Source organism: Labrus mixtus, chromosome 18 (assembly GCF_963584025.1).
Source record: "Labrus mixtus chromosome 18, fLabMix1.1, whole genome shotgun sequence".
NCBI classification, from domain to species: domain Eukaryota; kingdom Metazoa; phylum Chordata; class Actinopteri; order Labriformes; family Labridae; genus Labrus; species Labrus mixtus.
Genome location: NC_083629.1, coordinates 7873692 through 8017870, shown reverse-complemented (window position 1 = coordinate 8017870; position 144179 = coordinate 7873692). Strand labels below are relative to the sequence as shown.

Sequence of the window (144179 nt, the reverse complement as noted above, 5' to 3'; positions counted from 1 at the left end):
CAACAGCGCCTTTCTGAAGAGTAGCAACATTTTCAACTTGAAGCGCTCAAAGTGGATGCACAATAAAGGCGGGTCTTGGCGGCCGCCTGCTGCTGCAAACTCTCTCTACTCATTTAAAACAACTGAAAAAAACTCAGCGATTCTTATAGGACAAACAAAATAATTTTAGTTTCCTGTGGTATCAACCTGTCAATCCCAGGTAGCCCCGCCCCCTAACTCCTCCCCCTCTGTCTGGTCTCTTTAGCTCTTTTCAGACTAATTTTTTTTCCCTCACATAGTGCCGTAACTTAGCTCAGTCGTCATCACGTCTTTGTACGTTCATATTGAATCCATGGCGTAATATTGCTGTCTCAGTCTGTGAGGTCACATTGCATTTCGGCGTTGTGTAAACACGGCACGGCAGGAGCTCCATGTTCACACAAAGTCAGACATGCACACACAGAGCGCTATTCTCCCCTCTGTAAGGCAGACAGGCAGGCAGACAGACAGGCAGACAGACAGGCAGACAGACAGACAGACAGACAGACAGGCAGACAGACAGACAGACAGGCAGCCAGACAGACAGACAGACAGACAGGCAGACAGGCAAGCAGGCAAGCAGGCAGGCAGGCAGACAGACATACAGACAGGCAGACAGACAGACAGGCAGGCAGACAGGCAGACAGACAGACAGACAGACAGACAGACAGACAGACAGACAGGCAGACAGACAGGCAGACATACAGGCAGGCAGGCAGACAGACAGACAGGCAGACATACAGACAGGCAGGCAGGCAGGCAGACAGACAGACAGGCAGACAGACAGACAGGCAGACATACAGACAGGCAGGCAGGCAGACAGACAGACAGGCAGACAGACAGACAGGCAGACAGACAGACAGGCAGACATACAGACAGGCAGACAGGCAGACAGACAGACAGACAGGCAGGCAGGCAGACAGACAGACAGGCAGACAGACCGGCGGTTCAGTGACCTCCGTCAGCTCCATCTGCGGTCGTCCTCCATGTTTAGTCTGATGGTATATTCTCACTGTATATATAGACACGTATAGACGCACACAGACTGAGTGCCAGCAGCACTGAGGCCTCCTCCTTCACCTCCATCTGTCTCCTCCTCCACCTCACCCCCCCATCACCCCCTTCATGTTTGATTGACAGCCAACACTCAGGTGGAGATGAGGAGGAGGGGGGAGGGGAGAGGGGGAGGACAGTAAGGGAGTCTGAAAGAGCAAATCAAACCGACTGACCTCAGAATGTCAACACAGAAAAGAGCTGAATGTTAACAAACAGAGAGATGAAAACAGAACTGATCTGAGAGCACAAGACTTCCAACTATTCCAAATATCAAAGACGGGTTCTACAAGAACCGTCAAACTTTAAAGAAGAGCCAATCACAACTAAACGCTTTGACTAGCCCCATTAATGCTGCATGTTTTTACTAATACACATTGATTTCTACAAGGTGGCCATATGCATTAAGAGTGAATCTGGTCGTCTGGATCACAACGGAGAAAACAATCGATAGGACAATTGTCAAGTTGGACTGTGTCGTTCAACCACCGCCTGATGCCCAGCCACACTATCGGACTGTGACGTCCACTCATTGGTCTTCTTTTTTAACAGATTGTTTTTATTGTCCTTCCAAAACTTACTGACGGTCAGTTTTGTTTACATTTTTCTTCTTCTGTGTCAAAGCTGCGTTTGGGGCATTTTTGAGGATTAAAATGAGACATTTCTGGTGTTTCAGGGTTTTAAAGGTCTGTGTTTCCGTATTCTACGTTTTTTGTCCCTTTTTGACGGACAGGAAGTTCAAAGAAGTTGAACCTATGGATTCATCACCATCTGTTTACCACATCTGAGGTTTCTCTTAAAGGAACAGTACACCTCAAACAACAGACATACTTCATTACCGTCTCTCTGAGGGAGTTTCGTCTCCAGTTATAAAAAAAAAGAAAGCAGCAGGTTCAGGACGAGAGAGGACGTTAAAAATATTTCCTCCTCCTCTATCAATAAATAAAGGTGTTGATGTGAGCAGAGAGATAAAAAGACGGAGCGACTCAAACACAATCTGTCACGCTCCTAAATATACCTCCAACACTCCCTCGCCTCCTACATCCTTCCCTCCTCTCCTTCATCCCTTACACCCTTCTGTCCTTTTTCTACTCTCTCTCTCATTCCTTCTCTCTCCTCTCTCATCAATCACGACTCTGTATGTTCACAGAATATCTTTGAAATGTTAAATATTAGGATGTGAGTTCTTGTGTGAGAGCTGAAAATAAAACCAAAAAAAGGTCTTAAACGTTTCTTCTTTAGTTTCCAGCCGAGTGCAATCCTTCAGATATCTTTTCTCTGTTTTTAAAACAGCCCGGGATTTACCTAAAGATGTCGAGACACAGAGCCTCTGCATGGAAAACTATTAAAAGACGGCTGTGGGCAGATAAAGACGGAATATTTATGACCCGTGACCTCAAAGTGAAATCAAAATGAAAACATATTACTACAAGGTTTTTCTGGTTTCAGCAATCAGGATGTCAAAACTCAGAAATAAAACAGAAACCTGTGACAGAGACGAGTGGGAAAATATGCTGCAGCTTCATCTGGGTGAACTGGCCCTTTAAAAGGGAGTCAACAAAATGAAGATTTATTACCTGTCTCTGTTTCTACAACCTCACCTGAACTCTGTCTGTGTGTGTTGTTGGGAAATGTGTGTATTTAAACGTCCTCACAGGTTGTTGCCTCATGCAGAACGGAGAGTCGTCACTGATAAAGTTTGTTATCTGTGTGTTTCCTGTCATCATTAAACCTCCCGCCTCCTCCTCCTCCACAGGGAGACTCTCAGGGTTTATTTCATCAGTTTTCAGCACAGACACAGGATCGGCAGCCGGATTATCGAGGCCTCCGCGCGCACACTGAGGCTCTTTGTAAAAAAAATCCAAATATCACTTTCCCTCCCGGGTTCCCTGAACGTCTCACTAATCTGCTGCTAAGTGGTTAAGCAGCTCTGGAGGCAGGAAACAGGTAAGATCTGTCACCTGAGTGGGACTTGAGTCAATTGTTTTAATGTGATCAGTGATGTGAACTTATCAGCACCTTTAATCGAGGGATGTAACTCAGTCATTTAAGGGACCACTCATTCTGCACTTTGGTTCAAATTTTAGTGACTTTTTCATGCATCAAAGAAAAGGTCTCTGTGTTTTAGGTGCACCAAGAACCTACCCCAAGTTTCAACATAGTCCATGCACGCCATGGTCCATCAGCACCATGGTTCTGCTCTGTCAGATGGCACGTGACCTGCCCCACTGGATCCATTTCCAGACCGTGAGCGCAGCCATGAGCTGCTGTACACACATCACAGGAGAACTACAAGATCACAGGAGAACTACAAGATCACAGGAGAACTACAAGATCACGGGAGAACTACAGGAGATCTACAAGATCTCGGGAGAACTACAAGATCACGGGAGATCTACAAGATCACGGGAGAACTACAAGATCACGGGAGATCTACAAGATCTCGGGAGAACTACAAGATCACGGGAGATCTACAAGATCACGGGAGAACTACAAGATCTTGGGAGAACTACAAGATCACGGGAGAACTACAAGATCACGGGAGATCTACAAGATCACGGGAGAACTACAAGATCACAGGATAACTACAAGATCACAAGAGAACTACAAGATCACAGGAGAACTACAAGATTACAGGAGAACTACAAGATCATAGGAGAACTACAAGATCACAGGAGAACTACAAGATCACAGGAGAACTACAAGATTACAGGAGAACTACAAGGTTACAGGAGAACTACAAGATCACAGGAGAACTACAAGATTACAGGAGAACTACAAGGTTACAGGAGACCGAGTAAACCAGCGACCTGAACTCTCGTCACTACTCGTCACTTTAAAACATTTGATTCAGTGCAGACACAAGGAGAAAAAGTAAGGTATAAGACTGTGGACAACATTTATTTACCGGAGAGAATGAACTACACATCCCACAATCCATTGCGATTCCAACGACCAAACTGTGTTTAACATGCTTCTTTCTGAACATACACGGGTCCTCTTTTTATTTTTTTATTGATGTGTTTATAAAGTTAATATTAGTTAGTAGTGGTGGGAACCGAGAGTCAAAGTTCATGAGGGTGTTAAACATTTCCATGGTAACAGCGGGCTTCACCCACCAGAGATGACGCTGTCACACTCTGGGATTGTGGGTAGTGTAGTTCTATTCCCCCATATTGTGACTAAACCATGTTGTTCTTAAAATGAGGTCGATATCAGAGGAACTTGTGTCTCCTACATTAGCAGAGACCATCATCTCACACTCAGGTACCTCGTGGTCAGTCTACCTGTGTTGGTGATGACATCACGGCGAATAATCAAATTCTCTTCTCCTCTTTGGAGGAAATGAACGGGCATTTTTACTTGCAGAACCACACTGCTGTCGCCTAGAAACAGATCCTCCAGCCCGTGTGCATCCACGTACCTGACCTGTAGCGTTTGAGCGCCGCATGAAGACGTCACCACTGTCTGACAACAAGAGAATATTTCTCTGTTTGTTATCTGTTTTTATGTTTATTGACAACGCTGATTGCAGCGCTGCTCATTTTGTCGTCAGCTTTTCACTTTGTTGTTACATTACAGTTGCAACACCGCCGTCGGAAACACACACACACACATACACATACACATACGTTTAGACGTGTGTGTGTGTCCTGCTGTGATGTGTGTGAGGGTTCAGTCAGGGCCGAGGGTTAATAGCCGAGCTGTCAGTTTGATGTGCATACCTGTGTGTGTGTGTGTGTGTGTAATAATAGCCTGCAGCCTGTCACTGCAGATGAGGGGTGTGTGTCGAGAGAGCGAGCTTTAAATGCCCCTCGTCAACCCATTTCGACGCACAGACTGACAGGCCTGCGGTGTGTGTTAGCATATGTTAGCATTTGTTAGCCTGCACTCTGAAGAACATACACATGGGAGTGCATGTGTGGATTCGTCACACGTGTTTGCAATGTGTGCGTGCGTGCTCGCCGGTCGCCCTCAAGTGGAAAACATCGTGCTGAGCAGAAAAGCAGCCCGTGTCAAACTACCCATCATGCCGCATGAATGGCCCCGCTCGCTCTCCCTTTCTCGCAGCCAGCGCTTTTATAAAAGAGCAAGCTGAAATATTATTATTCTGCTGCTATTAAGCTGAGCCGACATGTCAAGTTTAAATCATTAGCTGCTCCGCCAGAAAACACCAAAGACTGTATTCACACAAAACACACAAAAATACGCTTTTCATCACAAAAACATAATTCGCCTTCTCCGAGGTTTGTAAAAACAGAACGCTTTGCCTCCCTCCTTCTGCTATCTTTCTCTCTGTATTCTCACGTTTTCCCTTCACTCCTTCCATGTCTTATTTTCTACAGCCTGAACACATCCTGCCGGCTTTAAAAAGGACAGCATCACAGCTCATTATCCTCTAACATTCAGTCCTCCTCTTTGCTGTTCATCCTCTCATGACTGCAGCGTCTTCTCGTGACCACAGTTTAATGTCAGTGGGCGTTCACAGTAGTTTCTCTGTTCCACATGTTGTAAAGGCGACCTCTAAATGTCGAACACTCAAAATTCAGACGTCAGGGCTGCACCACTTACAGAGAAAAGGGGCGGTTCATAACGGACTCACAGAAAGTTGAGATTAAATGTGTGACCTCCGTGACTCCTCAGAGACGCGGCAGAATATGAAGATAAAGAAGCTTGTGTTCTGACTTAGAGACGATACAGGTGTGATCGTTGTTTGTCCACCTGAGAAGTAAGAGAAGACAGACTCTACGGAAGACAACAGGAGCCAGGTAACTGATGTCAATATATTAAGGACAGACCTTTGAGTTTTTCTTTTCTAATCTATAAGAGCTGGTTGTCAACAGGAGGAGCTGCAGCAAAGTTTATTGTCAGTTTTAAAGGTCACATATTATTCAAAATCCACTTCCCCGTGTTTCTCTAACACTAACATGTGTCTCTAGTCTGTCTACAAACCCCCAATGATAAGGAAAGTCCATCTTCTCCGTCTTTTGCCTGCTCCACTTTTCAGAAAATGTGTGCTCAAACAGGCTGTTTGGAGATTTTCCCTTCATGACATCACAAAGGGTAGTAGCCCCTCCCCCAGGTGGGTGACACTCCCACAGCTAGGTGTTTGTTCTGCCCTCTGAGTCTGCCTTCTCACCTTAAACAATAGTGCATGGAGCGAGGAAGCCAGAGACACCCGAGTCCTTCCAGAGAGGGGGCGTGGTCAGACACAGCTCATTTACATATTTAAAGGTACAGACACAGAAACAGCCTGTTCTGAGCAGGGCTGAAATAGAGGGGTTTATAGGCATGATCAAATACAGGATCAGAGTGGATTTAGAACAAGAAACTTCACACACATGTTTTGAGGAGCTCTGAGACTGAAGAAGAGAAGGAGAATATGTGACCTTCACAGTTGGGTGATGCCTGGGAGAAAACTACAAGTCCCAGTGCTGACTGCTTCTGCATAGACGTTATTTCCTCCCAAACCTTTTTTGAGGAGCTGCTGATTAGTAAATTGGACGTACCTGGTCAGGAAGCAGGACGACAGCGGAGGCAGCAGAAGTAGAGAGATGACTCACACATGTCGAAGAGGAACTGTGAACTTTCTTCTACCTTTTGAATGTGAGGCTGGCGACAGTGTAACAGCTGTTCACGGCGGCCCCACTGTGGTTGAGCTCGTTTAGTTCTGTAAGTTTAGCATAGTGTGCATGTGGAACTGTCAAAGACCAGTGCCACTGCACATATGTGACCCCCGCAGAAAGATGCCCTCACACAGGTCCAGATCTCCTAACAACCAAGTAAGCATAGCTGCCTTGTCGTCACTCGTCTCGACACCAGCTCAGAGTTATTTTCCTTTCTGTGTCTTTAGGTTGCACTATAACGTTATAAATCAAGATTAAATGATTAGTAGTGTCATGAGTAACATCACTCCGTGCCTGAGCAATATTGCATATGAAAACAGTTCGATGCAGTAGGTGGCGGTATGCACGTAGAAATATAGTAAAAATGTAAAAAGTTAAAATCTTCAGATCATCAAACTCTCAATATTCCTGTTCCTCAGAGGATCCAGCCATCCTTTCTCTCGAGTTGTTTCTCTGTAAAAGCAGCTTCAGTAAGTTAATCCAGACGTCGACCCCACAGTGACCTTCACGGCTCCTCCTCGGGGAACCTGAGGTGTGCCTAGTCCAGGAGGTAGAAACCTGCTCCTCAGAGGACAGACCCTAATCCCATGGTGACCCTGATGTCTCTACACATGTTCACAAGTGATTCTGTGATATGTTCTCATCACATTCCTGCTCTCCAGAGGATACATTTTTGATCACTTTTGGTCGTGAATCCAGTAACCTTCCGAGAAAGGAAACGTTTACGTGTTCAGGCAGGAAGCATTCAGGGTCTGATACACGCAGCACTTCATCAAACTCGTGACCTCCACCAGCCTTCAGGACTCGCTAATGTTTCCCTGTCAGTGTGTTTGAGCAGCAGCTCGTCTAAACCCCCCGACTCTCTGTGCGGAGCCCCCTGCCGAGCCTCGAGCAGCCCGTGTCAAAGTAAGCCTTCAGCCGGGTGAATGGCCTGCAGCCTTTTGTTCTCCCCCGCTATTAAGAAAGACCACGCTGAAATATTATTATTCTGCTGCTCCGAAATATGTCAGATTAAATCATTACCTTCGCTGAGCCGCACACAAAAGGCACAAACACCGAAGCACTTTAACGGCCCAGTCCAGGATGTTTTTTGAGTTTTCTGAAATATTATTATGAAACCATTGTTAAACTGCGAGGCAACGTGACAGCTTAAATCATCACCTTCAGCGGCGGAAAAATAAAAGGCGCAAATGTGCCGGCGCGATTTAAAGTGTAACGGCGGAGTAATTTGGGCCTTTGAATCGGCGCCACCAGCAGGTTGCACAACTGCACAACCCGCGCTCACCTCGGCTGGCTGACTGCAGTTTAACATCCACACAGCAGCCGCTCTGCACTGTGAAGGCGTAAATAATAGCAGTCGAGGCGTTTAAAGAAACAGAACGGGAGCGGGAACAGTAAAGAGGCCTCACAATAGAAACACAGCTTGTGTAACAGGATGGATTTTCTCTTTCAAACAGGATGATGACTACGCAGGGACAGAATTATTGGAGTGTTAACCAATTGGATATCAGTCAGGCGCAGGGAGAGAGTTTGGCTGCAGAGATTTTCAGACAAGATGACAAAGAAACCATCGAAACATGTCAGAACAAAGACTTTAAAAAATGATTTATTTTAACTTGGGTTGACTTTTCCCTGCAGTAGATCTCTTCATCCTGTGAGATCACTTAATGTACAATCAGATTGACTCTGAAACGACGTTTTATCGATGCAGTCCGGTGTATTTGTAGAGAGAGTAACAGCTGTTTGTGGTCTCTCTAATAAAAAAGGTCACATAAAGAACTACAAGATCACAGGAGAACTACAAGAACATGTGTAAACAACACGTCTCTTTGTCTTTCTGAGGATGATTTGTTGTTCATTCTGTTTTGACGTCATGTTGATAAAGTGATGAAAAATACGATCAGGAGTCTGTATGTTTTGTTTTATTTTTAAATTGACCTGATGCTCCGTGTGTTTTCCTTGTCTGACTTCCTGTCCGGGTTGACCTATTCTGTCCAGCTTGACGCGTGCTTGCATCGAACTCCTTTGAAAATAAACTCTGTAAGCCCACGACGTATGTGTGTGTATATGTATGTGGAAATTGGCTGTGAGGGGGGTCAGGGAAAGTCATTTGTTAGTCATTTTAGTTCATGACCAACTGATCAATGTTATAAAATCTTTATCCAAAAGCGAAAAAATGTACTTCACGGAGGATGTAACATCCTGTTAAATCTTATATTTTCTGTTGAATAGAGGGACCGTGAATAGAATAGAAAGGAAACACTTGAGGTGAATATTCTGGTACTTTTTTTTTTAACAAAGCTGCTCGTTGTTGCTCTCAGCAGCGAGTTGCTTGTCAATGAGTTATGAGAGCAGAAGAGCGCCATGCAGACCGCCATGCAGGGCACGCATCCACACAAACACATCCTCAATGAAAGTCCACAGATATCACCACACTTGGCAGCAGCTTTATTTTCCAACACAGCTGTCTCTGTGCGAGCCAGGTTTTTTTTCGTGGCAGCCGAGCGTCCAACTGGCGGCTCAACAATAAACCCGTCTCCGTCAATCAGCCGATCACTAACAAATGTCACCTTGTTTTCAGCCGCACGCACTCAGTCCGCCTCTCCTGGGGCCTCTCACTGTCACTTTGCAGGTTTGAAAACTGCCAGAAAGCACAAACTGCGAGCTTTGTTCTTTAAAAGACCACACCGCTGTTTATTTTTACACCATTATCCCAAAACGCATCAGACCTTTTTCTGATTGACAAACTTATTTTTCCTCGTCGTGTTCCCAGTTTCCAGCGGCGTCCGTGAAGTTCAGCTCGCTGTGACAAACAACAGGCATAGATTTGAGATTTACCTGAGAAGTTTTCTCTCCTCTGCAGCAGGTGTGGTGTGAAGACGAGAGAAATATATTTAAAAGGAGAATTATCTTTTGACAGAAACTCACGGCGCAAACTTTGATGGAAACCTGAGCGACACAAGGATTAAAAATATCACATGAGGACATACTGGCTGCTGCATAGTTGTCAGAGAAGCCAGCACTTCAACATAGCATGTTTCCTTAATGTCTGATCATATAGTAAGGTCACTTACTCATCTCACTCACATATCTCACTGATTGGACCTTTAAGTCCCGCCTCACTCGTCACCGATCTCTGCCCGCGGTGACCCAAAGATAAAATAATGAGAACGATTCAGACGAAAGTTGGAGGGTGTCTGGTTATCAAAACTAATATTATAATACCTAATGTGGCCTTCAAGTGGAACTTGTAAAGTCACATATTCTAGGAAAGGCTTGGTGTTCCAAATGGTATCAGTACAGAAACGCGATTGTTAGAATGCTGACATCACATTATTATTTTATGTTAAAACAAAAAGAGACAAAACGAGAAAGCTTACGATCTAGATTAGCGCTTTCCGTAGCTCCTTTCGTGGCTAACATGCTGAAGTCCATGAGCTCTGCCCATTTCTGAAAACGTCATACGCATCACAACGCGTGAACGCGTGAAACTTTCCAAAACATACAACTTACAATGACCATAAGAGTCGAGTGTTCATAAGGTGTCTTCTCGTGAACGTGGTAAACATGACAAGCCCTAAGCTTCAATAAGTAAGAATTACGATCCATGAGTGGCTGTGCTTTGGTGATTGGGGTCTCCTAGGGGCATCAGGAGAGCAATAGCAGCTTTTACTGTTGAGACACTTTGAAGGAAACAAATGGACTGATGCTCTCCATCACTTGGTGGAAACTTACTCCTTTAAATCATCAACTGTTTTTAAATACTTTTTCTTCATCGCCCCCTCGCCCCCCTCCCCTCTCTCGCCACCTCGCCCCTCGTTCTCTCATTGATCAGAGTTTCAGTCCTCTGCTGTTAAACCCTCCTCTTATAACTCATATCCTCTGACATGATTCAAGTGTAACATGCGAGCGCTGATGTACTTGCAATTTGGTGAAAATTAAAAAGGGGAGGGGGGTCTGCACTTTCACCATCAGAAACTCCTCGAAAAGTCCTCGAAAGCTCCGCAATCTTTTCCAAATCACTGCTCTACTTCTGCATGAAATCAGTCTGATTAATTAAGTCGGCTGACAGCTTCGGCGCTATCGCTCAGTTTGTCAAAGAATCCCTGAAACACAACAGAGAGAAAAATAAAACCTGTTGTGTGCTTACAAAGAAAACATGTGAGACCGCAGTGAGGTCACACTGTGAAACGTTTCTACTTCCGTTTCCTCGTGTCCGACATTCAGTTACAGGAAACAGCTCTAGGGAGGAAATACACGTTTGTGATTGAAGGTAGTTCAGATAAAGTCATCAACCGTCTCCTGACGGGTCTGTTTAGATTGTTTTTTTGGTCCAAGACATTTATGTTTAAAACACAGACTGTAAATACAAATGTTTGAAGCCTGAGTGATGTCACCCGTCTGTTCCTGCAGGGGGCGCTGGAGTCCCATTGATAGCGGTCTCCATGCTGGAAATGCTGTCTCAGTCTAACTTTCAGTCAACCTAACGACAGGCTGAGAGTTGGAGCTGAGGCGGGTTTTAAGCCTCCTGACAAACCGTTACACCGCGCCCACCTGTCAATCATGTCAGCTACACGCCTTATTGTGAATAACTCTTATTCTTCATCAAATCAAAACTGATGAGTCATCAAAACATTCACCCCCCCGTACAGTGTGTGTCGATCGAGACATGATCTAATCAGATCTATTTGGTTTTTTTAACCAGGCTGTAAACATGTTAATCTCTGCTGTAAAAACACACTTTTTAGAATGGGTGTGTATGTGACTTCCTGTGCTTCTGCAGCCAGCCTCTAGTGGACACTCGAGGAACTGCAGGATTTCCAAAAACTAGAGATTGCTGCTTGGTTTGAAATAGTTAACTAACCTTCAGAACAAAATAAAATAAACTGATGAAGGTCGGGGGAGACGATCACCTCCTACTCTGTCAGTGAAGATTCTGAACATAAACTTTATTTAAAAAGAAGCAGAAACAAACAAACATATCTCTCTCTCTCTGTTGTTTCTTTTAGACTCACAGGGTCCCAGTATAACCATGAAGAAAACCAGAGTCCTCTCAGAGCTGACAGCTCAATCAGTCCCCCAAACACACACACACACACACACACACACACACACACACACACACACGCACGCACGCACGCACGCACACACACACACACACACACACACACACACATACACACAGCCAGGATGGTCCTGAACACCTGCTGCCCTCTAGAGGCGGATGACTGACAGGTCAATCAGTCACCTTTATTTCCACCTGAGAGACGTAATACACCTGACACACAAAGAGAAAGAGAGAGAGAGAGAGAGAGAGAGAGTTTGTTTAGAATCAACTTTCATCTTTATTTAAATAGTAGATTCCTGATTAATGAACTTAGACAGCGAACTGACAGTTCATGTTTGTTTTTAAAACTTTATATGTGTATTGTCCCGGGACACGTAGCGACACACGGAGGTGACCATGAGTCTGTTGTTGTTTCAACGAGCCGTCAAAGAGACACAGAGAAAAAATAGATGATACACGCGTGAACGTAAAAAAAAACAACATGTTTGTAAATAAAGTTTTTAATTCTCTAAAAATAGAGATGAGAATAAAGTGTGTACAAAAAAAGAAAGAAGTCTGAAAATGAAACTTTGAGGATTCATTAGAGAGAAAATATTAAAGGAGGAGGAGAAAAAGCAGAAAGAGGTAAAGAGAGAGGAAAGGCGGTGGAGGAGGAGAGGGGAAAGATGAGAGAGAGTAGAACAGAAGAGGAGGTGAAGATGGAGAACAATTTAGGAGAAAAATTTAGGAGAGAAGGGGCAATTCGAGGAGGAGGAGGAGTGTATGAAGGTAAAGAGGGGGTGATGGAAGAAATAAAATGAGAGGAGAAGAAAGAGGAGGTGAGGAGTCTGAGAGGGAGATGAAGTCAGAGGAGGAGGTGATGAGAGTAAAGTAGCTCCAGGAGAAAAATAAGGAGGTGGAAAATTATTTTTATTGTTGTTTATTTTACTCCTCTCCTCACCCTATCCTACCATGAGGCCTCCTCTCCTCTCCTCTCGAATCAGTCTGTCTCCCCCCTAAGGCCTCATGCTCCCATTTCTGTCTCCTCCTTCTCCATAAATCCACCCTCTCTCTTCTCCTCTCATCTTCTATTTTACTCCACCTGTTCTCTCTTTTCTCCCGCTCTCTCCTCCCTCCTCCCCCTCTTCTCTCAGTCGTTTCCTTTTCTCCTCCACTCCTCTCTCGTTTCCTTTCCTCTTTTAGTCCTCCTCACTTTCTTACTCCTTCTACATTTTCCTCTCCTGCTTCCTTTCCTTCCTCCCCTCCTACCTTTCCCCCTTTCCTGTTGAATCCATCACCCCTCGTCTCTCTCCCCCTCTCTTCTTTCCACCTCTCACTTTCTTCTCCCTTTCTACCTCCCCTGTCTCCCCCTCTCAGTCAGAGATGTTACATCTACCAATCTCTCTGTTTACACCCCCCCCCCTCTCTGTCTCCCAGACTTGTTGGGGGGAGCCCTTCTTTCTCTCCTTTCCGTCCCCCTTTCCCCCCTTCCTTCCTCCCCCTTTGTGTCCCACTCCTGTCCTCCCTCTCTTTCATATCTTGTGTTTCCTTCCTTCCTTCCTTCCTTCCTTCCTCCCCCTCTCTTCTTTTTTTCTCCCCTTTTTCTCCTTTTACTCTCCTGGGCACTTTCCCTCTCTCCTCCTGCCTCCCCCTCAGCCTCCCCCTTTAGTGGAGGCTCTCTCCTCTCTTGTATCCTCCCTCCCCCTCCCTCCCCCTCTTGATCAGAGTCTGAAATGTTCCTCTCTTGTTTCTTTCTCCCTGAATTCCTCTTCCCCTCTTTCCTCTCGTGGGTCCTCTCCCTTTCTCCCTCTGTGTCCCCCTGTCTCCCCTCTCTCTCTCCCCCTCAGTGTCCCCCCTCTCCCCCTCTCAGTCGGGGGTCTGTATTGTCCTCTCTCGGCTCTCTGTGGGAACAGCTCCTCTGTTTGTCGGCCAATAGGTCCAATTCAGCCGAGGCCTTTTTACAAAGTCCAGCACCACAAAAGCCAACGGGAAACAGCTCCCCCCCCCCCCCCCCCCTCCACCCCCTCCACCCCCCCCCGCTGCCGATCAACGTTTTCTCTCCCCCGCCCCTCCCACTGAGGCCCTCTAAGTTTGTTTAAGAGATTGAGGGTCCAAAGAAAGAGACAGAAAGAGAGAGGGACGAGAGAAAGCGTCCGCCCATTAAGGTAATTATATAGAGCCTGTGTTCCCGTGAGGGCCCTTAATTGATGTTAATGTTTGTCTAATTGGGGGGATTGGGGGGGAGGAGGAGGGGGGGGAGGCAGAAAGAACAGAAAGAAGGAGGTGAAGGTCCTCCTCAAAAGGTCTCTCTCTTCCTCGCAGGACAAGGAGCACTTTTCAGTCCTCCCCTCTTCTCTCTGTCGTTCACACCTTCCCACAATGCCTGTCACCTCCAGCTTTCTCACATTACCTTTTTCATAACTCCCCCCCCGCCTCCCCCGATACACCCGTCCCTCACCCCCTCTGGGCAGTTCTGAGCTCTCACAGATCTGTGAGGCCTCAAACCGCAACCCGATTAAACTGCATCAACACGACCAAACAAGCAGGAGCTAAACCAAACAGACGGCAAACACCATTTTCAACCCAACGATTACACAGGTCCTTTAGTGAAAGTACTGATAAGTAGAGTGTGACCAAACCAGAGTTTAAACTTTGATTTACAGATGAAGTGCAGAATCTTGATCACAGATTACAATGCCTGTGTTTCTGAATTGTACATTCAGAAACTTTCAGAAAATTGCACATACTGAAACAGTTATTTAAAGCTAGCAGATTAAAGTGCACTCAGCTTTTTGAGCATATAAAATAGCTTGAGAGACTCAGGCTGGAGAAAGCGTTTAAGGGTGAAGATGACCAACGGCCAATAATTTTGAGCGTCAAAACAGGTGCTATGTATGAAGCGGTTGTTCTGCTCCTATACGAAATGGAGTGAGCAGAGTAGCGATCTGGAGGAAGCCCACAGAGGAGGAGGCAAAGAGTAAACCAAGCTCTGGATATCAGTAACGCCTCATAGAAGACAGGGGACAAAAACAGAATTAGCTTCAGATATCAGAATTGATGTTCATTTCCTGGTCCTATCAGTCTCTGAATGATTAAGCAAGATAGAAAATAAGTGTGAATTAATATAAACATCAGCAATAGTGAGGTCATATGATGGATCAAATGCAACTCAGCATGTAGTGAATTCGCTACCTCTGAGAAACCCGTAAAGGCCGTGAGCAACAATAATAACATATTAATAACATATCAGAATAAGGACCAAAACACCCTGCCCTTAATGGGTGATTAATTTGTGCACAAGTGGGAGAGTGAGAGGAAGACATGGTTTTTCCTCTTCAGGACATTTAGCAGGAGATGGATGGAAGCATTTTCAAGCAGGCTAAAGGTGGATGGATCCAAACACCGCAGTGAAAATGAATACCTCTGATTAGACCTTTCATCGAGGAGGGCTGCATTTTTTTGAACTTCAAAACATTGGACCATTCGCTATTGAAAACCCCCCAAACCCAATGGAAGAGGCTGCATCTGTAAATAGCTTAATGGCAGATGAAGATTCAAGATTGTCATTATCGAAGAATGAGATGCCATCCCGTTTATTGCACCGAAGGGACCAGAATGGGAGCTCGGATCTGCAGCCTGCATCAATTTTAACCACATCCTGGAGTTTCTCGACAATTCTACAATTTCTTTGGCAGACACTTTTATCCAAGGCAACTTACCTCGAGAGTAAGTACAACACAAGCAAGGATCTAGAAAAGTGCAAACGATCAGCTTTAAGTCCGATCAGACACAGGTGCTGACAGGAAGAGACCAGAGCAAAGCACAACATGACGGCAGTTCTTGAAAATTCTTATCAGTATAAAAACCATCTTAAAATCGTCCTTTATCAAACAAATCAACATAACTGTTTCTCAACAGTTTTTTGCAAGGTCTAGGAGCCTGGATAAAAAGGAGCGGCCCTATGGAATAACACGTATAGCAAAATTAAGATGACCAAGCAAAGAAAGTAATTCCCTTTTTAACATATTTGATATTCATAATTTCTCGAATGCGATTTAATTTCTCAAGAGGCAGGGAGGCTTGCATTAGGTTGCCGTCTAAAGTAATGCTTAGAACTCTAAAGACTTAAGTGGGCCACTTAATCCACTAGCAGGAAAACATCTAAGCACAAAAGGAGGCTTGCAGTTATTTAAGAGAATCCAGCGCAGTGCCTCTGGTGAGGTATCAATAGGATGTAAAGATTTATCGTGAGGCTGTTAAAAATCGACTCAAAGGTGTCAAGGTTCACATCAGTAAAAATGGTCGAAGTAATATCGTGAGCGTCAGCAGCTGTAGAGCAGAGGCGGTTGGTTGCAACAAGCAGGCGTTATCATGGCAGCTGCAGACGCCAAACCATACTAACAATCCCGCTTTCTTAATGAATTTGATGGCATCATCACGGTAGCATTACACATGGAAAAGCGGAGCAGACTGTTATTGCTGTGCGTTTCATCATTACAAGGAGCAGATGGACAATGATTAGACTTTTTTTTTCCAGAGTATTTGCGGCTAGCTATACCTATGGGATTGATACCAGTAGGTGAAAAAGGTGATGTATCAAATGTATCGATCATAATCCATTCTCCAGCAGAGCATCAACTACCTCAGCTCTTTTAAAGCATATTGTAAATTATTGGAAGTGAATGATACTTTTGCCAGCCAAGTCAGACCAGCCAAGAGTCTTTCAACCAGACCTGTAATCATTAATTAACAAAACAACGGTGAGGAGCAGAGCAGCACTAAATCAATGATACTTGCAAGGATCTGGCTTCTTAGGCTGGGGGGAAATTGCAGCAGCTTTGGGCTTCCCCCATTGACCCCTGATGAGATTGGGACTGCATATCCCAGCGTTCTCCACTGATTCATGACGTCACCCAGCGTGCGGCAGTGACATTGTCGATTCGTGACGTAGACGGCAGAGGCGGCCTCACGGCTGAGGCGGAAGATGGAGTGGATTCGAGGGCCTGGAACCTGGAGTTCATACCGGCGAGTGACGACTGGCTGCTGGCGAGGCTGACAGACTAGATTTCCTTCAGGATTGGTGATGCGGGAGCTGGAGCTAGGATCTGGGACACGAGCCCCCCGTTTTCACATATGCACTCCGGATAATATCTAGATATTTACAGGAGGACTTCTCCGGAGATTCTCCCGACCTAGCCGTTCACATATGCTCCTCACAGCGGGGGACTTTCCCTGTCAGAGGGGAGGGGGCTCGAAGGATTTCCTGAGGTAAGACGTGACGTAAATAAACAATGCGGAAGTAGCGGCCGAAGCAACAGAGTCCGCTACACGACGTTATAATGAGAATATTTGCCTTTATATCAATGCTATGTGTAATCCAATGGAATGACAACATCCACAAAAGAGAGGAGAACAACATACTGAGGAACAGAAAACATAATGCAGCCGTTTAACTATGTGCATGGAGATCGTAGTGGTCGCGTGCAGACACTTTAGGCAGTCACTGTATATAAACGTCATTCTCTTTTCATTGGCTCAAATTGAAATCTCCGGAGTATATGCTGCCGCGTTCAGACATCAGCTCACTCGGATTTTCCGCGGAAAAAATACTAGGGGTCTGGCCGGAGAAACTCCGGGTAAAGTCAGTGTGAAAATGCGGCTGTTTGTGTTCACACATAGCCTAAATCCCCTCCAGGTAGCCAAATCTCCAGAGTTTTTCAGGAGATTTCCGTATGTGTGAAAAGGGTTTTGGACCTGAGCTGGGACGGCAGCGGGTGCAGTTTCTTTCCGCGGTGGATTTCTTGCCAAACAAGAGCTCCGGTGGATAGAAGCTGGGCTCTCCTCAAGAATCGCTCCCTCTGCTTCAGATTGCTGATCGTGTGTCCAATACACAGTCAATCTGCCATGGATCCTCAGCGTTGACGGGGACCAACATGATGAGCAGCAGAGTAAGTAGAAGAGTGTTTACCGACATCTTGCCGTTTGTCACGGAACTTGCAAATGCAGCTTGCAGAGGCAGCAGCAAAAGTAGGCAGGCTAGAGCAGTTTAAATAAGGCGGCATATGTACTATTTGGCCAATAGGACACTTCAAAGCAAATCAGCTGGCCATCAGCTGATGCGTGAGATCAGCTGTTACCGAAACTCTGGCATGATAACAGAGCGTGACTCTGTGGCCTGCCTGAACTAACGCTACGCTCCATTGTTGGTACATGTTGATGATATCGATCGTAAAAGTTCCATAGATTATATCAGTTTGTAACTCGTAAGAGAAAGTATCAAAGATCAAACATGTCCACTGAAAACTGAGGCGTTTAAAAAAATCGTTCTGCGTTCAGATGACGACATTAAGATAAAAACCATTGTGCACATGAATCTGCAAAATCACTTCAGTTCACATGCCAGGCCAGTAGTTGGCAGTGTGTCGTTGTAATTGAACAACATGTACATGCACTCAGACTCTAACTTCTACACAGCGGTGAGGTGTAAACATACAAAAATTGCGAACACATGGCCATTTGTGATGACAACCATTACTCCATGTGACTTTGAAACTACAAAGAGTCATTCCAAAGAAAATGTCAATGACATGCAGGGAAAGGACCCACAGATTGGATTTGAACCTGGGCCGTCCGCTTGGAGGACCATAGCCTCCATACATGGGGTGCGCACACTAACCACTGCGACACCAGCGCTCCTTACACTAAATATTCTTGTTGAGAAAATTTAAAACAGATTTCTCGAATTGTCTTTTGATGCAAAGAAACGCTGAACAGATTTTTCAGGATTTCTAGCTACCTGTCAATCACAGGTAGCCCCGCCCTAACTCCTCCCCCACTTCTTGGTGTCTCTGACCATAAATGGGATGGTCATTTACTAAAAGAACATCAAGCTGTGTTGGAGAGACTTAAAGTCGAGATTGAGAACATAAAGTCCCGAGGTAAAGGTTTCCTGCCTTGCCTTGCCTTGGGAATAAACCAGCGGAGGAATCTTCTGCAGGTTTGCGTCTCGTCTTTCTGTCGCTCAGCTGAAGGCCGGCTGGAGTCAGTGTGCAGCCCGCGAGGTCGAGCAGCTTCATGAAGCTCAGATTGTTCAAGACTTGTGTGCTGCTTTAAATCAAAGGGCACCCAACTCATGGATCAATTAAAAAACACGTACGCGAGGACACGATGGCTTAGTGTCATGTTCTGTGCAGAGAAAAGGACAAACTAAAATGACAGATTTAAAAAGAAAACATCAGACAACACGCCGTTTGTGTGCATGAAATAAAGAGATTAATTTTCCAGCGTTGTTTTTTAGACCTTCATTTGACGTACAGATGCAGTATTTTAGGAATGTTTACGTGTTGATTATTTACGACCTTGTTGTGTGCACAGGTCAGGAGTAACCGCACGCCTCCGCCCCAAGTGATCCGAATAAGAATCAACAGAAAGTCGTCTCAGGACAAAAAAAAAACATACATCAACAAACAAACAAAGCAAACGGAGTCGATCCAGATGAACTGGCGCTCTCTGACAGCTGGTATTGTTTGTCGACGACACGCTGCTCTGACACAGACTGACAGCGATTGTTGGCTTGTGTAGGCCCTGATGATGATGATGACAGCGGTGGCGATGAAGGTGATGCTGGCGGAGGGTGAAAGCCACTGTCAAGCCTCTCTCTCCTCCGCCGCCGCTAACCCTCCGCCGCCGCCAGGCCTTGCGCTAATTACAGCTACATCTGTCTCTCTGCTCTTCTTGCCTCCTGTCTCTCCTCTCCCTGCTCCTCCTGACACCTCCCTGCGTCTCCTCACAGCTGGAAGCAGTGTCAGCGCTGCTCTATTGTCGATTGTATTTGCATGTTTTTGTGCGGCGCATGTGTCGGGAGCGCTCGGTATTAAACACGCGGCTGCATTTTTTCTCTCTTCCCACATCCTCTCTGTATATATTTGTGTATGCTAATGAGGGATTTCTGTGCTGCCAGCCATAATGGAGCTGCTGGATAATAACCCCGCTAAACAAACTCAGCCGCAAACCAACAAACCAATTATCTCTGCTCTTGTTTTTCCAGCCCACTGTAATTACTGTACGCAGGAAGGAGAAGAAAGGAAGAGAGAAAAGTTGAGACAAATGTGGTTTGACCCAACACAAACCGGGAAAAATAATCAGCTTTGATTTCATTTTTTAATCTTTTATCTTCGGGACAACTCGCCCCCAACCCCTCCTTTTCCTGCAGTTCAAATTAACCCATCATTCCCATGGAGGGGGCCGCGGGGATCGACAGACAGACAACGAGACGGGCGTTAAAAAAGCAAGAAAAAAATGACAGCGCGACAAATAACCTTCCTCGCTTTCTGCCCACAAATTCAACATAAAAAAAGCCTCTAAACTATGTCCCGCGGCCAAATGAGACACCTGTCCAAACCTCTAAAGACCTTTTGTGTCTTTCACAGATTCTTTGCGCGGCCGTCTAATTGGCCGGCCGGCCTGTGTGTTAGCGTGCATGGCATGCCCGGCTGCCGAGAAGGTAAAACAGGCAGGCGGGGGAGCTGAATAGAAATGTGATTGTGTTGCTGTCAAGCGCTCCCACATGAACTCCCCTTTTCTTTCTCCACCCGGACAGAGAGTAGAAGTGTGAAGGGAGAGGAGGAGGAGGAGGGGGAGGGGGAGGGGGAGGAGGGGGGAGAAGAAGAAGAAGAGGAAGGGTGAGAGAGAGAGAGAGAGAGTGAAAGAGACACACTTCATTTGTCATCCAGCGGCCTGATTGGAGTGGCAAAGCCAATTCACATCTCGAGTGGAGTTCCCATCACACAAACCCCCTATACCAAAGCTGCGCTCCTCCTCCATCACTCCCCTCCTCCTCCTCACCCCCTCCTCACCCCCTGTATCCTGCCAATCAAGCGCAGCCTGTACAAGCTGCCGGTGTTTCGAGCTGAGAGCTTCATCATCATGGATTATGGGAGCGGTAATGACTCTCTCTCAGGGGCTGTAATAGCTGCGGCTAATGGGGAAGGGTGGGGGGAGGAGGGGGAGGAGAGCGTGAGGGTCATGGGGAAGGTTGGACGGATGGATGGATTGAAGGAGGGAGTGAGGGGGGGGGGGGGGGGGGGTGACTGCAGAGTTGCCACTGCTGCCGTCACAGCGAGAGAAAGCTCAACTTTTTTGGGGTGATTTCTCGTTTGAGGTTCCTCGTCGTTCAGAGTTTTTCGGCATCTGATTGTAAAGAAATATAAATTATTTATTAGTCTGAAACTCTGAGAGTTATTTTGTTGAAAATGAACTTGAAATCTATAAAAACACTTATACCAACTTCCCGTCTTTCTTTGCCACAGAATAGAAAATGTAAAATAGTTTTCTGAGAGTTGCCGATAAATTAATCCAGCGACAGACTGAATTCTAAAAGGATCTAAAATGTAGATCTCTTCCTCCTGCAGCAGGTAAACAGACTGTAACGTCTGCAGCGGATAAACAGACTGTAACGTCTGCAGCAGGTAAACAGGCTGTAACGTCTGCAGCAGGTAAACAGGCTGTAACGTCCGCAGCAGGTAAACAGGCTGTAACGTCTGCAGCAGGTAAACAGACTGTAACGTCCGCAGCAGGTAAACAGGCTGTAATGTCTGCAGCAGGTAAACAGACCGTAACGTCCGCAGCAGGTAAACAGGCTGTAACGTCCGCAGCAGGTAAACAGACCGTAACGTCCGCAGCAGGTAAACAGGCTGTAATGTCTGCAGCAGGTAAACAGACCGTAACGTCCGCAGCAGGTAAACAGACCTTAATGTCCGCAGCCGGTAAACAGGCTGTAACGTCCGCAGCAGGTAAACAGACTGTAACGTCTGCAGCAGGTAAACAGACCGTAACGTCCGCAGCAGGTAAACAGGCTGTAACGTCTGCAGCAGGTAAACAGACTGTAACGTCTGCAGCAGGTAAACAGACCGTAACGTCCGCAGCAGGTAAACAGCCTGTAATGTCTGCAGGTAAACAGACTGTAACGTCTTTAACATAATGGTCGATAGATCAAAGTTTGTCCAGTCAAAGTTTTTGTTTTTGTCCCTGACAGGCTCAGGTTGTTATTCTGACATCATTACAGAAACGATCCCTGCAGAGAGAGACCCTTTAGTTACAGAAGAAGATTTTATTTAACCACTAACAGCTGTTACATCACTCTCTTCAAACACACCGGACTCCATTGACAGAAATGGAGATCACAGGAGTTGCTGCTCTACTGCAGTCTGGATCAGAATCATTTCATTGGTTTATTATGGCTTTAACAGTGGATGTCGTTTTGATCCAACAAGCGATTAACCATTGACTAACAGGAGTTAGTCAATGGTTAATCGCTCGTCTTTTCGGGCCTTTCTTTGTACATTTGTCTGTTTGATTAAGTTACACGTTGTTCCATTAAATCGACTGAACATCATGAATATGTCACCACATTAAAATCAGAACAAGTAAATCCTGCGGCCTTGAGTTGAACAACAGTTAATTATTCAATTGAAAGAATAAATAACGGTCGAGTCCTTGAGCGTTATCGTGTTCTGTTAATAACTCAAACTAAGTCACGTATCGAGGCAGAGGTGGACCAGCAGCTCCCGTGTTCTATCACCGAACTCCAGAACGCAAAAAGAAACACTTTTACAAAATGACAGTATGAGACACAATCTAACAAATGTTTTCCCGTCTATGAGTTAGAACAAAAAATGTGCAAAAAAAAGTAGACAAGTTTAGAAGCAACACGATTGTGCTTTGACTGACTTTTCTTGGTGTGCATTAATGGAGCAGACCACTTAAAGAAATGTATTTAAACTGTCTTTTTTATAAATGGAAATACTGAAATACAAAATCAAACAGGATGAAGAAGTGCATCCTCTCTGGATTATTTTCAGCTGTGGATTAAACCTCATTTGGTGATGTAGTGGTAATTTAAGGACGCAGCTGTGGAAAGCTGCGTGTAAAGTCAGAATAAACACAGATTGTTTCTATCTTTAGGTTTTTTTTAAATGTTTTTGGAGCTTCATGACTCAGAGGATTTATAACCCTTTTTTAGATGGAAGGTTTTCACCTGGTGTAAAGAGAGAGAAGTGACATTGACCTCCGGAGCAGAGAAGATGGAATCGATTATTAAAAAGCGTTTTACACCAGAAATTAAATTTTCTGAAATTCAGCCTCTGACCTCTTCAGTCTCCTCTCGTCCCGCCTGCTCGGCCTCCAGGGAGATTGAAGCTCCACTTTTTGGCTTCTCCGTCTCCTTTAAACTATTCTCCTGTAATCTCTTTTTTTTTAATATTCTCCTGTCACCTCCTCTCGCCTCGCTTTTCACCCTTCAGATGATGCTGTCAGTCCTCTGAATGGCGTTTGTGTGCAGGCAGGATGAGTCATGTGCAGGGGTTTGTGTGCAGGTCCGTCGCCGCCGCTGGCTCTGCAGAGAATCTGGTGAACAGTTGTGTTGTTGTGTCTGCGTAGCTGTTTGTGTTGTTTGTGTGGGTGGAGGTGTGACTCTGTGAGTCTCTGCACAGGTTACAAACTGTTTCTCAATTTGTTGTTTTGTTGCAGAAAGCTCCACACAGAAAAAAATGTCAAAGTCTCTGAAACTGAAGAATCCTCAGAGAGGATATTTCTCGTGTTTTACACCTGAAAACGTGTTTCTGGAGTCTCAATTCTACCTGCGTGGACACAACTAAGGGAACAGGAGATACAACATTTTTTTGTCTATAAAACTACAACACCTATTTTCTCATTCTCAGTCAAAGGTTCAGAGGAGTCTTTAGGGTGTGTAAATGTTAAAAGACAAAGATATAGATATAGATATATACAAAGAGTACACTTCTGTTTGTACTGTAGGTGAACGATCTTAGCTCAACCTCAGAGGTAGTAGTTTTCTGTGAGGATGTAGCTGTGTCATAAGAAGGTCAAGTTGACCGTGTGGAGGTTGTAGTGGTCAGTGAGGAGCTGTAAGTGGTCAGTGAGGAGGTTTTGAAGGGGTTCAATTGATTATCAAGTAGTTTCAAGTCGTCAGCAACAGTGGTCTAGTGGTCAGTGAGGATGTTCTAGTGGTCAGTGAGGACGTTGTAGTGGTCAGTGAGGATGTTCTAGTGGTCAGTGAGGAGGTTGTAGTGGTCAGTGAGGATGTTCTAGTGGTCAGTGAGGAGGTTGTAGTGGTCAGTGAGGAGGTTGTAGTGGTCAGTGAGGATGTTCTAGTGGTCAGTGAGGAGGTTGTAGTGGTCAGTGAGGAGGTTGTAGTGGTCAGTGAGTGGTCAGTGAGGATGTTCTAGTGGTCAGTGAGGATGTTCTAGTGGTCAGTGAGGAGGTTGTAGTGGTCAGTGAGGAGGTTCTAGTGGTCAGTGAGGAGGTTCTAGTGGTCAGTGAGGATGTTGTAGTGGTCAGTGAGGAGGTTCTAGTGGTCAGTGAGGATGTTCTAGTGGTCAGTGAGGATGTTCTAGTGGTCAGTGAGGATGTTCTAGTGGTCAGTGAGGAGGTTGTAGTGATCAATTAGGTGGTTCTAGTGGTCAGCATGAGGGCTTTAGGAAGAAATCAACTAGAAATTTGAGGTTCTGGTGGTAAGCGAGACGGCCTGAGGAGGATTCTTTAATGAGATTTGATTGGTTAAGAAGTATGTTAAAGTGGTCAGTTAGGCGGTACTTCAATTACTTTCCTAACTTTCCCCTCTCAGCTTTCTATCCGTTCTTCCTCCTAACTTTGTTTCTTTTTCTTCCTCTGTTTTTACATTTCTCTACATTTTTCTCCTTTCTTTGCTCCTTGACTCCACTCCCCTTCATCTTTTATCACTTTTCATATCTGTCTATTCCCTTTTCTGACCGTGTTCCTTCCTTTTTTCCTTCCTGCACATTTCTGTCTTTTCCTTCCATCTCTTCTTGTTTCCTCTCCCCGTCTGTGTTATTAAAAATGAAAGCAGCTGAATTAATGTTTAGAGCAGCCGTGAAACTAAACCCCGTACAGCTTGTTTTAAACTTTAAGTTTCTGAACTTTCTGTTTCTTGTAGTTTTGATGTTTGAATCTTTCCTCAAATCAGACCTCACGTTTCTTTTTTCTAAATCTGAATAAATCAAGAAAGCAAGCCTCCTGGTTTCCCTCCTTCTCTCCTCTCCTCTCCTCCTTGCCTCCTCCTGCCTCGCTCATCTCCTCTCCTCTCCTCCTTGCCTCCTCCTGCCTCCCTCATCTCCTCTCCTCCTTGCCTCCTCCTGCCTCCCTCCTCTCCTCTCCTCCTTGCTCCTCCTGCCTCCCTCCTCTCCTCTCCTCTCCTCTCCTCCTTGACTCCTCCTGCCTCCTCTCCTCTCCTCTCCTCTCCTGTGCTCTCCTCCTTGCCTCCTCCTGCCTCCCTCCTCTCCTCTCCTCTCCTCTCCTCCTTGACTCCTCCTGCCTCCCTCCTCTCCTGGAGGAGAACTCGACTCCTTGCCGTCTCTAATCACTTTACTACTGTTTTTGTTCACGGTAAGTGGACTAAATATTTGGATGCTCATAAGCAAAGCAGAATAATTGAACGTGTGATTTGTGGCAGCTGGCTCGCTCTCTGCAAACAGCCAGCGAGCCGCCGTAAACAAAAGCAACTTGTTATGTTCGAACCCCTCGCTGTGCGTTGCTGCGTGTGGGAAACAACTAATTTTCTTGATGGCGTACTGTAATCATGGCGGAGCTTTACCTCGCGCTGCGCTGAGTACTGCTCTGCTTATTAATCCAGAGAGAGAGAGCGAGAGAGCGAGAGACGTCCACTGGGCTCTGAACACTTTAAGAGGCTCAAACCTGAATTATTATAATTATTAATCGAGTCCAGAGTGGCGGACGGACCCGCTGGAGGACCCGAGCCGCCGCTAACCTGGACTCCAGGAATGAGGAGGGGTCGCTCTGATGAGGGGCTGTTTTAAAACTCATACAACAATAATAAAATATCAATAATTACAGTGAGAATAATGAGAGCCTCTCAGAGCAGCCGGGATGGAAAAGAACACAACGTCAAACAGCTCAAAGGAACGGTAACAAAGGTCAATGTGGGATGTCATGAGGTGGATATGACTTTGGACTCGTCAGCTGAGCTGTCTGAGAGTTTGTGAACTGAGAGCAGCAGTGTCCTTCTTTTACATCACTGAGACTACAGGGAAACAATGAGGACCACTATCTACGGAGAGCCTGAAGGGACAAAATAACATGATATTAATCATGTTTAACTCGTTCATGCTGACCGCCCGAGTTAAAACATATCGTACACACTGACGAAAGTTTCATTAAATGATAAACGAGAAGTTTGACACCAAAACACCTTCACACACATGAAATCACAAACTGCACACTGAAGGCCTTAACGAGGTAGACATGGTTCACAAACTTTACTTTGAAGCCAAAACTTCCTGTTTGTCCCCCCCCCCCTCTCATTATCAGCGTCTCATCCTCTCTCTCCTTTCTCTGCAGAACAACACACTCTTCACCTCTTCATCCTCTCTGCCGTCCGTCTTCTTTCTTCTCTCAGATTCCTCCTCCACAGGAACAAAAGCTGCTCTCCACATCACTTAGTCCTGACCTGCTGCACCTGTGAGCGGCCGAGTGACACTCACACAGGCCTGCAGAGAGAGAGAGGGGAAGGAGGAGGAGGGGGCAGCCCTGAGAGGGGTCAAGAGTCAGGGTCAGGGGGGGTCAGAGATCAAGAGGAAGTCCTTTCTGCCACTTATCATTCTCATCTAATGGAGCAGCCATCTGTCAATCAGGAAGAGAGGGGAGGGGCCAACAGGTATCACTGGCTCCTGATGCCGCCACCGCTGTCCCCCGAGGGCCCGAGCATCCAGAAATATGGCTCAGGGGTCCGCATCGGGTCGTGGGATTGTTTACGGTGTCCCCTCTGTCCCCCGATCCTGAGCGATGGAGACGATCAGAGTGTTTGTCGTCTTCGTCTTTAATCGAGTTTCAGAGAAAAGACGTCCGGCTGCTCGCGATCGTTGAAATAAAACCTGAGAACGTTCTGAGCTGACAAAAAAAAAAAAACACACGAGAAAAAGAGAAACTTGCTCTTTAAAAACTCTCTGACTCCAACGTGAGGCCTTCGAATGACGCGTTTCGTCTAGAGAAAAAAGTCCCAAAGCAAAAGAAATCCAGACCGAAGAGAGTCTGCAGCCGGTCATTGCTAAACAATCATCAAATGTTCAAGATTAAACAGACGGAGTGATGCACACTTTAAAGGGGACATATTATGAAAACTGCCCTTCTACAGTGTTTTTGAACATTTATTTGGGTAACCTGAGTGTCTACTGACCCACAAAATGTGAAATAAACCCATCCAGTCCTCTGTTTGTGGTCTGCATAAGTCTTACAACACAGAGAAAAATGCTCTGTTTCAAATGTGCTCTCCTTGTGATGTCACAGTGGGATTCTGGTAAAAAAAAATCCTGTTCCCTCTCCTGGTATCTTCACCCATGGACTCCACCCCTAGCCTAGAACAACATTTTTGTGCAGGTCTGCCATTTTTATTCTTGCTACAGAGGAGTGATGTCTACTGGGAAAACTCAGGGGGGGGGGGGCTCGTTGCATTTAAAAAAACACACACCAAAACGGAGCGTTCTGAGAGAGCTGGTTTATACAGGGTCACAAACCTCCTCTGGTGCTTGATTCATGTTATATTTTGACCAAAGCACAGCTCAGATGTTTCATTTAGACCACAGGGGACTTGCACATGTGATACTCTCACATTTCCCCCTCCTCTCTTAAGGGACTCCACCCAATCTCCTCCTCCTGCTTGACGCCGCTCGTTTCGCCTTCATCCGATATTCTGCATGTTTACAAAAAGTGAAACTGCTTCATCCTCGAGTGTGACAACAAACCTTGAGACGAGTCCCCGCCTCCTCCTCCTCCTCCAACAAACAGAACAGGAGCTTGTGTGTGAAAAAACACCGTGAAGGAGCATTCTGGGCCGTCTGTTGATCCGCCATCACACGATTAATCCAGCAATCCTTCAATTAACCTGAAACACAATCTGCTGTCACCTGGACTCAGCCCGCTAATACCAAACATTCCCACTGACAGAGAGCTGCACAGAGCTCCCTGAGGACCACCTCCTCCTCCTCCTGCTCCTCCTTCATCATCTCCTCCTCCTGCTGCTCCTCGTTGTTTGGATGCTGTTTTGCAGCCCTTCAGGATGAGCTCGCTCTGACAGAACTCTCCAGCGGACAAACTGACAGCGCTGCGGCTAACGCCAGTTAGCCTCTAATGATGAGATGGTGGTCTAATGACGGGCCGGCGGCTCTGGGAGAAGCCTCACGCCGTGTTTCTCAGAGCTCCGGGGCCCTGCAGGGATTACTAGAGAACTAGAGGCCCAGAACCACAGCCGCTCCCCGGGGATGGTGGTGAGGCTACCACCCCCCCGCCCCCCTCGAGAGGAGGAGGAACAGGTGGAGCGTGGGAAAAAAACCTGACTAACAGGTAATAGATATTAAGATTCCTCCATAAATTCATGCATCACACACACGCCGTCATGCTGCCTTAAACACTCACTGAAGCACCACTTGAGGATTCATCCGCCGCTGAAAATAGTCCCCAAACGACAGCAAGCAGCTGGAATTTACTGAATGTCATTAAACATGACAGCGACAGGTCATGAGGTGTTTGTAAAACTTTTATTTATCGCCTTAAAGCAAGGAGCCGCCAATGAGTAGAATAATTTATCGATAAAGACGGTTTAAAGTTTCAGTCGTGACGGACAGAAACCGAGTACTTCTTTCGATTTTGGTCCTGAAGTTCTTGTCGTTTGCTTTGAGCCTAAACGCACCACGAGATCAGAAACTCTAATCTGTTCCTCTCTGAGCGTCCCATTTGATCTCCGTGTTTGCACAGGTGAGCTGCTACCTGGAGTCAAGTTTCACCTTCACAATACGGCTGTTTCTAAACAAACAACACTTCAGTGAAACACACACACACACACACACACACACACACACACACACACACACACACACACACACACACACACACACACACACACACCACACACGCAAGCACACACACACACACACACACACACACACACACACACACATACATGGTGCAGTCTCAGGTTTTGGAGTTTTTTAGTCAAACAGGAGCTGAAATGATTCAATTTGGGACTTTTTTTCTTCCTTTTTCTTCTTTTTAAAGGTCTAATCCTAAAGAAAAATTAGTAAAAAGCTGCTCAAAAGTGGAGATGCTGCTTGTATGAAAACACAGTTACTAATTTTACCCACCCAACATAAAACTGACCGTAAAGTTTCTAATAAAAGCCCACCCCGATTTAAGGCCCGGACCCTTTAACTCGCCTGGTGCTGCTGCAGGTTCTTAATAATAAAAAGCTTTGATTCATTTAGTGTTGCTAACCCTAACCCAAATCAGGAGAAAGAGTCGAGCTGCAGGCTGGCATAGAGACGCTGAGTTATGAAGCAAAGATCAAACAAGTGATTTCTGATTTAATCTCTCCATGCACAGTTAATCACAGTCTCTCTTCTTCTTCTGTGGTGTTTGGACACTGCTGTATTTACAACACGGTGAGATCATGTCAGCTGGAGTGCGGCGAGGTCGAGAGAAAGACGTGATTAAAAACATCCGAAAGACGACCAGATGATCCAAACACTCGTCGTGCAGAAACACACCTTTCTTTTATTTCCTCGACGTCAATCATCATATTTTTTGTATTAAAGCGATTAGTTAAGGGAAGAAAAACACTGTGATTCTGCGGCGGGATCTCCAGGAAGCGAGCGGCAGCCTGATTGCGGCCCCTTGCCGCCGCTGGCCCTCGTGAGCTGAATGCTGTAATCATTTGTCTGATTTGATACGAGGACGAATGAAGCGAGACATCCTGATTAATGCTGATTTAGACGGATGGATGGATGGATGGATGCCTACCCCCCACCCCCCCCCACCCCCCTCCTCCGCCATCATCACCAGTATCACTCGCTCAGACCCCCCGCTGAGGAGGATTTCATCACACGGACGCCGCCTCCAATCAGCTGATGTTTGGTTTTCAGACGGAGAGGAGGAGGATTGTGGGAAATGTGAGTGAGACTCGTCCCGGTCTCGAGCTTTTTATGTCCTTCAAATTAAAAGCCCATTTGACTGGTTACATACCTTGCCACTCTGGAGGACAAACAGGAAGTGGTCGTCAGCTTTAATCTGTAAGACACGGTGAAATAACTGCTGTTTGTTTTGCATCAATAGAAACATTCAGGTTTAGTTTTTCAAAGTAAAATCTCAGTCATTTCAGCGCCGAGCTACAAACGTTTTTTCTAAATCAGCTGTATTTTTTGTCGTTGATCAAATCAGCACTGCTTTTGTTGCCGCCTCGTCACATTCCTCTCTCGGCCTGAGAAATGAACGCCTTCACAGGAAACATCTCTGATGAAATTTGCTTCACCCGGCGGTGCTCAAATCAGAGAGCAAATCAGGGAGAGCGGCCGCGGGTCGGTGATGGAGACGATGCTACAGACATCTGATGGAGAAAAAAAAATCAAAGTGAGGCGCCCCTCGCCGCCTCAGCAGGAGAGCGAGTTCTAAAAATATCTTTCTGCTTCTGAATGTTTGGCAAGAGGCCTCAAACAGTCGCAGGACGAACACACAGAAGATTTGAAATACCTTTTGTTCAAACTCTTCGTCGTGTGTTTCTGGCAGCTCAGACGATTGTCCACGTCTCAGTTCCTCCAAAATGAACTCGCCGTCAGATGCGGATTAATGATCCTGTAAAAGATAAAAACGTCCGTCACCTCTGAAGAAAATCATGTTCTCACAAAATCACTGAAGGAAGAAATAAACTTTAAAACCTTACAATTGAACAGATAATGTTCTTTATTATGTGTTTTCATTGAACAAGTGGAGAGCGAAACACGCCCGCTTTAGAAGTTAAAGGTCCAGTCAGTGAGATGTGTATTGAGTGAAATGATAAAGTGATCTTACTATATGATCAGACATTAAGGAAACATGATATGTTGAAGTGCTGGCTTCTCTGACAACAATGCAGCAGCCAGTATGTCCTCCTTCTAACTTTAGATTCTGCTCCTGAATGATCTGGATTTGTTTGGACCAGAGAAGGTAGGCGGTTTTAAGGCACCCCCACACGGCCGTTTTGGACACCCCTCGGTTTGACAGATATGAGAGCAGTTATCAGGTCAACAGGTGTTGCAGCGATGGAAGCGGGCAAGAGAAGTGGTTCAGATAGAAGTGATTGTACCCGACCTAAAAAGCCTCTGCATGTTTCTAATAAGCTCCACGAGCAGAAACGTGCTCAAACTAGGATCAATTTTGGAGATGCTTTAGAAAAATGGAGAGAGGTTAGAACACAGAAAGGTTCACAGACCGATGCAGAGCTGGATAAACACTGAAGCTTCAGTGTCCACCACATGGAAACCTGAGTGAACATCGACTCTAGAGAGGAGGGGGGGAGACAGCTCTCGACAATGTTTCGAATTTGGACTGCAGTACCCTTTTTAAACACTAGAGATAGAGAGAGGTGGTGCCTGATTATTAAGAGCCATAAAGCCAGGGTAAGAATAATTTCAATCCTAAAGGAATTTGTCAGACTGTTTCACAAACTCCACCGTGTTGTCAGCGAGGTCGACCAATAGAAACACTGATCAGTCTTCAACTTAACTCGTAGAAGAGAGGGAGGAATGATGCGAAACAGAACAAAGGTCACAGTCCAGTTTTCTGTCTTTTTTTTGGACCAGTGCAGGAGGCGGGGCTTAGAGCACAGCTTCACAAGAGATGTTAGAGAGCTATATTATTTGGTTTCAACATTGTTAAAGGAACCATTTTCTGCAGACATGTGAGTACAGTCGACATGTTTAACTCTAAAAATGGCGTATTTAAAGTTAAATCCATCGTTAAATTACCTCGCTGAGCGTTCACAGAGGTTGGAGGCCCCGTCTGAACCCGCCGCCGTCAGCTCCAATCAGCTGCTGGCTGACGGTTGTCAAAGCAACGGGTTGAAAAGGTGTTTGATGTGGGGAAACACAACAGTAAAGCTGCCCCCACTCACCCAGCCGACCAATCAGCCGCCACCCCAGCTGCTGACATGTGACAGTGCTTAGCCCCGCCCACCTGGACCAGAGGCCCGGAGTCCCGAGACTGTTTAATCTGGACTCTGTGTGTGTGTGTGTGTGTGTGTGTGTGTGTGTGTGTGTGTGTGTGTGTGTGTGTGTGTGTGTGTGTGTGTGCGCGCGTGTGTGCGTGTGTGAGACCAACACAAAGAGTGAGAGAGAGGAAGTATGGAAACAAGATGGAGGAGCTGAGCCAGGAACAGAATGTGAGCAGGAGGAGGTCAGGTTCAGTCTGCAGGTGTTTCTGCAAACGACGTAACTCTCAGACTGACAGAAGGAGACAGACTCTAGTGGACACTGAAGGAACTGCAGGTTTTTGCACATGATTTCTCAGCCCCAGAGGGTTGCTGATTGGACTAAATAGATTAATTTTTTGGACCAACAACATTGCCGTCATCATTATTAGTACACCTTAAATTTATTCCTTCACGACAGGAAAAAGCAATAAATAATTTAAGAATCGTCCTACTAACAAATCTGCAATCTTCCACGGAGAAAGGTCAGTAGCTGTAAAAATAAATGCAGCAGATAACTCAGGCTGTGTCCTCATTTCCTCTATAAAGAACTTTATTTACTTTCCTGTTTTATCAGTGTGAAAATCTCTATGTAACACACAGCCTTCAAAAACTCAATTGGACAAACTGTATTTGAGGCGTCCTGATATTATCAGAAACCTAATTTCTGCAGCCATGCCACGAGTTGAAAAACATAATAATCCCCCCCAAAAAAGAAATGTTCTGCTAATGAATCCAAGTGTGACATGAAGGAACCTCTCAGGAGAAAAGGTTATATTAGCTTTCTAATTTAGCAGCTAGCATCCGTGATTGGCTGGAGGAGTGGATTCACCCTGAGAGACGGTGAGACAAAGAGCGGTTTAATTCCCTCAGAGAAGGCCGAAGCTGCATGAGAAACCAATCGGAGAGCCATTATCTTCCCTCCTCTCATCACATCGCTCTGATTTGGCCTAATCGAGCTAATCTCCCCCGCTGCTCCTTCACAAAACTGGCTGCAGCTCAAATCATCTCCCTGCCTGAGGTGGAATATTGGTCATTTTCTTTTAGCGCCAGGACTCTTATTAAGATCCTTCTCTAATTTTCTCTCTGTCTCACAGAGGGGCTCACAGGAGGAGGGGTACGGGCGTTGGCACGTGATTACAGTTACCTTGACTACAGTCCGGCAGCGCCCCCGGGATCATGGCCGGGCTGGGTGACAGCGAGCAGAGGGAGAACTGAAAATGCATTCCATTAGTGCTAATACAAGACATTAAGAGTCCTTCTGAAGCGCGCCGCTAACGATCCAGGTCACTAATTCATCCAATCAGCTCGCCGTCAGACGCTTTGTGGAGTCATGACGACCTTGCCGCCTCTCCTCGCCGGCTATTAGCGAGTGATTGACAGCAGCCAGAGCTTTGTTTCAGACGGAGAGAAAGGCCAAGAGGAGAAACATCACTCAGAGAGGAGGATGATTGATTTCTTTGTGTTTGAAATCAAAACTTGGGATTCTTTTAATGCTTCAGCTCATCTTTTACGAACCACCTGAACCCTGTTGATCGTTTTTAAAATGCAGGCATCAGCGGGCTAGTTCAAAAATATCTTTCAAAGTTTTTTCTTAAATTTTAGGCCCAAACTTGGTCCTTAAATGGTCCAGTGTGTAGCCAGACGTACAGATGTTTAAAATCTTAACAGATGTTTAAAATGTGAGCGCGCCCACACATGAGGACAAATAATGACAGATGAAACAGTTTTGTTTCTTATCTGTGTGGAGACCAACGATGGGAACCACAAAGTAACAGATTCATTCATCAACAGCCAGAGTCCGGACCCTAAACCGTTAACTGTATACATTTATGGACGAAGCCTGAGTGACGTCACCCGTCTGTTCCTGCAGAGGGCACTGGAGTCCCATCGATGGCGGTCTCCATGCTGGAAATGCTGTCTCAGTCTAACTTTCAGTCAACCTAACGACAGGCTGAGAGCTGGAGCTGAGGCGGGTTTTAAACCTCCTGACAAACTGTTAAACTGCGCCCGTCTGTCAATCAGGTCAGCTACACGCCTTTTTGGGAATAACTCGTATCCTTCATCAAATCAAAACTGATGAGTCATCAAAACATTCACCCCCCGTACAGTGTGTGTCGATCGAGACATGAGCTAATCAGACCTGTTTGGTTTTTTGAACCAGGCTGTAAACATGTTAATCTCTGCTGTAAAAACAGGGTTTTTAGAATGTGTGTGTATGTGACTTCCTGTGCTTCTGCAACCAGCCTCTAGTGGAACTGCAGGACTTTTGGTTGAGGTGAATGGAGGTCACCTTTGAGCTTCTGGAATAATTATTTATATATTTTATTTAGCAGTTGTTCCAAGTAAACAGTGTAATCAGCGTAATAACTTGATTTTTTCAATCAGTTTCTTTACAGCAGGGCAACACGAAGAAACTTTGATACACATTTCTGCAGCATCAATAGTCTAGTATTACAGTTCTTCACAGTGTCCACACAAAGGAATCATGCCTCTGCAGGAGTTTATATAATGATGCATTTCAAAGCTTTAAAAGTGAAACGTATGGATGTTGAAAGCTGTAACAGTGGGGCAGGTGTGCATTCGAACGTAGGCAGCCTTTTAAAAATATATAAATATGCTCCATTAGACTTCGGTTCTGCCGGTTCAGAGCAGCTTGTATTTCTCTCTCTGAGTCCGGCTCAGGAGGTGATTCAAAAAGCAGGTATCAGGTGCTTTAAGAGACCCTGACCCCTGAGTGCTACCTGTCCTCCAGCTGCACGGCATCATGGTCTGTTCTCGGCCCGTCTCCTGCGACTACACAACCGACTCTCTGGGTTTCTTCTGCACGCCAAGAGCCTCTATTACTCAGAACCAGAAAGCCTTTATAATTTATTTCACAGCTGTACGACCAAATGAGCTGCTTCTCCGAAGTGTTGCATGCATACAGTATGAAAGCAGCATCATTTAGCACGTGAAAATAAAATAGACAAAGTAAAATATACTCCTGCACTGGTTGGGGATTAAGATACGGCGCCACAATCTCAGGACCGCCTTAATCAATCAATGTATCGATGATTTTTTTTATTAACACTGGGCCAAAGACCACATTAATATACCATAAAATGAGCACTTTTCAAAATCTTGACCAGTCAGAATCCACTCCTTCTGATTCAGGACTTCAATCTCACTTCAAACACATGATACCGCACGCTCTCAGACCCTCAGTCCTCCTCACCACGACAGTTTGAACAATTTTTTTTCTTGCTATCAGAATAAATTGTTAGCGTTTTGTCATTCAGGATGGATTTACCCGCAATTTCCACAGGGTCTGACAAGATCATGGCAGAACTACAAGATCACAGGAGAATTACAAGACCACAAGAGAACTACAACATCACAGGAGAACTTCAAGCTCACAGGAGAACTACAAGATCACAGGAGAACTGCAAGATCACAGGAGAACTGCAAGATCACAGAAGAACTACAAGATCCCAGGAGAACAGGTGAATTTTCTGTACTCAAGTGTGTTTTGGTTTCTCGCGATCTTTGGACCTTGTTACTTTTTGGAATTTGAACTTTGTTATGAAAGCAAGTTTTTTTGTTTTTGCATTTTGCCTTTTTTGTTTAAATGAATCTTTTCAGTTTTGTTCTGCACTTGGGTCTTCGTCATTAAAACCAATCTGCTCTCTTCAATCTGCTCTCTTCAGCTTGACACCTAAAAGTGGGCGATCTCTTTTGAGCTCAATAATGACACAATAAATACTGTCTTGTCTTGGCTCAGTACATTCCCCTGAGGAGCGCCCGTTCATCTGTTTCCTGTGAGTCTCAGTTTAACTGTAAATAATAAGTCACACAGAGGCTTCACTCATGATCACTTCAGATGAATGAAGCTGAAACAGAAACGGATTCTCTTGAGATTTATTCACATGAACGACTCTGAAGTTTGATGAAACAAAAACATTGTGATGCAGATTTGTAAAAAGTCGAGTTTTGTCAGGTCTGTCATGTAACCATGGTTCTCTGAGTGAAGAGACTAACAGAGTTGGAGAGATAGTCTCGATACAATAGAGAACTACTTTTTTATGATGCATTAAAGGAAGTCAGGAAATCTAAATGCTGATTGGCTGTCCGGACACAGTGTCAGGCAGCGTTTGTGGCTCAAATTAAAACGTTTTATCGAGAATGGATTATCATCTTCCCTTACACGCAGACATCTGTTTATAGAGACAAATAAGTTGCATCGGATTGTGTTCACACACACGGATTGTTCTTATTAAAGCGGACATATTATTCCTCTTTTCCACCTCTTCAAACAGTCCCCTGTGGTCTAAATGAAACATCTGTGCTGTGCTTTGGTCAAAATATAACATGAATCAAGCACCAGAGGAGGTTTGTGACCCTGTATAAACCAGCTCTCTCAGAACGCTCCGTTCTGGTGTGTGTGTCTCTTTAAATGCAATGAACCCCCCCTGAGTTTTCCCAGTAGACATCACTCCTCTGTAGCGAGAATAAAAATGGTCTAGACTGGGGGTGGAGTCCATGGGTGGAGTTATCAGGGGGAGGGGATTTTTTTTAACCAGAATCCCACTGTGACATCACAAGGAGAGCACATTTGAAACAGAGCACTAGTCTCTGTGTTGTAAGACTTATGCAGACCACAGACAAAGGACTGGATGGGTTTATTTCACATTTTGTGGGTCAGTAGACACTCAGGTTACCCAAATATATGTTCAAAAACACTGTAGAAGTGGATTTTTAATAATATGTCCCCTTTAATGCACTGGTTTGCTTATATGTGATTGGTTGATACTACTTGGACTACAAACGTACTACTAACAGAAAAACAGAACACTCCTGACACCAAGATCCAGACCTCTGGATACATATTCTACATTTTTTGATGAAGAGCGTAAGAATAAAGGTGAACCAAACCAAACCCTCGCTTCCTTTTAAATAAAAAGCATCAATTGTCTTAATTTGCAGGAAAATTAAAGGTCAACACACAGAAGTCGTAAGAGTCTTAGGGAGTCTGATGCTGTTTGGTGTTCATCAAACACGAAACTGAGACAGAAACTGATTCTATATCTCCTTTGTCTTTTCTTTTTTCCAACCTCCCGACGTGCCTCATCTCGCCTTGTCTTTATTTATCGTCTCATCTCTTGTATTTTCACCTCAAGTTTTTGTCCCCGTCTCCCTGCGGTGATCAATAAAGTTTCATCTCATCCTGATCAGAAAACAAACGTCTGAGAGGAAAAACAGCCGCTCAGAGAGCAGATACGACTCAGCGGCAGGGCGATAATTGTGAGGCTCGATTCATTTGTTTTTACTCGTCTGTTGTCTTTTCTGGCGCTGTGTGTCATCAACATGTGCGCGAGCATGGCGGACGGACGGAGGGACGAGGTAACAAGGGATGGAGGGATGAAGGATGGAGGGAGGGGTGCTCATGTTGTCTAGCCTCGTTTTTGTTTCCTAACAGACACAACTAAATCATTTCGACGTGGGAAAACTGTCGAGTTTGTTGTGTTTGGTGTGTCGTCATCGGGCGACGCTGCCGCTGCCAACGGAGGGAGGCTGAATGGAGGAGTTACTACGGCAACAAACCCATCATCCCTCTGTCTGACAGAGAGGGAGAAAAGTGAAAGACGGAGAGAGGACGAAGAGGAGGGAGAGGAGAAAAGGAAGACAAAAGAGACGGTGGAAGAGAGGAGCTGTGTGAGACAGAAAATATAAATCAAGAGAAAAGACGCAGAGAGAGAACAATCCTTCAGTCACTGTTTCCTTATGAATGCAGGTTTCATCGTTTCGTTTGTGTTGGTGCTGTTTGCACAAAATTAATTCAAATAAAATCCAAGTTGTTTTACACTGTTTTAGTTAATTGGCCTCATGAACATGTTTCTTCGACTGTTTCTCTGAAATTCTTCGTCATCTGAGTTTAAAACAAACTTTAATACATGCCGACTCGCCACCCAAAAGAGGAAAAGGTTCATAACAGACGTAAAAATGCTAAACCTTTGATGAGACGGCTGGACCCGGACAGATTAGCTGTTAGCTTGTGTTTCATTAGCTTGTGCTTCGTTAGCTTGTGTTTCGTTAGCTTGTTTAGCACAATAATAAAAACTGTGATAGTTATTGTACTCTGCAGACGATCTTGGAGACGATTCAACAAGCATTTGATCGCTTTTTTTCCGATTTATTGAAATACCTGTGAATTAATACCGGGATAACACGTTCCGCCTGGCGTTTAGCTGTGTTCATTTATGTGGTTTACGGGGACGTCACCTTTTATTTAACAGTTTATTTTGGGGCTTTTTATTCCTTTATTTACAGACAGGAAGTGGATAGAGTCAGAAATATGTAGAGAGAGAGAGAGAGAGTTGGGAATAACCTGCAGGAAAGGAGCCACAGGTTGGATTCAAACCCCGGGCTGTCCGCTTGGTGGACTACAGCCTCTGTACATGATAACCTGTTTGCATTCACGTCATTGGATGGCTGTAGATGTTTATAAAGACATTACATAACGGACTGTGTGGTCAAACGCTGATCCATAACAAAAAGGGAGTCCCGTTGCCCTGACCCTGAGGGGCCCCCTAAACCCCCCCCCCCTGAGTTCACTGCCTGCCAATTCATTTAGGTAATTTGATTAATTGCAAACTGGTGAGGGATTTTTGATTACAATATCAACATGTGTTATTCTTTTACTTAAAGCTCGGGGTCTTCTTTTTGTTGCTTATTTTTTTTGGGGGGGGGGGTTCTTTGTTTGAGTCCAGCAGAGGTTTCTCTGGGACTATTTTCAGGAGCCACATAGAAGGAAAAATGTGCCTCTAAATTACCAGGACAAGCTTTGTTGTGATGCATTTAATGTGTTTGAGTCTGAAAATGAAAAATACAGAAAAATATCCCCAAAATTCTCTACAAATTTATTGACATCTTTTGCAGCGTTTTGGCAACAAATATCCACTTTTACCCTTTTGAACTTAAAAAATGTGAGCATGAAAGGCAGAGGGATTAAATGATAAAAGTGGGAGAAATAAATCAATAGAGCGATGAAGATGAAGGAAACAGAGAGAGTGAAAAGAGAGAGCGAGAGTAATGAAGCGAGAAAACGGAGGAGAGAGAGAGACATATGGTGGCTGCTGGTTTGCAGACTTTTCTGCCTTGCGGCGTCGAGCTGACAGCCCTCGCCTCAGCGCTCTGAATAACACGAGAACACAACACGTAAAAAATAGAAATAAAAGGTAAAAGACAAAAGGAAGAAGGAAGGAGGGGGAAGAACAAGTCAAATCAGCAGCGGAAGATAAAATGTACAAGCGAGGAAGGTGTGAGCGGGTCAGGAAACGGAAAAATGCAGAAACTGGAATTAAATTTAAAAAAGAATAAAAATGATGCTTAAAGTCGAGCAGCTGCAGAAAAGAAAGCAAACACAGAGATTAAAGCCTTCTCTGTTTATTCTCCTGAATTTGTAATCTTGCAATAAATCTGAGATTAAACCGGATTAACACATTTTCACAGCAGGATACAGAGAGACTTATTTTATTTTAGAGGGAAATGTGCACGGACAAAAAAAAGAAAAGGATTTATCACGCAGGAATTAAAATGCTAGAGGTCGAATTCAACCTGCAGGTTTTAAATATGTTCATAGTGATCATGTGTTGGCAATAAATCAGAGGCAGAGTGAATTATTCTTTATTTATAAGATGTTAAAGGAGGATTAAAGTGCAACAACGCGATTTAAGTGTTTAAATCAGGGGAAGATATTTGATTTTAAATTTGAGTCGAAAGGATAAAAAAAGTGATATAATAAAAGAATAAATGTAAAGAAAAGAACCGGAGCAATGTTTTTAATCAGCATAAAATAAAATAAAGTGTTTTTAAAATATATTTAATTAAATATCAGAAGAATAAAATATTGTTTTGTGAGCTTTACTTTAAAATGATTTACATTTAAAACACGAATGTAACATCTCGGCTGTAAAATCAGGAAATAAACTTTAAATAATGTTTTAAAATCTTAAAAATAATTTAACTCGTCTGTTTGTTCAAAGTTGAATTTTAAATAAAAATTCTGCATAAGTAAATAAATCAGAAATCTCTCTGTTTCTCTACTTTAATCTTTTATTGTGACTCAAACAAAAAGATTCAAACTTTACGAATAATCGATCTTTGTACGCCGACGATGCGCAGCTTTATTTGTCGTGTTTTTAATTTTTCATTCTGCAGAGACGTACACGTGTGTGTGAGCTGCAGGTCGTGTAGCGTGCAGCTTTAAGTCCCTGTAGAGCGCCATTGTGCCGACTATAGAATAACTCATGAGGTGTTATATGGAGGTTTTTTTTTTCCTGGTTCGCTGCAGTCTCAGCAGGCGGACGCTTAACGAGACGGCGAACACAAAGAATCAGTTTTTTTCTTTCTCTCTCTCCGGCTGAACGGACTCGAGATGTTTTTTTTCCTTTCTGCAGAAACGGAGTCTCGCAGGAAGAGTCAGAGGAGGAGGACAGAAAGGAAAAATCAGGGAAATAAAAACAGAAAGAGAACTTCCTGTTTGTAGAGAAATAAACTCTCTCTGCTCAGACATAACTTAGAAAGAATCAAACATCATGAGATGAATTTTAAGACTTTATTCTCCTGATTCATGTCCCTTTTACTTTTATTATTCTCATTTTTAGTTTTATTCCCCTTTGTGTCAACACTAGAATTAAACACAAATAATAAAGTGGAGATATTTTTTAAACCTTTGATTTGATTCTTAAATTATTTATTAAAAAAGTATTCTGCAGACTGTAAACAAGTTAACAAGATTAAATCAAATACGAAGTAAATCCTGAAAATCTTCAGTTTTCTCTGATTTTCTTTGTTCAAGGATGTTTTTGTTTTTGACACTTTAATAATTAAATTATGTTAAGTTTTCCTTTAATGTTTTTAATTATTTGGTTGATAATTTAGACCTAAAAGTGTTTTACTTTTTTAATTTGATTTTATTTTGAAAGGTTTTTCTTTCAATAACTTGAACAAGTAGTGAAAGAATTATAACAGAAACAATAATTATCAGGCTGTAATATTATTATTATTATAGATGATGACTTTATAAAATTGAGAATATCTTATACATGTCACATTTCACATGTCATATTTTATCCAAAACCGACTTCCTACAGTAATTATAATTATTTTAAACACTTTTAAAATATAATTCAGATTCAAGTTTTTTGATCTGCAGTTTTTATAAATTTCAAGTTGAACTAAATTTGTTGAAATGGGAAAAAAAAAACGATGAAGAATGGAATTTAAACAAAAACATCAAATGACTGTTTAGATTCAGTATTTATTTTCTTACATTTACAAGAATAAAAGCACGCATGCAGTATTTTATATTTTATCTACAAAACAAAGTTGATGAAATGATGAAAAGAAACATTTTGTTATTATTTTCCATCAAATTCATTTTTAAGAAAATGACTTCACAATGATAAAAAAAACACGCCTTCATAATTTATTTTAACAAAATCAAGTTTTTAAACATAAAACTATTTTTTTTTTATCATCTTCATTTTCTTTTTCTTTCATTTTTAAAACGTGTTTCAAGGATTTTCATTTCCTGCTGCAGCTGCTGCAGATTCAAGACTAATTTACACACATGACACGTTTTCAGCGAGTGTGTGTGTGTGTGTGTGTGTGTGTGTGTGTGTGTGTGTGTGTGACAGAAGCCCCTGTCTCCACATGTGTGTCTCTGCACAGAAACTGTTTGTTTTTTAACACCTGAGCTCAAATTCATCATCTTCACCACTTCCTCCTCCTTCCTCTTTTTCTTCTTCTCCTTCCTCTCTTCGTCCTTTTCTTGTTCTTGTTCTGCTTCTGTGGTTTTAGTTTTCTTGTCTTCTTCTTCGTAGAGATAAAATCCTCGTCTGATCCGCTCTCTCGTTTCTTCTGTTTGTGTGTTTTCTTCTTAAATCGCTCGCTGTGAGTCTGTCAAATAATTCAGTTTTTTTGTCTTAAAGCCGCCTCACTCTCTCTCTCTCTCCTTCTCTATCTCTGATCGCTCGCCCGCTCTGTCTGTGTGTTTTTTTAATTGGCATATAGGGAGGCTTGTTTGTTTTTGTTGTCTGCTGTTTCTTAAATGTGTGTGTTCGTGTTCATGTGGCCCCCGGTGTCCCAACAAGCACCGCGGTAGGTGTTGGGAGGCGCTTTCGGCTGCACAAACACACACACACACACACACACACACACACACACACACACACAAATACACAAGACAAAATAGATGACAAAGACAGAAACACACAAAGACTCAAACCATGAAATCACACACAAATACACAACTCTGAGACAAACACACACACACTGACACACACACACACACACACACACACACACACACACACACACACACACACACTGTGTAACTCAGAGACACACACACACACTCAGAGGAAGGCTGTTGCCTCTCATGGGGCGCCATCTAGTGGCCACATCGACCATCAGAGCCTGCAGACAGATAGAGAGGTTTTGTTCTCTTCTGGTCAAAGTGAGGATGTTTTAATCAAAGTGTGGACTGAAATAAAGAGCGTGCATGAACTTTTCACGCTCTGATTTATTTTGAATGCTTCAGATTTATAAACGCACAAGTGTGTGTGATTACAGAGAGGAGGAGGAGACAGTGAGCAGCTTTGCATAAACTCTGAGTATATATTCAAATGTTCCTGATCGTTTAAATCGACTTAATTACCCAGATCAGAAAAAACGACAATCTGAACATGATAATAGAAAACATTGAGAATTTGGTTGAAATGCCGGTTTTAAGGACGTTTTTATTCCTTCTCAGTTTCCAGTTGTGACCTGATGACTGATCGTGTTCATGTGTTTCATTGTGTCTCTCTCGTCTGTTACATCCCGGCTATTTGGCATCAACAGAAACCAGAGTGGAAGACGAGGTATGTCCAAAAATAACACCGACATTTATTTACAACATAATTAAACAAAGAGTGAAACAAAAGAAGAAAAAACAGCCGCGCTGCGATGTTCACACACATGGGGCGAGAGAACAAGAGGAGAGAGAGAGAGCGTCTGTCTGGAGAGGAGGGACAGTATGGGGATGAGGACTATGCCGGGCCCAGGTGTAGTCCTGCTGCTAAACAAATCTTCTCAGGGACGATGAAGTAGAAGTTACAGCTGTGTGAGGATGTTTTTTTTTCTTATTTTACTTTATCTGTAGTCAATCTTAGACGTGTGTGAAATGTTTCAACGGCAAGAAAAGAGATCACTGTATCAATGAAGAGTTATTTTATTAAATATTCACCTCACGAAGGAAGTTCAACTTTTATTTTCCTTTATGTGATCGTCTTAAGAAACTCTTCCGTATGAAACCTCATTCACCGACCGTTCTTAGGAACACATTTATTCTTAAATCCTTCTTACAAACTTTTTTATAAAGAATTGATTCTCCAAAGTTTTTTTTCTGTGGGATTTGTGTTGAGGTTAGAAAGTTACAAAAGCTCAGTAGAAACTCTGACACACGTTTGAGAGCTGACCGGCTCGGGTTAGATGACACTTAAATCTACGTTAATCTACATTCATGATGTTTATTGTAACCCATGCGTCTTTGTGTGTTCCTGTGTAACTATTCCTCTCACCGCTGAATCAAACAGTTTGTTAGCTGCTGACCTCCTGCAGTCCTACCTCCACAGGACTACTAAAGTTTCTTGTCTGTGTTTCTGTGTGTCTGCTGGGCACACACGCCCTTTTGTGGGCATTAGTGGGCGACTACCTATGCTAATTCAGAACATGCATATATATAAATAATTTAAATGTTCTAGGTTCAGGTTGTTTGTCCCGTTAGCGAGCTGGAGGATTATGAAGCGTCTAACCCGTCACTTAGAGATGTTGACCCTTCACACTCGTCTCTCTAAAGAGCTGCTTCCTCCTCAAATCCTCAAACAGACCCCCCTAACAGACCCCTCCAACCCGAGGACTTTCCTGTGTCACTGCCCATCATCGTCAAAACCTGAACGCCGGGCAGAATGACAAACCTCACGGTGGACGCTAAGCGTTTACAGACATGGCGCCGTCCCCCTGCAGGCTGCACGATGTGAGCAGCGCCGCAAGAACACGGTGGATATTTCTGATAATTCTGTGAAAACAAGTTGTACTTTATGCGTCTAAAATAAAACTATTAAAAGTTTACATGAAGTAAATTTACTGATCTGGCACTTGAACGTGTCGGCTCTTGTAAGGAATTTAGAATGACTTCATTTGCAGCTAAAAGATTAATGTGTCGTAATGAATCAAACTTTAACTTTTGGTACGATGCAGAAAATATGGAAAAGTTAAAGGACTTCCTCCGATGGACTTGTTGTAAGAAGGACGCTCAGTGGATACTGTGGATGTTGATGTGGATGATACTCTGTGGATGTTCATGAGAGGTCACACATTCTGTAATAATCTGAGAATAATTGTTATTCTGTAGACGTAAATATTTAACCTCATCATTTGCTCTAATTTATTATTCAGCTTTTCAGGGCAGCAGATGTGATTGCAATCTGTCATGGCGGTTCATAAAACGTGCAGTCACTCAGCGAGTCTTCTTGTTCCATGCAGAAAACTTGCTCTCTTTGCTAACGTAAAACAAGAACGATTACCGCGTCATGCTTTAAGGGACGACGTGACACCAAAACTGTCCAAGACTGCACATGAAATCCTTAGGATAAGGGCCAGACAGTGCCACAACCTCCGTTTCAGAGCGCTTCTCACCAGCGCTCATTGTTGCTAGGTTGCGAAAGTTAACTTCTGCTTCCCTCTGTGATGTCTGTTACATGTTTAATATTTGATGAAATTCAAAGAAACCTCACCAAAAAACATGAAGACGATGTAAAGGAGTAGAGTCAGACAAGCGTCTCTTCCGCCATTGTTGTTGATGAAGCTGATATCAGAAGTCCCGCCCCTTCTTGATTTTGATTGGTCGGTGAGGGAGTAGTCACATTGGCGAGTGTAGCGCTGTTCTGAAAGTTGAACTTCTTTCAGGTGAGACTGCTGTGAGCGCAGCTGGCGCCGAGGTTGTGTTAGCGCTCAGTTGAGCTGAACTACATCAGTATTGAAAACGGGCACTGCCAGCACAGAGAACGCTGCCTGTGGACACAGATGTTAAGGTGCTATCTTCCTAAAGGCCAACAGAGCTACTGTTACGTTAGGCTGGCTTCACATAATTTTTAAATCGTGGGAGACCACAGACATGAGGACATTTTCACTGATTTCTAACATTATAATCCTCTGAACGCCCACACTAGACGACTTGGCCAGACTGGGCAGGAGCAGTAAAGCGATCGCTTCGACGCCACACACTTAATTATTTTGATTATTTGTAGATTTATTTTCTGGCTTTTTGCCTTTAATTGAAAAGACAGTAGATAAGATAGGAAACCAGAGAGAGAGAGAGAGAGGGGAATAACATGCGGGAAAAGAGCCACAGGTCAGGCTTTAACCCGGGCCGACCATTTGGAGGACCACAGCCTCGGTTCATGGGGCGCGACCTAACCACTAGGCCGTCTGTGCCCCGACACTTGAGGGTTATTTGAACAAATAATACGTTTTTTGACAGATCAAGTCTTCACTTAGAAAAAGCCACTCATTTCCAAACTGATTTTAAAATATCTTTATTGAAACATGATCCAGAAAAAATACATCTTTATGGTTCCTGCAGATAGCAAACACGGTGTGAGCACTTCAGGCAGGACGTCAGAGCACAGAGGAGTGAAGCCACACACGAGAAATAAAACAAGTCAAACCATTCGACACATGGACACACAGCAACACGGCAGGCTAACAGCTCTGAACCCAAAGCTAATGCCTCCAGAAACTTCTCCATCTCACTCGTCCGTAAATACTGAGCAGCAACATGTTCGTTGCTTCATAAAAATTATGAAAATATATTTTAATCAACTTCGTGAACCAGAAGTAAAAAGGGGTTCTGAATCTGAAATATTGGGGCAGAAAATGAGAACGATGGTTAACCGTCCACCTAACAGTAACCTTGAGTCTGTTAGCTTAGCTTAGCATAAGAGTTAAAAGCGAAGGTGAAACAGGTAGCCTGGATTTGACCAATGGCTGAAAGGAAAAACTAACAGAAAAACAAATCTTTTTACCCTATCTTATAAGAAAAAATAATACATTTTCAAGTTGTGTTTTTTTGGGCGGATACGTGACGGACTATTTCTTCGCTGGAGGTCGTGACTTTGTGAAGTCTCGTTTTACCTCTGAGATTTCCTAACTTTCTAAGAAGCCCTTTGAGTACTTTATTGGGATTCCAATGTCCATATAATATCAAAATACTATGTACCAAGTATGAATGTAAAATATCGGGGTCGAAGGAAACGCTCCACAAAAGGAGGCCGCTGTTTTCAGAGAAGAATTTCAAAATATAACTCAGTGGACTCCTTCTGTAAGGCAGGATCCAAAGAAAGTAATGGAGCACGCAAATGACTTAAGGCAGATTTAATTTGGTGCAAACGACTTAGCAGTGCGTCGAAACGTTCGTATTGTATGTTGCTAACGGCATTCTCACAGACAGGTTAGTAGGCAGTATACAGTATGTGGTTTTGGACACAGCCAGTTTTATTTAATGGAGTGTGGTAGAATAGAAAAATATGTTAGTTTCATAGATAACTCTAACGTCAGCTAGCTGAATGTAATATTAGCTTGGAGGTGGTTGCATTCTCATGTTAGCTGACATGATTCAGCTGTCATTGGATTGTCAACATCGCTTTAGACTTACCATCCATTGCCTTTTTAGTCGTGTTAAGATCTCAAAGCAATAACATTTGTAAGATACCCTGCATTTAATAATTAGCAAACCTGGATCACAGAAGTAGTTTAATGTCCCAGAAATATGGACGCCATGTAGAACTTTTTGTATACAGTTAGTTTTGAGAGTCCTGGCATACAGGAAATAAACACTGACTGTAGACTGTAGCTGCTAGCTAGCATAAACATCCAGAGCTTTTCTACGCACATTCAGCCTAAATTTCTTTGCAACATTCACAGCACTTTGAGACCATCTGTACACACAATTACAAAACAATTATTTTCAACAAATGCTTGATAAACCAACTCTTTAAACAAACTTTCACAACAGTCGACATTTCTGTTCAAGCTGAAGCTGAAATGTCGTTTTCAGAGAAGACAGAAGCAGCACGAAGAGGCACGAAGAAGACAAGGCCATGAAGGCTTCGGAGAAACAGCCCTTATTATCCCCTGTCAATGGCAGTATCTCGAACCTGGAATAACCCTGATACTTGCTGTTATACTTTTATCTTCGAACTGGAGGAGTTCAAAATGTGGGGTTACCGATTTACTCTGCTTTTCTGTAAACAGGCGTCCTGTAGAGCTGTGGTTCTCAACTTGTGGGTCAGGACCCAAAGTGGGTCATGGAGCCCTTTTCAGTGGGTCGGGAATGTGTGCCTGGAAAAACACTTGTCTATGATGCTCTTTTTAAAATATGTTTTCCATCTCTTTGTTCTCTCACACTTTGTTCCATCTGAGGTTCAACCTGCCCTATATTTCAATAAATAAATGTCAGTGGTTGACAAAGGTCAGTAATTTGGGTCTCGATTTCTCATTGAGGTTATGGTGGGTCCTGAGACTAGACCAGTTGAGAACTGCTGCTGCAGCATCACAGAAGGGCCTTTACCATTATTGTCCTCGGAGCAGTGAGGAGGGCAATATACTAAAAACATTTAAGATTTTGCACATTTGCAGTAATCTCTACGAATACCCACCTTGTGCTCTGGTGGAACAAAATGTTGGAAGAAAATAGAAATAATTCTTTGAATACTGAAGTATCAAAGAAGTTTGACGCCATGTTTTAAGGTGTCAGTGTATTTTAATAAATGTAATCATATAATTTAACAAGAAAAAGTAAACACAAAAGCAAAACAAATATATGTATTTGTTTGCACGTTTTCTAATGCGGTGACCTCCATCCAATTTGGTGAGCAAGCCGATAGAGCTGATAAGCTAATGGTTAAGTTATGCTAGCTAGCCAAAGTATTCATTCAAGCTAGCTAGATTCAACATTAAGTTGTTATTTAAAATTGAAAAATATGACAGCTAATTTTATGGCGATGTAGGCCAAAGAACTACGCATCAGTTACGATATTACTGCAGCATTTGACATAAAATAGTTATATTTTGTTTTACTTTAAAAACAGATAACTTAAAAAGAGTTTTGGGACTTCTGAACTTGACTTTGTAATTTATGTTCTGCGGTCAGTAAGGTAATGAAGTACGTTTTTTCTTTTCTTTCTTTTCGGTAAATGGGAAGCAGGTTTAAAACAGTTTGTATGCTATCTAGCTAGCACCATCTGCTTGGTTTTGTCTCATATGAAAGTAGAACAGCATTTATTAGGTTTCATATGATAGTAAATGTGCTGAGAAACGGACAACATTCATACTGCTAAGAGAAGACGCTACGTAGCATTCAGGAGAATATCCTGATCGATTAAAAACAACGGAGACGCCGTGCTTTGTGCTATTCTTTTGGAAACTGTGTCTCTTTGTTTTTTATTGTCAGTACCTGTAAACATAAAAATGATTTTGTTGTTCAATGGCCTTCAGACTGAGTAACAGACGGACATTTCGTCATCACAACACCCGGTTAAAAAGGAGGCTCTGCTACTGTCGCCTCCTTTTTGTGTAGAATCAAAATCTCAGAAAGACAAGAAAAAAGCATGATAGCGATGCAAAAACAACTCAACATGAATGTTGACTAACTGTAGAAACACTGTTCAGAAATACAGAAACAGGAATAATATGAAAAACAGAAACATTCAAATCTTGCAGTTTTTGGTTTTTGTTGTTGCTGTTTTTGAGCGATTGAGGATTTCCATTCCAAAATGCTACATATCCTTTTTTTTAAACATACAGTACTCCATCTTCTTTATTATTTATTTAAATTCAGTCAGTGTATTTGTTTATGTCTTTGTTTTTTGGATATCTCCTTTTGGAATGAAACCCCTGATTTTTCTTTGCTACGCTGAAACGCGAAACATGATGAAGCACATTAGTGAATATCCTCGTACGCTGATGACGCCTTTTTTTTATCTTTCTCATGCTTTTGAGCTGCAAGTTAAAACTACTTTCACTTATATAAATATTAAATAACTCAACAACCTCAATATATATTCTACACAGGGTCAAGACTAAAAGAAAGTTGTAGCAAATGAACGTTGGCTAAGAGAGCTTTAAGTAAACAAAAACCCTACCGCAGCAAAGTGATCAAAAATCTGAAAATGACACAAAACACTTAAAATTTTTAAATAATCTAATTTTTTTTTTTTTTTTATAGTAATGGTTTCTTTTGATTCCTTGACTGTAATTATCAGTGCAATGTTGTTCAAGTGTACATAAAGACGGTTATCGGAGAGATTGTGAAGTTTTGTGGTTTTCATAAGGTCAATAAATCGCCACTTTTCAGTAGCTTACTTGATTTTTTCTGATTGTCAAAAGGAGAAAGTGCAGATGTTAACCCTTCTTATAGCGCGTTCTAACAGAATGAGATGAGAAAAATCAGTTTGATTCTATTGTTTCCTATTGGAGTGTCGTTACGGCCAGCGAGCAGCGCACGGTGTTTCTATTTTCCTCTCTTTGATCGCATAGACAGACGAGGAATGAGGAAGGAAGGGGCTCTTCTCACTATCAGAGCTTGTTAGCTAGTTTTAACGGCTAGAGCTAACGGTGCATTAATAAAATCCACATCCATGACTGACATGTTGACCTTTGACTCGTGTTCACACGGGAGAAAAACTTTGCTCCTCTCACCGCGAGCCGTTTATTGACGAGTGGTGTGATTTAAGTCAACAGCTCGTCATTACAAAACACCACACTTCAGTTTGTTAACCTTCAAAATAAAAGCACCACATATTATAATGTTTGAAAGGGGAAACTGAAATTCACAGAGCAGAGAATGAAATATTGATGCGATATCAAACACTTGCGTGCTGCTAGGACACTGTGTGAAAAATAACTGCGTCATGGCTGAGAATATGGAAGCACATTGCAAACACCAAACACTAAAAATGTTTCAAAAAATAATAATCAACACATTGATGGAAGATTTTGGTCGCGTTGTCCATCACTACTTTTGGCTTCACTTGTGTAATTTTTAATTCTTTGCCTTTGTGAATGCAATGTGCTTTCATATAAAAGGGGCGGGACTTACAGCTTAAATCCCCTAAGGCCCCGTGTCCACTTAGTGTTTTTTTCTGAGCACCAGCGTCTTTTTTCAATTGTTTCAAAGAGTAGAGTGTGTCACAGAAGAAAGCGGCCGCCTGGAGAAAAAAGTGCTGCTCAAGTTGAAAACATTTAAACTTTTCAGAAAGACGCTGTTGGCGTCACCGCCGCTCTTTTCCAAATGTATAGTATTCCCCGTATTTTTGCCGCCTACAGATGGAATCTTGTACCCACATCCTCCTCGCTCCGTGTCTGATCGGGAAATAAACGATCTTAAATAAAAAAGTAACGGAGCAGTGTCGGTCATACAGCGGCAGCATTTTCAACAGACTGTTGTCATAGAGACAGGACGGACATGCAGCGCTTTTATTCTACACACACAAACGCTCAATGCAAGCGCTCCAGAGCGCACAGCCAGCGCTTTTCTGACTGGAATAATTTGTGGACACGATGCCTATCTCCTTCAAAAATGACCCTGTTTAGCAAAATAGCTCTCATAGTTTTGGAGCGACTGATGTTTAAAAAGTCTCCTCATCTCTGATAAAGTTGTGCGTTCACTCATTTTGTCACAGATCTTGTTTCTGGTCTGTGTATACGTGACCTGGTCCTCAGAGTTCACTGACCCTCTCACTCAGGGTCTCAAGCTCCTCATCCTGCTCCTGGTAACGTTCCAGCCCCTGTAGGCCGTCGCCACGGGGACCGTTGCCCACCACCGGGGGGTAGTCGAGCCCGCTGAGCTGGGCGTGGTGGTGCCAGCGCAGGTCGTCACTCTCGTGGGTGATGTAGCGCTCGTTCATCCGGGTCTCCAGGTTCCTCAGGTCCAACCACATCTGGTAGTCCTGGTGGAGAAAACAAACTATCAGTGATTACGTCAAGGGGTCCGATTGTTCGATTGTTGAAGTTACTCCGGCTCGCACGTCACGCCCCACAGCTCATCTATGAAGCACCTCTGCTGGCGTGCAATCACTGATAGTTTGATCAGAGTCCGTCACCAATCGGTTATATAGCATCATATAGCGCCCTCTGCTGGTGACAGAGGATTGCAAGTGTGATAAAATGAAACTCAAATTAAATGCTTTTTGACTTGCTTTTTTTTTGACTGGTGAATAAATCTAAAAATATCGGTGCATATCTGCGATAAAATGAGCCGATACAGATAGTCCCGGGATATGCTGATATCGGCCGAAATTATCGGCTAGCATATTAATCGGTCAGGCTCTGACAAAAAAAGTTTTTTTTTTATGAACTTTCTGAAAACTTGAAGAGTAAAAAAATCAAACAATAGATGAAACAACAAAGACAAAAAACTCCACAAGTTGAGTTTTTTTTTCTATTTCAAACAAAGTAAAACTTTTTGTTGACCATAAATATAATGTCATACAATCATCTAACATCATGTCAAGCTTTTATATTTATGATAAAACTAATATTTAGTTGTTTCCATTCTACCAGGAGAAATTAAGTTTGTTTAAATCATCTTCAAATTCACACTTCAGTCTTTGATTCTCTTTCACACACTTAAAATCAAAGGTTATGGAGCGTCTTACCTGTAACCACGGGTGACTGAGGGTTTTGTCCACGCTGTATCTCTTCCTCATCTTCACCTGCAGCAGGTTGTTCATCAGGTCAATCGCTGCGAGGAAGGAGAGACAGAAAAAGGAAGAAGAAGAAAAAGAAGAAGTGATGAGCGCCGAGAAAGTCCAACAGAGGGAGGGAGAAGGTGGGCGTAGGGCCCCCACCCCCCCTGTGGAGAGGGGCCAGCCGGGGCTAATGAGCAAAGCTAACATGATGTTAACATTTCTTCAGGGGTCAGTGGTTTGAACAGCTCTGGGACCCCGGGGCCCCTCAGGTCTGCAGGGGCCTCCTTCGCTTGGTATTATGCACATGAATGGAGCAGCACATGAATACCCCCCGAAATCTGTCCGTCTAACTCTCTTTTCCAAGAATAGCCCGGACCCTCGCTGCTTCTCAGGGCGCTTTCTCTCTCTCACACACACACACCCTCCTCCTCCTCCTTCACTCCTCACATGAACCTCCTTTAATCTGCACTTTCCACTGTCCGAGTCTCCGACACATTTTTTAAGGAAGAATCTTAAAATAGATGTTAAATAGTTTTATTTCCTTAACCCGGCCTCTGTGATGTTTCCTTTGTGCTGTAACACATCTGAGTTTGTTCTAACAGTTGGATATTTCCTGTGTTCATAAGACTGTGGATGTCATTTTAATTTTCTCTGCTTTTGCTGCTCTCTCTCTCTCTCTCTCTCTCTCGCTCTCTCTCTCTCGCTCTCTCTCTAATCTTCCCCATAGGCCTATCTCATTTACAATGAGGCCCTGTTTACACCCCGATTTCAGCCGGTAACCTTTTGACCTTTTGTTGTGTCTTAGCTTCTCATCTCATTTTTAAACGGTGTGCACAGCGGGTGTCATCAAAATCTCCTCGCCTAAACATGGAACTTTGTTAAAGAGAAAAACTAAAACCTTTCTGTTTTAAGTGGATTGTTTGTGTGTAAACGTGGCCTATGTGAAACAGCGCCCCTCTGAAGGTTAAGGGGGTTATGGTGGCCAAAGGCGGCAGGGGTCGCATGACTGTTTAACAATGGTTTCATTAAAGGTGACATATTCTCCTTCTCTTCTTCAGTGTAAATAAGTCTCAGAGCTCCTCAAAAAATGTGTGTGAAGTTTCTTGTTTTAAATCCACTCTGATCCTGTATTTGATCATGTCTATAAACCCCTCTATTTCAGCCCTGCTCAGAACAGGCTGTTTCTGTGTCTGTACCTTTAAATGTAAATGAGCTGTGTCTGACCACGCCCCCTCTCTGGAAGGGCTTGGGTGTTCTGGGCTTTCTCGCTCCATGTCCTATTGTTTACAGTGAGAAGGCAGACTCAGAGGGCAGAACAAACACCTAGCTGTGGGAGTGTCACCCACCTGGGGGAGGAGTTACTGCCCTTTGTGATGTCATGAAGGGGAAATCTCCAAACGGCCTGTTTGAGCACATATTTTCTGAAAAGTGGAGCAGGCAAAAGACAGAGAGGATGGACTTTTCTCATCATTGGGGGGTTTGTAGACGCGACGCCACGTCCCTGCATGGTGTACATTTATTCACAAAGGCACTGACTGATAACGTTTAATATGAAACAGGAAGTAGTCCTGTGGCTGATTCTTTCCAGAACACTTATCAAACACTGTGAACGTCCCCTAACTCTATTTGATGAAACGCTGGAGTCGTGTTGATCGTGGGCGGCTCTCGAGCAGAAACCTTTTTAAAGTATCGTCTCTCAAAGTGATCTTTTATTGACGCACTAAGAGTCGATTCTGTGACATTCAATCCTCCTGCGTCCGACAGAAACGACTCTTACAACACTTATTCCTGAGCGGCTGAAGTGTCTCTGGCGGGATGAGGAGGTGGACGGGAGGTTAGGAGCGCTTCGGGGATCCGGCCGAGGAGCGGAGTGAGTCAGGCTGATTTAAATCTGTCTTATAGTCAACAGGACAATTCCAGCCAACACACACACACACACACACACACACACACACACACACGCACACACACTGAGGGCGGATGCGTTTAGAGACAATGACGACAACATGATGAGTCACTCAGCAGCAGAGAGAGACTGAGAGCGACTTCAAGGCTGCTCTGAGCGATCACACGGCTGCAGGAGGAAATAATAACTGAGAGTCAGACAGAAGGTGAAACGAGGCTTTCCTTTCTAATCACCTCATCACACGGGACATTTACACTTTCATTTTAATTTGTGTAGATAAGAAGTCTGATGCACGGTGTGATGACAAAACGCCTGTCTAAAGCTTCAATCATCAGAAAATAATCAGCCGTGTGCGAGTTTGAAGAATAAAAGATGGATGTTCTGGCTGCAATAGTTTTTATTTTACAGCTCAGTGTAATCAGGACTCAATGCTCCAATCCGCCCACAGGAAGTCCTTGATCTGGTGTTTACACTGAGACTCATAACCAGGAGACCCGAACTCATGTTAACACACTCACACAGAAATCGTGTTTCATGGTTAAAAAATGAACTGCTGTAAGACTGTGGGTGAGTTACACGCGATGCAGTGTCCGTTTGGCTGCTTTCTGTCAGCACTACGTTTGCTCCCGCTCTAGTCAACGATCGTGTTTCCACTGCACACATCGCAGTCCGTCTCCAGAGCCTGCCGGAAGCATCACTCTGCTGTGCTCCATTTCAAATACACTGCGAGTCTATTTTTGCAGAAGCATGCTGCAGGCACGCGTCAAGCTGGACGGAATAGAAAGGCCCCGGACAGGAAGTGAGGCAAGGAAACGCACAAAGCATCTATTGAATTTCAAAATAAAATACAACATACAGACTGATCGTATTTTTCATCACTTTATCAACATGAGGTCACAACAAGCACCGAAGGAAAAGGAAATCTTCCTGGGTAAGACGGAGCAACATGTTGTTTACACATTATTCCCGCGTGATCTTGTTGCGGGCGCTGTCGGATGGAGCAAAACCGCTGCGCTGACGGTACACAGCTCACACAGACTATGTGGAAATTGCGGGTCAGACAAACTCCAACATCACAGCCTGTTTGTCAGACATGAAACTGCGGCTACAATCATCAGAAAATCATCACCCTTCCTTGAGTTTTCTCAAAGTATTACACCGGAGTGTGACCTTATGACGTCATCGGGAACTGTACAACAAGAGAATGCTAAAGAGGGAAGTCTGGGCTTTTTGAAGGACACTCAGACATGAAGCGATGGAACTCGTGCCTCATGATGAAGAAGTGAACAGCTACAAGACAAAGGGTGAGGAAGACGTTTCTGTTGTTTGGTTCGTGTGTTAAAGAGAGATCAGTGAGCTCTTTATGGGTTACAGTGTTCAGATAAAGTTTAGGGCCGTGGCGTGGGACGTACCTTCATTGGAGACTTTCTTCCAGGGATGAGGAGGGTACATGAAGGCAGCGTTCTGGATCTGATCGTTGATGTCTTCGTCTTCATTGAAAGGAAACGTCCCGCTGAGACTGCAGAACCAGAACAGAACCAACAACACAACATGAGTCCATGGTTCATTCAAAGTCAATATAATATGCAAAAAGAGCCTGGTACCTGACGTAGATGATGACCCCGACCGACCACATGTCCAGTGAGCGGTTGTAGCCTTTGTTCCTCAGGACTTCGGGAGCGAGATAGGCCGGCGTGCCGACCACCGAACGCCTGAACGACTTCTCACCGATGATCCGAGCGAAACCAAAGTCGCACAGCTTCACCTGGAACAAGACAGTCAGGGTCAGGTACGTACATTTATCTGTTAGCTCATCTAAATACAAATGTCTTGTTCTCTAATTGGTCATATTATCTTGTGGTAAAACTCTGAGAAGTAAACAAAGACTAGCTGCCTCCTGATTGGCTGTTGCTGCTTCAATGACTCTTTACAGTTTCTGAATGGACGACGACACAGAGAGATGTCGGCTCTGCTCATCAGGTTTTATATCGTTTGTATTTATCACTGAAGGCGAACGAGACAGTTTGAAAATAATATGTTGATGTTCTTGAGTTGCTGAAGCCCCTCCTTATTAAAGGGGACATATTATGAAAAATCCACTTCTACAGTGTTTCTGAACATATATTTGGGTAACCTGAGTGTCTACTGACCCACAAAATGTGAAATAAACCCATCCAGTCCTTTGTTTGTGGTCTGCATAAGTCTTACAACACAGAGACTAGTGCTCTGTTTCAAATGTGCTCTCCTTGTGATGTCACAGTGGGAGTCTGGTAAAAAAATACCCTCCCCTCCCCTGGTATCTCCACCCATGGACTACACCCCCAACCTACAGCAAAATTTTGAGCAGGTCTGCCATTTCTATTCTCTCTAGTGAAGGAGTGATGTCTACTGGGAAAACTCAGGGGGGGCTCATTGTATTTAAAGAGACACACACACCATTACAGAGCGTTCTGAGAGAGCTGGTTTATACAGAGTCACAAACCTCCTCTGGTGCTGGATTCATGTTATATTTTGACCAAAGCACAGCACAGATGTTTCATTTAGACCACAGGGGACTGTTTGAAAAGGTGAAAAAGGGGGGATAATATGTCCTTTTTAAGACAGTTCAGGAGAAGGAGCATGTTAGTCCTCCTGAACCAGGACATGCTCATCCACCCAAACTGTTTCTGAAAGTCCGTCAGGTCTGCCTCTGGTCTGGAAACATCACTTATCAATAAATTCTTCAATAGGGAGCTTCTTGGGTTGCAGATCTTGTTTGGTTTCCTTTAGCTATTTGTGTTTTTGGATCCAGCACCCACTGAGGGATTTGCAAGTCTTTTTTGATTTTTGACTCTGCCTGTGGTCTTTAACACATGTTCAGTGATGACAAACAGAGAAGGCACACGGTGGTTACTTCGGTCGGATCGTGTTCTTATCACAAACCCCAGAGTCCGATAAAAAGTGGACCAGGACCCACCCTTTCAAGTGGTCTCTGTACGGTTGTTTGGTCCACACCGGGGTTTGATTGACAGCTTTCACACCGGTGCAGATGAAACGCACTCACTCGGCAAACAGACTTTTGATTGGTCGTTTGGGTAATGCAGGTGTGGTTATAAAAATATCTCAGGGTTGGCTGAGTCTGTGGGGGAGGGGCCCAATGTGAGACCTGTTCATGGGGCCCAGAAGGAGACGCTCCTGGAGAGAAGACACAATCTGAGGGAAATTCTTCTTAATGAGTCTGAAAGCTAAACTCTGACTCCGTGTTGGTGTTGGCTCTGCGGCAGCATCAGTCACTGTTTGGATGGGAACAGGAGGGAGGATGAGTGTGATGAAGCTGCTATCTTTGCAGGATGATTCACACACACACACACACACACACACACACACACACACACACACACACACACACATACACACACTGAGGAGAAACATGGAAGTCATCTCAGAGAGGTTGGCTCACTTCACCGTTGGGTTGTGATGAATCAGTTCTCCTCAGCATCGACTCAGACGTCTATTTTAGCTCGTGTCGTTCTCATCCAGGTGGATGTGTAGATGTAGGTGAAATGACCTTGTTGGTGAACCCTCCAGAGAAGCAGTATTGTTGTTGTTTATCAGATTCATTCGATGATTGACATCCTTTCTCCTGCACCTGGACACTCACTGTTAGCTCATCATCCTCTGCGGTGTCAATCAACTCTAAGCTCCAAAGATTACTTGTTTTTAAAATGGGATTTCTTCTTCTTTTTAAATAGCATGCTACCTGTGAAGAGGGTGAAGGTGTATTCTCTCTTCGTAAGGCATCTATTCCAGCAGTTCCCCCCTCCTGCTTCCAGTCGTTATGCTAAGCTAGCGACGTCTACAGTCCACTCTGACATCAAACAAAAGATTTCACACAAATACTGATTCTCCCCAAAGAATTTTATGGCTTATACCTTATTTTTTCGTTAAGTGGGCAAGCAGATCTTTTCCTTTGTCTGGTTTTATGGTAGCTATGTTAAGCTAAGCTAGGCTATGCACTTCCAGGATGTGACCTTTAACTTTTATCTTTTGATGGAGCTAGGCTAGCAGTTTCGCTTTGCTTTTAGCCTTTAAGCTAAGCTAGTCGACACACAGACTCCGAGAGAGAGGGAAAAACACAAAGTTTCACTTTTTGCTTTAAAATAAATAAATAATCTTACTTTGTATTGGTTGAAATTCTCTGACCAGACAAGCTAGCATTAATGCATAAGATGCACATGACATTTTGCAGGCGCTACAGCACGGTGTTTGTCTCCTGAGTTGTTCAGGAGTAGCAGTGATCCACAGTCAGTAAAGTGTGTGAGGAACACTGAGCCCAGCAGCCGGCCTGATGCATCATTAGCGCTAACAGTTTGTGTGTCTGACACAAACAGCTATTTGTGGAGAGGAGACTGAAAACTGCAGAGAGCTGCTAATAGTTACACTGAAAGCTAATGGACTGTCTGAGTCTGCCGTGTTTGTTTGCCTGGAGCTGCCTGTTTCACCTCTTCTCTGGATGAACATGTTTCATCAGAGGTTTTTCTGTTATATCAGAGTCTTGTTAGTGATTTATCAGGACACATGCAGAGTTTTACTGTAAGGTTTCATCTTTAAAATCATTGTTTCCGCCTGTCTGTCCTCTCACACCAGCTTTGTTTACACGTCAAAATGTCTTAAATCTAAGTAAGATCATTTTGATTTGGCCTTAACGTCACCGTTTACAAGGACGCTAAATAAAGTGACCCGATAACGATGTGACGCGCATGTACATGCATCAAACATTTAATGATGTTCTGGATTCATCCTCAAATATTTCTCATTATTCATGGAGCTTCTGTGATTCTTTATGAGAGTATTTCGGTTTGTAAGTCTGCTCAAATATAATGCAGAAACTCTCTCTCCCTCACACACACACACACACACACACACACACACACACACACCCCCCTCCCTCACACACACACACACACACACACACACACACACACACACACACACACACCATGTACCTGTGGAAACGAGTCTGCAGATGCCAGCAGGACGTTTTCCGGTTTCAGGTCACAGTGGACGATGTTTTTAAAGTGAAGATGACGCAGAGCCACCAGGATCTGAAGAAAACACACAGAAGATCAATTAATATCCTGGGGGGGGGGGGCGCTAGAGGAAAGGCGCCCATCCATCCATCCATCATCTATACCGCTTTCGCATTCAGACGAGAGGCGGGGTTAAACCCTGGACTGTTCACCAGCCAATCACAGAGCTGACATATAGATACAGACAACCAGCCACACTCATATTCACACCTACGGACAATTTAGAGTCAGCAGTTAACTTAACGAGCATGTCTTTGGACTGTGGGAGGAAGCAGGAGAACCTGGAGAGAACCCACACATGCACGGGGAGAACATGCAGACTCCACACAGAGAGGCTCCTGTCAGACGGGGATTCAAACCAGGAATCTCCTCGCTGACCACTGCACCACCGTGATCTTCAAGTTGAATACTTGACTCACACACTCAAAAAATGTTTGTGCAGCAATAAAAGTCTGAGGTCAAAGACCCTGTTAGCTGTTAGCAAGCAAAAAACCTGAAAGGGTTAGATTTAAATGTGTGTGTGTGTGTGTGTGTGTGTGTGTGTGTGTGTGTGTGTTTCTGTGACCTGTGTGACCAGGAACTTGGTGATCCTCTCGGGCAGTCGTCCTTTCTCACTGGACAGGATCATCTCCAGCATGTCTCCGTGGAGCTTCTCCATGACCACGAACACTCGCTCCGGCGTCTCAAACATGCAGTCCAGGTTAACCACGCCCGGGTGGTGCAAACTCTGGAGGGAGCGAGGAGGAGAAATTATCAGAGAGAGCTGGGACTGTTGTTTGTCTGCAGGATTTAGGAGAAACTAGCAGCAATATTCTGTTTCTGCTGAAGAGTGTCAGAAAGTCAGTTTTTTAAAATATGAAACTGATTTATTTTCATTCTTTGAAATGTTTAACTTGTTTCCATGTTTGTTCTCACCAAGAAGGAAAAAAAGCCTTAAAAATGACACAAACAGAAATGAAATCCAAAATCCACAAAATAATAAATCCTGATAAACACACACATAGCTGACGGTAAGGATTATATTCATATTTCCCGACATGCTCATTTAATTCCCGATGTTCTCACCTGTAGAAGAGAGCAGGTGTGTGTGTGTGTGTGTGTGTGTGTGTGTGTGTGTGTGTGTGTGTGTGTGTGTGTGAGTGGCAGCCGCAGCTCCTGCAGGTTGAGCAGAGCTGGATTATTACAAGATGTCACACCCCTACAGTGTTGTCACGGTAATGAAGTCGATCACGACAGGAAGTCTCACTCGCTGCTGATAGGAGTGTGTGTGTGTGTGTGTGTGTGTGTGTGTGTGTGTACCTGCAGGATGGCCACCTCGTTACGAAGCTGACTCTCCTGTTTGGTTGGGAAGCGGAGTTTGTCGATGATCTTGATGGCGACGTCTCTGCCAGACTTCCTGTGTTTACCTGCATGAAAAACAAACAATGAACACACTCAGCTGTCAGCTGTTCTATGATTAAGCAAAGTCTATCACTGCTCTGTTGTATTTAAGTACAGCTTCTAGGCACTTGTACTTTGGACAATTTAACTACGCATGAAGGTTTTCAGTCGTACCAAAGAGTTCCCAAACTTAGAGAATCTATATCTGATTTATCAGAGAGGAGCTTTGGAGAGGGATGAATCCATCACAATCTGCAGGTAAACTCCTGCACAGTGTCTCAATTGCATAAAGACAATGCCAAAGTTTGGTACTGAAACGTTTGCAATGTTTTTGTGCTATTTAGACGGTGTGCAGGTTTCCTAACACTGGTTGCCTACGAGCTCTGACTCGTCATTTTGAGGGAACAGTCTCAGGTGTCGGTTTTCATGTTTTCTTTAAGATATTTTTTGAAATCAAGCAAATAAATCTGACCTAAAAGTGAAGAGGAGGTTAACTTTTGTTACCTAGCAACATTAAACGAAGGTTAGAAGAGCTCTGAAACTGAGGTGGTGAGCACTGCCATTATTGGACCTTGTCCTTAGATTGACCGATGCTGAATGATGCTGCATGTAGATGTGCTGTTTGAGGCTCTTTGTGTTTTACCTCCGTAGACGATGCCAAACTGCCCCGAGCCGAGAACCTCATCGGGGAATATCTGATACACAGAGTTGATATCCTGAAACAGAGAGGAAGTGTTCGAAGACTAAATAAAACATAATCATTATTGAACAACTCAGTCATGAGTCCATGTGTTTGCACTGAATGTTAAATGAATGAATGTTGGATTTGTTTGTATTTTGAGATCATGTAACTATTAAGGCGTTTTCACACATGCACTCCTGAAAAATCAAAGAGAATTTCAGGTAAACGTCTGCTGCAGGATGAACAAATCTACCGGAGGGGTTCCACACTTTGTGTAATTATTCGTAATTTAAAAAAACAGGCCCTGGGTTTAAAAATACTGGAGTTACCCTTTAAAGTTCAGAGTTTGAACGTCTGTTTCTCTGGTGAGAAGGCGTTGAAGGAAGGTGCGGCAGGGCGACAGAAACAGAGTTCAGCTTTCAGAAAGTGAATCTTATTGATTCAGGTTACTGGGCGCGGAGTGAAACTACCCGGCGTCAGTGATCCGCCACAGCTTTGACACCAAAACTGCTAAATATTTTCTCTCTGTCTGCGATCACGTCTCCCTCTCCTCCCCTGTTAACTGACAGGCTAATATCACACCTCGAGCAGAGAGGACAGAAATACAATATTATAAACCTCCTCCTACCCCTTCACCCCCCCTGTCTCGCTGCCTAATTACCATTCGTCGTCATGGAAACCGTTTGGCTGAGTGAGTAATCACAGTAATCTCCGTCTGAGGTGCTTGAGGACGTGCTCACCTTGGAGACGGCGAGGTGAGCGCCTGCATGGAAATGGGACTCGATGTTCTCTGCGCTTCCATTTGCATGAATAGAGTTTGCAGACATTTGAGCTTTATGGAAATCTTTATGATGTAAATGTACACGTCGAGTGTTTGATGCATACAGACTCAGTGACACGTCCTCCAAGTCCTCAAAGGCAAATGGATTAAAAGGCGAGGAGGGATCAGACGAAGGAGAGGTTCAAACAGGAAGTGGTTTATTATGAAAAAGAAACATTAATCCTCCTTTCAAAAGTAGAAAGGATTTGATGATGTCAGCCAGCAACCAGCAGTAGGGATGGGTGTTGAGATTTTTTCTTTTTGGGGTACAAGTACCTGATTGGTCATGGTCAAATGGTTAGCATTCTGTATTTTTGGTTTTCATCCAATGGCGGGGCTTTAGCGGAGCCTCATTATCACTTTAATTACAAGCTTTAAAGAACAAATAAATGCAGATCTCACAGCAGAGGGAGGGAGCCCAGCAGGAAGCAATGGACGGAGCGGGTCATTATGACTGAAGAGAGATGACGTGATATAAAATGTTGTTGGATCATGAAGCCTGATGTTCCTCTGCATGTCTGAGGACAATCAAGCAGCTGCACTGCAGACTCAAGTTTTCATTAACTTACAAAACCCGTTATGAAACGTCTGTCTCCTCACACTGTGCGTTGTCATAACCTCCTGGGTCACATCTCCTGATGGAGTTAACAGCATGTGGAAATGCAGGTCATGAACTATAAAGACTCAATCTGAAGTCACATATTCCTTATTTGCAACTAGTGGAGGCCCTCCCTGCAGACATCAGAAAGGTTTTAGGCTCTTCCTGATTGGGTAGAAAGACTTTTCAAATCAAACCGCTTTCCAGATATAACTAAACCTTTTGATCTTCCACACTCGCAGAAAACTCCTGATATTTTCCAGGCTGAGAGTCATATATATCAAATAGCTGAATGTTTCTCTCTTCACCCGGAGTATCTCCTCCAGCCTCCTCGTATTTATTCTGCAGAAATTCAGAGTGTCTGCATGCCACCTCTACCATCTCTGTGCTCTAATGAACCTGCTGCATTATGTTTCCAGTATGTTCGTCTCCACTCTTTAGTTCAGATTGGGATTCTCTTCAACTACACGTAGCATTGATAGAAAGAAAGATATTCTCATTATAGCATCGTATAGAGGACTCATCTGCTACTTCCGCGTCATTCTTTTAACGTCACTTCTTACCTCATGAGATCCCCCCCCCCCCCCCCCCCCCCCCCCCGCCCCCCGCCCCCCCACCTGTCTGACAGAGATAGTCTCCCGCTGTGAGGTGCATGTGTGAACAGCCAGGTCAGGAGAATCTCCGGAGAAGTCCTCCTGAAATGATCTAGATATTTTCAGGAGTGCATGCTCATGTGTGTGTGTGTGTGCGTGCGTGTGTGTGGGTGTGTGCTCTCACCACATTCTCCTGTATCTGGCAGTTGGAGACAGAAATACTGATGGAAACTTCCTCTGTGGATGAGACACAAAAGAGTTCAGAGTTCAAACCACAGGAACACGTTCAGGGTGAAATCATCAATAAAGAAAATCGTTCAAAAAATTGTGAGAATAAAGGTTTCACATTAGGTGCCTGAAGTTTGTGCTGATGTGTATTTACTCTGTGTCTTTATAGAACTGTTATGAATGTGAAGCCTTGTGGCGGTTGGACCACAGTATTATTTTAGTCCTCTTTCCCCACAGGTGAACTCACAAGGATTCAGAGAACACAGTGAAGTGTTAGTCATGATCGCTTTGACGTCAGTAAAGGTCCGAAATATCTCTGATGGGTTTCATGTGGGCGTTGACAGCCCTGATGGGAGCTGAGAGTCTGCAGGAGAATCCAGCATCAACGGAAACATTTTTACCTGAGCTGGAAACCTGAGAGGAGTCTGATTCACAGGTGGGATTGTGCTAAAATGACATGTATATTTATCTGGTTTCTCGCAGACATTTACATTTAAGTTAGGGAGTAAAGAAAATATTCAGTTTGCCAATAGCCATAGAGCCTATGGCAAACTAAATGCTGTTGTTGTCTACACGAACAGTGAAAACCTCAACAAGAGGTTACTGTCTTCGGCTGAAATTATTGTTGTGTAACAGGGCCTTTAACCATAAAGAACATGTACATATCTTGTACTTAAAAGTCTATATCATGAACAGATACAGCCATGCAGACACTTTCAGGGCAGTAAAGGGACCCCAGCTCATCAAAATCAACAGCCGAATAAACATCAATGTCATCTGCATAGCGATGATCCCTTATTGTTGAATACAAAATAACAGCAGTAGGGGATCAAGAACCTAGGCTTGTGGGACGCCATATGGAAGGTATTTCCTACAATGACTGCAACAAGAGGTTTTGAATTTAAGGAAGTAATCAAACTAGTCTAGGTTTGATCTAAAATCACAACTTATTTTATCACCTATCAACATAAAGTTTGCTGTTATCTGATGTTTGAAGTGTGTGTCAAAGTGAACCCATAGTTGAATTTGATGTTACATTAAACTAAATATGAAAATGTGTTGAATTTTTTGTGAACTCTCAAGGGGACATCTCTGTGAGCTGTGTTGGTGTCTTACTGTGTCCTCCGCGGTGGGGATTGTGGGAAATTCCCGTAGAGACCGCTGGCATCAGAGCATGCTGGATAGCCATTTCCCACATCCGAGACACATCCTGCCCCACCCCGCTCACCTGGAACAGGTAGTAATAACATTTATTTACAAGTGATCATCATGTGTTTTCTAGTTGATGCACAGGGATACGGAAAGATAAAAAACAAGCAGTTCTAGCTACGGTCCAAAACATATTCAGAAAAGTGAGGGGGATAATAGCTCCTAGGAGGTAGCTCAAACTTCTTGTGTCATTTTTTTCCAAAAGATGTTTGTTGTATTTTTGTACTTTTCAAATACACCTGTTTTTAAATTTAGCCCCATGTTTTACAAACACGTCTTCAACTTGTGACTGGCTGGTTCTCACTGTAAACAAAGTGTAACTTATCATAAACATAAACAGATTTGGATTCTTCATTTTCTTGTAATATTTCTTGGTGGTTGGCAAATCAGCATAGACATGCATTACTGCCCCCAGCTGGAGTGGAGTGGAACGAGATAAGTGGATTGAGTGTAGGTAGAAAGTAATCTGGGCAAAAACTATGAAAGAACTAATTCACTGAAAAACTCTGTTCACCTCATGCTTAGCATTGAGGTGTTGAAAAGTATTGGATCAATGGAAAAAGTAAAACTGAACTTCTGTTAAGTTACAAAGGGATTAAAATAAAAGATGACTAATATCCCCTAAACTGCAATGTCTCAGTGTGGACATAAAATAGCATGCATTCTTCACCATCCATCCATCACTATTCACCAGAATGTTGCTGCCGCTCACAGATGATTCGGCTCTCTGCAGATTCTCTCCGACGTAGTAAACCAGCGATGCCGTGGCGATCTCGAAGCAGTGAGGATTGGCCCCCTCAGGAAGCAGAGAAAGAGTCTGAGCGGCTTCCAGAGACAAGATCTCAGACAGAGGGATCTCCTGCACAGAAACCAAAGATGGATATGAATCAGTGATTGCAACTCAAAAACAAAACCCTCCATCCAGGTGCAGTCTGGGTACCCAAAGAACATGCATGTGGCTTCAATCAAAGAGCGACATAGGCCTTACTGAAAAGATTCTGACGATTCTAGTGTCCATTTGAAATTGGAAAATATGGGAAATTGTCTTCTCTTTATCCATTTTTGCAACATTTACCAAAAGAACCGACCAGGCCTGCCTCATTTCATGACCCAACACGTGTTCCCCATCTTCAGCACATAGGGTGCCAGCTCAGAGACTGTTAATGTTTCATGAAGCAACAAGATTTTGAAAGATACCAACATGCAACTTCCTGAACAGATGTTTTAGACAAATGCGCAAAACCGCTCTGAAAATGTCAACATTTATTTAAACATTTCTGAAGGAAAAAACTGCACTGCTGAAGAGAGTCTTACCTTATAGTATTTACTTCCTGTTTCATTGTGAAACAGCGTGATGCATTTACTGTCCAGCCTCCAGTAATGTCTCTTCCTCTGAAACACAGAGGGGAAGAAGATATCAGAAGTTAGATGAGAAGAGAGTGGATCCACCAAAACAGATATAAAGTCAGTGTGTCCAGAGGAGGAGTCAGAGGAAAAGAAGAGAAACAGACCACAAAACAGAATCTCATTCAAAATGTTCAAACTTTAACACCGAGCTGAGAGATGAAGATCAGTAACACCTCCTCACGATGAGGATTACTTCTTCACTCTTTTGTTTTTAAAACTGAGGAACATTTGGCGAAGTTTAGACGAGAAATCTGCCAAAATATTTGCACTGACACAAATCAACAAGTCAAAATAACGTCTTTTCTATCAACATTTCCTCATTATCTTTTTTTGTCTCTCGCTGTTACTCAATTAATCGTCCTGCCAATATTAAAAACGTGCCTAATTTCCATATCAACATGGCCTGATTGGCATTTCTCTTATTCATTAATAACAAAAGACTGAACAAAAGAGAGGCTGCTCGACGTCGAAACAAAAGAAAACAACAAATGAGATGAAATAAATGAATAAACAGCATCTGACAAAGAGCAGCACACAGCACCCTCACACACTGGATCCAGACTTTATCCTCCACAACATTTAAACTAGAAACAAGACAGCAGGGTACTGTTTGAGGTTTAAGAAACACAAATCAGATGAGGTTGTTTCACTGACAGAGGCATGAAGTTCTTTTAAAAAATAAATCCTAAATCTTTCTGGGGCCTGAAGCTGTTTTTTTCAGTTATCAAGGTAACTTCAGGGTTCAGAGGGACCAAAACGTTATGATTTGTTCTAATAAACTTGTGATGCAGAAGAAGAGTAGTGTGCAGGATTTTCTTCTGTTCAATGTGAAACTGTAAAACTTCAGGGTTCAAAAGTCTGGCTTTTAGTACTACAAAGGCGATGCATTTCTTACAGAGTTAGATCACCATGGTAACTAATGCTGGAGCCCTGCTTCGGAGAAGGTTATGTTCTGGATAAGAGATCAAGCTGTGATCTTTATGTTTGATTTTTCATATAAAATATATGATTGTGAAAGATTGCAGCGACTAAACAAAGTACTAACACAATCTGCTTTTTATCGCTTACAGTTATGTCTTCATATTAATTTTTTTTTTTTTTTAAAGATTTATTTTTGGGCTTCTGTGCCTTTAATGGAGAGACAGGACAGTGGACAGAGTTGGAAACCAGGGAGAGAGAGTGGGGAACGACATGCGGGAGGGAGGCCACAGGCGGGATGCGAACCCGGGCCGCCTGCTTGAGACGACAGCCTCAATACAACCATTGCGCCACCAGCACGCCCCATTCATATTCATTTTTAAAGGCCTCACGTTGGAGCTGCAGCTGAAAGATTTCGTCTTACGCTGTCAGAAACGCAACACATGAGAAAATAACAAATTCAAAGGAACTAGTTTGATTACTGCCTTAGATTCAAAACTTTTTGTTGCAGTCGTAGAAAGAAATATCATCCATATGGCGTCCCACAAGGCTTCATTCTGGATCCCTTACTTTTTTTTTTTTTTTTTTACTCTACAATAAGGGATCATGATTCGCAACAGAGTTATATATTCAGACAGACAGGGAAACAAACAGATTAACAGACAGACAGGGAAACAGACAGACAGGTAAACAGACAGTTTGGTGGAGTACCAGAGTGTCCTTGCTGGTGTAATGAACCATCCAACCCTCCTTCATCACATTGCTGCTCTTCCTCTTTGTGTGTTTAACGGACTGAACGACTCGCATGAGAGGGATGTTGTTACTGGTGGACGGGCTGCAGGGGGGCAGGACACACGTTAGCCTCACATCTCTGTATCTGTCTTAGTGTGTGTGTGTGTGTTTGTGTGTGTTTGTTCGTGTACCTGATGGCCCGGTTGGACTCGTCCAGGTCGGGGTCATGCATGTCGCAGAGGTCGCTAGGCCCTGCATCCAGCATGAGACCCCCCTCTGATGTCAGAGCTTCGTCCATGTCGTCCAGCAGGCCACCTCTGTCCATGTCATTGTCGTCAAGGCAACCCTCCACCATGATGACGTCTGACTCCGCCCCTGGGCTCAGGAGCTCTGAACACAACAAAGACACATTAAGTTAAATTTAGGTCACAGTTTATATTTTTAATTATATCTGTTTGTGTGTGTAGGTGTGTGTATGTGTGTTGAAACTTGCCTCCATTTTTGGAAACTTCTCCCAGACAGTTGTTTGGCACTTTTGGAGAACATCGTTTGTGACAGTTAAATTTACAATCTGAGGAAGAAACAGGAACAGGTTTCAATTGGGGTCAGACGAATCAATCAGACGACGGTGGTCATTGCAGCGTGTGTTGACGGGATTACCTTTTTGAACAGAGGGGGAATACCTCAGTTTAAAAAACACCCGCCTACGTGAGCAACCCAATCCAGAAGATCAAACCATAAATCCCAAATAAACCAGCAGCTATTCCTGCACAACCTTGAAGGAAACGAACATCCTCAGGTCCAGCTTGATTCTGAGAGAGATCAAATCTTTCACTGCAGCGTTAGAGAATCTTTAAGTTGTACTGAATACCTACTAACTTAATGATGATGGTCTCGATATTATTTATAATGATGATGGTAATGACGATGGTTTTTGTTTGATAACGACGACTTATAAGATGGTTTCTATACTGATTAGAGCTCTCAAGAACTGCCGTCAATGTTGTGCTTTGCCTCTGGTCACTTCCTGTCAGCACCTGTGTGTCCAATCGGACTCAAAGCTGATCGTTTGCTCTTACTGACATTGTTCCTTTTTTTCTAGATCCTTGCTTGTGTTGTACCTTTGCACTGCAGGCCCTGTCTGAAGAGGCCTTTGAGCAGCTTCTTGCAGTGCTGGCAGACGGTGGGTCGGGTGTACGAGTGGATCAGGAACGTGTGCGGGACTTTGACCTTGGACAGTAGGATCTTGTCGAGTTTGATGGGACGACCAACGTATGACTGAGAGCTGGAGCGCCTCTCTCTCCCCGGGAAGTACTCCAACTGGTTTTTCTGCTGGAGGGGGCGACAGAGATCAGAACGCCTCTTCTAAACTTTATGTACAAACAAGACACAGTCACCTGATGTAATGACAGCGGTAGCATTCATTATCGGCCATTTTTAAAAGTGTGGAGGTCAAATGTTTGAGTCCTCGTCTGTTTTTAAGGAGCGCTCAAGAATTCAAATCCTTTAAACCATCGACTGACTTCAAATCAAAAGCTCAAATATCTGATACACACAAAGAAAACAACTTTTATTTTCTCTTCCCTCCACACAAGTTGAACGACTCTGAATCAAAGTGTTGATTGATTCTTTGTTTTTAAAGCGATAACAGTCGAAAATGTTTATTAGAAATGCATGAAACATTCAGTCAAACTAAAGTCTTCAGAGAGGTTCATGATGGACTCCATCGTTGGGACTTACCTCCATACTTGGACTGACCGGAGACTGAACGATGAGAGAGAGGAGAAAGAAAGTTAAAGGTTTAAAAAGGTAAACTCTGAGCCTTTTGTGCATTTTGAATTTGTGCAACATTAAAGGAAAACCTTCAAAACTTCATCTACACATCTACATCTAGATACAGTATCTACATGTATATATCTACGTATCATCATTTATATATCTGTAGGCAGTTACGTAATCAGGTTTTAGCTCTTCAAATAAAATATTCAAAGACTTGTTGTAGAAGTATGCAATGAACCTGAACCCGAGTCTACTGACCAGTAAAGCGTCGTCAGTGTAGTGTGGCGGCGAGGGCTCAGCAGAGAGGGGGCGACACATGTTTACGAGCCCCCCCGTCAGGGACACGTTGGACGAGCGACGCCTCCTCACCCCGCTGCAGTTATTTGGGATCTTAAAGGCACAGCGCTTGTGATAATTCAGACCACAGCCTGGACACAACGACAAGACAGATTCATGAACCAAAATGTCAGGGATGAAAAACAAGATGGACTATGATTCTGTCTTTGTCCGCACCTTCACACTTGAGTCCCTGTCGCACGAGTCCCCACAGCATCTCGCCACAGTGGTCGCAGAAGGCCGGCGCTCGGTACGAGTGAACAAACAGACAGTGTGGACGGATCTGAAAGTCCTCCACGGTGGCTGAAGCTGCAGGAAATATAAAAGAGAGTTAGAAATGAGCAGATCATCCAAAGATCTTTTATTCCATCAGACGACATTTGTTCTGCAGAAACAAAAACGTGTTTAGAAGTCTTAAAATTCTCTCGTGCGACATCAACAACGTCATTATCGTGCACTATAGACCCCTCCCATACATTTATGTACATTTATGTATGGGAGACTTTATGTTGAATTCATCTCATAGTATATCTTCTGAGTCGCTTTATTTTCGTATTTGAACCCCGACATTATGTGTGGAGTTTATTCAGATAAACACTTAGTCTCATTGATGGTTTTTTAAAAGTTTAGGACAACAATAGAGCTCTATGACGAATCAAAGGAAGATTTATGGCTCGGAAAGCTCAAATCTGTCCTGCTCAGTCGTCCTGTTTCAGCATCCAGAACTGCTCGGAGGAAGAGGAGGGAGGCAGATCAACACAAGCGCAGACAAAGAGTAATGAATGGGTTGTTAGCGGGTATTTTGTAAATGTTTGGGAGTGATGAGAGGCTCTCGGCGGGCGCAGATGGACCGAGTGTTCGTTCGGTTGGCCAGCAGGCTTTTGGCAAGGCATGATGGGTAGTTTTGGGATATCATGTTTTAGCTTCTTTCACTCTCTCTCTCTCTCTTTCTCTGCGTGTAAAATGTCTCCCGCCTTTTCGCTTTCCTCGCCGTGGTCCTCCAGCAGAATACGTCCCTGATTAGACATTCTGCTGCAGGAAATTACCTCCATTTATTCAAATTATTGTTTATGCCTTTGTTTGGAGGGCCAGCATACGTTTGGAAGTGTGAACGAGCCCCCAAACTGTTATTATATGCTTCAGTGTGTGTGTGTGTGTGTGTGTGTGTGTGTGTGTGTGTGTGTGTGTGTGGGTGTGTGTGTGTGTGTGTGTGTGTGTGGGTGTGGGTGTGGGTGTGTGTGTGTGTGTGTGTGTGTGTTTGAGGGTCTACTAGGTAGTCCTTGTGTGAAGATAAATGCTGTGTTGATGTGGTGGAATTAGGAGCGTGGAGGAGCGCTTGCCGCGGGCTTGTTAGCGAGCATGTAGCCGGAAAACAAACAGTGCAGGAGGACAAACTGTAAACCAGCAGGACGGGACGTACCCACGATGAATGACACGTTTGATCCGACTGTAAGTACAGTAAAGTAAACTTTATTATGAGATGAAAACACTCAGTTTGTTTTGATCTCTGTCAGGAGTAGCACTAGAGGGGCGTCATGGCCTAGTGGGGAGGTCAAGCACCCAATGTACAGAGGCTACAGTCCTCGAACCGGGCAGCCCAGCATCAAAGCTGACCTGTGGCTTCTTTGCCGCAGGTCGACCCTAAGTGCCTAACCCCTTTTATTCCCATCAGTCTATGCAATGAGCCAGCCTTTATTTAGAACAGGCGTCGATACGAGATGAGCCTTTCACTATTTTCCAACAAAGTGTGTGCTCAGCAAAGACGGGAAAGACTCTGCAACTGTTAAATGTCATATATTAAATAGTATAACAGTATTAAACAGTATATTAAAATATACAAGCTTCTGATTTCTGCCTCTCAGGTTGATCCTGCTGTTTCAGTTTTCACCTGTTAGCGCACATCCCTGGCTACTGCTGAGTCATTGGCAAAAGTAAATTATTGTAGCTCTGTTTATGTCGTGATTATATGAGAATATTTAACATTAGTTTAATTTATCAGGCTGGCCCATGTGATGACAGTTTAAAATAATCTTCAATAGAAAGTGGCAGGAACACTTGTCTTAAAACATAAATTCATGAAGCTGATCATATTATTGGATTCATCATGTCTTATTATATACATTTTTTTCCTCTAAAATAGTTATCCTGTCTTTAAAGCAAACTTTAGAAGCTGAAGTTTAGCAGAACCTCAGGACAGATCTGATTTCAGGTCTGAGGCATAAACATCACAGTAAAATTCATTATACTTTACATTTAACTCCATGATTGTTTTTCTTTATTACAGAAGATGCCCTCAGATTCAGATCCATCAGCAACCCCTGACAACATGGACTCATCCCCTGAGTGTTTCCTGTCCTCTCTCGATGGAGTTCTTCTCTTCAGTTATTAACTCTTGAAAACAGTAGCACAAAATGCCAAACTGTTTGACAAGTGTGTGATTGAATAAATGGAATCTCTTGCATATATTGCTACGCTTATTGGCTTTAAATGTTTAATATTAAATAAGTTTGAAGGCCATTTATCTCAGACGAGACCGGCTGTGACAAGCTGAGCTCGTCTGTTAGCTTTGCTGTTGTTGGTCAAGAAGAAATTAATGTCAGTTCAAGGCCTTTTCAAATGTGAGCTATAAACTTAACTGCTAAATTATTTTACTGTGACCAACACTTTGTTGTGCTCCAGTTAATCAGAGACAGTCATGTCAGATTTTTAAAAAGTTTATTTAAACATTTTATGAAAACAAATCTTCAATAAACAACCCCTGGCTTCATTAACCATGTGGAAAATAAGTAAGGGAGACCATCAGGTCGAATTGCTGGGACATAGGAGAAAGTATAAAAAATAATTTAACAAAGAAATCCCAACAAAAATCAAATAAAGTAAAGAGATCCTGGATGATTTTTTGACTGTTAAAATATGGTGGAAAAGCAAATCCAACACAACCCTCCAGCATTTGGCCTTTCAAACACAGGGCAACATCATGGAAAGAAAAATAGCACAATTGAATATTGACCTGGATCTCTGTGTTTTATCTGAGGTTGACTATGGTAGCCTTCTCACTGTTCACTGTCACAAAGCACCAGACTCTGTCCACCTTCTTCAGTTGTGCAGACGTCGATCAGCTCCTCTGGGTGATGGCAGAGAGGACTATTTTCATCTGGGAGAGCTGCTGGTGTAAGGTCATTTCTACCACAGTGGATGAGCCGGGCATCTGGCACAGCTCTTAGTCCAAGCACAGGTGAAAAAATGAGGAGGTTCCTTCAAACTATGCGACCCCAGCCTGACCTCTGTACACGGGTGTGCAGACAAAGTTTGAAATTAGTCATTTTTAGGTTCTGTTGATTGTAAAATGGAAAAGAAAACATCACCTTTCTATTTAACATTTAGCTGGTGTATGACTCAGTGTGATTTTTATTTTAGAAGACTGTATTGTTAACAATAGCTTGAAGATACAAAAAACAATTGATTTACTGTTCAGTTAAATATATTAGAAAAGCAGACATGAATCACATTGCAGACTATCAGTTTCTAACAAAATACAACATATCTTACCACCTGTAGCCTACGGTCTGTGGTGCTAACCTAGCTTAAATATAGAACGATTTTGTTAAAAACAGAGGACCCAGCAGCCCACGTATTTTCAATAATGATCAAAAAAGCGTGATTTTTAAAAACACAGTGTATTTAAATATCAGACTTTGAATACGGCGGTTGGTTATACTTACACATTTCTTCATAAGACTCGTAGACCGGCGGAGCGCTTTCGGCGTAGCTGGGCTGCGTAAGTCATCAGGGCAGTACGCTAAATGGGCGGGGCGTGTTACCAGGGCTCCTCCCGCCAGACCCTACTGCGCAGACTCTGCCTCCAAATAACATCAAAATCGCAAGATGGAAGCGCCCATTAGGGGCATATTTTGGCTTCAAGAACGTTGAGTGGGAACAGCTATACTGAGTGCCAGTATGCAGATTACACTTCCCTCAACGGCAACAGAATAATAAACAACCTGATCTTCCACACCAAGCACACAGAGCTGTGGAGAAATGCTGTCTGTAACAGCTACCAGCACACCTTCAAAGAGGGAATCGGCCGTGGTGGCAGAGTGACTACAGACATCCTTCATCCTGACAGATCTGTCAGGATGACATACTGACCCTCACCTACTTCAAAACTAAAGGTATGTTGCTGATCCAGGGAACCCCAAATAATCGCAACATATTTAATAAGATGTTTTATAAGCTGAAAACAGAAGTGAACAAAACCAGATCCAGTTCAACAACAGAGACAGAGACCATGGCACCAGCAGACACAAAGGAATCAGAACAAGAGGAAGAGAAAGATCCACCAACAAACAAAGACCCTCACTGCACTCAGCCCTCAACTCTGACGGAGAAACTAAGAGTCAGCCTTTATTCACTGGAGCTGGACTTCACAGAGTTCAGAGAGCAGATCCAGACCAGACTCCCACAACTTGATAACATCCAACAACTGAGAGCAGAGCTCCAGGAGATGAAAACGGAACATCAAAAGAACATTGACGACCTGAGAGTGACCACCTACACCCTCCAAGAGGAGAACACCAGTCTGCGTAGCCAGATGGCCAAGATGAAGGAGGACACAGAGAGCAGAGAGAGGAGCCTCAGAAGACAGCTGGAGCACATAGCCAGATACAGGACAAGAGCGCCTATACTCCTCTCCAACATCCCTCATCCCTTATCACAAATGCTGACTCACAAACACAGCTCTCTCCCCCCACCCCAAGCCCACAGACACAAGATCTCAACCCCAGCCCTGCCCCTGACTCAACGCCTTTCCCCATAGCCATCCTCTCAGGCACAGACCCCCTCCCTTCTGCCCAGGCTGACCCCTCCTATACACCTTCACTCACAGTACCAGCCAAGCCAGAGCCACAGGTGGTACTACTGATGGACTCCAATGGGAAATATGTTGAGCCCAGATGCCTCTTTCCCGGCCCACATGTTGTGTCCAAACGCTGCAGGAACACAGGACATGCGTTAGAGCTGCTAAAACGAGACTCTCTTGGCTGTCCCCAGATCATCATTATCCACACAGGGACAAACGACCTACACTCCCTGCGCCGAGACACCACCCAGGCAGTCACTAAGGTAGCAGAGAGAGCCTCAAAGCTGTTTCCAGAATCACAGGTTGTGATCTCCACCCTCCTGCCCCGTACAGACACTCCACCTCATGTTATACATGACATTAACATGGAGATCACCCGGAACTGCTCCACCCTATCCAACGTCCACCTGGCTCACCACACCACCATCGGCACCTGACACCTGTATGACGGGCTACACCTCAACAGAGATGGAGTCAGAGTGTTTGCAAAAACACTCAAGGATGTCGCCCTCGGAAGAAGCCCCAACCCCCCCCCCACCACAGTAGACCACTATAGGACCCCCAGACTCCCGAGAAGCACACCACCACAGCCCAGCCCCCGTCACCCTGCTCCACATCACCGTCCCCACCCACACCCTCCTGCACCCCCCACTCAGAGAGCCCCTCTGATCAGCAGAGGCCCCATCCCTCAAGATGACCTATGCTACTGCTCTGGCCAGACCAGCTCCTCAACATACACCCCCGCACATCTCAGAGCTGGAAGAGATCAAGCAGATGCTACAGTGTCTGTGCAGCGGACTTCTAGTAAGATAGTCACCCATCTTTTTATTTGATCAGGATCCCCGTTAACTATTACAGTAGGCAACAGCTACTCTTCCTGGGGTCCACAATTTATAATAATATATTAGTAACATTGTTTGGTTTAATCTTGTTTTTTATCACTTATGTATATATTTATAATCAAACTAAAATGACTATTTTAAACATTCAGAGAAAATGAAACAAATCCTCACTTGATAAGTATTAATTTAAATATACACACATTTATACATATTCATTTATTATGTTTTATATTATATTATATTTTACATCATTTATTTCCGTTTAATAGTTTATCCAGGTAACCTGGGTTCAGATTATCTCTGTGTTTGTTTTTGTTTCATTTCATCCTTGGTTCAGAATCTCAATGAGTTCATTTAAAATAAGCTGTTGGAATATCCAAGGTCTTTACTCCTCACTCTTTGGCTTGAAGAGTAAAACCTCTGATTTTGTAAATAGTGTAAATAGTAATGACATAATTATCCTATTAGAAACATGGTGTAGAGCTGATGTTCCCACCCACTGCCCCTCAAACTACAGAGAGGTTATCGCTCCTTCCCAAAAACGACCGACTGTTAGCCAAGGCAGAGACTCAGGAGGACTCATTATGGTACAAGTCACAGTTACACAATTCAATACAGATTCTCAAAATAGAAAAAAATTACATTTGGCTGAAAATCAAAAGAGATCTTATCCCGATACAGAAAGATATACATCTATGTGCAGTCTACATCCCCCCCTCCGAGTCTCCTTACTTCTCTGATGACATATTTCCCTGCCTTGAGTCAGAGATGTGCCACTACCAGGGCCAGGGAAATATCATTATCTGTGGGGATTTTAATGCTCGGTCTGGTACACTTTCTGAAGTCATTAATAGTCAAGGAGACAGTTTTATAATCCAGCAAGCTCCTACTGACCACCTCCACCTGCCTCCTAGAAACAACTTTGACACGGCGATCAACAGGAACGGGAAGGAGCTGTTACAGCTGTGCAGAAGCCTCGTCTGTACATCGTGGATAAGAGGTGACTCTTTGGGAAGGTTCACTTATTGTTCAACTCTTGGCAACAGCACTGATTATATGATCACAGACATGGACCTCCTCTCTTTCAGTGCATTCACAGTCAAGCCCCAGACCCCTCTATCAGACCACAACCAAATCACCCTGTTCCTCAAACAGAACAACATGACACAGGACCAAACCCAGCCACCTGTTCAACATCCCCAGGACGTATAGATGGAGCCCCGACAGCACTGAGCAATACCAAGAGGCAAGCAATAGTTAAGAGATCCAATCATTAGTACAAGAGTTTATAGATTACCCCTACCCCCCCACTACTGAAGGCATATGTAAGACTGTCCAAAATATGAGTTATATCTTTGAAAGAACAGCAAAAAAGCTGAACTGAAAGTACGTACAAACAAAAGGAAAACAACCAAAAAGAACCAGTGGTTTGACAAAGAGTGTCAAAATCTGAGAAAATAAGTCAGAAAATTATCAAACCTTAAACACAAAGAACCTTCAAACAATCAACTACGCCTTCAGTACTTTGAAACACTTCAAACTTATAAACATACAATCAGAAACAAAAAGATCCACCATACACAGAAACAATTAGAGAGACTTGAAGAGAGCATCGAGTCAAACTCTTTCTAGGACCAGTGGAAGTCTGTCTGTCAGTCTGAGCCTGAAGAGCTGGTCATACAGGACGGAGACATATGGACTGAACACTTCCAGTCCTTATTTGGACCTAAACCACCAGGAACTGACTCTGAAACCATTCAAATACTAGAAAAACTACAAAATATGGAACTGGTCATCAAAGACTACCAAAACCCCCTAGGTTATCCCGTTAATTTGAACCACCTGAAAAGTAAATTACCCTCAAAAACAAAAAAGCATGTGGCCCTGATGGCATACTGAACGAAATGCTAAAAAATAGCACCGAACAATTCCAACTGGCTATTCTCAAATTATTCAATTTAATTCTGAGTGTGGGCTATTTCCCCGAGAGTTGGAGTCAAGGTCTTATTACATCGATATTTAAAAGTGGTGACAAAAGTGACCCTCAGAATTACAGAGGAATATGTGTCACCAGCTGTCTGGGCAAAGTGCTCTGCAGCATCATAAACTCCCGGATCGTTGACTTCTTAAAAGAACACAATGTCCTGCATAAAAGTCAAATTGGATTCATGCCTCACCATTGCACATCAGATCATATCTTCACCCTCAGCACTCTCATTAAAGGGATACTTCACCCATTTGCATTGAGCTTTGTATCATTAGGAACCTGGTAGTATTTTTGAATGGTCGTGCATCCCGCACTCATTTTCCCCTGAGATGGGAAATCTTTGTATTTCTAAGTCTGAAAAGGAGCTTCCAGTGACGCAAAATGACGATTTTTGCGTCATTGGAAACTGTTGCGGTCAGCGGGGTGAAACTACAACGCTAGTCCCTCATATTTTCGACCACTGAAGCTACAGACCTATCACAGATCAGTGGGTGGGAACTCACTCCCAGAATCGAAACTTAACGTCCGCCATATTGCTTGGAAGCTATGCTAACAGGCTCTATAGAGAAATCTGATAATGGCGAAAAAATATAAATATGGTGGCGAGATGGCTGCTGCCGACAGGCTGGTCTTGTGCTTTGGCTGCTGCGGCCGTTGGGCGCTGTCAACCGGGCCGCCGCTAGCTGGCCGCCGCAGCTATATTGCTATATTGGCCGCCGCCAGCTCAGCAGACATAATGCCTGCCTGTCAGCGGCGGCGGTATTTCAGATTCTGAACTAGAGGACCTTAGTGGGAGTGGTCTGCTGTGCTGTGCATTCTGGGATTTGGTGTCTTTCATCCACATGAGCCAAAAAGACACTTTCTGCCTTTTCTCGGCCAAGAAGACACCAACTTCAAAATGTATTTCACATTTCTACTACATATATGACCCAATGTCAATACAGATTCATGTTTCACCGGGTGAAGTATCCCTTTAACCACCATGTACACCAAAAAAAAGAACATGTATTCTTGTTTTGTAGACTTCAGGAAGGCCTTTGACTCGATTTGGCATGAAGGACTCTTTTACTGATTACTAGAAAGTGGCATAGTTCACATTAGGAAACATAGCAATCCAGCACACCAAACAATACACATATTTAGGCTTAGTCATCAATCACACTGGACATTTTGGCATGGCTGTAAATGAGCTGAAAGAGAGAGAAAGAAGGACTTTTTCTGCCATGAAAAGAAAAATTCTGATTGGCATTTCAATTAGGACCTGGCTCAAAATCCTCAATTCAATAATAGACCCAATCATTTTATATGGCAGTGAAGTATGGGGCCCATTAACCAACCTAGACTTCCCCAAATGGGAAAAACACCCGCTGGAAGCCCTGCATGCAGAACTGTGTAGAAACATCCTGAGAGTCCACAGACACACGGCCAGTAATGCATGCAGGGCAGAACTTGTCCAATACCCTTTAATCATTAACATCACATTCTATAAACACCTCCAATCCAGTGACCCCCACTCCTACCAGTTCAAAGTCCTTCAATGCCAAGAGTTGAACCCAGATAAGAGTCCCCTCTGCCAGCTGATCCTGAAGCTCCGCCCTCAAACACCAGGGCTTCAGGACACACCCCAAACAATCTGGCCCAACCAAATTATCTCAAAACAAAAAGACAATTATATGAAACATTGGAAGGAAAGCACCAAATCACAAAGTAAATTAGAATTCTATTTGAGCCTAAACAGAGAGTACAAGCGGGCAGAGTACCTGAGCACAGTGAGGGATGTGAAACTAAGGAAAACGATGACGATGTACAGAATGAGTGGACACAGTCTGTACATAGAAACAGGCTGTCACAGACAGAACTGGTTACCCAGAGAGACCAGGCTGTTTCCACTCTGTCATCAAGGACAAGTGGAGACAGAATCTCACTTCCTCCTACACTGTGGCATATATAAAGATTTAAGAGAAACTCTCTTTGATTACATTGATAATAAATATGCTGACTTTCTCCATCTCCCTGATCCTCAGAAGCTGCTCTATCTATGTGGAGAGAAAAGTGTGTGCAGTACGAGCTGCTAAATATGTTTATGATTGTCACATACTAAGACAAAATACACTGAATGTTTCTTAGAAATACACCGTAAAAATGATTCATATTATTCTTAATGTTTTTTATTTATATTTGTTATATTTGTATACTGTATTATATAGTAATCATTTGTTGATCAAATTTTCTTCTGTACTGCTTTGGCAACATGGATTGTTGATCTGTCATGCCAATAAAGCTCATTTGAATTGAATTGAGAGAGAAAGAGGGAGAGGGAGAGAGAGAGAGAGGGAGAGAGGAGAGAAAGAGAGAAATGATCGAGAAATGATCGAGAAATTATTTGATTTGTCACAACTTGCAGCAAACATCAGGCAGGTAACGGTGAGGGGGCTTTAAGCTGGGACGAGCTTTCAGTTGATGTTTTACGGTTTGTAGTCGTCAGTTTGTTGGTATGCGGTTTTGGACTCATTGGAATTATATCAGCTCTCCAATTCAAATAATTTTGTCCACGGGGGCAATTCTTCAGCCCCCTGAAGTCCCAAAAAGTTTTTTTTTTTCTTGTGCGCATAATTTATTATCCTTACTCCTTTTTAGGACTGCAGGCCTCCATTCAAAGAAACACACTGTGGAGGAGTAGCAAAAACAATAACAGAAAAGAGTCAAATACATCGACTTAAATTATAGAGAATTAAACTGACAAAATACATAAAATAGATTAAAGATATAATGGAGTGACTCTAGTCTAATCCGAGCACTTACTCTGAACTGTTAATTTTACATACAAGGTTATTATGCTCCTAATGTCTCCTAACTGTAACACCGAGCGTCACAATGACGTCACTGCTCACCTGTCAGAGTTCCCATGTTGTCTTCCACACCTGATCCACACCCACAGTCATCCCATCATCCAATGACAGCCCTCAGATTAACCCGCGCAGTCTGAATGCACATCCAGGAAGTGAGTGAATGTGTTTCATTAGAGGAGAAAACGATTAGCGGAGTCAGATGTTTTAACTTTTCTGCGCACGACAAAAGTCTGAGCGTGTCGTTGCAGTGAGTGGTTACATTTGGAGCTTCCGGTGTCCACCAAGCTCAAGAAGACTGACTGGATACGGTGAGTAGATTCCCGGTGTGTGTCAGTGTGCGTGCGTGTGTGTGGTTCATGTAAAGACACGCTGGTTCGCGCTATAGACTGTAAATATTACTGGACAAACCCTGACCCGTCTGTTACGGAGGCAGCAAATGAGTCCAATCGACGGCCGCATCCATATTGGAATTGCAGTCTCAACCTAACTTCGGATCAACTTAGCAACAGCAGTAAGGCGGGACTTAACTCTGCCCATTCAATTCGACGTTAGCGGTCCACTTGACAGCATAGCTAACGGCTACGGCTGCTATCATCCCCAACTGCTTTCCTGCTCGTCCGGAGTTATGTCTATAAACAGTAAGTTAACATTTAACTTTTCTATAACACAGTTAAAACAAATTATCTTCAATCCAAATATTTTATTAAAGTCTTAAAACCACACTTTTTTAAATATACAACTATGGTTATTAGTTATTTGTCAGAGCAGTTAGACTTTGTCAGGGTTAGCAGAGCAACACATTAGCAAAGTATTATCATAAAATGTAAGAAACATTTTGAGGCTAATCTTTACATTTAAATTCTCACATTGTGTTACAAATCATTACTTGGGTGTAAATACATGTTTAAGGATAAGAAGTCTGTTTTAAAACAATAAAAGACGAGAGATTTGGCGTCTTTTTTCGTTTCGTTGTTGTTGATAAAACTACTGTTAGACTATAGATAAATAATAAATAATAATAATATAATATATAATATAATATAATAATAAATAAATATGTGACATCCAGAAGAAATCAATATTACAATGCATACAGTTCATGTTACTGTTCTGACAAAAAGAGGAATGTCTGTGTCTTATATTTACTGATGTCAACAGCGATGTGGGTGAACATGACAATTGAAAAATAAATATTTTGTATTTATTGTAAGACATTTGTTTTCTATAGAACCCCTCGAAGTCTGTGGCCAGTGACGAATGCCAAGTGTCAGCTGCACACCAAAAACTGTAAGTATTAGAAAAAATAGTATTTCGAGACTGGCATCTATTATTATGAGTTGCAGCTACCTAGTTAAATATTATTCCTGCAGATGTGGCTAATAACAAAAAACACCCTGAGCTGTCACATGTAGTTAACTGTACATTTTGTCTTGTCTGAGGCATTAATTGAACACCTTTGTATTTCTTCTATAGGCACAGTGTGGATTATTGGTGACTTGTCCGTCAAGGTGCCCAGAGAGCTGCAGACACAGAGGAAGAAACCTGAGCCTCAACAACATCTGCATTTGTTGGTTCTTCTGTATGGAAGTGATTAGTGATCAGAATTCAAATGATAAAGCTAATTTGAAAATTCAAATGCATTAACAGAAATTCTTTTTAACTTTCAGAATATGAGTGTAATATTTGACTCAAAAATAAAATGATGATTCATTTATCTAATTTGAATTTTAGTTTTCAACTTTAAAAATGCACATTCTTTGACTAAATTAAAATGAGGAAGAAAATGACATTTGCTTTATCATTTTCCAAAAATGCCCCGCTAAATCTGTATCATAATTCAAATGAAAAAGCTAATTTTAAAATGAAAATACAGAAACAGAAACATGTTTTAATTTTCAGATTATAGGTGCATTATTTGACCTATATTTAAAATGAATATTCAGTCATCCAGTTTGCATTATATTTTTACTCTCTATGTATGCATATTGTATGACATCATTCAAATGAAAACTAAAAAATCTTTGGCTTTTCGTTTTCAAACTTGCCGTGCTAAAAAGTGATCACAATTCAAACCAACTCGAAAACGAATTGGCAAAGTGGACGACGCAGGAAAGTGACATCAGACTCCAGCTCCCAGGCAGGTGAACGTAATATTTACAGTCTATGAGGCGAGCGGGCAGAACGTGCAGTACGATGGGTGGCGGGGTGAATCTTTAACACTAGGGCAGACTTTAGTTCACACTGTGATACAGGTGGCGATCGGAGTGTTTTTTTCAGCGCACACTGAACTTTCAGCGAGCATGACGCAGCAGCTTTATAACCCGAGCTGCCAAGTCTCACACGTGACACCATGCCCACTATCTCTGACCGTGAGAGTCACTCAGCATCTGCACGCCGTGAAATTCACACAGACGTGTCCTAAAACCGGTTCATTGATAGATTATAGATCACTCTCTTCTCTGCTTAACTTAATTACATTAAAAAAGATTATCGATTGAATTTTCTGTTTCAAATAATCTCTCCAGCTCTGTACACAAAGTGTCTCTCATCCTCTGTGCGTAATGGCTCACACTCTCTCTCTCGACCGACTGTATGAGCTCTCTCTCCCTTTCAGAGGTTGTTTTGTAGTTATTAAAAGAATAATCAACTACAACGCTAAAATTGAATCAAAATCAGGGCAACAACTAGTTTGGAGCTTGTAACAGTGTTAAAGATTCACCCCGCCACCCATCGTACTGCGCGTTCTGCCCGCTCGCCTCATAGACTGTAAACATTACGTTCACCTGCCTGGGAGCTGGAGTCTGACGTCACTTTCCTGCGTCGTCCACTTTGCCAATTCGTTTTCGAGTTGGTTTGAATTATGATAACTTTTTAGCACGACAAGTTTGAAAACGAAAAGCCAAAGACCTTTTAGTTTTCATTTGAATTATGTCATACAATATGCATACATAGAGAGTAAAAGTATAATGCAAACTGGATGACTGAATATTCATTTTAAATATAGGTCAAATAATGCACCTATAATCTGAAAATTAAAACATGTTTCTGTTACTGTATTTTCATTTTAAAATTAGCTTTTTCATTTGAATTATGATACAGATTTAGCGGGGCATTTAAAAAAAAATGATAAAACAAATGTAATTTTCTTCCTCATTTTAATTTAGTCAAAGAATGTGTATTTTTGAAGTTGAAAACTAAAATTCAAATTAGATAAATTAATCATCATTTTATTTTTGAGTCAAATAATACACCCATATTCTGAAAGTTAAAAATAATTTCTGTTAATGCATTTGAATTTTCAAATTAGCTTTATCATTTGAATTCTGATCACTAATCGCTTCCATACTTCTGGGGTGGACTTCGGTTGCTTCTCTTCAACAACTCATTGCGAGGGAGGTCTCCCCCGGATGGCCTGAGTGATGTCACCCACAGGCTGAGAGCTGAGGCGGGTTTTAAGCCTCTTGACAAACCGTTACATCGAGCCCACCTGTCAAGCTGGTCAGCTACACGCCTTATTGTGAATAACTCTTATCCTTCATCAAATCAAAACGACCCCTGTACAGTGTGTGTCGATCGAGACATGAGCTAATCAGAGCTATGTGGTTTTTTTGTACCAAGCTGTAAACATGTTAATCTCTGCTGTAAAAACAGGCTTTTTGAATGTGGTTTTTCAGATTAAATAAATATTTCTATATAAATGCACTCCTTTGTCTCTACTTATGAGTATACATTTCAGATTTGAAATGACAAGACTAAAATGTGCATTAATGCTCAACTCAATAGCTAAGGGAAGGAAGTCTACTTTTACACAACTTTTTATTCTTTTGACATTTTTTTTACCAAATACTAATGTAGTTCATTTCTGAAAGTGAGATGGAAAAGAGTCATTGCAAAAATATGCCCTTAAACACAGCCTCATTCTTAAATCAAGATACATCGAGAGTAAATAAGATCAATAACTTAAATAATTAATAACTGAATAAAAACACAGTTAAAAATGATTTAGAAATGTAGCCTTCCCAGATCAATTTCACATAATATCAACTTCTCCCATCTAAACTGGACAAAGTTTTTAAAATGAGAAGAAAAGGGTTTGATTGCAAGTTGTTTGGAGGAGATCTATTTTTATTTGAACAGCTGAAGCATGAATACAGTCTTCCAAGGTGCAAACCCTCCTCCTCCTCCTGAAGCTTGTGGAGCTCCTTGATGTACTGCCGTCTTATCTGCTGGCCATCTTCTCTCACCAGAACTTCAACTGTTGAAAAGTCATTCTGAAGAAGCTCGAGCATGTGACATGGATCCAGGAGAACATGGACTTTTAGTGAGGGGTCTTCAGGATGGCAAAGAAAGAGAGAAAATATCAGTTATTCATTAAATCAATTTGTTTGTGCATTTTCTGTATTCATCTGTGTGTAAGAGCACATTTATAAATTCAACAGTATACTACCCAGACAACAAAGGTACAGTATTCAGGTAATCAACATCTATTCAAAGTTAAGAAGATAAACCTTACTGTAATCATGATGTTTTCAGCTCTCTCAATCACTTGCATAATGATATTCCACATCAAATTGCCTCAGATTTTGGAGGAAAAATTGAGCAGTTTATTGTGGATAGTACTTCATCTTAACAAAAAACAAATATAACCTGAATTATTTAAATCATTAACAGGTCCCAACTCTCTGTGCTTTAGTACAGAACATACAGTAGCTCATCTGTTATTAACATGAGCTCAGTACATGGCTGTATTCTTCAAACTATTTCTTGTGCTTTATATCTTATTTTCATTCCATATGTTATTTATATTTTATATTTCTACTGCTATAGTCTTTGTAAGAGCATCTGTAACGATTAAGAACTATATTAATAACCAAATTACATTTTCCTGAACTCATACAAAGTAAAAACAATTTTTAATTTGGTAACCGTTTTCAGACACTACGTCAACCATTGATGTTTGTTTGAAGTTTATGTTAAGTACTGACGGATAATTACTACACAAAGTTTGTTTTTTAATGTCGGCATTTAGGTGGAGTATAACATTCATCATAACGTCAGATAACCATATTTACAGTCTGCGGTCATTATTTTCAACATCTTAACAACAAACATTTCTAACAATTCAGAATTACTTTTTCAAGTTCTGGCTGGATATGTTAACATTAGCATTAGTCTTGATCGGCTAAACCATTGACCGTAAATAATGGGCTACGCTGAGTACAGTTAGCTGGCTGGTTTACAAGCTAACGTTAAACAAGCTAGCCCCGTAAATATAAATACCGACACATGAGTAAGCAGTAAATATAACACTACTATATCACTTACCGAAAAAAACTGAAGCATCAACTTCTTGGATGGTCTGTTAACCGCACAGCAAGCCATGTATGTTGTCAGATATGTTTTAAACAAACTCTCCAAACGAAGAAAAAAAGAGGAGAAAGCTGACGGATCAAGCTGCTACCTAGCCTCCTGACCTGCTGCTGAACTGACAGACAGATGCAGCGCACATAACAGTTTTCCTTAATAAAATAAAATCTGATGAATTATAAAAAAAACTCCCCCCAGAGTGGGAGCACATGAGGTCACTAACTAATCAGATCTATTTAATTTTTTGAACCAGGCTGTAAACATGTTAATTCCTGTGGTAAAAACGGGATCTTTTGGCTGGGGGCTTATGGCACTTCCGGTGCATCTGCAGCCAGCCTCAAGCGGACACTCGACGAACTGCAGTTTTCTGTACTTCCGCATTGGCTTCATTTTTCGAGACCGGAGGTTGCCGCTTGGTTCGTGCACACTGTGATCTGGTTCGGGTTTGGTTTGGAGAGTCAGTACAACCTGGAGTGGATTTAAGTCTTAGTGTTTTGTTCTGTGGTTGAACTCTGGACCGGACTGATCTATGGGCTGCTCAATAAAACTAGAACGGATTTTTACCGGTGTGGAATAAACTCTGACATGTACGGAGTCCTGGAGGGGACATGTTTGTTTGTTGTTAAACACACGCTGTACCTGTTTCAGGAACCCACTATCAAGTGTGTGTGGGGTTTGTTCTAACTATAACAAGCATGCAATTTAATAATTCACAGGCTATTTTGTGCAACCCTTTTAATAATTGCACACGTTTTAGTCACTTGCACGTGCACTTTATTGGAAGAAGTTAAATAGTACCTGTTATCGTGTGTCTCTGGTCTGCTCCAGGTTTAAGTCATGTTCATGTAAAAACTTTGAGAAAATTGCTGAATGAAGGAGTAGTCTGTTACTTTGCAATGCTGAAATAATGAATAACTATTTGCTGGTTTTCTCGTGTTTGAATTGTTCCACAAACGTGTTGCTATTTCTTAATTTTTCTGACCGGACTCTGACCGGTGTCCCACGGTATGAAAATGATTTAAATCTCATCTTTGTGAATCCATTGAATCTGCCTAAAAATTCATATTCAGACATATAGTGACAAAAGTTCACAATGTTCTCGAACCGTTTGGACTCCAAGCACAAATAATAGCCAGACAGTCACCGTCCGCTGTCCCTGCTGTCGGGATGTGAGGTAGTGATAGAGGCAGCATATTCACATGTCCAGAATCTCATTGGCTACAAGAAACAACAGTCATCGCACCGTCATCAAACAGACTGTTTCTGTGTCTGTACCTTTAAATGTAAATGAGCTATGTCTGACCACGCCCCCTCTCTGGAAGGGCTTGGGTGTCTCGGGCTTTCTCTCTCCATGTCCTATTGTTTACGGTGAGAAGGCAGACTCAGAGGGCAGAACAAACACCTAGCTGTGGGAGTGTCACCCACCTGGGGGAGGGGCTACTGCCCTTTGTGATGTCATGAAGGTTAAATCTCCAAATGGCCTGTTTGAGCACACATTTTCTGAAAAGTGGAGCAGGCAAAACACGGAGAGGATGGATTTTTCTCATCATTGGGGGATTTGTAGACGGACTAGAGACACATATTAGTGTTAGAGAAACATGGTGAGAATATGTGACCTTTAAATATCTTAAAACTTTAATTTATTTGACTGTGTTTTTGTGTCATTCATACTTGAACTCCCTTCAGTGGTAATAAAATCAGATTATCTTCATAAAGATGAATACTAAAATGACCCAAAAATACAAAGAAATAACAGAAATAATTAAATTAATTCAAATACAAACTAAAATGTAGGCGTTGAAAGGTTCACCTTGACCTTTAAACTTAAATTGTAGAGGTTTGTTGGCTTTTAAAAAGCATCATCCAGGAGGAGACAATAATTTACAATCATTTTATTTTTAGACTTTTAACAGACCTGCTGCTCGCTTCGTCAGGGGTGTCAGCTTTTGTTTCCTTCCTCCTGCAGGATCAGTCACACCTTCCAAATCACCTAAACTCCTGATTTAACTTTTACTCTAGATTTCTTGTGGAAAAGCACAGTGTCACTTTCTTTTTTAAACAGTGAACACGGTGAAGTCCCACACATTCAGGAAGTACTCAGACAGATCTGTGGGTCATCAGACTCCCATCTCTGCAGGAACAAAATGATATGCATGTTTAAAATCCCTGCAGTTTTGAATACAATGAAATGCTCCAGGGTTGAGCAGACTTGGAAGTGTCACCAACCGGACAATTCACCCTCAGCTGTGCAGCGAGTTGTTTAAAGCTGTTGTATAAATCTGTCTGCTCAGCCAGGATCTTTTGTAAGTCACTGTGTATTCACTTCGCAGGACGTTGTAGCTTCTAACCAAATCTGTGAGGTTTGAAGTTTCATTTGTCTGTGTTTGTAATTTCAGACGTCTGAGTGAAGTTGCTGCTGAAAACTATTTCCTGATGTGGCTGTTTCACAATAAAAGCACTACAAAGATATATACACTGAAAACTTTTACTGTGAAGAACATGTTGGAAAATGAACGTGTTTATCTACAAATTAACTGAGCTACAGCGGAGGTACATTTAGTGATTGTTTTTTTGTAGGAAGTTGCAGTAATTTCAGCCGCTCCTTTAACCACGAGTCACCGCCACAGCTTGCTTCTTTTGATCATGTTGGACTTAAGATGGCAAGATGTCAGTTTAAACACACCTACAGGATGTAGACCCGCTGTAATGGAGATGCTCATCTGTTCTTTTCTGGGCTCAAGTGCAATCGAGCCAAGCCATGTCAGCAGATAGCCGATCATTGTAAACACCGACACCCACTCTGACACGAGGAGGAGGCGGAGCCCTGTGGTCAGTGGGCGTGAAGGACCACCTGGCCCTGCTCATAAGATCAGAGTGGAAAGAGCAGAAGACCGTTTTTTTCTGTCACAGGTCGCTCTGTTATGTCACACACTTTATTTACCCGCCACTGTGGCCGTTAGGTTGAGCAAATCTACCCGACACTGCACAAAAGCAGCCACATTTGGCGGGTGGCATTTGCTACTTTCCGACCCTGAGGGTAACAAGAAAGAGAGAGGAGGTCGATTCTCAGGTTTGTAGGGAAAACGGATAAAGAAAAATGGATGATGTTTGCAGGCTTTAGCTCTTCAAAGGTCCATCAGGACAAATCCAGACCTTAATGAAAGTAAGGATTTTGTACCCAGATCCTTTGGACAAGACCACACCCTGTTTTTGTCAGAGATGCAACACACCTGACCCAATACATGTGAGACCACGTCTAATCCTAGAGTGAAAGAATGACTGACGGATATCTACTCAGCGTTCAGAACCGATTCAGGTGCTGCATGTGTACTGTCATCATCCCACCTGTGATGTCATCCTCCGACCCGTCTCACCTGACAGCACGGCCTCCACCAGGTCTCCCTCCTGGATCTGAGAGGCCGAGCGGAGCAGCTGCAGCACGTTCTCCGACGTCTGGTCATGACGAAACAGTAGGATCTTCTCATACATGCCGTAGAACACACACTCTGGGATCTGAAGGAGAACACACACAGAGAACAGTCAGACGATTCAGACCGTCCGTGTGGTTAAAAGTCTGGTTAAACATTCGCACACACAAAAAAGGAACAATGCAGGATTTTGGATGTTATCCCTCGTCACTTTGTTTTTGGCGTCGCTCGATATCTTGGCTGCCAGTAAAAACAGGAGGGACAGAAATGGGCTCCAATAACACGTTGAATGTACACATATGTGCGCGTGAGTGAGTATTGCTTTGGTATAGGACTTTCAAATATGTGAGCCTTCCCTTTGATGACAGCTTTGCCAATTAACCACGATTTAATTTAAGAGAGGAAGAGGAGAAACGAGGAGCCTTGACTGATCAGCTGACGAATCAATCATTCTGATTTCCATCAGGAGGAGAACGACAGAATCATTTAAAAACACATTCATCATGTTTAATTACTCAGATTGGTCCTCACAAGGATAGTGGGATACATGAGCACACACACTCTCACACACCCACACACACACAGGAGTGAACCCACAGAAAGGTAAATGTGCATTTCACTGTTAACAATCGATGCAGACACGCTGAAACGAGCAACACAACGACCAACTGCAGAGTTACTGCTGAGTCTGCTATCGACCGCACACACACACACACACACAGAAACACACACACACACACACAGAAACACACGCACAAAACATATAAATAGGAAAAATGGTCTTGTGAGGCAATCATTTCTTCTATATTCATAAAGCATATATATATTTTTTTAAAGGTTTATTTTTGGGCTTTTTGTGCCTTTATTTGAAAGACAGGACAGTGGATAGAGTCAGAAATGGGGGAGAGAGAGAGTGGGGAACGACATGCGGGAAAGGAGCCACAGGTCGGATTTGAGCGCCCGCTTTGAAGACTACAGCTTCCATACATGGGACGCGCGCACAAACCACTGCGCCACCAGCGCCCCGATAAAGCATATTTCTGCAGCTCATGACAAGCTTACTAGCAGGCTCTTTAGCTCGTTGATGCCAACATGAACAATACAGTGTGTTTACTACAGTACCCAGAATGCCTTGCAGGGAAGCAAGGGAGCTGCAGGTTAATATTTAGGATAATAGATTTAATAGAGAACATGTTGAATCGAAGAGAAGGAGAAGCAGAAGGAGAAGGAGGAGAGGGATCAGCCTTGAGTTTTGGGTGCCATGACAACAAGACTAGTGCTGCTGCTATGGTGACAGCACACACACACATGAACACACACACACAAAACACATGCATAAAGATGTATCTATGAAGTGTGTTGTTGAGGATATTATTGAAAGGCAGAGAGAGAGAGAGGGGGGACACTTATAAGGAAGAGGGGTGAGAGACAACAGCTGACAGGTGGAGTACGTGAGAGAGCGGGGGGGGGGGGGGGGGGGGGGGTGAAGGGCCACCATGTTTGACAGCCTGATCATCTGCCCCTGCTCATCCTCCTTGTCCTCTCTTACTTTCCTCCCCTTTTTTTTAAAACTCAGGTCTTCAATATTTGTTTGACGTGATGAGTCGCTCCCCGTTGCCACCCTGAACAGTTATTATCACCGTTTATTACACCAGACCGCCATCTTTACTACAGTTATACCTACAACAGCCAAAAGAGATCACCGCTTGATCCTGGCCCAATTAAATCATTTTAAAAACCTGAACAGATGCTGAAAAAACACGAAGATAACCCGTGATTGGAAGAGGAGATGATGACCACCGTAGAGTTGGCTTCTAAGTCCCAAAACACCGAAAAAAAGAAAAGAAATGAAATGTTCAGGTATTTTCTGACTGAAACCCTGTGGACATATTCAGCATAGAAAGACCACGAATAGATGCTTTTTCACAGCTGACACGTCTCAGCTGGAGCGGCACAGGTGGACTCCATACGATCGATACCTGCTGCATTTAGATCAGCCAGCTCCACTTCATGCTGGCTCGTTACTCTCATTAGTGCTCCTCCTGCTATGACTCCTGAACACGGTAACAAACCTCCTTCTTAAAAGACTTTGACTTCCCCTCAGTCCTCTGCTCCTCCATCCTCTGCCCCTCCATCCTCTGCCCCTCCATCCTCTTCCCCTCCATCCTCTGCCCCTCCATCCTCTGCCCCTCCATCCTCTGCTCCTCCATCCTCTGCCCCTCCATCCTCTGCTCCTCCATCCTCTGCCCCTCCATCCTCTTCCCCTCCATCCTCTGCCCCTCCATCCTCTGCCCCTCCATACTCTGCTCCTCCGTCCCCTGCCCCTCCATCCTCTGCCCCTCAGTCCTCTGCCCCTCCGTCCTCTGCCCCTCCATCCTCTGCTCCTCAGTCCTCTGCCCCTCCATCCTCTGCCCCTCCATCCTCTGCCCCTCCATCCTCTGCTCCTCAGTCCTCTGCCCCTCAGTCCTCTGCTCCTCAGTCCTCTGTACCTCCGTCCTGAAGGAAGTTGTCTGAGGTGGATGTTAAGGCGATGTGTGATGTCCTGTTATATTAAGGTTGCAATCCATTTGATTGGCCAGTTCTTCAGTTCTGTTAGGAGAGTACAGTCTGTGCCATCTTGTCTGCGCTAGCTGCGCTTTCCATTACACAAGTTATCTTAATAAAAGCCTGATCAGAATAAAGACCCGTCAATCAGAAGAGACTGATCTGATCCGGCTCATTCTGAAGGATGTTTCACTCGATACAAGGCGGCTGGTTAATGCCAATTGTTGTTTGGATCAACATTCATGTGAACACGTGATCCGATCGTGTCGTCCTTGTTGGGGTGAAACTGTTCATCATGTCTGAAAGTCCTGCAGACCTGAACTCTACTCTAATTCAGAAGAAGAAAACAATAAGACAAAGGAAGAATAAAATAGAGACGTCACGATGCGAGAGAGGAGGAGAAATAAATCTTTGTCACTCAGTGAGGGGAAGAGCAGAGACAGATAAAATAAAAGATCATTTAAGATGCAACAACATCAAGATATTAAATTGTTTCGTAGGTTAATCATAACTGAGTTGACGTGTTAGACCACTGAAGATCCTCAAAGTCACCTTTGACCACGATAGATTTCATGAGATTTCCAGCTTTCAGTGTCAGGACTCTGGTTGTTGTTGAATGAATCTATCGGTGTGTGGGGTGCTGTCATATCCACAGACTGTAGGAACACACCTGGTGTCACATGTGGGCTCTCTCACATCTTCAACATCTTTGTAGTTTAGAAAGGAACATTTCAGAAAGCGTCCCTACAGAGACGGAGCTTTTTGTTACAGAGGAAGATGCAGAACCAGCTGATTGGTGGGTCTCTTTAAAGTCACTTCCTGTCTCAGAACATGCAGGAGCTGCTGCTCTACCTCTCCTCTCATCGGTCCGTGTGTTGGTGGTTTGTGTGTTACAATAAAAACTCTGCACTGGAACAGATTGAACACCTTACGACACTTTGAGAACGCCTTTTAAGGATGCGAGATGGCCGTCACCATGACGACAGGACATGCTGCAATGATGCCATTTATAAACCTGTGTGTGTGTATGAGCACCATTATGTAGTGACATCAGCAGCAGATACACTTATATAGCTGTGTGTGTGTGTGTGTGTGTGTGTGTGTGTGTGTGTGTGTGTGTGTAAGTACTCTCCATGTTCTATTAGAGTATGAACTTGACACTGAATGTATATTTAAAGATAATTTCTAATATTTTCTTAAATTCATTCATCGCACAGGACAGTCTTCTCTCTCTTAGCTTCTCGTATGGACTTTGATTTGATGTGTTTCTGAGAAGGTCTGAATTGTAGACTAGTACGGGAAGTATTCCAGTTTCTGTTGGTAGAGTGATTTAAGTCGGAGAAGTACAGAATATGAATTTGAATAAATAAAAACAACAGAGTTTAGGGCAGAAAGGAGGAGACGAGAAGAAATGATGAAAGAACGACGGACAGAGATGAAGAGCGAGGTGAATAAAGAGACATGAATGGATGAAAGAGAGAGAACAATGACAGAAAACACAAACACATCTGTTCCCCTTCACTTAGTGTGTGTGTGTGTGTCCGCGTGTGTGTGTGTCTCATAATGGCCCTTAGAAGGACACTTCACAGGCGCAATCATCATCAGTTGCCAGGCAACAAGAAGGAACAGCTACCGGCAGAAACACAGCGTACATGGCTTTATTATCACTGTCACAGAGGTGTGTGTGTGTGTGTGTCTGTGTGTGTGTGTCTGTGTGTGTGTGTGTGTGTGTGTGTGTGTGTGTGTGTGTGTGTGTCTGTGAGAGTGGACACAGAGTCGCACAGTGACACCGAAAGTGTTGGACAGTGTTTGTCGTCACTGCTAGGATAGAACTCAGACGTCTTTAACGTCACGGATAAAATGTCTCCATGCTTTCATTTCTTCTCGTCTAGATTATTTTTTTAAATAACATACAAAGCTTTACATTGTCCTGCACCCTGGATATTTAAGTCCTGAGTCAAGGCTGCAGTCAAACGGTGATCAAGCTCTTGCTGTGATTGAACCTCAGCTCTGGAACTGTCTTCCACTTTATATTCTGATTTTAAATCCTGCTTGAAAGGTTAGGTTTACCATGTTCCTCTTAACTCTAATATGTGTCTCTAGTCTGTCTACAAACCACCAATGACGAGGAAAGTGCATCCTCTTCGTCTTTTGCCTGCTCCACTTTTCAGAAAATGTGTGCTCAAACAGGCCGTTTGGAGATCTAACCTTCATGACATCACAAAGGGCAGTAACTCCTCCCCCAGGTGGGTGACACTCCCACAGCTAGGTGTTTGTTCTGCCTTCTGAGTCTGCCTTCTCACCGTAAACAATAGGACATGGAGCGAGAAAGCCCGAGACACCCAAGCCCTTCCAGAGAGGGGGCGTGGTCAGACACAGCTCATTTACATATTTAAAGGTACAGACACAGAAACAGCCTGTTTTGAGCAGGGCTGAAATAGAGGGGTTTATAGACATGATCAAATACAGGATCAGAGTGGATTTAGAACAAGAAACTTCACACACATGTTTTGAGGAGCTCTGAGACTTATTTACACTGGATGAAGAGGAGCAGAATATGTAACCTTTATGGAAGCATGAGAAAGCACTCGTAATGTGTTGTTTGGAAAATGTCTGACCCGTGACGTTTACACCGAAGTAGTTAGATGACGCGGTGTCTGCTTTCTGTCTATGTCATGGCTGTAGCCTTTAGCAAAGAGCTGCAGTTGTATGTGTGTTTGTTGGACTGTGGCAGGGCTGAGCAACACACACACACACACACACACACACACACACACACACACACACACACACACACACACACACACAGGCAGGCAGGCAGGATGAAGAGTGTGTTTCTTCTGGATTCAAACTAAATACATCACCACTCTACCAAACAAGCCCGCTGTTTACTTCATGAGGAAAATCCAACAACAACCCTGACTCCCCCTGCACTATGGAAGCATTAAAGATTCACCCCGCCACCCATCGTACTGCGCGCCTCATAGACTGTAAATATTACGTTCGCCTGCCTGGGAGCTGGAGTCTGACGTCACTTTCCTGCGTCGTTCACTTTGCCAATTCGTTTTTGAGTTGGTTTGAATTATGATCACTTTTTAGCACAGCAAGTTTGAAAACGAAAAGCCAAAGACCTTTTAGTTTTCATTTGAATGATGTCATACAATATGCATACATAGAGAGTAAAAGTATAATGCAAACTGGATGACTGAATATTCATTTTAAATATAGGTCAAATAATGCACCTATAATCTGAAAATTAAAACATGTTTCTGTTACTGTATTTTCATTTTAAAATTAGCTTTATCATTTGAATTCTGATCACTAATCGCTTCCATACTGCACAGCCCACCACTAATAAATCAAAGTATGACAAACAGAGAGCTAGCTAACAGTCCAGGTTTGGTTCTCACAGTCACAGTTAGCTGCTTATTGTTGCTAACATGTAAATAAAATAAAGCTTTGATGTGACTGGTTGTAAAAAGTGGAGCTCACACTCAAACAAATCTCCAAAAGGCTCCAATAGCACAAACACGGCCCCCTAATTCTACATCCCTTTAAGCCTTAATATAATGTAAACAGGTGAGTTGTATAAACATTCAGCCTGTACAGTTGAAGGGAGAAATTAGCTCTAGAGACCCAAACTGGTTTTGTACCAGAAGTATTTTAGTTTTGCAGTTTCTGAAAACCTTTAAGAACATTTAATAATGCTCTCATCAAACACCTGTTTCCACGCACACACCTTCTCCTGTTAATCAGTTCATTTGGTGCTATTTGAGGTGTTAAGTGTCGCATGTTGCGAGCGATGTCACGCATGTTCAGTTTGGTGTGTGAACAGGTGTGGAGGTGACCTGCTGCAGAATACATCCCTCTAAAGACTACACAACAACCTCACTAATAAACATTTGTGTGTGTGTCTGTGTGTCACACGATGTCAACCCGTTAGCATGGTGGGTCTCAAGTTTCAGGTGTGTGTGTGTGTGTGTGTGTGTGTGTGTGTGTGTGTGTGTGTGTTTGTGTGTGTTTGTGTGTGTGTGTGTGTGTGTGTGCTGCGTTTAGGTGTAAAGTCTCACAGCGGGGAAATTAGGTGATTTTCACCTGGAATGAGACGATTAGTGGAAGTGAACAGAGATAAATGGACACATCATACCATGAATATGAATGTGTGTGTGTGTGTGTGTGTGTGTGTGTGTGTGTGTGTGTGTGTGTGTGTGTGTGTGTGACTAAAATGTCTATAGATGTTCCTCTTGCTTGTATTCCAACTAAACAGCTGTTTTCCACATGTTTATAATTTGTTCTCCAGAGAGAGTAAACCTGATGTTCCTTTGATGCATCTTTTACTTCAACATGACACCAGCAGGACGGAGATCGCCTGGCTATAAACATGTGGATTTCTGCTTTGATGTAGGATATTTTGACCTAATAAATATTCCTTGGATTTTGGAGTCAGCAATAATTGGACCCTTTGAGGAACTGAAATTCTGCATTTACTTTATTAATGGGGTTTCAACTCCACAGGAAGACACTTGGTCTGAACAGATTCCAATCCATGCCCTCTCCCTTAAAAAACTACATCCTCATTATTTCTCAGTTCTGATCGTTTTCCAATCATATTCTCATCAGTGGCCCGTTCCAGTTCTGTTTGGCTTGCATCTTTATCCTGTCCCAAATTCTGCAACAATCACTGTTTCCATCCATTACTGATCCCATAGGAATCCTTCCTGGATACCATTTTGATCCTCTCTCATACCTGGTCGTCTCCAGTCCCCTCCCTAAGCCAACCTAGTCCCTAACTGATTCCAGTCCTGACCCATTCTTATGTTTGTCCCTTTGTATACCCATCACTAGTGTTGTAGTCAAGACCACACTAACCGAGACCAAGACATACCCGAGACCAGAGCGTACCTGAAGTACATAAGCTTTACATTTAAGAGTGCCGTTAGCTGATTAAAGTGTGAACAGAGACATCGACTCAGAGATTTAAAAATATTCCACCCAGAAATGTAAAGGCATGGAGGTGTTACTGACTCGAATGGAACTTAATGATTGTTGGTTTGGACTGGCTTCTGTTCAGATTTAGAGAGAGAGAGAGAGAGAGAGAGAGAGAGAGAGCGAGAGAGAGAGAGAGAGAGAGAGAGATCGCATTCGTAACAAAATCATTGTTGTTTGTGTAACAAGCTCACATTCACAAACTCATGAGTTGTCTAAGTGTGAAAGAGGACATCTATCACATTCATAAGGACACTGACACTGTCTGTGTGTGTGCGTCTGTGTGCTTTTAATTGCGAACGTTTGGCAACAGCTTCAGTTCATAAAGCAAAAGCCAGAAAAACAGAGAAACCCCTGCAGAGCGACCAAACAAAGGGAAGAATTCATTTTGTTTCCAACGAGAAGTGACTGAGCCTGGGAGTGAGTCACCACACTGACTAACACTGGAGCAGATTTGCTGCTTTCCAGGCGCACATACTGTACATTTTACACATGGAGGGAAATACCAATAAACACGCTGCACACCATCAGGGGAACGTCGTGTGTCCATGTAGTCATCTGCAGTGCCATCATTTTTAGATCGTCCTTTTAATTGCAACTCCTGCAAACATGGAGAACGACACTCGAGGAATTAACAGTAGTACAGATGCAGGGTTCCATATTTGGTGCAATCGTTTATATCACGACCTGAATGCTACATGGAGATCAAATCTGCAGGCAACTCTGATTTGTGTCTCCTGAATTCCTCCAAAGGACTGAGGGACCGATTCACTAAGAGTCGATTGTTGCTCCTAATTCTAGCTCCTTTTGCTTTTTATTAAAACATCTTCTTGGTTTTCATTTAAAACGCCCCAAATATTACATTTTTCTGTGGTCTGTGTTCACGCTGGTCGCTCCTGTAGTCCGTCTGACAGCAGTCAAACACCACTCCCTGCTCGGTAAAAGCTTTGAACCGCAATGCATGATGGTATATATTGCTTGGACGATCGTTTGTACACTACTTTAGTACTACTTAATGCATCACAGGATACGGTGGGCGGCTGTGGCTCAGTTGGTAGAGTTTGTCGTCTCTCAACTGGAAGGTCGAGGGTTTGAACCCCAGCTCCTGCAGCCACATGTCCGATGTGTCCTTGGGTAAGACACCTAAATCCAAGTTGCTCCCGCTGCTTCGTCAATGGCGTGTGAATGTGTATGAATGGATGACTTAATACTGATGGACTATTTACTCAGCAGCCTCTACCATCAGTGTGTGAATGTGTGCTGACGGAGCAGTGGGAGTAACTTGGGGTTAAGTGTCTTGCCCAAGGACACATCGGACATGTGGCTGCAGGAGCTGGGGATCGAACCCTTGACCTTCCGGTTTAGAGACGACCGACTCTTCCAACTGAGCCACAGCCACCCGTAATTAATGATTGTGTTGTGATGTCTTGTGTGGAAAAGTTGTGTCTCTAACAAATGTGTCTTTTTTAAATCCATTAACAGCAAAGAGCTGTTTGAACGTTTAGCTCCGGGCGTTAGCCTCCAGCTGAAAACACCGGATGGCTCCGCTTCTGTTGGAGTGGAGTTCTGTGTTTAACGGTCCATCACGAGGGTCCATCAGGTCACCAGAGTTAAATCTGCATCATTGACTGATCATGACTGTAACAGCATCGCCTATGGCCCTGCACATTATCCATACGTTATTGAATATTCCCCCCTCACATACATGAAGTCGTACATGTGTGTGGAAAATAGGATCAAAATGTCGGGTGACGCGTCGGGTGTTGCTGACAGACGGTTTTAACAGGAGGTTGTCAGACGTTTTCATGTTAAGGCCATGGATCTATTTGGACCTCATCGCTGATGCGAAGTGTGATGTCATAACGCTCAAAACCTGCCGAGCTCAGCCTCTTCATTTCCTCCACTCGCACAATGACGTCTCCAAATTTAACCTTTGAGGAGACATGAACAAAGAATCCCAATTTTACCCTTAAATTTGTTTTTTTGATTCAAAATACTTCCACCACTAATGATCAAGTCTCTTACTGGTCATGCTCTGACTTTTATAGTGTTTCGAATCTCCCTTTTCCACTTTATTAGTCAGATGTTTTTCACTCATATTCAACCCGAGGTTATTTAAGCGTCTTTGTACCATCTTCAAGGTAATCTCATTTGGTGTTTCTGGGTCTTTTTGCAGATATAAATGTTTTGCGTCTTTGTTTAGAAGGTCTTGGTCTCAGTGTGATAGTTTATTAAGGCCTGAGCACGACTTTGGAGCGACGGCGCTGTTGGAATGCAAGGATTCTTTCAATCTTTCTTTCTTTCTGCCAAATGAATCGGGATTTTGGGGTTTTAACCACTGCCCAAATCTGGCATGCCCATTAGGCCGGGGAAAAAAAATATATATATTTATAATATATATATATATATATATATATATATGACTTATGACTTTTGCAAAATGGCTTCAAAGCGACCCCTTGAATTAACAAATTTCACTTCTCCATAACCAACCAATCAAAATCAAGACACAGCAGGACTTCTGATATCAGCTTCCACAGGTTGATCTTAAAAGTATCAAAAATGGGTAGGCGTATGTTTCAGGTCAAGACCTTCAAAAAGGTCTCTTATCGTCACGATGAAAACCCAACAGGAAGTTGGCCAATTTGATTTGATTTTTCACATTTTCATGATCTTTTAGTTTCTTTTTTCATTTTGTATTTCAATTTCTAGAGAACCTAAAGTTCTCACCTGTAAGGGGCCAAAAAACAAAACTATTCTACTGCAGAGATTACGAAACCTTTGAAACCTAAACTATCTAAGGGAAGAACTTGGGCATAATTGGCATTTGTATTTGTATTGGCATGCATTGGTGCATTTCACAGGCGCTGCTTGTCAACAGGCAAGGCAGGCAACTGCTTGGGGCCCCAGACCAGTAAGTGGCCCCCTGAGGGCTCCCAAACTTTAAACTGGCCCCATCTGCCAGCACTCACTGTCGTTGCCCTGCTAAGCATTGCAGACATTAAGGCTGTGAAAACCAAAGTGTGTAAATGAAAGTCAAACGACAAAATGAAGAGGAATTATCCGTCTACAGGAGAGAAAAAAGAGGAGGAGGAGGAAGTGTCAGAGCAGTGACAGACATGATGGTTGGAGGGCCCCTCAATTGATTTTTGCCTGGGGCCCCAACAGACTCTAGTATCACCACTGCATCTTTTATCAAATGATTTCTCAGAAAATCTACAATGTTGAACTCATACGGATTACAGAAAATGTTGAGGATCAAACAATTATAAAATATCATCCAGCTTTGATGGGAGCGGCTGTATTTCAAGTTTTCTCAGTCAGCCATCCCTTTATTTATTTAATATGACTTATTTTTATGATGGCTTTTTGATGTTTTCTAGTTGATCTTCATACATCTTCATCTGTTTGATTTTGTCTTTGGAAATCTTCAGCAAACCAATCAAAGATGTCGAACATTCAGGGTCAAAGTCTTAACTTTGAGGTCAAACTAATGGTCTGTTTCTGCCTTTAATGCATCAACATGCATGCAATTAGATCATGCAATAACTCTAACTTCTCGAACTGTAACTTTTGGCTCAGTATTCAAACTTTTGCATGAGTTAGAGGGTCTGATGAGGACTCGGTTTGCAGGTTCGGTTACCTTTTGGTCCACGATGGAGCACGCCACCTCCCGGACCTGACTGAGGTTGAGCTCTGCGGCGTCCAACAGCACCGGCTCCCGGCTCAGACCGATCTGGATTTGGAAGGAGATCACACCATTACCACCTCCTCCCCCTCCATTACCGCCACCTCCTCCTCCTCCCCCTCCTCCTCCCCCGGTGCCGGTGCTGTTTGTCCCCCCTGAGAACGGGAGCGGGCTGGGCGCACGGATCAGCGGAGGCGCACTCATAGGAGCCGTTTCCCCGGAGCTTTCCAGTCTGCCAGGAAACAGTCACGACGATGATGGATGACCACACGGGGGATTGACCGTGGAGATTAGCGGTCCAGGTGAAGCGGACAGAGGAGGGATTTTAAACGGTGGAGAGGTGACGGACGCGCGGAACTCCTCGGAGCGTCAGAAAAGCGTAAAAAGAAGAGTTTCCGAGTGAAAAAACGGCCGATAAACTCATAAAACTACGAGAAAGGGCGCGTTAAAGCCGCGAGGACACAAACACAGACAGGATGTGGGATTAAAGGAGCCATAATGACTACATGACTGGACCGGAGAGCAGCGTGGAAACCGGTGATGGTGACAGAGCCGCGGACGTCAACAGTGGCTGGAGAGGAGGAGGAGGGGGGAGGAGGAGAGGAGAGGGGCGAGGGAAACCTCCTGGACTGCTGAGGATGATGGAGGGATGATGGATGACATCTTTACTGACGTTTTTACATCATTATATGTGTTTGTCTTCTGGATAATCTGAATATCATTTCACAAAGGGGAAAAGTTTTTATTCGTGAACTTATGAACTTTATGTTTCACATTGTATTGATCAGATATGCTGTTTAAATTGTAGCCTATCATTATATCTTCTGCAAATTGGTGCATTCCCCCTAAAATGGGGGGGGGGGGGGGGGGGGGGGGGGGGAATAAATGTCTCAGTGAACTAACTTTGTTATCTTTTCATCAGGTATATTTTTGGTGTTTTTATGCCTTTATTTAAAAGCTAGGACAGTGGTTAAGTCAGAAACCAGGGAGAGAGAGGGGAATGACATGCGGGAAAGGAGCCACAGGTCGGGGCGCCTGCCTGGAGTACCACAGCCTCTGTACATGGGGTGTGCGCACCAACCACTAGGCTACCAGTGCCCCTTAGAAATCTTTTCTTTTTTGTTTGTTAAACGTCACTTTCTACACATCCACGTTTCTTTAAACCTGACTGCCTTTAGCTTTCAGACACAAACAGTCAGGGATCAGAAAACTAAACAAACATCCATCACTCCCGCAGAGACACAAACATGAACCTAACATGAAACACACAGGAGAAGTTTCAAGCCTCTCATTTCATGTTTTTCTCCCTCCTTGCTTGGATAGAAAGTTGTTCCACGTCCAGCTTCTTGCAGACTTCTAAACCATTCTTATTTTTCCTCCTCGTCTCTCATTTGTCCGTCTCCTTCATCTCTCCTTGACTTCACCTTGCAGGTATTTGTAGCTGAACTGTGCAGACATCGACCTCCGAACTCTCAACACTAAGCTACATGTCATATATGTTTGTATTTCAACAAGTTTAGTTTGAGCTCTTGCATCCTGAAAACGTCTTTGCATATCTCCAATCCTCGTCAGGACGTACGCAGACAAAAGGAAGAGATGTGGGGGAGAGAAATGTGGGTGAAGTAAGGACATAGTGATACTTTTGAGCAGGCAGGAACAGATGAGTTACAAAATAAAACTAAACAATAAATGAGGGAGCATTCTACAGGTCAGCGTCATCCTTTACTTCCTTGTAAACTGAACATGTGGTAGAGAAAAAGAGACGTTTGATTTCATGTCGAGGGCCTAAAATGAATCTTCACACTGGAATAAGACCAAAAACAACCTCTCAGAACTTCCTTACTGCCCCTCTGTAGAAGATTAATGAACCTAAAGATTAATGAACCTAAAGCTGATGGACATATCGATAGAAGGAGGCTAAGAGATGTAAAAATGAGAAGTCATAAAAAAGAAATAAATGAAGACAGAAGGAGGAAAAAGTTGAAGGACGCAGGGACGAGTGAGATTCTGCACACCTGTTGGATGTGAGCGACCGTGGCTGCTGCTTTTACTTCAACACAGTCACAGAGAGAAGTGTGCTGGTTGCTAGGAGACACACACGCACATACACAAACACACATAGACACACTAAGATATATATACACAAAGACACACTCCTGCCAGCCCTCCTACGCTTCAACCTTGCTTCCTTTTACTTCCATTTATTACCAAGGATGATGCCAGAAAAGTGGCATATGGTGTGTGTGTGTGTGTGTGTGTGTGTGTGTGTGTGTGTGTGTGTGTGTGTGTGTGTGTGTGTGTGTGTGTGTGTTAGAGACACAGACAGGGCATACCTTGTCAGGTCAGTGTTTGTATGATGATAGCAGACACAATAAAACACAACAATCAACTGATTCTAGCTGCTTTAATAACGTGTTTGTTGTTCTCATTAAGTGTTGGAGTTCCTTTAGTGTCCTCTAGAGGTTTTATCCTGCAGTGAGTCAGTCACCACAGACTGTAAATACAATTCCTGCAGGGGGCTGGAGTCCCATCGATGGCGGTCTCCATGCTGGAAATGCTGTCTCAGCCTAACTTTCAGTCAACCTAACGACAGGCTGAGAGTTGGAGCTGAGGCGGGTTTTAAGCCTCCTGACAAACCGTTACACAACGCCCACCTGTCAGTCAGGTCAGCTACACACCTTATTGTGAATAACTCTTATCCTTCATCAAATCAAAACATTCACCCCCCCCGTACAGTGTGTGTCGATCGAGACATGAGCTAATCAGACCTATTTGGTGTTTTGAACCAGGCTGTAAACATGTTAATCTCTGCTGTAAAAACAGGCTTTTTAGAATTGGTGTGTATGTGACTTCCTGTGCTTCTGCAGCCAGCCTCTAGTGGACACTCGAGGAACTGCAGGATTTTGCAATTTAGTATTGGCGGAGGTGCCGCTTGTTCAGTCCCCATAGAGCCCCATGTTAAAATGTCCAACTTTACAGCTGCAGTTCCTCCAGTGTCCACTAGAGTCTGTCTCCTGCAGTGAATCAGTCACCATGGAGTTGCTTTTTACATCATATTAAGGCTCAAAGGGATGTAGAATTAGGGGGCGTGGCCTCTTTGAGTGACAGGTAGGAGCTGCTAGGTGTCCCCCTCAGCTGATTCAGTCCCTGATCTTTAACCTCTGGGCCGTGTTTGTGCTGTTGGAACCTTTTGGAGATTTGATCATGTAAATATCAGACTAAAATTGCTCAAACAACAAACCTCCTGTGTTACAAAATTAAGCCAAAAATAGAAAAAACTGCAGTTCCTCTAGTGTACACTTGAGGCAGGTTGCAGTCTCATCTTCGCAGCAGGATTAAACTTGTTCTGCCTGCCTTAAAAATGATTTTGCTCTGATTTTATTGTTTTTATAAACCAAGCCTGATTTGTAAAAGTGAAGTTAATCCAGGTGATGTGTGCGTCCTGTGTGACAGATTAACACCCACAGGGGAGTGATTTAGCTCCAGTATGAGAAAGTCAGATTAAATTCTCGTGACGTGCAGCGATAATCCCATCACAGGAAGTCCCAGTAGGTCGTTCTAACCTCCTCTGTGTGATCTGCATTTTGTGCATCTATTACATAAAAATCTGTAAACCCTTCCTGGAGCGGACACTTCTTCCTCTCAGCGCAGTGACTCACTCGGCCGGGGCTCAGCAGATCCACTCGGGCTAAGAATGTGCAGCGTAGTAATCGTTCTTATTTATAGACGTGTATAAAGGTGGTGAGTCAGAGCTCAGGATGTTGCGGTGCCAAACGTCATGATGGCAGAAAAAATGAACAAAGATGAAGAGAGACGACAGAAGTCATGGTCAGAACTGATACTCCTCATGGTGACGTCTGAAGCTGCTCCATGTTGACACTCAACGGAGAGACAACCGTTCTGGATTCGACCACAAAAAAATACTGTTATGACGTTTATAACGACCAATCAAACCCTCCAAAGGGACTCAGGAGCACAATGTGGCGACGTGAAATGAAAATGAAATGGAGGCAGAGCGGATTTGTGCCGTCATTTTCCCCACATTAACAGACAGTTAGGAGCGTGGTGACGGCGTTCTGTTGGATTGAACACGTGTGTCTGCAGGTTAAGAATCTTTAGACAGTTACAGAGAGTTTGATGCCTCACTTCATGGCATTGATAACAAGTCCCAGTGATCACATTATCTTCAGATCTTCAAATGTTCTCAATAAAAAAAACAATAAACTGTGGTTGTGTCTTCGTGGTCACTTTGTGTCTCTTTGTGGTTGTTTTGAGTCTCTGCGGTCCTTAAAATGTGCTGTTGTGATTGTAGTAAGACTGTGTGGTCATATTGAGTCACTTTTGGTCCTTTCGATCGTCTCTGTCGTGATTCTGCGTCTTTCAGAAAGAGTCTTTTTGAATACGTTTTTGGTCTCTTTGTGGTCGTTTTTGAATCTGTCTTCAAATCAAATCAGATCCAGGTTGATTTAAAAAGCAGATTTTAAACCCTCACAGTTGACTGAATATCTGAACAGCCTTGTGGGGATGTTGTCTTTGGTTATTTGGAGTATTTTTCTGAGGACATGCCTCTTGCACATTTTTGACTATGCGCTGTGACCTTTTGCAGACTTGTGAATATTTTGTCTCTGTAGCCTGTTGGTATTTTAAGTGTCTATATCGTAATTTTTAGTCTCTTTGTGGTTTGAATTCATTTATTTTGTGTCCCTGTGTCTGTTTTCTTTCCCCCTGCAGTCCTTGATTTGTGTTCCTTTTGCAGCACTTCTTTTGGTCATTTTTAGTCTCTTTGTGGCTGTTTGACTTCGCTGCACTGAGCTTATCATAGAGGTCTAAAGAAAGAGAGGTTATTGAAAGGATATAGATGTGTGTGTGTGTGTGTGTTTGTGTGTAACATCAGTCTGAATGTTTCTCTCTGAGATGTGAGTCAGAAGTTCAACAGTCGGAAATCCAGACTCCAACTCCCACAATCCTGCCTCCTCTGACCCGCTCTGTTGCACCGACACTAAAATATCTTCCCCCTCCTACGACACAACAGAAGCTTTGTTCGATCAGTTCTATTCTTTAAGTTCTCCATGAGCATCCCTCTCCACTTAAACTCATGCTCTACTCATTTATACGTTAGATTAACTGTTTTAGACAAAGTGATTTGTTCTTGTTTGTTTTGTTTGATGATCCAGGAACCAGACCAGTGTGTACAGTATGTTTTGTTTTGTTGTTGTTGCTGTTGTTTTCTGCTGTATGTATTACTTTGTTTGTTTCATATGTAGTGTGTTATGTTTTGGTTTTGTATTGCTGTGTTGTACCTGTGTCTTTGTAAATATATGTTTGGGACCCCCTTGAAAACGAGGTGATACACCTCAAGGGGCTTATCCTAATACAATAAATACATTTTCTCAATGTGCCGATCGAGACACATGAGCTAATCAGACCTATTTGGTTTTTTTTAACCAGGCTGTAAACATGTTAATCTCTGCTGTAAAAACAGGCTTTTTAGAATGGGTGTGTATGTGACTTCCTGTGCTTCTGCAGCCAGCCTCTAGTGGACACTCCAGGAACTGCAGGATTTAAACTTCAGCATCGGTGGAGGTTTGAGGTTCCTGCTTGGTCAGTACCCATAGAGCCAATGTTAAAATGTCCAAAATTACAGCTGTAGTTCCTCTTTAGAATGGGTGTGTATGTGACTTCCTGTGCTTCTGCAGCCAACAGTGGACACTCGAGGAACTGCAGGATTTTACACTTCGGCATCCGCTTCATTTTCATTTTTCTGCACTGGAGGTTGCCGCTTGTTCTCATCAGATAAAACCAGCGGGCAACTGGTCCTGTTTTTTTCTAAAAGTCTTACTTTTCACATCACAGTGACTCCACTCTCTCCTCCGCCTTTCTCCCTCATTACACTGAGCACACTCAGAATGAATATACTTTCTCACACACACACACACACACACACACACACACACACCGAGCACTCAGTTATTCACACAACATTGTGGCAACACAGACACACACTGCTCATTCACACTCGTACATCACTGAAGCTGAACACACACCCTTCACTGACACACACACACACACGCACACAAACACTCTGACAGATTTGACACCCACCACCCGTCGTTACATTTTAGCAGCCCCCTCCTCCTTCACGGGTGTGATTCCCGTCACCGTGGGGTGTGCGAGAAGTGGCAATGTGCTAAAAAGCCGCCGTCTCTTCCTTGTAAACTTGCCGTCGTGGTTGTTGTATGTTGTTGTGCAAATGTTTGGAGGGGAAGTTTGCAGACGGCGGCGCGTGGCGAGGTACAACAGTAGTCAGAGGGCAGCGATGGGAGGGGCTGGAAGACGCCGCAGGAAGCCTCAAAACGTGTCATTCTGCAGGTCACAGGCCACGCCTCCCGCATGTTGCAGTTTGTCTTAATTACTTTCACGTTTTCTGTGGTTGTAGCTCACTTTCACAAAACATTCATCACAGAAACAAACAGGAGGCGTTGTCGAGACGCCATGAGTGTTTGTGTTTCCTCAGATGGAAACATGTCCGGATTGTTCGCTGTCAGGAGCTTCTGCTTTAGTTTACTGTACGTTTTCTCATCTTCATCTCTGCTCCTCCTCTAATACTAAACTCTGAACAGCAAAGACTGAAAATATCTCATCACATCACCAAGACCTGTGTGAAACCAAAAGTCAGTTTTGACTTCTTTAAATGCACAACATAAACCGCTTGTGTAATTTAACTAACTGAACTTAAACGTGATTATTCCAATTCAAACCAACATCATTTTTCAGAAACTTAACGAAGTATGATGACTGTGAACATATGAGCCACATGTTTGTCAGGTTTTCTGTAAACGAGACAAGAATTGTTCTAACGATGATTGCATGCTCTCTCAACCAGCGAGAAAACACACAAGTAGGTAATTATGAGAGAAGTGCTGGCTTCTCTGACAACAATGCAGCAGCCAGTATGTCCTCCTTCTAACTTTAGATTCTGCTCCTGAATGCTCTGGATTTGTTTGGACCAGAGAAGGTAGGCAGTTTTAAGGCACCCCCAACACGGCCGTTTTGGACGCCCCTCGGTTTTCCAGATATGAGAGCAGTTATCAGGTCAAACCAACAGGTGTTGCAGTGATGGAAGCGGTCAAGAGAAGTGGTTCACATAGAAGTGATTGTACCCGACCTAAAAAGCCTCTGCATGTTTCTAATAAGCTCCACGAGCAGAAACGTGCTCAAACTAGGATCAATATTGGAGATGCTTTTGAAAAATGGAGAGAGGTTAGAACACAGAAAGGTTTACAGACCGATGCAGAGCTGGATAAACACTGAAGCTTCAGTGTTCACCACATGGTGACCTGTGTGAGCATCAACTCTAGAGGGGGGGGGGGGGACAGCTCTCTACAATGTTCAGAATTTGGACTGCAGTACCCATTTTAAACACCAAGGGTCAGAGTTACGTATTGCTCCTTTAACGTCTGATATGAATATAAAGGATGAATAGGGCATTTCTTCAGAAATGTTTAAATTAAAAATCAAATTTAATTGTTCATCTCACCCAAACACTTTCTCCGCTTTCTGTGGGTATTTCATGAATTCAAAGAAGGATTTATTTTCTTCTCTTTGTCTTGAGTTTCCAAATAGACTACGGGAGAGAAATCCTGTACCAGAGCCAGGACACAGAAAAAGAAAACAAACTTTGTGACAATTTTTTAACCCGTCTGGCTGCAAATAAATCATCATCAATAAGACCTTTAATAACTGTGTGTTCACTTGTTTAAATCTGACACCAAAGAGTACAGATTAGAGTTCAATTATCATTGTGTAAAATGAGTCTCCAAAAGAGGATAAAATGAGTCGGTGTTATCTTTTTTAGAGTGAGGACAAAGAGGTCACAGCAATTATACTTTCGTGTTTACAAAAAAAATAAAACATTGTGTGTGATAAAGTTGTTACTTCACAAATTAGATTGAAGCATTGTTAAATGAGTTTCATGACACCGTGTATATATTTCCCTTTGTTACAGTTCCCTTCGCTGATGCAGGCGGTCTGAAGTCAAACAGGAGAGATCAGTGCGAGCGTGTTCTTCCTCACTTGTTATTTTTAAAGTACATTAATGAGTCTGTAACAAAAGGCCTCCTCAGGAGAAACAGCATTTTTCTCACGACATATGTTCCTCTGCAACACGTTGGAATAAATTACCAAACAGTCTTTATTTAATCATTTCTGAAGACTGTCGCCCTCGCGCTGCTGTCGCTCGCGGCAACGCATCCAAAAAACTGCACTGTAAAAAGTGATGACATGCACATGATTTGACTTAAACTTATTTATCTACACACAAGATAAACAGCGTAACATCTGGAAATATGTGCCTAGATGTATGCATGAATTTGATTTGTCTGGTCAAAATATAGTTCCAGCTCTGAAAAAAGTTTTCATTGATTTATATCTCTGTTAGTTTTGGTCATTTGGTTATTTTTACCTTTTAAAAGGCAAATAAAAGCTCAAACTGATGAAAATTAAAACCTTGACTTAAATAGGACATTCCTTGAAGGTCCAAAATGTGTGAATAAATCACCAAATTTCTTCTCTGACGGAAAAATCCAAGAATAATCTTGACTCCAAGCACAGGCTAACAGCGAGCTAACAAGTCAGGTTCGGCTCAGTTAGCTGCCCTCTGCACAGTCTGCCACAAACAAATGAATGTATGACAAACACTGAACAAGCTAACAGTCCAGGTTTGGTTCTCACAGTCACATTTATCTGCTAATTGTTGCTAACATGTAAATACAATAAAGCTCTAATGTGACTGGTTGTAGAAAGTGGAGCTCAGACTTGTTGGACGGTCTGTTAGTCCAATAAAGCTCACAGAGAGAGACAGATTATTAGTCTGATTGTTAGAGCCATTTGTGTGTTCAGTATGTATGTGTGCTCTGTGGTAGTTCCTTGTGGTCACAGTAGGGGGCACATTCACTTTGCTGTTGGGAAGGTTACAAGTAGAGGAAGAGTTAATCACGGACAGGTGAGCAGCCCACCGTGAGAGGCACACAGTTTTTGACCGCTGTTGGAAATGTATTGTGAATGGAACATTTATCCTGGCTTTGTTTTACATTCAAGTTATAGTGGAATAAGTGTATGTAGACGACCAGAATATGTATTGTAAACGAACGATTCAGATAAACCCGTTTGAGTGTGACAGCACGGAGTTGGTTGAATTATTGCCACGAAACACGGAAACAACGCGTCAATTAAGTACGGTAGGCTATATGGTTCAAACTTTTGATAAGCAAGATCAAGTCACTACACAGATATTTACAAACAAAGCCTCCAAAAGGCTCCAACAGCACAAACACGGCCCAGAGGTTAAAGGTCAGGGACTTAATCAGCTGAGGGGACACCGAGCAGACAGCTAGCAGCTCCCACCTGTCACTCAAAGAGGCCATCACTACATCACTTTAAGCCTTAATATAATGTAAACTCTATGGAGACTGATTCACTTGAGGAGACAGTGTCTAGTGGACACTGGAGGAACTGCGGTTCTTAGCGGTTTTTTTTGCTTTATTTGTCATCAGTGGAGGTTGCTGCTTGATTAAAACTCTAGTGGACACTGGAGGAACTGCAGATGTTTGCACTTTCTTTTCAGCTCTGTTTTTTACTCCCCTGAGGACGCTGCCTTCTTTTGAGCCCCTATCATTATTTAAAAATTGCTTTTTGATTAATCTGGGTCCAGAAATAAACCTAAAGATTTATTTTTGTGTAATTTCAAGAACAATAAAAAGTTAAAAAAGAAAGTTGTATTTTTCACTTGAATTTGCAGATTGATTAAAACATCAAAGTAGAAAACAGGAAAAAGGAACAGCACTTTAGATGAACCTACAGTTTCACATTTTGAGCCGTTGGGCCGAGCTGCTGTATTGGATGATTTAGGAGTGAAAACAGGCTGCATGGATCATGCATGAGTGTCTGCTGATGAGTGTCCAAAACATCACATACTCAGAGGGTGGAGAGTCTCTCTAAAGCCCTCCACGCTGAAGAGACATGCAGCTCCACAATTGAATGACAAAGACAATGAAATCTGCACAGAACAGAGGACACTGATTGCAGGAAGTGACGGGTTTCATAACATGTTTCAAACATCACTTATCAAAGAGCTGTGCAAGGTGTTCACAATAACTCCAAAGTTTATATTTCCTGTCACAAAAACATGAAGAAATCTTAATTTTTTTAATGTATCCTCATGTACGTTTAAATCTTGCTCCTCTAGCCTCACCTTTAAATGTAAAATTGTTTTAAAAACATGTAAATCATCTGATTTAAATTCATATTAAACCCATTGTTCAGTTTGTAAATGTGTCTCTAGTCTTGTATGGATTAAACCCACATGTATGCTCCTCCTAAATGATGAACATAGGCAACAAATATCTGTTAATCCACCCTGACAGGTTCCAACACAGGATAAAATCACTTGCACCACTTGTCACCTTTTGCAGTGGCACTTCCATGTTCCTCTTCATCAACATATGTCGAAGGAAATGAAACATGAAAGCTGACAGTTCTTCCCTCAGGCTTGCCTGCAGGCATCAGCACTCGTCAATATTTACATAAAGCGAGGGGAAACAGCGAGCATGGAGGAGCGGGCGTCATTGTTACCCTTATACTCTCTAATACACTCTCTTGTGTGTGTGTGTGTGTGTGTGTGTGTGTGTGTGTGTGTGTGTGTGTGTGTGTGTGCCCCCAGGGTCAGGGTTGGAAATTGTGTTTTGTGTACTTCACTAACTTAAGGAAAATCATGAAGACACCTACCAAGCTGACTGAATTATCACAACACAATCTCTGCATTTCCATGCATAATTAACATGACTGAGAGCACATGTTGCAAAGACAAACAGTGTGACACGTCTACGTGGAGTATGTGTAGGGTGTAAATTTAAAGATGTGCGCTCATTTTAATTAAAATGGGAGAAACGATGTCTGACTTCATGGTCTGTTTGGTAGCTTTTCATCCCACAACATGACCTTCATCAGCTGCGTTTAGTCAGTTTTAATCAAGCAGCAAACACACTGATGACACATTAAGCCAAAGTGTCCACTAGAGTCTGTCTCCTGCAGTGAGCCAGTCCCTATAGAGCCCCATGTTAAAATGTCCATCTTTACAGCTAGGGCTCAGTTGGTAGAGTCGTCACCTCTCAACCGGAATGTCGAGGGTTCGTTCCCCAGCTGGAAAACATGTCCGATGTGTCCTTGGGCAAGACACTTAACCCCGAATTGCTCCCGCTGCTTCGGTGGCGGTGTATGAAGGGGATAAGTTACTTCTGATGGATGATACTAAATAGCGATCACTACCATCAGTGTGTGAATGGGTGGGTGTGACATGCAGTGTAAAAGCGCTTTGAGTAGTCGGAAGACTAAAAGAGCGATACATAAGCTCAAGTCCATTTACAGCTGCAGTTCCTCCAGTGACCACTAGAGTCTGTCTCCTGCAGTGAGCCAGTCCCCATAGAGCCCCATGTTAAAATGTCCAACTTTCCACTAGAGACCGGAGCCATTAGCTGTCTACTGGGTGTCACCTCAGCTGATTCAGTCCCTGATCTTTAACCTCTGGGCCGTGTTTGTGCTGTTGGAGCCTTTTGGAGATTTGTTCCTGTAAATATCAGACTAATAATCTGTCTCTCTGTGAGCTTTATTGGACTAACAGACCGTCCAACAAGTCTGAGCTCCACTTTTTACAACCAGTCACATTGTATTTACATGTTAGCAACAATTAGCAGCTAACTGTGAATGTGAGAACCAAACCTGGACTGTTAGCTTGTTCAGTGTTTGTCATACATTCATTTATTTGCGGCGGCTTGTGCAGTGGAGTTAGGATTGCTGTTGGGTTTTTCCTGCAGAGACAACAGTATTTTGAGGCGAGTGAACAGCTAGTCCACTACGAGCTCTCTTAGCATCTTTAGTCTGATGAATTCACATTCCTGACAGCTGCCACAGATCAGCTCTCTTTCTCTTGGAAACAAGATGGTAAACTAGCTTATTAATAACCTGATGACATGACTTTGGCTTTGGACTGTTTCACTTTGATAACTTAGCATGTACTAACCCCTCGCTTGCCTCCATTTCTTGCTCCTCAAAAGCAAGATGGCTATAATATAAACCAAATGCTAACGCCAAGGCTTCCAACATCAGTGTACAACCACAGTGGTATCTTCCATGATTCAAACTCTTTGTGGTTAGGATATAAGATCAGAAACCTGAAGAAGGACTTACATAACCGAAAAACTGGAACAATATGTTTAAATTTGGAGGCTGTCACGTTCAGTTCTAGGTAATTGGATTAAAACCTCATAGATGTGTCACATCAAGATTCAAATACAACAGACCGAACAAAACACGATTCTCTATCCACTCATACCAACATGCTGCTAAGTGACACATCAGACAGGCGAGAAAAACCTCATTATCAACATTCAGAAAGTGTTGAAGTCAGAGAAGCTTCAATCAATTAGACACTAATGAGGCTGATCATTGATCACAAAGGAAGCAATCCCATCTCTTTAAATATGCAGAAGTGATATACAAGTGAACGCATTCATTGTCACTGTCGTCACCCCGAATGTGATGGCCTTATTTTACATTTTTGGTGTTAATGAGTGGTGGGCTGCACGGTGGTTCAGTGGTTAGCGCTGTCCCCTCACAGCGAGGAGGTTCCTGGTTTGAATCCCCGTCTGACAGGAGCCTCTCTGTGTGGAGTTTGCATGTTCTCCCCGTGCATGTGTGGGTTCTCTCCGGGTACTCCAGGGCCGTTTCCGAATAGCCACAGTTCAGTAGACAGTACGTACTTTTCAGTATGGAGTTTCAGTATACTGAACTTTCATGGTCATTCAGTATGCATTTTTTGGGTCCACCTCAGTATACTGAACATTTCAGTATGGATTCTAACTTCCGGGTTTTATGCAGTATGGATCGGATGCGTGCTTTCAGGAAATTAATTGTATTTTACCACCCACAATGCAGTGCGAAATTAAACGTAAAACGACCCTTCACATGCGCCTCCAAATCAAAACAAACGAGCGTGGATTAATTGAATCAATTTTTAATCTAGAGTTAAAGTCCCGACTGAAATCACTACTTTTAATTTACAACAGAAAATATAACAAATATCTGCATTATTATAAAACCTTTCCCCCTCTATTTAAATAATGATTTCACTATTTAAATGTGTCTTTATTGGTTTATTTTACTTTATATTCTGTATATTACTGTCTTTCATTTGTACTTTCCTTTATGTAACCTACTGTATGTTATTTAGTTATTTAATCTGTCTTTTACTTGATTTACATTGTAATATTGTTTTTTGTTTACCTGACTGTATATGCGCATTACTCTTCTTGAATAAAGCTAAACAAAAAAAAAACCCAAAAAACGGGTGGATGCGGCCGGTTCGGGTAACGTTGAAGTAGGAACAAATATCTGCCTACTGTGTGTGCATACTGAATAGTAGGTACTGCCTACTGACAGATTGAGTAGGTACTTGGCAATTCAGATACAGCCCAGCTTCCTTCCACAGTTCAAAGACATGCTCGTTAGGTTAACTGCTGACTCTAAATTGTCCGTAGGTGTGAATGTTTGTGTGGCTGGTTGTCTCTATATGTCAGCCCTGTGATTGGCTGGAGACCAGTCCAGGGTGTAACCCCGCCTCTCACCCAGTGATAGCTGGGATCGGCTCCAGCCCCCCGCGACCCCAATCGGGAAAAGCGGTAGATAATGGATGGATGAGTAATGGGTGGGTGCAAATAGTTTGAGAGTGGATCTAGTAGTTCTCTTCAGCCTGCAGCATGAAATGTGGCTGTAATGGCTTCAACATATTGAGAGTGATGTAACAGCTGTTTGAGGTTAAATAATCCTCTGGGTCAGGAAACCTTCTTTGTACAGTTTTCTGTGTAAAAACAGTTAATATAAGTTTCACAAATTCAACATAAAGACATCAATATTATATAAATACACAACAGTGCTGCGTGGTGCTGTCAGGAAGCAGAGTGTGAACCTGCAGGCTTCACCAAGTGTCAAATGTGCACATCCTGTTGGATTCATGTACGTTTGAAAGTGCTGCTAGTCCTGCTGTGTGTGTGCTGCACACTGTCATCCAGCCTGCTGTGAATCACTTATCAATACACCAACACACATACACATTTTCATATCACAGAAACACACACAGAGTGGGGCTCAAACAGGCGGCCGGGGGGACGAGAAAAGGTGGTTTCTCCGGCAAATTAAAGATTATAGGATTTAAATGGAAATAAATGTGAGATTGTGGGTTTTTTAAGCAGGAACGTGTGTCCTGCTGAGGCTGCGGAGATGTCGAGTTGTGCTTTTGTTTCGTCTTTAATGAATATTTAACATTTTCACTCGACAAAAACAACAATAAAGAACAAAGAGCCGCAGCAGCAGAGTGGAGCTTTAATCAGCCCGTTATGAATGTGAGAGTGATTGTGTTGTGCTTAAGAAACAGACCTCCCACTGGAAACACACACACACACACACACAAACACACACACACTGCTTGTTTACAGACAAACATTTCAGCAGGGACGCATGAAGTCAAATCATCATCTTGAGAAAATCAACACTTCTAAAAAATCAAAACAATCCACAAACACATGATTTATGAATTTGTTTGAATGTGGCTTTCAGTGTGTGTGTGTGAGTGTGTGTGTGACTGTGTGTGTGTGTGTGTGTGTGTGTGTGTGATTCTGCTAACAAAAGGTTTATCTCAACCTCATTTATTAAATTCAAGTAAAATAATCTGTCAGTCACAGGTAGCCCCGCCCTAACTCCTCCCCCCTCTTTCTGATAATTTTTTTTATTTGCGATTAACTATTTAAATTCAGGGAGTAAAGGAAAGTAATCGTTTGACCTTCCTACCTTGAATTTATATTGTCTATGACTGACTTGTAGTTTGTAACCTTAAGTTTGAGTCTCCATTTTTTGAACATGTTGATTTTGTATTTTAACGGTTTTATAAACAGATTATTTGAACCAGAGAGAGAGAGAGCAGTATCACTGAACACACAGCGACATCAACAGCAGCTAAAAGGTATCTGTAATCACTTTCCCTCAGACAAACAACTCCAATTGTCTCTCTCTCTCTCTCTCTCTCCCTCCCTCTCTCTCCCTCTGTGTGTTAGAGAGAGAGATCATTAGTGTGCTGGGAACATTTTTACAGAAGATTTACAGATAGTGACATGCAGTAATATGATGTGAAAACAAAAGTGAAAGCATGTCCTAGAATCAGAATCAAGTTTATAAAGTTCCACTTCATTACTCCAACTCTAATAATGTGAGTGATTCATTTTAATTAATGTGCAACTTAAACCTTCTCTGCTGCATAGAAATAGAAAATGTTGGTTTTAGTGACCCCTGGTGGTGAGTTTTAAAGCCTTGTACAAAACAACGCGAAGGTGCTTTAAGGTTCAGAATAATGAGTTTAAATATAGAGCGTCACTTTGTTTCTTATTTACTCTCTTCAGACTGAACGTTGAGCCTGCAGGAAAATACTCCTCCTTTTTCTCCTCTCGTCTTGTTTTTTACATAAATATACCTTTACTAAAATCAACACGAGGAGGAGGAGGAGGAGAGAGGAGGAGGAGGAGGAGGAAGGTCAGCGGCGAGCAACTTCAGGTCATGCAAAGCGACAAAGTTTGTTCTGTTGACACAGATAGAGATTTACAGAGTGTGTTTGTGTTTTTTAAGGTGTTTTACTGTGTGTGTTTATGGTTGTTTACTCCCCTCTGCAACCTTACACACACGCACAAACACGCTCACACACACACACACACACATAAACATATTGCTGCATGTTTGCATGAGGTTCTACATGTTTTCTTGTTTTCCTATGTGTGTTTGTTTCCTCGCTGGAAATACACCTGCACAATGCTGTTGATGTTAATGTAAGCGTGTGTGTTTTTCTGTGTAAGTGCGGTTGAAATCAGAACACGGCCCAACACACACACTAATAGAGCCCACAGGGGCACAAGCAAGTCTACAGTTGCCAGCTGTAAATTGACCTGTGTTTGCGTGTGTGTGTGTGTGTGTGTGTGTGTGTGTGTGTGTAGGTGTGTGTGTGTGTGTGTGTGTGTGTGTGTGTGTGTGTGTGTGTGTGTGTAGGTGTGTGTGTGTGTGTGTGTGTGTAGGCGAGTTGGGGGTGTCCACAGAGAGCCATAATAACTGTTATCTCTCCCACTGGCCCTAATCATCTCACACACACACAGTACATACACACATGTTTGTACATGTATTTATGTCTTTCTGAGGACCACAGTCCACATATAACTAAAAACATTTTTAAAAAGACCAGAAATGTCTTAACCAACCTGTACAACAGCCAGTTCCTCTAAATCATCAAACTGCTCTTTGGAGAAGTGGTGACTGGCCATAATGTCCCTACGTTCCATGAAGGTCCTCACAATGCAGCGTACAAACATATCATGGTCCTCACAAAGATAGACGTCCAAGTACACACACACACACACACACGTAGTACAGTTTAAAATACTCCAGAGGTCAGAAACACTGAACAAGAAAGACAATCAGTCTGTTTGTTTAAAGAACAAATAAATAAATTAACAAATAAACTAACCCTAACCCTAACCCAGTTAGGGCCATTCTGAAGTTTTTAATTTCATAATCAGAAATACTTTATTCATGCTCGTCGGGGAAATCTGGGGTGTAAGATATGTAAAGATGTGTAACCAAACGACGAATATGTGCGTTAGATTTGTGCATTACATATATGAGTATGTAGGGGTGTTTAGACAAGAGGATTATAATGATTAGACAAGATATTTAATAAAAAACAAGCAGTACTTTCTTACTCAGCATTCATTTGTTAACCTATGGAGGCCTAAGTATAATGATCATGCTTTCACACCATGTTGAAGCTAGCAGTCAGATGCTAGCTAGCAGCTACCCTTGGATTAATTGGTGCCAGTATCATCATTAGATTTTTTTTTTATTCAGTAGAGACATATTGCAAACACAAGTATTATGTCAAACATGAAGAAGAGACGATTAGAAATGATCACAAACTGAGAGTTATATGCACTCCTACATTTTTGTTAGTTTATTGCACTTTGTGTAGTTATGGAACTTTTGAAGAATGTTATTGCACAGCACATTTATTTATCACATCGTTTCACGTCTAGTGAAGACTGCCTTGTATAACTGTGTAGAAGACCAACATAGATTTTGATTGTATGATTTGATCTGCCAAAACAATATTTCTGATTAGAAGAGACAACATGTGACTAATACTCAAACAAGTTGAGACGCTTCACTTTTTTCTGTTCTTCTTTTGTGTACTTTCAAACCGCAATCATGCCTTTTAATTCATCTGTGAAATCAGATTAAAAACACATCTGACCATCTGAGAAACATCCTCCTGCTAACACATCAAGGTGTGTCTGTGTGTGTGTGTGTGTGTGTGTGTGTGTGTGTGTGTGTGTGTGTGCATTTAATTGCAGCAGTTCTGCTCGGTCCACGTCCGCTGGTTGTTTGTTAATTGACGCTGGAGGCTTAGCTCGTTAGTTCTGCTGTCATCTGCCTCCAAAACAGCCTCACACCAATTATACTGCTCGCTCGCCCGCTCTCTCTCTGACTCTCTCTCTCTGTTTGTGTCTGTCTTCTCCACTGTCTACCATATGTTTTATTTAATTTAAAATCAAATCTGCTTCACTGCAGTGACCCTGATTGAATGCAGCGCTGCAACATCAGGTTGGTTTTTCATCATTAGGGCAATTATTTGATAATAATATGCACGTAATTACTGAGAAAACTTCTTTTTAAAACTGTGCACTCTATAATTGTACTTCAGGATGAATGAAGTTATCTTTCCTGCCTAACGTCCCTCGTCATTGACATCCAAATTCTTTCTTGTTCTGTTTCTCTTTCTCTCGCTTTCGGTCAGTTTGGACAGATGTTTAAGGTTATTGGGTTTTTTTTCTTTCAGAGAAATAGAGTTGAGTGTCATCGACGTAACAGTGATACATTATGAAACCAGCTGAATGGATTATTCAGAGGCAGCATGTTTATAGAGAAAATAAATTGTCCAAGGACTGAAACCTGTTGGTCCATGTTTACTCAATGGATCAGTATCTGCATCTTTATGTCTGACTGAATAATCTGTGTATGGCGGTGGAAATAGCTGTTATGTATGGGATGTCCAGTCTTCTCAATACTTTCAATTTTGTTCCCAACATAACAACAACAGAAAATACTCAATGAAGAAGCCATTTTCAGGAATGACTATTGTAGATAAATACCCACCATGTGAGGGCTTATTAGGATGTCTTTTTATGTATTATTTATTCATCTAATTCTCTGCATGTTTTCATTTAATATCTCACTATCTGGTTAAAAAGCGTCCTCTCTCTCCCTGACTATCTTATTATCGAGCTGGTTGAGCGTGTGTGTGGGCACACTACAGCCTTTCAATGAAACGCTGCTCTCAATAGGAAGGTACAGCTGTGACAGAACGTGTGTGTGTTATTGAGTGTTTGCACGTGTCTTTCTGAGTATGTGTGTGTGTGTGTGTGTGTGTGTGGAGACCCATTAGTGAACACTTGATTGACAGACTCAAGGACAGTGTGTGCTGCAGCTCGGCTTCATGAGCACAGGTGTTGGAGTGCGTGTTTATGTGTGTGAGCAGAAGAAAAACAGCGGTAGAAGGCTTCCATTAAATGCCTAAAACAATGTCTGTTGAAGTGGCAGCGCCCTCTAGAGGCTCTGGCAATCATGAATATGGTCTACTAATATCGAGTTTGTGCTGTAACGTGAGGGTCCGATGTGTGGTGGATGGATCACTCTAGTTAAGAGAAACAGAAGGATGGAGACGGATAACTTTCTCAGCAGCACTTTACTGTCATCCACATTGTTCTGCTACACAACAACCAACACTTCCTTGTTACTCATCACATGTCCCGTCCTTAGCCAATCAGAGGTTAGGATGATTAAACTCAAGGCAAACATTATGACAAACACAGAAGTAGATTCAATATAATTTGGTCACAGTTACTAGGTGCTACTGCAAACAGTAAAACATGTAAGTATATCAATATTAACTTTGTAAACTCAAATATGTAAATAGTTCACTGTATAAATGTTAACTTATTTTTAACTTAAACTTAAATACGTGGATTAACTCAAATATATGAATTTACTTCACTTTTAAATCTTACAGTGCTTACACCAACAGCAACACTACAGAAGAGCTAATGGCTAATGTATTTAGTTGTGTAGTTGTAGTAATAGTTGTGTATTTTTGAAGTGTGGTTGTATAAGGGTTCTCGTCATTAGTACGTTTGTAAGCCAAAGGAGATGGCGGTCAGCTCGGCCCCTTTAAGGTAAGTCCTGTCGGAGTGCTAATTTTTTTTAGAATTTCAAGAAGAATCGAGCTGAGAAACATTGCAGTAAATGTGCGCCGTATTGAATCAATTCTCAGCGCTTTAGTTTTCCGTCAGAACGCCACTTAGTTTTAGCTCGACTTCAGCGCACCAAAATGCGGGTTCCCTTCGCCTAAAGAGCACTGAATCACCGAGACCAACCTTTTCAAGCTAACTCAGGGTGGATGTTTGGTCCGCACAAGGGTTAGATTAACAGCCTTTAGAGATGGGACTGATGTAATCTCGTTCTCGGGTCCAATATTAATATCGGATATCGGACTGACATCGCAGATCCACGTCAATCATCAAGAAAAATCGTTGGGCAGTTTAAACCTTCACAGCTCGCACAGTCTCACTTTGAAGACATTCAGACTGAACTGTAAGAAGTGTCCAGAAATCGTCTCCATGGCAACGTTCAGACGAGATGGAACAACTCCTTCTGCATGATCACAAGTACAACTCTTTGACTGCAGTTTAAAACTAACCGCATTATCTTTGCAAAAGGACTCGGGTCTGTTTTAACCAAACCATACACAACATATCCGCTATTTGGTCCATACCAGGGAGGGAGAACTCAACTAGCCATCGTTCTGTTTAGAAATATTTTGGCTTTAGAATTTTCCAATTTGTCAAATTTGTTCTTTTGGCAGCCAAGAAGACGAAGCATCTGTTTGGAGTTGGCTCTCCCTGGACTTAGTAGCCTTAATTTTGACCTTTTCCTTGCACCATACATAAACAGTTTGTGTGTTATTGTAGAAACAACGAGTAAGAAGCAAATAGTTATCGCGAACAACATTTTGTTTGGTGAGAGATCCCAGAGTTTGAGGCGTCACAGAAAGAAAACAAAAGAAAATTTGAAAACTGTTTGCAGACTTGTTACAGTACACAGACTGACTCACTGTAATTGTTTTCAGTAATCCTGTGTGTGTGAGTGTGTGAGTGTGTGTGTGTGTGATTTTGGCGTGTGTTTTGAGCTGCCCTGTGAGAGAAGGTGTTCACAGCAGCTCCCGAAGGGCTCCACACATACAGCTACTGAAGCCCTGTTAGAGCTTATAATGAGCCATAAAAGTGCTCAGCTGTACCCAACATGCAAGAATATCACCTGTCTGCACGCACACACACACACACGCACACACACACATACACACAAGTACACACACCACACTCTCCCACAGGACAAATAAAGCCATATTGTCCCCGCTTTGATTGCTGTGATAATTAATGAAGCATACGACCAGAAAAACACACTAAGGCCAATTAGACCAGAGAGAGAGAGAGAGAGAGAGAGAACGAGAGAGAGAGAGAGAGAGAGAGGAAAAAGAAGATCTGGGGAGAAAGAGAGACAGTTGGAAGGACGTTAAAGGGGAGATGTATTTATTTATTTATGTGACCAAGAAAGCATCAGAAAGCAGCATTATAACGCACATTACAAAAACTTGCTGCTAAAAATGATGCTAAACAGTATGAGACTCGAGTCACATCCAGTTTGGCTTCTTTTGGAGCGGCACAGAGAATGAGCCCAGGCTGCAGTGCGTGGTGTGCGGTCAATAATAAATATCGTGCACATCAGAAATAGAATGACCTCCTGTGTAAGCTGTATATTGAAATAACACAGAACTGTATTTCAATGTCTGCTGTAATGGCGGTACTTGAAGGGCCAAATACTTTCTGAGGTGGTACTCGTTGAGAAAAGTGTGAGAAGCACTGACGGAGACGACATGACCGGAGCATGAGACCACACAGCTGCTGTCTGTAGTCACGATGTCACAGCGGAGATTGACTGAAAAACAAGGTTTATCTAAGTGTTTATGTTTATTCTGATGTCATTTTTCAGAGTCTAATATATCAAACACGATTTATATGTATAATTATTTGGACGAATAATTTGGTCGTGACGAGTACTGAATCTGGCCACGCCCTCAAGGATAGTTGGGGGTGAGGGTGGAGGGGTGACCCTGACCTTTTCTGTATTTTCTTGGGATGCTTGATGTCTGATTTTTTTTTCCATTTATGGCTCATCTTCTATTATTTGATCAATTACGATGCTTTTTATTTAACTTACCCCTTTAACTGAGGATGTGAGGATTTATAGGCACGTGAAGATCACATCCCAAAAGCAAAAACAAACAAAAGCACTGCCGAAGCGTTTCTAAATAGTCAACACTCTCTAATACTGCCATGCTCACATGCTACCAATGAAAATGCTAATCTTTCGATCTCAAGCCGGTATAATAAAACGAATGATCTATATGTTGTTTTTTAATTTTGTATAATGCAGGATAAAATGTTTTCCAAAATAAACTTCCAATTAACCTTATTTCTAGACGAAAAGAAAAGGAGAGCCACTTTTTTTCTTAGAATCCGTCGTGAACAATTAGAGAAATGAAGAGACAGGGATTCTCTCTTTCACACGCTGTGGGCCTCGTTGAGACTTCCCGAGTGACGTCCAGGTGTAATTAAAAGCAGCAGAGCCACTTTCACCTCACAGCCTGGAAACATGTGGCAACTTGTTAATTTACCTCTCCTCCCCCCTCTGCCTCCCTGAGGAGAGGAGACAGATGGGCTGAAGTCACCTGAGGCAGCAGCAGGAGGAGGAGATAAAGTTTAGTTTTCAAGAAAGAAAACCATGTTGGGCGTCACTATATGAAAACATACCTGTGGGTCCAAGAGCTCGTACATCTGTCTAAAGATTTATACTACTTTTTCATAATCAGAAATAGGGCCTGAGTGATATTGGACTGTTGGGGCCGATACAGATATAGCGCTGATATCTTTTTCATATTTATGTTCAATCTGTAGAAATAGATCTACACATTTATTGTGTTGATCCCTCAAATTACAGCTGGTAAGTAACTGAGCACCGCTCGCCACTCTGGAGAGTCTGATAATCAGAAAGACTTTATTTATCCACAGGGTGGAAATTCTGTTTTCAGTTACCCTTATACACACGATAGCAGCTGCAGAAATAAAATTATTAATACGTAAGAAGTAAGAAATATAAAAACAAAACACAGGGAAATGAAGATATAAACATTTACTGCAGCAACATTTCAACAAAGATAAAGACACAATATGATACGATATATATTTATATCCTGACAGCTCTTTAATGATGTGATTTAGTTAATTTAAATGTTAATCATCCTCCCCCTCACATCATCACAGCTTCTCTGTATGTCTTCCAGAAGTTAACAAAGGTTAAATACATTTCACTGAGCCTGTTAACAAGAACAGCGTTACCCACAATCTACTTCACCTGTTAAAGAGCTTTCACGCTGTTAAAGTTTAATCTCCACTTTATCTCAAACACACGTACATTAATGAAATGTGAACTGGTTTATTAAAATAGAGTGATGTGACTTTAAATGGTTAACTAATGGATCTATTAAGAAGCCAGTTTCTTTGACAACCAGAATTTAACAAACATGAAATATGACATCTTACTGCAGATAAAAATAGAGAATTCAGCTTTACCTGACACACTGTCACCGACTCTATTTTTAAAGTTTTTCCAATTACAACCTGAAAAGACAATGTGTGTTGTGTTTTTACAGTCACCTGGCGCAGATTGACAAAGTTTCTGGCAGACTTTTCTCCAAAAAGTAAAAAAAAAAAAACCCTTTTAGAAAGTGAAATTAGTTTCAGTTAAAGCCAAATAGATTTCCTCTTTTGTTTCTGTTTTTATTTTTAACTATCCTAAAGCTTATGTACTTCTATTTCCTGTATTGATCAGAAAAAGTTCCTGAATGCACCACCAGCATAAGTACAATCACAGCTCTGTGTTTGTTTGTTTTTGTTAATTAATCTGAAGGCGTGCATGCATGTTGGATGTACTTTCTCTTTATTTACACACTATATTTGTTTTTACATGCCGTCATATTTTAATTGACATACACTCGAAGCTCTGATGTGTATGTATGCACGTGAATGAGTGTTAGCTAAACTGTCAAAACCCACACTAACATTCTCTGACCTCTACACACACAAACACTCTTGTACTGTCAGCTTTGTTGACAGGAGTGTGAGCAAAGTCTTCCCTTGTTACCGTGACAACAGCACTGTGTGTGTTCTGAGGAGTAGTTTGTAGAACATGATAAAGCACGTTGAGTTTAACGTCTTGTAGATTTTGTTGGCCGTGTTAAGTTTATGTTTTTATGCACAGAGTTTGGCAAACAATGAGTCCATTCACACATGAAAGAAGAGAAACATGAAGCAGCCTCCCGTCTCTCTGAAACATAAACCAGGGTGTGTTCATTGTCCATACATATTGTCAGAGTGGAGTTTAATTACCTTTCACTACTGATTAGAGCAGCTCTACATGTGGACCAAGGCACAGTTGAATCACATTTTCCAGAAAGCGTGACCTCTTCAGATGTAAGCTCTGCTTGATTTTTCTTCATGTTCAATATTTGGTAAATGGACTTGAGCTTGTATAGTTCTTTTCTAGTTTTCTTACGACTCAAAGAACTTTTACACCGCATGTCACACCTACACATTCACACACTGATCGTAGAGGCTATTCACATTCATACGCCGCCGACGAAGCAGTGGGAGCAAGTGTCTTGCCCAAGGACACGTCGGACATGTTGCTGCAGGAGCTGGGGATCAAATTTTGGAGGCCGCATCCTTCGAAGGATCCGGCCTTCGTAGGTAGACACTCAGACCGAACTGAAATGAGAAGGTCTGGTTGACGGAGGATTCCCTGTTTGAGTCTCCAGCTTCCTCCGCCCTTACTCTGTTGTTTCCTAGCGACCTCAACAGCTCTTACTGGTGTGAAATAATACCTTGATTATTATGGCCAAACAATTCATCATCAAAAGTAGCACTATGAGACCAGAGCGCTGCTCTCAATCTTTATGAATGAGCGAACAAACTTCAAACAAACACTGGAAGTGTAAACAAGCCGTTTGAGTGATTTATAAAGAAATGCATATCTTGATTATTGATGAGACTTCTGACTCTTTGTGTTGTTTTCAGTTTCCTTTGTTAACTCAGGCTTAGTTAGTGTTGTAGTCAAGACCACACTAACAGAGACTAAGACATACCCAAGACCAGAGTGCTCCGAGACCGAGACAAGACCAAGACAATTAGGGATCAAGACCGAGTCAAAACCAAGACCAAGGCAGGGCGAGACCTAGACAGGACCAAGTAAAAATGCTTTCGATTCCGAGACGAGACCGAGATTATTGTGTGCTTCATCAATCATAATTTTAATGTCAGACTTTGATTCTAAATAAAGGTTTATTTCTTTGTTCAAAAGAATGGCAGACGAGGGCTCTCGGGATGTCTTGGGCCCTGAAGGATGCACCGGTTGGATCCTTCGTTGGCCATGGGAAGAAAGTAAATGGACTTGAGCTTATATATTTCTTTTCGAGTCGGCATTCACTCCGCAGGTCACACCTCCACATTCACACACTGACGGTAGAGGCTGCTGTGTAAAGAGACATCAGTATTAACTCATCCACTCATACACATTCATGGGAGCAGAGGGAGCAACTTGGGGTTAAGTGTCTTCCCAAGGACACATCGGACATGTGGCTGCAGGGTGGAACAAATGGAGTCGGCCCAGTCTGAGACCGAGATAAGACCGAGTTCAAAACCTTTCGACCCCGAGACCTTCAAAAAGTGGTCTCCAGACCGGTCTCGATTTGGAGTACTACAACACTCTGATATCCGGCTGTGCAGCTATTGGCTCCATGTTTAATCGTTCATCATATTTAACGTATGATTTCCAGTTGAGAGACGACCGACTACCACTGAGCCACAGCCGCCAGTATAGGGCGCATTTGAAGGAGCCTTCAAAATGCGACAGCCTCCACCGCAGTGCAGTTTAACAAATACTTAAAGAGTAGATGAGTCTGTTTTATTTCAATGCCAGTTTTACTGTGTGTGTGTGTGTGTGTGTGTGTGTGTGTGTGTGTGTGTGTGTGTGTGTGTGTGTGTGTGTGTGTGTTGGGGTTGTTGAATCTCTCTCTGTGTGTCAGTAGTTATTATAAATACACTGACATGTTGGCTGCTTAATTAAGGTGTATAATTCTTGTTGTTCAGCGCCGTCACATAAAGAGAGATGATAATAGACTGTTTGTGTGTGTGTGTGTGTGTGTGTGTGTGTCTGTGTGTGTGCGTGTGTGTGTGTAATAATTGGATGAAGGTTGGTGCTGCTGTGTAATAATTGGACGACTGAACTACAAACACGGTGACAGCAGCAGCAGCCGCCCGCGGGCTCGTCCTGTTTGTTGTAACCGTTAAGGGAACAAACAGCGGCCATGTTTACGCCGAGCGTCTGTAAACACACAAAGTGACGACACACAGAGCGCACGAAGCAACACACACAGATGCTTCCCACCGGCGAGCAGATCACACGAGGAAACATACAATTCTCCATTCAACACTGGAGCTTATTTTTCAATGATCCCGTCGAGCGAACACTTTGAAAAGAGACCAGAAAATAATCATAATGTTTAAACCCTGAAGCTAATTTCTCTCATGCAAAATAAAATACACACAAACACGTATACACGTCCTGTAAATTCACAAACAAATTAATGAGTTTGAATTCTATTCTGAAAAGATGTCTCCACTAAAGGGAAACATTTTCCATCGTGAGAAATTGAATTTAAGAAAAGGAAATCATACGTTAAATATGATGAACGATTAAACATGGAGCCGCTGCACAGCCGGATATCAGAGTGTTGTAGTACTCCAAATCAAGACCGGTCTGGAGACCACTTTTTGAAGGTCTCGGGATCGAAAGGTTTTTAACTCGGTCTTATCTCGGTCTCAGACTGGGCCGACTCCATTTGTTCCACGTCGTTACTGTGATTAGAAGGAAAACTCCTCTTTCTAAAAGAACAAATAACTTCAGTTCATTTGTAGTTTTATTTTTATCCCCCGGTTATGGCCGCAAACTTCCCGGTGTTAAGGTCTAAGTGAGTGACAAGACCCCTAAACACAAGATGAAGATTTTTCAGAGATATTTATGGCCCTGCCTTGGTCTTGGTTTTGACTCGTTCTCGATCCCTAAATGTCTCGGTCTTGACTCGGTCTTGGAGCACTCTGGTCTTGGGTATGTCTTGGTCTTGACTACAACACTAGGATATTATAAGATAATACTTTATTGATGCAAAACGGGGGATTCAGATGATGCAGCAACACAAGAAGCCTCAGGTAGAAACAAAAAATAAAAACAGACTGGATCAGGTAAATAAAATAAGAGGAATGTGCAGCTGGAATATGACGGAGAGGAGTGAACTATACCGGACCATTAAAGCATCATGTGCAGTGACAGGCGATGATTTAAGGTGACTTGGTTTTGAGTCTTGCAGTTTTAGGTGATCAGGTACGTTTAAGAGGAAGTGAGTATAAAGGAATTTCTAATGCATATAGAGGTATAAATGTAAAACTTAAAAAGCTTTGAACACAACCTGTAACATGTAAAACATCTGATTAATTTAAATGATTGTGTAAATGTTTATTTTAGATGCGCAGGGAGCAGAGGTTCTCTGTTCATGATGTGTTGGCGTTTTATTTAAAAAAACAAGAATTATGCCACTAAATTAATGTTAAAAAAAAATTCTGATGTTTAATTTCAGGAAGAAAGATTTCAAATTCATCGTAAAATGAAACATGTTTAAATGTATGTTCAAAGATGATCACTGAAGAGCAGCTCAGTGTTTCATTCACTGTTCTCTGCTGCCATCTACGGGCGGACAGAGGTACTGCAACCTGCATCTCTCTCTCTCACACACACACACACACACACACACACACACACACACACACACACACACACACACACTGATCTGACACCACGGTGTCACAGTAACTGTAAGCAGAGAGAGAGAGAGAGAAAACAACAACAAAGAAGACTCACAATCACAAACACCTGAAAAGACAAACCGTCGATTACGAGCTCCATAACGTTTAATTGTTTCCTCTGTCGGCTTTATTTACACCCGATTCTTTCACACTGTGGAGAATACAAACAAATAAAAACAAATACTCCACGCTTCAGCTTTAAGATGCAGCACTTCAGACGGTTTTTACATTTAAGGAGAACATGTAACGAGCTGTTTCTTTATAAGTTAACTTCCTCGTTTTATCTTTCCTGAATTGGAGTTTGTCACAGCAGGCAGCACGTTTACACATCATGGTTCAAGTTTTTAAACGTCAGGTACATCATGCAGTCAGAGAAACTGATGCACATCACTCTGATTTCCTCTTTCGGCTCTTTTTCTGCGTCTCCGGTTTCACGGTGACAGAATGTTTAATTTTAAACCTTACGTGTGTGTGATTGAAAAAGTGTCTCCGAGGTTTCGAATACCGTCTGGTCCGCAGATTGAATTCTGATTCTCAGCCATGAGGGAATATTCCTCAGCAGCCAATCATTGCTCGACTATATTAATCCTGTCATGGTCTATATGTCGTGTGTCGGGGTGTGACGTCCCCGAGGAGATCGTATGTGTTTATTCCCCCTGAAGCCAGCACCTGAGAGACGATCTGTACTCTGCACAGTAAATGAATTTAAAGATCTGTTGCTTTTAACATCATTGTTTTGCGGCATTCTTTTCTCTCTCCGCCTGAAAAGCTTTTGTTGCACATGTGTGGTTTCCACCTGCCATCGAGTGTGTCCTCCATATGATTATGTTCCTCTTTCTATACGTTCAAAGGTGTCGTGTCAGGTGGGAATTGAACTGGCGGCTCTGGGAGGGGGGCGGAGGGCGAGTCTCCCCCCTGTCATTTATTATAAAAAAAAGGGAACTTTGTCTGCGTTTGTCTCACAGCTCTGATTAAAGACGTCGTCAGAGTGTCATACCTGTGATTATGTGTGAATGTCAGAGTGTGTGACAGGTCAGTGAGTAGCAGAGGGAACCTGTGCAGTAATGTGACTAATACATTGTGCATCACAGTGCAGTGAAGCTTGGCAACATTAATAATAGCTTCATCAGCCTAGAGACAAATTACCTGCCTCGGCAGCGCAGCCCTCGTGCAGAAACCTCGTATCTCCCCCTGAGACTAATGACACGGAAACACGAGAAACTTTAAAGATTTGGACAGTAACAAAATAAAGAATTTTTTTTTGCTCCTAGAAGAAGAGTCTTTATGACACTGAGGGGTTAGTTTAGTAACGCCCCCTCCTCTGTAGAGTCGATGCTCACGCAGGTTGCCATGTGGTGGACACTGAAGCTTCAGTGTTTATCCAGCTCTGCATCGGTCTGTAAACCTTTCTGTGTTCTAACCTCTCTCCATTTTTCAAAAGCATCTCCAATATTGATCCTAGTTTGAGCACGTTTCTGCTCGTGGAGCTTATTAGAAACATGCAGAGGCTTTTTAGGTCGGGTACAATCACTTCTATCTGAACCACTTCTCTTGTCCGCTTCCATCGCTGCAACACCTGTTGACCTGATAACTGCTCTCATATCTGGCAAACCAAGGGGCGTCCAAAACGGCCGTGTGGGGGTGCCTTAAAACTGCCTACCTTCTCTGGTCCAAACAAATCCAGAGCATTCAGGAGCAGAAATAAAGTTAGAAGGAGGACATACTGGCTGCTGCATTGTTGTCAGAGAAGCCAGCACTTCAACATATCATGTTTCCTTAATGTCTGATCATATAGTAAGATCACTTTATCATCTCACTCACTACACATCTTACAGACTGGACCTTTAAGTGTCTGTTTCGAGGTACGATTTAAAATCTGTTAACTGCAGACGGATTTCGGATCCAGGTGATTTGTTGAGCTCCCTCTGGATTTAGAATCAAACTAAGTTTTTGTCTATTTAATGTGTTTTTTTGTGTCCCGGCTTTTTTTTCTTTCTGATCTGAATCGAGGGTGTCGGCACAGAGGGTGTCTAACACTACAAATTCTTACATATTTTTACTGTTGGTTTTGTGCAAATATGATTGACTTCATTTGACTGCATGTGCAGCATTGATCATTTTAGATACAAAAGTTTGTTCCGGCTTCTAAATCTGCACGTTTTATAAATCCGTTGGCACAATGAAGGCCGATGAAAACCATCTTTTTTTTTTTTGGTCCTTTAACAAAGAATAATGTGGTGATAATAAGGTGACAGAAAGAAAAGCTGCACTAATAAATACCATGGATGGCTGGATCGGCGGATGAATAGATGGAGGGATGGATGGATGGATGCAGCTTGACTTGCCACTGCGCCCTGCTCTGAACCCTCTTTGTATCAAATTAGGGAGAGTGTGAAAAGACAGAAAGAGAGAAAGTGGCTGCTCTCTCCTTCTGCTGCTTGTTGTGCGGTTTAATTTCCCCCAGCGCCGGTGCTTCAGCCGAAATCTAATTTGAGTGAAAAATGGCAATCCAGCTGTTCGGTTGACAGAGCCCAACCAAAACATGGTTTTCTTTCAGCGCAAAAACATGCGGCGGCCATCTTCATCTGCACATCAATGGCTGCTGAGCGGAGGCTGAGCGCCGCCCGATCAGGGTAGTAATTACAACGTTTGTGCATGCGTGCACGTGCGTTTTATGTGTGTGTGTTTTGCACATTCAGTGTGTGTTGCAGTCGGGTAATTTGCATCCCTCCTCCTCCTCTTTGCTCTCTGTGACGAGTGAACGAATACACAGAACGAATGAAGGTATTGATGCTGCAATGATTGCAATGAGAGGTTTCTCTCTCTTTCTCTGTACCTCTCTCTCTCGCCCCTTGTTTGCTTTGTGTCGTCAGGCAGGATGAGCTGAACTACGAGTTAAATACCCCCCAGCCTCACCCACCCCCGTTTCCCAATCTATTATGCAAACAGAAGTGGTTAATTGTCCACATATTTGCATGCAGCGGGTAAATGAATTATACAAGGACTCTGTCGCTTAGCAACTGTCCAGGGTGAGAGAAGGGGGGGGGGGGGGGGGGTGAGGAGGTTTTTGATTGGAGGGAGGGGGGATGACATCAAGGTGTCACCGAGCACGCTCAGAAGACAAATGGTGCGAGGGGGAGAAGAGAAGGATGTCAGCCGAAGAAGGTTCACAGTCTCCCAAAATGTTTGGTCAGAAATAACACACAGCGTTTCCCTCCTATCATCATGCCATGGTTTCAGTCGTGTGTCGCCAAAAGTTAAAATCACGCATTTCAAATGATTTGTCCATTTCTTCCTGTAGCAACAGCTTAGGGTCTCATATAGCTACCCTGTATTTTCAGGAACCTTTTAGCTTTTGTTTCAAGGTACCTCAAAGTGTCTGGTTTCAGCGAGCATTAAATGTCTATTTTCAGGTACCCTGAGGATTCAGGATTTCATGCCCCCTTACGAAAAAGGACCCCTTGGTGATGGTTTAAAGGTTTCTTACAAGCTTTACATTTAAGGTACACTTGTTTTCTTTAACAAGAAGCTGTTTGGGTATCTGTTTTGAGGTTCCATTAGTTCGCCTCCACCCTTAAGTGTCAGAAAAAGTAAAGCCTTTTCTTCAAGTCAGCATCTCTTTATAAGTCACATAAGAGCCAAAATCACACTTCACCATGTTTCTCTAACACTAATATGTGTCTCTTATCTGTCTACAAACCCCCAATGATGAGAAAAGTCCATCCTCTCTGTCTTTAGCCTGCTCCACTTTTCAGAAAATGTGTGCTCAAACAGGCCGTTTGGAGATGTTCCCTTCATGACATCACAAAGGGCAGTAACCCCTCCCCCAGGTGGGTGACACTCCCACAGCTAGGTGTTTGTTCTGCCCTCTGAGTCTGCCTTCTCACTGTAAACAATAGGACATGGAGCGAGAAAGCCAGAGACACCCGAGTCCTTCCAGAGAGGGGGCGTGGTCAGACACAGCTCATTTACATATTTAAAGGTACAGACACAGAAACAGCCTGTTCTGAGCAGGGCTGAAATAGAGGGGTTTATAGGCATGATCAAATACAGGATCAGAGTGGATTTAAAACAAGAAACTTCACAGACATGTTTTGGGGAGCTCTGAGACTTATTTAAACTGAAGAAGAGGAGGAGAATATGTGACATTTAAAGGTTCCCTTGAGAGTCACTTTATTGTTTATTTTCAGTGTCATTTAGTGTGGTTTAATTATGGTTTCCTTTCAGCATGAATCAGAGCCTTCTTATCGTCTGTTTCAGGGTACCTTTGTCATGGGTTTCAAATTAGACTTTGGGGTCTGGGGTCATTTTTAAGGGTCCCTTTAGTTTGTTTTTAAAGAATCATGTGCATGCAGCTGTCTTAAGGTACCCTATCTGTTTCAAGTTACCCAACGTATACATCTTTGAAAGGAATTATTCAATACAAATTTAAAGGCTTGTTTCCATTCCACATCTACTTTTTATTTTATTTCCTCATTTCTTTTCTTACTTCTTTACAGTTTTAAACTTTATGGCTTTATTTTTTAAAAGTAAATATAAATTAAGTGACCTAAAAATAACACTAATATCTCTGACATTTGGTGCAGAAGAAGTAGAACTTGTACTTGAGTAATCTTTCTGCCTCCAGATATCCAGCTGAAGGATCTGAAGCTGCTCTTTTCCTCGTCTCTCGGCGTCTCTTGATGTTTTTGCAGATGAGCGGCTCAAACTGCGTCTCTGCAGGTCTGCCAGCTTTATGAGCCTCATCACCGTTAATGCCGTCACTCTTCTCCCGCCTCTAATTGGCTTTGCACCCCAATTAGCTCCGGCTGTTAGCACCTGCAGCTCCCCCGAAAGATTAACGGCGCCGAGTTTTTAAGACCCGACAATTAATCATTATTAGGGAGAAGCGACGGCGGCGGCTTTGTGGGACTTTAGTTTGAGGTGTAAAATTTGAGTCATTGTCGAGAGCGTTTCAGGTGTCAAACAGTGTGGAAACGTGAGTCATTTAACGGTGTGAAATATGAATTATAAAGACAGAGTTACTGTGTAATCATTTCACTGTGACAAAGAGGCACTTAGTGATCAATCTGACAGCGAGGCAGCGGCTGTGTGAACGCCGCTGCAGCCGCTTGATCCTGAGTCTGTTTTACACACAGCGTGGTTTATTCCTCTGCAAACTCATTAACTGAGAACTACAGAGGAATCATTGTGATTAAAGGGTTAAACATTTTGACAGAATAACTGAACCGCCTTAAAATTAGGGTTGGTAGTTTCCTCCAGATCCACTTTTTCAGATTTTAGTTGAAATTGTCTTTAGGTCCTGACAGAAATTAATAACTCATGTTCTCTGAAAAAGGAACAAAGAGAATCTGTCATCTGTAGCAGTTTGTAAGCCTGTAAAAACTTCCACCAATGTCTGCCATGAGGTACCAATCTGATGAACCAATCACGCACCTCCCTGTCTCCCTGCTCGCTCTCTACCACTTGGCGTGCTTTAGCTCACACTCAAAGCGCGTCACAGATGATGGAGTTTATACTGTGAGTTTACTTACCCCTGAATGAGACATGAGACGATGTAGTTTCTACACAATGCAAGAGATGAGCTGAGGTCCACTTCTGGAGCAACGGCGCTCGTGCATGTAAGTGAGGGGGCATGGCTTATGAGGGAGCAGAGGGTGAGTGCAGACGGAGCAATGAGGGAATGCTACTTTCAGAATCATGCTAGTTTTAGAAAATGACCAACCCTGCCTCAGGCAGACTCAGGTGTTTTAGGCTGGAGTGACACTGAGGCGTAAGAACCGGAACTTTACAGGCAGCTTTAAAGGCTTTATATATATATTATTTTATATATTTTTCACACTTAAATGTATCAGAAATCAAGTATGTCCGTTGTATATAACTCTCTGAGTCATGACTGTTTACAATGAGTGAGAAGCTGCAGTCCCACTGGCTTTGTTGATATAGAAGCAATGTTTACCTATCCGGCCTGGCCGCCCCCTCCTTTAGGCCCGCCCCTTGTGTATAAAAGCGCAGCCGCTACACCGAGGGAAGAAGTGTTACAAATGGAGGACTCCAGTGCGAAGCGTACGACAGAAGACCTTCCACCGGCTGGTCCCCCACCTAAAAAATAACGGTCTTTTGCTAGAACAGCAGCAGACAAAGACCGGAGTAGAACTCAAATCAACATTGGGCTGGCTTTTCCACGATGGAGAGCCCTACGCTCAACGAAGGGGCTCGAACACAACTCTGAGCTGGCGTTGGCGTTGCTTCTCCTGGATGCGTAAGTACCCCGATAGATTCCTACTGGTCCAGGCATAAACGTTTCCATTTTTTAGTCACTGACTAGAGAAAAAAAATAATATCATACGCTCTGCTTATTTGAATGGTACATAAGTGTTTAAAAGCACGGTCTTTCCGTGTAATGTGCAATGTAAAGCTATGACCTAACTACAATATGCTAACGTTAGCCCGCTAGCACAACAATGCCGGCCATAGGCTCGAGCTAAAACATGCATTCTTTCTAGATATTTAAATGCCATCGATTGTTTGTTTGATCAATGTGGTTATTCTCATTTGCTGCTTTTTAGTACAACAGAATTTGCTTTGAAGCGTTAGGCAACACCTGAATAGGCCAAGCCTAAGTAGTTGCAAAGCTAACGAGTTGCATATGAGCGGTTATGAACAGTTGGGTATTATTACGAAAATATATACGGTTGTTTGTTTTTTGAATTTCCCTACTCCAGCTATGATATAGCAGATACGGTAGTTTGAAATCTTGTATAGTAACGTCCAAGCTCAGGCTGTATGTTGGCATGCTCTCGGCTAAACTACGGTGGGTCACTAATCTAAATAATGCTATCAGCTTGGCACTCATTATGCAGAAATCACATGAGGCTAAGTTTCGCAATGCTTTTGTTGTTGCTGTCATCATGTGATAAATACTTTACATGTAGCTACTGAGATTCTCTACAATACAGATGCATGAAAACAATGTTTTGGCTGGGGAGATCAAACTTACTGTTTCTAAGGATAATTGAATTCATGTGTGCTGTTATTTCTTTCAGATTTGAAAAGGGTCATGCAGGCCAGGATTGTGTCGAGGAGGCTCTGTTCAGGAGCAGGGATGCCCCTGACAAGGGAACAGCGTCCAGACGACCCTCGAAAGCTTGGACCATTGGCACCCATTCCCCCCCCACACCCACTGCAGAACTTGCTGAGAAACAACTCAGGCGAGGTCTTGGTATGTAATTCATAAAAATGTACTTACAATTTGATGTTTTTGGTCCCCATTTGCAGATGCAGCACAGCCAAAATGACAACAAGAGCTGTTGTGAAAGCACATGGCCTCCTTTTGTATCTGCAGTTTCTGGCTACAAGTACAGCTGCTGTAATATAGGAGGACCGCATGCTGTGGTAAAACCAACAATCTGCTCCCCTCATCAAAATGAAAGTGCCTTTTGTTACGACCCCGAACCAATCACTTCAAACACACCTTCTTTTTTTTATGCACTATGACTTTATGGACTTTGTCAAATAAATATCCATTTTGCACCAATGGTGCTGTTTTATCACAGGCTGCTAAGTTCAATAATATCAGCATGGTCTATTTTTTCTTTTTCAAGATGTACGAACGCATTTTTTGTGTAAATGTTCAGAGCATAATTTCAATAAATAAATACAACAGCTTTTTAATTGTTTTTTCTGTAAATTAGTTGGCTTATTTAGTCTGTATCTGTAAATGATGATCTTTTATTTTTAGAAGACTGCTTCAAATGTCTTTCTTTGTCCCCCAAAAATCGAACTCAATTACAGTATGATAGTCACATGCTGTAATGACTATACTTGTCTGTGTAGACATGTCAAAAATATGCATACATGCTTCTGCTTTGTAAATATTAACAGCTCACTGTCATGTAATTATAAGCAAGAACACTGTGGCTTACTTACTTACTTAGCTAATGCATAGAAGAGGAAACCTTTTACTTCCTACTAGAAAATGTGTATGTGGTTTTCATAGGTCATGATGAGGATATGCAAATGATCAGACCTTTTACATCACAAAATTAGATTTATTTAAAAAAAAAAGCAACATTAAATAATTCTAACGGAATACAAAGCACTTCAAACAAACAAGTTGGTGTTGGCATTTGATGCCCCAAATGTGCATGTAGCCACATGTAAAAGAAGTTTTGCTAGTGGCCAGGAATATATCCAGTACACTGAGCATAGGGATCAGGCCACTTGTAATCCTCCACACACAGCAGCTGGGAATTACCAACCGGTTTCCGCGCCCTACTGCACCGTGTTTCCAATATATAAAGTTTCTGTATGCAGCAAAGCGGTACTCCCGGTTGTCTTGCGCTGGCTCCCTTGCCCTGCCAAGTAGAGGGATGTCCTCCCTGAAGTTCTCGTCGACGGTAGCCAGTCGCTGCAGCCTGCTTCAGCAGCCATACCGACATCCGACTGTAAAGAAATGGCAAACATTCAGAGGTATTCAAGTGAAAACACTTATTCATTGCTGTTTCTGGCATTTTACAATCACCGAAATTATTCTAATGGTAAAAGATGGCTAACTAGCAGTAGCAGTGCAAACTTCAAGCTAAAAATTACTTTCGCCTTCTCCGGAGTAGAATACAAAAAATAGCTCCTAACACCGGTGAATATCTTCGGGATATAAAAAATAACGCTTTAACAATGACATTACTAACAACGTCTTACTTACCTCGTCACTTGACATTTTTCCGTAAGAAAGTTTTTACAAGGGAAATGTTATCCACCGCTGGAGCTTGACTCCTTCGTGCGAACGCGAGTTGAGGGGGGTTGGACTCGGACGTGTGTTGCTGGAGGCTAAAGCATGGAGAAGGTTTGGCCAAACAGCCGTTTGTTTTGATTTCATGCTGGTGCTCAAGGGCGACATCTACTGGATCAAAAAATCGCATATAAAGCCTTTAAGCAGTGAGTACAGTATGTTATTCTTCTTTTATCTAGTCCCTCAATTAAACAACTTTTATTCACGAGGGGAGGAGTCATCTGTCGGGCTGGCGATGTAAACAAACAGAAAAAAAACTCTGATAACATCACAGACAGTGGGACTCGGGTGTTACACCCATTGTAGACAGTCATGACTCACAGAGTTATTTTCAGAGGATATACTTGATTTCTATAAGTGTGAAAAATCGCATATAACGCCTTTAAATCAATGCTATGTTGAACATGTTGATTCAGTTTACCTGTAAAACTTCAAATGAAAATGACGTCTGTGGGTAAAAGAAGCACGTTACTGTGATCTATTTTATCTTGTGTTGAGTTAACACATGTCGTTGTGTCAGCTCCTCTGCACAGATGTTTGTTCTTCTCACCGCTGTTTGATTTTACCTGAATGATTTATACTGCGGTGATGGCGAGCGAGTACCAAGAGACTGAAAGAGAGAGAGGTCAGGTTAGCATTGCTTCAGTGGCTTCAAACATGCAAGTGCACAGGTACACACACACACACACACACACACACACACACACACACACACACACACACACACACACACACAATGCACAGGTGCATACGTTGTGTTGTGAAACCTGTTCAGACAGTCATACATGGAAATTAACCACAGAACTTAATGTTCACACAACGTCTGCACACTGATATGAATCTTTTTTCCTGCTGGATACAAAAAGAAACTCGAGCAAAGATTTAATTTGATCTCAAAGAAAAGTCCGCCTGATGTTACAAGTGCATTTCAACACGAGGACACGGCCATAGTTGAACAATCTGTGTGTCACCACCTTTGTGGTTTAAATATGCACAAGACAAAAAAAGGCTTTTTGGTCGTCGTCAAGGCGACTGTTCACCTGCGTGAAAAGACTTGGGCCCTTATGTTCCCAGTGACTTAGCAGGTCTTTGATGAAGGAGCCCAGCCTGCTGGAGGGAGGACAAACCAGAGAGATATGAAGTTTTGACTAAAGTAGACTTTTAATCTACATTTTTAAAATGTGTTTTGTTCGTCATTTGACGCCCCTACATGACATTATCACATGTTAGCTTGTAAGAGAAGTCTGCCCCAAGCTGCTCCACGTGTCGTGTTTGTGTTCTCCTGCACGTTTGGACATCCTGACTGTACACACATGCACATAAATACTACACACATACACATGCACACACATTAAGGCTGTCACACACACACCGTAAACACACGCTTACCTCAAGCATTTCCTGTTTCAGTGTTGGAACAACATGCTGCTGCAGACGGTTGACACGCGAGAGAGAGACTTTCTCATCTCTGCCCTCGTTCACCGACATTGTCAAACAATATCTCCATCACCGAGATGTGTGTGTGTGTGTGTGTGTGTGTGTCTACATGAATCCAGACCTTAGTCGGAGCGCAAACCCCAGCAGGAGAATGTGACCCAGAAAACATTTAAAAAGGCGTAAATGCCCTTTAAGACAGAGTCAGCAGCTTTCTCCTTCAAAATAAAATACAGACTTCTGCTAAAGTGAAGCTACTCCATTGTCCCTTCTGGGCCTCCATACACGTGTGGTGGTGACTGTGTCTGCAGAGACTCTGTCCTCTGACTGGATTTTACTGTTCTGGATTGTTCTGGTTGAGTCTGGGCGGGGGGTTAGTGTGTTTCCTCCAGCCAATGACAGCGCAGCAGGTGAGTTTAGAAAGAAGAGAAAAAATAATCACAGTGAGGAGAAACACCAAGCGGATAAAGCTTGTTCTAAAACGAGGGTGAACCTTGTGTTGTCTTTTACCCGTGGACGTGGAGTTGGTCTACTTCCTGTTGGACAGGCAGGTGACAAACACCGGCGGTTAGCTTGTGCTAGTGTGTGTTAGCTTGCAGTGTAGCTACAAGCAGTAAACGTCCACACTACGTCCTGCAGGAGGAGGGGCCCAGTTTGAGGGTTTACAAACATTACTTACCAGCTTTGCTGAAAGTCACAAGTTAAAGTTACACTTTTGATATACTGCTCCACCGCCAAACCAACTGGGTTTCTGGAGAGATGTTATGGAGCTAAACGATGGCGGTCATCAAGTTGGATACGCTGACATTAACAAACTTTAGAAACAGACAAAGAGGTGGAGCTTTGACGGCCAACTTCCACCAGATGCGTGTCCGGCATGTCTCCGCTCCGGTCCGGCAGCGGAGGTGACAGGTTTTCATTTTATTAAATGCGTGTGCTTCCACTGGGTCCGCTGTGCTGCAGGTTTCTATTTTTGCCGGATGCCGGAGCCCGCCGCATCAATTTAGCACAGAAAAGAACAAGCAGGAAGGGTAGACAGACACCGATACAACATTAAAACATCCGGTTAATTTTCAAAATAAAACACTCCGTTTTAACGGTTAAGAAAAATTACTGTTTGTGTTTTTGTTTGTGTTTAGAAGGTTTATACATCGTATTATCTCGCACTGTCGCGAGTTAGTTTGTTAAATTATCGCGGGAATTCCTTTGTCTCTGCACTCAAGCTGACGGCTGTGCTCTCCGTGCGGAGGACGCCCGTAAAGGTGTAATTAGACCAAAACTTATTTTCTGTACCAGGCTGTAAACCTGTTTATTTCTGCTGTAAAGATGGACTTTTTTTTTTTAAGATTCATTTTTGGGCTTTAATGGAGAGATAGGACAGTGGATAGAGTCAGAAATCAGGGAGAAAGAGTAATGACATGTGGGAAGGGAGCCACAGGTGGGATTTGAACCTGGACCGCCCGCTTGGAGGACCATACATGGGGCGCGCGCCCAAGCCACTGCGCCATCAGTGCCCCAAAAATGTGGATATTTTAACATGAGCTCTATGTGGACTGACTCACTGCAGGAGACAGACTCTAGTGGACACTGGAGGAACTGCAGGGGTTTTTTTTTGCACTTCTGCGTTGCCTCCATTTTTGTAGCCTGGTTAAACCTTCTGATTCAGGATCACATATTTCTAAACGGAGACAGTTTGAGGACAGAAATGTTCAGAATTTCATGCCCGAAAAGGTCCGAAAACAGTCCAGTGATTACACGCACAATGGGTGGGCCAACACCATGAGACTGACACACACACACACACACACACACACAGACACACACACACACACACACACACACACACACACACACACACACACACACACAGGGTCATGTGAACTTGTGTTAATCTCATGTCTGTGTTGTTTTTTCTCTGAGCAGTTGAACCAGCCGTGACACTCTGACCCGGTTACACTGATCATGTAGGGTCAGTTTGTGTGTGTGTGTGTGTGTGTGTGTGTGTGTGTGTGTGTGTGTGTGCGTGTGCGTGTGCGTGTGCGTGTGTGTGTGTGTGTGTGTGTGTGTGCATGCACTAACTACACACTCTTTAATCCCCCAGGCTTCAATCCAGTCGGTAAACCTGTCTGTATGTTAGTATATCAGCATCACTCCCCCTCCTCTTCCTCCTCCTCCTCCTCCTCCCTTCTGTCCTTCTTTGCCTCCTATCCCCTCTTTCCTCCTCCCTCATTTGTTTCCCATCCTTTTCTTGTTTCGCCTTCTTTACTCCGTCCTTTCCACTCCCTCAATTATTTCCTACTTTCTTATCTTCCCATCATTTCCTTGTTTAGCCTCCTTTCCTTCCTTCCCCTCCTCCTCATCTTCCCTTCCCCCATCCTTTTACTTCTCCTCTAGTTCCTTCCTTCCTTCCTTCTCTCTAACTTTTCATCCTTCTCCATCTCCGACCCTTCTTCCTCTTTCCTTCCTCCCTTTCTTTAACCCTTCATCATCTCTAATGCTTCCTCCTATCACTCCCCCTTTTTCTCATATCCTCCCCTTTTCTCCCTTACACCTTTGATATCCTTTCCTCCCTTCCTTTCTCTCCTCCTTTCCTCCCTTTTCCTTCTATCTTTCTTTTCCTTCACCATTCCATTAGTTCCTTTGCTTTCACCTCCTTTCCTTCCACCCTTTTTTCCTTCCTTTTCTCCTTTACATACTTTTCCTTCTCTGCTCCCTGTACCTCCCTCTTCAATCCTCTTTCTCATCCCCCTCTTCTTTCCTCCCTTTCCCTGCTTCGTCCTCCTGTCCTACCATACTTCTTATCCTTTCCTTCTTCTTCCTTTCTTCCTTCATTCATCACCTTCTCCTTCTTTCTCATATTTGTTTTCCCCCTTCCCTCTCCCCCTCGTCTCCTTCTTCTTATCCCTCGCTTTTCTCTTGTCTCCTCCTTTTTTGGCCCCGCTCTACCTTCCTCCTCGCTTTCTCCTCTTGCTCCTTTAACCTCAATCTCTTCCACCTTTTTCTCTCTTATCTCATCGCTTTCCCTTCTCCCTTTCTTCCATTTCCTCCCTCTTCCTCTCTTTTCCTCTCTGCTCCTCTTGTCTCTCACCTTTGGGCCTCTTTCATCCCTCTTCCTCCTCCTTAACTCTCTCTTCCTAATTTCCCCTCTTTCTCCCGTTCATTTCTCTCATTTCTTTCCTCCTCCCTGCCTCGTCTGTATGTTCTCCTCTGCCTCCACTTTCCTCGCTTCTCGTCTTCTGCTTCCACTGCTCCTCCTTCTTCCCTTTTGCTCTCAGCTAACCATCCCTCCTTTTTCTTTCTACACCTCTTCCTTTTCTCCCTAATCTTTCCTTCCACCTTATTCCTAAATTCCTCCTCTCTCTCCTTTCCTGTCCTCCCTGATGCCTCTCACCTCTGACGTCCTTTCATGCCTCCCTCCCACTCTCCCCTTTTCTCTCCTCCATCTTTTCTCTCATCATTCCGTCTTCCAGTCTTCCTCTCTCTCCTTTTCTCACCTCTGCCTTTTTTTTCTCTCCCTCCTCCTCTTCTCCTCCCACATCTCTCCTTCTTCTCCCTCTCTCCTTTATACCTCCTCCTTCTTTCTTCTTCCTCTCACCTGGCTCCTCCCTCATGCCTTGCTCCTCCCCCTCGCTGCTCCTCCCTCTTCCTCTCCCCCTTGTCTCTCCCGCAGCGTTGCGTGCTAGCTGCTCTCCTCTCTGTCCGGCTGGCTGCTCTGACGTTAACGTGCTGTGACATGTTACACTGAAACTACTTTATGGAATCAATATTAAATTCACAGCGAGTGACACTGAGGGCTAAACACACGGCCTCTGTGTGCGTGTGTGTGTCACGGGTCGTTCGTGTGTGTGTGTGTGTGTGTGTGTGTGTGTGTGGAAGTAAAAAGAGAGTGTGTGTGTGTAAAGAAAATGTCTGCATGGTTATGTGTGTGTGTTCTTAGTTTATCTATTCTTCTGAGCTCCTTAAACTGTAAAATGAAGCAGGAAGTGGACAATGTCCTACAAAATAAAAGTATCTTTATATTTTGACCTGATTGATTCATATTTGATTTCCACCGTTTATTATGATTAAAATGCATTTTTCATACCTTTTATTATCTGATAGAAATCTCTGAGTTAAGCCGATAATCTGAAAGAAGATTTGAGGTGAATGCTCAAATGTTCAGATGTAAGGTGAGTCATCCTGACTTTAAAAAGGGATGCTCTGTGTGTTTGAAATAAAAAATATGCACGCATTAAAAAATAGAAATAAAGAATTTACCATTTTGTACATTAAATATTTTGTCTTTGTTTAAAGTGGAACATTTTCCCAAAAAATGTTTCAAAGCATCCTGATAAAAAACCAACACACACAGTTTAAATTTGCAACATGTAATTATATATATATTTATTTATTTAATGGCGTAATATAAGTTCTCAACTCGACATTGCTGTGCAGAAAATACGAGATGTTTTACATATTTAATTCACACGTGAAGTTTCTTATTCCTGTGATTTTTTTATTTATTAAGGAGCTAAAAAACATTTTAAGATATTAAATTTGGCTTTTAGATTGATTGGACTAAATGCACGAGCGTCTCACTCGTGCACGTAAACTTTGTGTGTAAAGAAATGACCTTTTTAAATTGTGTTTGTAAATAAAATATGTCCTGAAGTCGTTCAAGATTTAGTTTAATTTAAAGAAAGCTGAGAATCAAATGAAGAGGTAAGAGTGAGACTCGGGATTAGACTGGCATGTTAAATGTCCTCACAAGTCTTGTAATATGTGTGTGTGTGTGTGTGTGTGTGTGTATGAGTATGAAGTGAATGTGTGTTTGAGTGCGTAAAGAAGGAATGTGTGGGAGTGTGTGTGTGGATATGGATGTTCATTCAAGTGTGTGAGAGAGCGAGAAGCCCTGAGTGTGTGTGTGTGTGTGTGTGTGTGTGTGTGTGTGTGTGTGTGTGTGTATGTGTGTGTGTGTGTGCGTGTGTGTGTGTGTGTGTGTGTGTGTGTGTGTGTGTGTGTGTGTGTGTGTGGTGTGTGTGTGTGCTTGCGGTGTCCTGGGGTTGAATTAGAGCAGAGGCAGTCATGTTTGATAGCAAGGTCTCGACATCGATGAAAACACTCTAAAACGGCACGCAAACTCTGAGCGAAAGAAAAAAAAAAACAGCCAGGGGGAGGAGGGGTGAGGCAGGGAGGGTAAGAGGAGGAGGAGGAGGAAGAGGTGGAGGTGGAAGAGGAGGAGAAAGAAGAGGAGGAGGAGAAGGAGGAGGAGGAGAGGGAGGAGGAGGAGGAAGAGGAGGAAAAGGAGGAGGAGGAGGAGAGGGGTGAGGTAAGAGGGAAGGAAAGGAACGAATTAGGAAATCGGGGAGAGAAAAGAAAAACGAGAAGGAGGGTAAAGAGAGAAAGGAGGGGAAGCCTGAAGAAGGAAGGAGGACAGAAGGGGGGAGGAAATAGAGGTGAGGGCGGAGATTGAACATTAAAGCAGCGCTACAAAGGAAGGGAGAGAAAAGCGAACATGGAAGGCGCAATAATGGATGGATGATAGAAGTAAGAGAGGAGAAATGGACATGGGGGAGGAAGAAAAACTGGGTCTCCCTCTTAATATGGCTTCACTTCCTGTTTGTGGCTTTCACCTCAAAGCTGATTGGTTCTTCCAGAAGGCACACATCTTCATAAACACCTCACAAAAATAAACTGTGTTTAAAAAATGTTTAGTATATTCAAAAAGGGATGAAAAAGTGCACTCTGAAGGGACTACTTTCCGCAGCGAATTAATCCATTGTCACGGCTTCTTTTGACGATAATGACCATTTTGTAAATTTAATTTCTTGCATTATACTTGCAGAGAAACGCCACTGCATTAATAACCGCAGCGATGAAATATTCATTAAGACAGCGTTCATTAATATTGATGCTTCATTAATCTCTCCTGTTCTGTTTTTAATAAGCGTGCTCTGCAGAAGCGCGTCCATATGTGCTCCGACTCTTCACGCTTACATTGTGTGCACGCAATGTTTAATTCATTCTTCCTGCTTCAAGGCGCTCTCTGACACGACCCCGTGACCCGCAGAGACCCACAGAGACTGGAGTTTTAAATTTTAATGTTGAAATTAGAGATCAACAATTCAAGGAAAATTACATATTAACACATAAAGTGAGACATGTGTGGAGACAATACTTTTGACATGTTCATTGTTGCCGTGGAAACACCGGATTCTACGTCAAAGACTGCTGCATAAGGAAGCGTGAGCTGCTACTGAAAGCTGCCGTCCTGTTGCTGTTTGTGCTGCTGTGATAAAAACCTCACGTAAATTATATTCAAATACATTAGCTCATGTCTGTGTTGTTTTTTCTCTGAGCAGTTGAACCAGCTCTCAGAGGCCGTTATCATCGATGTGGGGTGCGGCCAGTAGCATAGAGAATCACTTCCATGATTCCCCGCCAGCCTCGATGTTAACTTATTGTTATTGTTTTGATTTAGAGCCCCCTGGTGGCAGAATTTATGTAAGAAACATTGCACATGCATCCCTCTGAAAAAACACAAACCCTGTTTATATTTCCTTTGCTGGAGGGATTATTCTAGGTCTAACCACGGCGTCTCCTCCCAGTTGTACGTGCTCGTTAAACCTCAAAACGGAGGCGTCCAGGAGGATCCTGATCAGATGCCTGCACAACTTCAACTGACTCCTTTCGATGTCAAGGAGTAGCGGCTCTACTCAGCCCAGACACCCTCCAGAGGAAACTAATATCAGCTGCTTGTATCTGAGGTCCTATTCTGTCGGTCACCACCCAAAGCTCATGACCACAGGTGAGGGCTGGAACATAGATCGACCGCTCATCTCCGTCTTCACCACGACGGTCCGGCTCAGGGCCGGTGACACTGAACCAATCCACCTGTCTACCTCACGCTCCATCTGACCCTCGCTGTGAACAAGACCTTGAGATACTAGAACTCCTTCACTTGAGGCAGAGACTCAC

The 144179-nt window shown here is 42.9% G+C and overlaps 1 protein-coding gene and 1 long non-coding RNA gene across 2 annotated transcripts; both read right to left on the bottom strand.

Moving 5' to 3' along the window:
• Positions 1-49354: 49354 nt before the first annotated feature.
• prkd1 (protein kinase D1) lies at positions 49355-100308 on the bottom strand. Its single transcript, XM_061062639.1, has 21 exons — positions 99726-100308; positions 88499-88637; positions 69399-69530; positions 69144-69313; positions 68847-68870; positions 68228-68438; positions 67600-67677; positions 67298-67496; positions 67086-67209; positions 65364-65441; positions 64741-64908; positions 63957-64068; positions 62797-62849; positions 60563-60635; positions 59839-59945; positions 59105-59266; positions 58456-58554; positions 55075-55235; positions 54883-54989; positions 51532-51617; positions 49355-50823 (listed from the first exon to the last, which is right to left on the bottom strand). Exons 1-21 carry the CDS (start codon positions 99972-99974, stop codon positions 50593-50595), a joined length of 2763 nt encoding a protein of 920 aa, XP_060918622.1. The 5' UTR covers positions 99975-100308; the 3' UTR covers positions 49355-50592.
• LOC132993009 (uncharacterized) lies at positions 83862-85229 on the bottom strand. Its single transcript, XR_009676410.1, has 2 exons — positions 85083-85229; positions 83862-84087 (listed from the first exon to the last, which is right to left on the bottom strand). It is a non-coding gene; the product is annotated as an uncharacterized LOC132993009 (long non-coding RNA).
• Positions 100309-144179: the final 43871 nt, after the last annotated feature.

Bases quoted from the DNA above. Each gene is read 5' to 3' on its own strand.
- prkd1 (XM_061062639.1), bottom strand. From the start codon at position 99,974: ATGAGTGCGCCTCCGCTGATCCGTGCGCCCAGCCCGCTCCCGTTCTCA. The intron at 69,314-69,398 runs GTGCGGACAAAG...CGTTGTGTCCAG, and splicing joins ACAGGGACTCAAGTGTGAAG to GCTGTGGTCTGAATTATCAC. The intron at 60,636-62,796 runs GTGAGAGCACAC...TCTCTGTTTCAG, and splicing joins GCCAGATACAGGAGAATGTG to GATATCAACTCTGTGTATCA.